The sequence below is a fragment of the Gigantopelta aegis genome, chromosome 4 (genome assembly GCF_016097555.1).
Source record: "Gigantopelta aegis isolate Gae_Host chromosome 4, Gae_host_genome, whole genome shotgun sequence".
Classification (NCBI taxonomy): domain Eukaryota; kingdom Metazoa; phylum Mollusca; class Gastropoda; order Neomphalida; family Peltospiridae; genus Gigantopelta; species Gigantopelta aegis.
The window spans coordinates 84,006,591-84,150,769 of NC_054702.1; the positions used below are offsets into that span (position 1 = coordinate 84,006,591).

Consider the following 144,179-nt stretch of genomic DNA (forward strand, 5'->3'; position numbering starts at 1 on the left):
GGCCTTTGTTGAACCAGTTATGGATCACTGGTCGGTGCAAGTGGTTTACACCTACCCATTGAGCCTTGCGGAGAACTCACTCAGGGTTTGGAGTCGGTATCTGGATTAAAAATCCCATGCCTCGACTGGGATCCGAACCCAGTACCTACCAGCCTGTAGACCGATGGCCTAACCACGACGCCACCGAGGCAGGTCAAATTGTTTGAAGCAATCATTCCAAAACTGTTTGTTTACCTTACTTAATAGCAACTTTATTTTAAAATAGCAGCAGATACTGTCATTAAAACAACCAAAGGTGAATATTATACATCGAATCAGATGATTAGTATCGCTACACCCAGACATATCAGAACGAGTCTTATCTACGGAGACAACATGTTGCCCCGATTGTCATGCGTCTGAGGTTTGATTCGTAGAAACGGCCAAGGCATTCTAAAGGTTTGATGATTTACCGAGTTGGAAACCATTAAATTGTTCTACTGGTTCCAAGAACAAAACAATATATGAACTGCTATTCGGAGGTCGGGCGCTATACAATAGTATACTACGACGTACGTATATAACTTTTAGTGTTAAAAAGATGATATCTTGAAATATTTTACTAAATATATCATAAATTAAAGCTAACTAACGAACAAGTCAACAGCTGAGGTGCGTGCCCAGGACAGCGTGATTGAACCTTAATTGAATATAAAAACGAAAATAAATTAAAACGAAATAAACAGTGAACTACCACTAATATGTTTCGCAAAAGTTTTGATATGAATTATCAGAATACAATATAAATATAAACTCATATGTCAGGTTTTTACAAACAAACAAACAAAAACGGTCCAATAATATGTTTTTATTATACGTATTTTACAGGGCCGTACCATGATCAAAATCCTGGCGGGAGTGGGGGGGGGGGGGGGGCACTACTTTTTGTAAACAAATGAAACACTATACAAATTAAACCCTGATGTGTATGCTATTTTCTGGAGTAAAAAAAAAATCAGATTCTCACCCGGAGGGTACGGCCCTGTTTTAAATAATAAAATATATATAAACACTTTTGTAACCATGCCAAAGAGAACTGAAAGTACGCACATGACTTTGGTTCAAGTCCTATCCATGTAGTAATAATAATACGACCCATGCGTGTCTATTTTATTACTTATTGTTCGCTTTGTGGCTTGTGTAACACGCCATTATTACATTCCTCATTATTACATTCCTAGTTTCCAATATAATTAAAACATTACATATATGCGGTGGAATTTTTATATAGTGTAGAAATACCAGCAATCCATTTTTCATTAACTAGATACGATCCCGCTATAAACATGTGTGCAGTTATCTCAGGATGTACCACGACCGTGTTATTAAGCGGCGACGATAAAGGAATGGCAGTATAGAGTAATTGAAAAAATTGTCAGCTATTTTGTTTCCAGATTAGCCACTTGATTGTGACTCAGTCACTAAAAATATTTGCATATTGTCTCATGGAAGTCGACACGTGGCTAAAACGATGAATCAAATGCATTAATCACATGTCGACGTTGTGTAGAGCGTGGCGCGTTATCTTTTGTCACGAAACAATGGAACGAAAATGAAAAATTTAACTTAAAAGAAAAAAGTCATTAAAGTCAATCTATGTGAAATATTTATGGATGTATTTTTGCTAAAGAAAGAAAAAAAGAAGACACGTTAATTTGGTTGTTCAGCTTTAATGTTAAGCTGGGGGAAATTAATGCATATGCAAAGTTTTGTTTTGTTTTTGTTGTTTTTGTTTTGTAGAAATAATTCCAGAGAAATAGCAAACGAACTGAAACTGTACTCTACAATACGATCAAGGGCAAAACAGTTTATTTAAAACATTAATATTTGTTCTAAATGTAGCAGGATGTATAGGTGGCTTTCATTATTCAAATTTAAAATGTTTTACAAATTTAGCGTAAACGATTTTTTGGATATTAATATTTTACAAACCAATTGTTTTATGTCATTATTTATTAATTGTATGTGTGCGCACATGTGTCTATATCGTAATATATAATGATGTAATGATTTTATTCATACGGAGGATGGACGGGATTATAAAAGATATTTTGCTTGTCTTGTCTTGTCTTGTCTTGTCTTGTTCAGTATTAATATAATTGTGTTTTGGGGTTAACGAATAGTCATTAAATATACCTATAGTGATTTAGAATTAGTAATATATGACACAAATTAAAATTTTACTTATTCTTTCTCAGTACTTAATAATAATATAAATACATTATATATATATATATAATACATTATTGCCCTTGTTCCATTACGATTTGAAAATGTCACCACCTGTCGCTGTAGACGATGGGACGTAGGACTGAAAACACCTGGGTGCGACGCGTGCGGACTCGCCAGGTAACCGAGAACACATTATTTCCAGTGTGGCACGCGTCCTAGTTCACTAACCCATTGTGACTCTTTTCCCCCTTTCGGATAATGTGACAGTGTTGAGTTTAAACACACTCATTCCGAACACCCCTATTCACCATACCCGCGTGGCCTCAGAGATGCCAGAAGGATATTTTGTCATTCAAAGAGTTGAATCGAGACCACATCTTCACCTGGTTCAAATAATATTTATTTACCGTCGCATAATGCGGTTTTGGGATGGCCCAATAGGCGTTAGCATATTTCTGAATCGTAAACTTCGTTTAATTTTATTCAATTTGAATTTTCAAACCAATTTTTGAATATATAATATTCATTTTGTCTTTTTATTATGTTGTTAAAATAAATAGAATGATTTTGTTTTAAAATAACGTATCTTTATAAAATGTATTTATTATTGTATATCAAAACTGGCATAGCTACTTTAATTTTGAAATGTGCCAAACTGTGTTAATGAAGAAAAATCACGAACAGCCGCTACTATTATAATACATCCTCTTTTATTTCTAGAATTCTCTTGTAATTTGTATAGTATTACAACAAATAAAACAAATTGTTGCATCCCGATTCTTTCTGCTTTAAAGTTATGTACAACATGTATATATACCAATAATAATAGCATTCCGACAATGCAACAATACGCACTGACTGAACAAATAAATGGTACAGAAACGGTTATGGAAGAGTGTTATAAACAGTCCGGGTGCGGGACGTAGCCCAGTGGTAATGCACTCGCTTGATGCGCGGTCGGTCTGGGATCGATCCCCGTCGGTGGGCCCATTGGGCTATTTCTTGTTCCAGCCAGTGCACTACGACTGGTAGACTAAAGGTCGCGGTATGTGCTATCCTGTCTGTGGGATGGTGCATATAAAAGATTCCTTACTACTAATGGTGAAAATGAAGCGGCTTTCCTCTCTAAGACTACTGGTATATGTCAAAATTACCAAATGTTTGACATCGAATAGCCGATGATTAATAAATCAATGTACTCTAGTGGTGTCGTTAAACAAAACAAACGTTTATAAACAATCCAGTTGGGAAAGTGAGAGATATAACTGTGTTCAAATCCCACTATCAAATTGTTTATAAAAGAATGCATTTATGTTTTAATATCTTGCTGGGCTGGGGGTGAGTGGGTGTGGCAGGTGGGAAACTGCCTCTACAACTGGCAACTCATTTTGCGTGCCCCTATCCACTAAGGTTCAGGCACGCCCACCCCGGATTCAGCCTCTGACTTCGCCAGTGACCGACTCCGGGGCGGGAGGGGGGGGGGGGGGGGGGGGGGGGAGTGTGTGAAAGAGATGAAGGTGACAATTTTTAATAGTGTGGTAGGACCACTTAAAAACGGGATCACAAAATTAAAAATAATTTGGGGTCTATCATTACATATGTTTATTTATTGTATTAATATAATAGCACCATAATTAGAATTAAACCTATAACATTCTATTATTTTATAATATAATTAGTAGGTGCACAATTATAATTAAATTTTCGATCGGGCAGTTCAAAAATAATATATACTATACTTATATATTTAATAATAATATTTATACATATATATATATTATATATATATATATTTTTTTTTTTAAATTTTATTATTTAACTTTTAGCCCTAGAGGAAAAAGGATTCGCAAAGGGGGGAACCCAGCGTCACCGAGCAGTCCGGCGCTCCAACAGGCGGGGGCCCAATAAGGTAAATCCGGATTTCCATGGGGGGGGGCGTTCTGGGGGGGGGGGAGCCTCCTAACAGGCATCCCTACCGGCCCAAACCGCCAACGCCCTATCGCTCCCAAATATGCACCCTACCACGGCGTCCCCCCCCCATCCCGCCCCCCCCCCCCCCCCAGGTTATCCATAGAACACAGATGGGCCGTATTTAGATGAGATGAGTGGTATGAGTATAATGATATATGAGGTAAGCCCGCGAGCCGCCGTCTGGTGTGGTTGTGAAACGTATAAGATGTCGTAGTTGTTGTTGGTTGACAAGTGGATTGATCCAGTTCTTGGAGTGAGGTGCCCTCGCCGTTCTCCTCAAGCATTCGTGAGCTCTACACCCCAAAGGGTGCGCCACCTAAACGGATGACAAATGTCATTGCTATATAATCCTCGGTGTCACCCAAGTAACCACTTATTCGTTAAGTGGGTGGCTCCGAGTACCGGTCAGGTTTTTTTATTTGTATATATACAATTGACCGATCAAATTAATACCGTTTAAAACCTGTTTGATAATTAAAAAGAACGGGTACATGTAAATTAAAATAATAATATTTTAAAATGCTAAGAGGGAAGATTTACCAATAATAACTAAATTTATTATAACAATTAATTAAAAATATAATAACTATACCATACTTAATTAAAAACTAAAACACATTCACACACAGCCATATATTCCGCCCGATATATTCCGCACAGACAGCCTCTACATGTACTTTGGAATACTAGGTGCCCTTTTTAAACTTGCAGTCTCCATACAAAATCTTCTGCATCCGCCTCTGTGCAATTATAAAGTAGTCGAGTTTTGTGAGTCATTCCTTTACAAGTACATGTATATAAATGAGACTAATGGAATTCCTGTCGTCTTTCTCTTGAACAAAGGAATCGGTTGTGTAGTAAAAAGATATGCAATGCATCACATGTCGTTTTATTTCGTTTGAAGAAGCCGTTAAGAGTTACACGATAACATGCAAAATAAGTTGGCTGATTTAATTACTGATACATGTAGCGGAAAACTAAAACCTTGACATTTGGAAGAAACAGTAATTATTGAAAAACACAGACTTTGCCTTTTCTAAAGCTAATTTAATAAGAAGAGGCTCGAGATATTTATATTCTTTAATTCCGAATCACGCTTTGATGAGTGTAACAAAAGAAACGACGTGGGCGACTCGCGTGTAAATATATCATTAAATATTTATTAGACAACGTGTGTTGGTTTACAGCTAGTTTGTGTACACGGTTACACTGTCCCTTATATAATGCTAGTGTCAGACTACCAACTGCCAGCAGAAAGTTGGTCAACTCATCGGTTGCGTTGTAATTTCCCCAACTCCCGACTTACGACGGGTGCGCTCAGATCTCTCAATGGGTTATATGGCGAGAATCGAGTTGTAAAAGCACCCAGACTAGCAACTGGACAGTCGTAGAAGTCGTGACAGCAGAAAGTTGGCCAACTTCCTCCTGGCAGTTGGTAGTCTGACTGTCTGAGCCTCGCATAACTTTCATTATGTACACGTAAACAGAACCGTACATAGTGAGGCTAGGGTACCCAAAAATACAAAAGAACCCCTTTGTTATTAACACACACCGGCCTCAGTAGTGTCGTGGTTAAGACGTCGACCATAAGGCTAGTTGATACTGGGTTCGCAATCCGGTACCGGCACCCACCCAGAGCGAGTTTTAACGATTCAATTGGTAGGTGTAAGACCACTACACCGACGTCTCTCTCACTTACAATTAACCCACTGTCCAAGACGGACAGCTCATGTAGCTGAGGTGTGTGGCCAGGACAGCGTTCTTGAATCTTAATTGAATATAAGCATGAAAATAAGTCGAAATAAATGAATTAATTAAAATACCTCGTTAATCCTTTTCACTAGTCGGAGAGGGACGTAGGCCAGTGGTAAAGCGCTCGCCTAATGCGCGGTCAGTCTAGGATCGTCCCCGTCGGTGGGCCCATTGGGCTATATCTCGTTCCAGCCAGTACTCCACAATTGGTATAACAAAGGAAATGTTTTATTTAACGACGCACTCAACGCATTTTATTTACGGTTATATGGCATCAGACATATGGTTATGGACCACACAAATATAAAAAGAGGAAACACGCTGTCGCCACTTCATGGGCTACTATTTTCGATTAGCAGCAAGGGACTTTTATATACACCATCTCACAGGCAGAATAATATATACCACGGCCTTTGCTACACCAGTTGTGGAGCACTGGCTGGAACAAGAAATAGCCCAATGGGACCACCGACGGGGGTCGATCCTAAACAGACCGCGTATCAAGCGAGTGCTTTAAACTGGGCTACGTCCCGCCCCTAATATAACAAAGGCCGTGATGTGTACTATCTTGTCTGTGGTATGCTACATATAAAAGATCCCTAGCTGTTAATTGGAAAGAGTAGCCTATGGCATTGCGTGGTGGCATCGGTTTTCTTTTCTCAAAAAATTCCTTCCTTCCTTTTTACTCCCACCCTACCTCTAACCTAGTTATTTTAGGACCATTTGTACAACAACTACAGAAAAAACCCAATGCCTCATTAAGCAAGCAAGCGACAAGACTAATGGTTAATACTGGTCACGAAGTTACTAATAGGAAATATGAATTATTAAGATACAGTTAAACCTGTATGTAACAATCAACCACGTGGCTTTGTACATTCGGTTATTATTATAGACAGAGGATATTTCATGTTTTGTGTCAAATTTGATTTATATCTCATCGAGTGAAGCAAACGCGACTCGCGAGATATGATTGCAAACTTCACGAGATGAGATATAAATCATATTTGAAAAATAACCATGACATTTTCTATTTATTATATAACATTTGGCAATTTACCTTTATTTTTAAAATGCCAGCAGCAAAATAGTTCCGGCTTTCTTCAGTGACGATAACACATTTTAGAGTGAAATAGTGAATTTTTCACTCTAAAATGTGTTATCGTCACTGATAACACTTTTATTTCACTGATATTTTAAGATATTTCACTAAATGTTATATTATAAAATTTTCTACACAGATCCTAGCACCCAGATATTAGCATGTTTCACTTCTAAAGCTACCACTAAACCGGAGTGTATATCATGTCCATAATTATTGTCAAGACATCAGACCTCATATAAAAGAAAAATATAATGTATAGAGACATTTTTGTTTGTACAGATGGCTGTTTACCCTCTTTCTACTGTATGTCAAATCATTAATACAATAAATGCGGGTTATGTCCTTTGTTCCTATTTATTATTGATATTATTAGTTTTTATAATTAGTAATCGTATGGTGGTTCTGTAGAACTTCTGCTTTTTGGTGGAATTCTTGTTCGTCATTTAGATAAAAACAACGGACAACTATTAGCTGTACTCAAGGCGGGTGCCTACCACCTATTAAGCAGGACATACTTTTCCTGTTTTTTGTTTTTTTTACAGTGATTCATGAGTGCATGTCATTTCAGCTGTTTAGATTTGCCAAACCAATCGTGGCAATGGCAGCCCTCCTACAAACGGTCCTCTTATAAACGCGCATTATCCTGTGAAGTGGCAGTCCTCTTATAGGAATCTGAAACATTTCAAAACATCCTTTATACTGATTTGTGCAGAGATACGATATCGAATGTGTTTATGGTTTGTTAGTTTACTGTTACATTATTTACGTGCCTATATCCAAAAGAGGTTCAGGCACTGAAGGGAAACAACTCTTTTTACATATAGCGCAACAAAAAGACTGCTGGTACAAAAACTCCCTAAAGTATAAGTCATCTAATCCTAATTTTGAATACAAACAACCTGTTTCACATGACAATAATATTAAATTAAGTAAGTTTTACAACTTTAAATAATAACTGCAGTTTATTATTTTTTAATGGTATTATTGTGACAGTGAAATCGCATCACTTATTTAAAATAATGCGTTGTAGAAGAGCGTAGGATGTTTGGCAATTCAATTCATATTTCATCTTGGATGACAAAATGTCACCGGTTAATCGTTGAAAATTTACGAAATGCTCGAAAGGGGAAGTATTATAAAGAGAGATTCCAAGACAATATAGATGAAGGACAATCTGGTTAAACTTAAATTTTAGTCGCACGTCTTTCTTGGTCTTGAAGCGACGTCATTATTGTGCTTGGTAAATTATTTCGAATGTATTACGGCTGCTTTAGTAACACTATCACATTTATATAAGCGATCGTTGGATTGTCAAATAAAATGTCATCTGGACACGCAATAAAATTGTATTACAGTGGCGGATCCAGAAAATCCATTTATGGGTGGGCAATGACAAGGCGGAATGCCAATGGAGCTTTGGAGGGGATTGTAAAAAAAATGAAAAATAATAAATAATAAAATTATAACTGTCGCAAAAATGGGGGGGGGCAGACCCATGCCTCCCACTAGATCCGCCTCTGGTATTAGTTGGATTTACTAACAGAGACCAAAAATTCCAAGTACGGTAACTTTTAGAAAGACTGACGTTGAGGTTTAAAGAAATAGTATCACGGACAGTTGACTTACCGTATTAGGCCAACATGGTGAACTGAAATATACATATTAAATTTGCCTCGTAAAGTACTTTATTCAACCAGTTACTCAGTCATCACTTGATACTTTCACATATAATTATATAACTGTGGCGGATCCAGAAAATCCAGGGGGGGGGGGGGGGCAATGACATGACAAACGTTTCCGAAGGGATTCGTCGGATTCTCCAAAGAAAAAAAAAAAAAATAAAATAAAATATAACTGTCGCAAAATGTCGGGGTGGGGTCATTTCTAATTTAAACGCAATTAATATAGCGAGAATACTAAATGAGCTGTTTAAACACGTATCTAACGAGCGAAAGCGAGTCTATACGTTTTTAAACAACGATAAATTGTTTATTGGGTGTGCATCCAAACATTCAACATCTATATCGAAGGATGGTACCATTCTTTCATTACTGACGATGATGGGATTTTTGGGGGAGGGGTGCAGATCATCCTTTGATTATTGATGTTGAATGTTTTGGGGTACACACCATTCTTTATTTGGTGAGGAGTTGTATTGGACACCGTGTGATGAGTTCATTGTTGTTACTGAAACACAAAAAGAATAAAATATTTTAAAGTAATTTAAAAGACAATAAACAGAATTTTAAGAAAATCAACAATTATAATAACGATAACAGAATGCTCATTATAATAATTTAAAACTAACCCATATTATTATGAAGTGCAAACAGTCTGTACATTTGTTTCTATGACGTCACAATGTGACGACGTCGGTAACGTATCTATTTCTGTATCGGTGTCTGTTTCCAAATGAACTTATTATCCACGTTTCGATACACAGTACAGGGGCAGACAACGTTTAAAAAGATCATATATACAGTATTCAAAGAGGGATGGGACATATAACAAGAGTAGGCTACCTACGCTATTCAAAATCGCATTGACTTTTGATAGGCTAAAATATCTATATAATTTGACAATCTTCCTCAGAAACACCAAGCCGATCAACATATGTGTAGAGTCGTAGCCAGGATTTTATATGGGGGTGCAACCCATATTGGGGGGAACCCACATAATGTAGGCCTATGTGTGTGTGTATGAATGTATGTAGGGGAAAGTGCCTAAAAGGCATTGATGACATGTACATCCCGAAAGTCTGTGCTTATAACCAACAAATTATGACAGCCGATTTAATTAATAATCATGTTTGGATCCTGGGAACTATACGTGTATATTATTTTCTGTTCTTAAATAATGACAGAAAAATAGGGTTAGGCATAAAGTGGGCCTTTTGTGGACACTGTTCTCAAGAGGCACCCCTCTGTTCACAAGACGCATCCCCATCATATTTTGTATTACTTCAATGGTCACAAAAGGCCCATTCTAGGCTCTCATCCCTTCAACAACACTTAACTCATATTAGACTTCGGTAAACAAGACGTTTTATTGTAAATTCATGCGGCAATAAAAACTTGTAACATTTAACGTTTCCTGTTCGTATATTTACAGATATAACTACATTTGCGATTTAACAACACAAGTCACAAACAAAAAACCCATTGCCACATGTTTCATGACTGGCACTGTAGCCGATCTTCTGTCGGTGGATGACTGTACTTCTCTTGACAGTAAATACAAAAATATGCAGACGTTGCTTTCTAAGCATCTTCATACCCCTTACCTACACTTGCTCCAAAACGTGTTATGACTCTTGTCCGAGCAGAGGATCCACCCCTGGTGACTAATTTTCTTTTTTGGTCTTTTTCCTTTCTCATACCATAACTCTTGCTGCCCCAATACGACTTGCTTCTTGTCATTCGTCTCCCTGACCCCCTCTCCATACCTCTTTCCCTCAATGCAACTTGTTCAGTTAATGCGTTTTTATATGGGGACGAAGTTAACAGCTCTGCTGCCTGGGCATGTTTATTCCTACTACGTGGTTCGGCCTTAGGAATTGGGGAAAGTGCTAGTATTTGCCGTTTGATTTGTTGCGAGTTTTGTAATGGTGTACATTCATTCTATCACGGTTACCTCCTGTCCTCCTACAACCTGTTCCACGACACCAACATCGTGACCAGAGCCCCTTACACCCACTACAGTGTGCTCATTTCCACCACTGACTGAACATGACCTAAAACAGCCTGTTCAAGACTGAAAACGGCCTTCTCCTTATTTTCTGCAGTGAGTTCTGTTACCATCACGTTATGTCCAGACAGGTCATCAGCGTCTAAGTTTAGTAGGCTATGTTTAACCGATTTTAGATAAACAATCAACATTTTATGTAATGTAAATACTAATTAACAACTAAATCACATCAGCTTAATATGTTCATAAAAAGCCCACCTCTGTCCACTGTGCGTTTTAGGAAAATTTGAGGTGTGCGTTTTGAGCACAAGCACGTTTTTAGTTTAGAAAAGCGTTGCTTAAATATGGAGACTCATTTTACTTGATTTATTGCAAAAATATGCACAAAAAAGATTACTTATGACAGACACCCTTTATGTTATGTACTATCTGTAAAAATATGTCAGATATCACACTTTGAAATTATGGAAAAATAGTAAGAAAAAGTATCAAATTACATTTCTGTTTCTTGGTTAGTGTCACTACTTCTTTAGCTATCAATATGCATTGCACAAGGTCACAGAACACGTGGACTAAACATTTATGACGTAATTACATCAATCTTTCGGAAAACGTGCGAAAATGGTAGGGGGCTTCTTAGGCGCAGCGGGCGTTTTAGGCACTTTCCCCTATGTATGTATGTATGTATGTATGTATGTATGTATGTATGTATGAATGTATAATTTTATATAATTTAATAATTTTACATAAAAAAGATTTGATTGGGGAGCATGACCCCCCCCCCCTTTTCTACGCCACTGACAAACCCAGTGTATATTTGCAAATAACCATGCATTCTATTCGTAAGATTATGCGGATGATGATGATGATGATGATAATGACGATGATGATGATGATGTTTTTAATCGTTTAAAGCAACAAAAAAGGTCTCGCTAGAAGAGAGAGAGAGAGAGAGAGAGAGAGAGAGAGAGAGAGAGAGAGAGCCTGAGATGGAGTGTTGCTTGATGGGTTAGGTCAAACTACAATGTCACCTTTTATTTAAAATATCAAATTACCAGTTGTACTGTGGATGGGGTTTTTTTTTGGTTCGTTTTGGTTGTTTTTTGTTTTTTATAAAGGCGAAACCGTTTTTAGCATAAATGAATTCATGCTAAAAACGGTTTCTCCTTTATGATTAATTAAAGTTTCTCTCATGTTTTATTGTCCGACACGTGTCCATGTACTGTTAAGATTCAAACACGCCCCCCCCCCCCCCCTCCCCCTTGGGTACACCCTCTGACTTCATCAGTGATCGGGTCCAGGGCAAAAGGAAGGATGTAAATATGAGATGTCAGAATTAGGAATAAACATTTCCTAGAGTATGCTACCTTAAAGTTCACGATCGGACAATTTTACTCAATTTCCAAAATGTTTTTAAATGACTTTGAGAAATTTTGGCGCGCTGCCAATTTAAATTGTGTCGGACAATTTTTTTAAATAATAATAATAAACTAAACTATAATATATATAATAACTAAACAAAAACTAAACTAAACTAAACACAACACAACACAACACTAAATCTAAACTAAATCAAAATAAACTTAGATTTACAAGGGTGGCCTAATTTTTTTAAAGTTCGACGGCCAATACCAAAGGAGAGGAGTATCGAGATTGGCACTATATCCTATAAAGAGAAGAGAGCAGACTTGACTTCAACCTCTCCCCCCCCCCCCCCCCCCAACTCCCGGGTGGAGCCCATGTGAACTATGCGGAACTCTGCCATACACTCCCCGAACTCGCTCGTCATCCCCCATGACGGGGGGGGGGGGGGGAGGGGAGATAAAAAGAGTTACTGGTGAGTTTAAAGTATCGGCCGTCATCTTCAGTGATTGGACACTGACTGTGTTTTGTTGTTATTGTTATATTTTAAAATGAAAAATAACCGTAAACTGGGTTTGAAATTCAACACTTCAAAACCACAATAATCATATTTCCCAGCCATGTAAATCTTTTTTTCAAACCCATAGAAAACAGCCGACTAGTAACAATAACACGCGAAAACACCGAATGGAAGCAGTCATTAGTAATGTGATTCAGCTCAATCATTCATAATTTGCTGTGTATGGAATTCTCAGATGACAAGAAAAGGACCGGCAATAACTGGGATATTTCTTTTAGGCTTTAACAGTAAATTAATGGATGGAAATTCAATTATGTTGTGAAGACGTCTGCATCGAGCCAGTAATTTCGACCAGGGGCTTTTACCTCAAGGCACGGCCGCCTTGTATTGTTTTCCACAATTATTCCCACTCACGCGATCCCAATGTAAACAAGCCGCAGCTGCCTACAGTTTTCAGGATGTGATACTAAATTTTCGACATAACCTTTTCAAAACTCGAGCTGTCAAATCGCGATGGGGGATTTTTTGAAAATTCTAAAGCATTTCCATGGTAACATCTGAAAATCGATCTCTGTTCGTTGGAAGTGTCTTGGGTGTGAAGCTGCACCACGGGTGGCCTGCGTTCATCGGATGATAAATACACACCGCGCGCTTAAAACCAGGACAAAATCAGACGAGCTGGAATTGATTCCGTGCACGTGCGCACGACGTCGCGTGCCGGGTGCTGGCATTTTGTCGTCTGCTCGACGGCGACGTAATCGTCTCAACAAGTACAGCGAGCGACATGCATGTACACAAGAGTTTGTTTGAGTGACAAATCTAATCCGACTTTTATCACTTGTGTTTATTGCAACTCTCGCCAAGGGACGCTCCAGACAAGACGCTTTCCACAATCTGATCTCTCGGCAAGTGGCACTGTCGCTCTGTGAAGTGTTGAAAATCTCCAATTTGTCTCCAAAATCTGAAAGACACGTAATTATTTTAAACTAGAAGAACAAAGAAATTCCTAAATAATGGGGTAAATTAAAAAAAACAACATAAACAAAAAAAAAAAGAAAAAAAAAGAGTGAAAGCAAAGGACACCTGTATTGACCCTCTCTCTCTCTCTCTCTCTCTCTCTCTCTCTCTCTCTCTCTCTCTATATATATATATATATATATATAATTTTTGTTACAAGCATGATTTGCTTAAATAACTAACTTAATTTGACAAAACAATGGTTAAAACAACAATTCATATTGGTCTTTTTCCATCTACATTGCCCAATGGGTCCATTAAGACGGTGGAAAATATACACGTGTGTGTGGGGGGGGGGGGGGGGGGGTGACATAGGCGTCGGAAGTGAGGAAGAAGGGTGACATTACACCTCCCAATTGAAAACTCAAAGTAATATACCCCTCCCCCGTCGTCTTCAAACGCCTATGCTTATTTTGTTGTCTTACACATAAGTTTCAAAATGATATGGGTGAAAATAATTCTTATTAAAACTTTTAAGTGATTTGAAATTAGCATTAATATTTACATTCCCAGAAATAGGGTATATAAACTGGAAATGTCTGAGAAGCACAATTTCTTCTGTGTTTAATAAGAACTCGATGTACATACATCAGATGCAGTCGGATACAAGGATTTTCTTGGAAAAGAGTACAACGTTTTTAAAAAGCAACTACAGTCTTCAGGGGTGGGGGCTTCAAAGTTTTAAAAGGGCACACATGGTATTCAGGAAGGGTGTGCAAAGTTTTAAAAAGGCACACATGGTATTCAGGAAGGGTGTGCAAAGTTTAAAAAAGGCAAATATAATACAGATATTTGGGAAAAATGTGTTAACCTGAGACCTTTTTACCATGTATTTCCATCATTCTACCCTCAAAATTAGTTGTAATTCATGTAAAAATGCGAAGTGATTCGTTTGCAACCCTATATAGCTGTTTGGTAGTGATGTTAATATGAATAAATGTTATCCAGATCCGGGCATTTTCGTTTAATTCGGGCAAAAGCCTGCCTGCAACCCCACCCCTTACGAAAGTGAGAGCCCGTACGCCTATGTAACAATCTAAGTCGATTTCCCCAACACACATCAAATTGACCAGCATAGGCCACGTTCACGAACATGTTCTCCACTAAATACAAATACATTTCTTGAATTCTTTTGCAATTCTTGGGGCACTTCGGAATTCCATTAATTTCCTCCTCTAAATACGTGCCTGATATAATTATTTTGGCGATTCTTTTGACCAACTTACTAATATTTTACCTTGGGGTTATGTTACAATTATGAAAATGTAAATTGGTTTAATACTTCTGATCGTAAGTTTGCATATATTACATTACTTTAAGTTTTATGAAATTTTGAGAGAAAAAATTTTTTCTACTGAACTGAACTGAACTTTATTTACACTCTGGCCGTAATTCAACGGCATATGAGGTACATTGTAAAAATATAATTAAATAAATAAATAACAAGATGGCACATTCGTCATAATAATGTACATCAGATAAAACAAGTGTATATCTATGGATTCATACTTGCATTTGAAGACATACATTGCATATACAAATAAAATGAAATTGTAAAAACAGATTTCAGCCCTGGGACTTAAGAATATGCATAATTTGTTTACAGAAAACTGCTAGCTTTCTGAGAACACCAGGTGTTTTTTACTGTCAAATAGCATTCTAAATTTATAAACATTTGGTCTAGACTGGCAACACTTTGGCAGAAGTCTTGTTCTTTCATCTTTAAAAAAAGGACAACACATTATATAATGAAATTCATCACCAATTTCGTTATTTGTACACAGAAAGCATGTTCTATTTGTTAAAGTTATTTTTTTCCATCTGCCTTTTTCAATGTGAAGATAATGATTTGAGAGTCGATAGTGGTAACCAATATTTTTTCTTTAAATTGGTTAAATATGTCTCGAACACAATATTTGATTTAAACAGTCTGTAACAAGATGCTTTAGATGAATTAACAATTTCATTGTTCCATGTTTGTAAGAACTGATCCTGTAATCTTAAAAGAATTCTTTGTTTTAATAGATTTACATCTGGTAGCTGGTTACACTGTGCAGTCCATACATTACTATGAAACTATTCACGACTGTATAAGATGGCGAAAGCCACTAATCTGATAATGTACTTGATAGCTGGACTGCATTATTATGCACAACAGAATAAAACTCACGCTGCCTTCAGGGTCCCAGTGTTAAAGACACAAACTCAACTTTAAACACATGTGATCTCCCATTTAAAAAAAAAAAAAACTCTGCTCTGCTCCTTGTGAAGTCATTTCGCTATACATTAATCAGTCAAATTTTAAAATTGGTTTTTTAAAAAAGGCCAAATCCACTAATTTCACACGATGATCTTTACGCTTTTGAAATCGTCAAGACTGTGAAATATTATCGCATAAATTGACAGTCTGTCATTCAGCGGGGAATTTCGTTTACAATGGCGCGGGTCGCAATCTTAGATCACCAAGAGCCAGGCCAATCAAACGTTGTCGATTTCCGTCTGACCCTTGACACGATGCGCTCAGACAAAGTGAAAGTTACAGTGCCCCCTGGCAATTAGGCGTGTGTGTTTCATTAAGATTTTTAGGACACATAGCCAAGAAGGCGGCCATTAGTCTTTGATCTGTTGTAAATGGGCAGTGATTCACTGAAAAAGCGAATCCCTTGAGAGCACAGATTAACACTGGAATTCTTGGCCAAGAATTGACTGTTTTGTTTGCCGCCCGCCCGAATGGATTTGACGGTATTCTTTTGTTGGGCAAGTATGAATAATTCCAGTGCTTTTTTTTTCAATAACGTAATCTGAAAAGATAATTATTAATTGCATTTCAAATAATCTCCCACGAGAATGCCGTAATTTTGATTAATTTGTGGCAAAATGTTCACTTAACACTGTGGGCTATAATTTTTAGAGTCCGTACAATAACAGTATTTGGGGCGGAGTGAAACAATTTAATACTGATGGGCCATTAGTGTGAAGGTAATATTTTTTAGTAATTAGATAATGCTAAGTAATGTTAATTTAATATCATTTATGGTTACATATGCAAATGAGATGTTTTGCTGGTGATGTAACACAAAACTGAATTTCTTTTTTTTCCTTTTTTAAAAACTTTTTTTACATTCATATATTATACAAATATTTGTTTGTATATAAATTGCTTACTGAAGTTATAAAATTATTTTGGGAATATAAATTATGGATTATGAAAATTACTAAATTAAAATAGTTTTAGATTATTTATATACACACCTGAAAATTAATTAAGCACCGCCTAGTTTTGACCGTATGGTTTATAGAAACAGGCAGATACTACAATACTGACCAGAATAACAGAATTTGTATAAAAAAGTAAAGTTTGTTTTATTTAACGACGCCACTAGAGCACATTGATTTTTTTTATCTTATCATCGGCTATTGGACGTCAAACATATGGTCATTCTGACACTGTTTTTTTTTAGAGGAAACCCGCTGTCGCCACATATGCTACTCTTTTACGACAGGCAGCAAGGGATCTTTTATTTGCGCTTCCCACAGACAGGATAGCACAAACCATAGCCTTTGTTGAACCAGTTATGGATCACTGGTCGGTGAAAGTGGCTGCCACTGAGCCTTGCGGAGCACTCATTTGATATGTGGATTAAAAAACCCATGCCTCGACTGGGATCCGAACCCAGTACCTACCAGCCTGTAGACCGATGGCCTAACCACGACGCCACCGAGGCCGGTCAAATCGACATTATAATGCCATGTAGTATTAGTTTGTTATTAGTTCCCCACTGGACACCTTGTCATGTCATGTATAGGGTTTTACGTGCACATTCAGAACAAGATGTTGTAGCGCACGCCTGTCGTGGGCACAAGAGCCGGTGTAAACGGAATGCAAGTCCGTAGGAACACTTGTCTGACCGGACTTAATCTCCTAGGAATGCAGGTCCTAGGTCTAATATACCTAGGAATGCAAGTCCTAGGACTTACGTTCCTTAGGAATACTGGTGTGACTGCCAGGATATCAAGTCCAGGCCGGACTTGCTTTCCTGGACAATCAAAATTTAAGTCCGGTTGTACATATAAAAATTAAATTATAAATGTAAACAAAACTAAATCAGTTTCCTTTTTGGTTTATTTAATTAACTTAGGATACTAGCGCCTCTATTTAAATATTTTCTGTTTATTCCAATATTTTTCATTTATATTATTTGCAAGAGTTTGTAAACATTTTGTTGACCTTATTACAGGAGCAGAACCAAGGTCTTTATTCATTGCGTATTGTTCCAACTAATAAATGTTTAAATATTTAAAAGTAACTCAAAAACATTTTCCATAATTCGAAGCATATAAGTACTCGCAAATAAGTAAACTTGTCCATATGATATACCAACACAATTATCTGTTAGACATTATATACTGGTATTTGATAATAATAATAATAATAATAATAATAATTTACCTATAAAAATGTGATATTTGCGTTATATACATTATCTTGTTATTATATATTTTTAAGTTTGTACCTTTTTGTCAGTAATGTTGCAGGCGAGTGTACAAAGAGTGAGGGGTAGGGTGGCGTGTTCTAAACACCCCTCTTCAAAGCAAATTTCTAGACCTCTCCCCTGCATAGCTTACTGAACATGTGCCTGCTTTGTCAATTTTGCTCATTTTCAAAAATTAATTTGGTCTAACATATGACATATCAGACCCTAGCCTCTATGATATCTTAGTCCCAACAAACCATACCATCGATAAAAAAATATGTTAAATGGTTTTCATTAATGTTTATCAATTAATAGAAATAGCAATGACTAAGAGTGGGTTTTAGCAGCTCATTGGGCTACTACACCGATTAAAACAATACAGTAACCCCTGAACAATTACCATACTGTCAATAATATGCACACACAATTTACAAAGATCCTTTTAACTACTCATGACACTTTTACACCTGACAGTTTTGGCCGCAATAGGCATTCAGGCTCCCGTTTTGCTGATTTTTATTGACCGAATGAAACGAAAATGTCAGAATCTGGAATACAACGTATATTTATATTCGCATTACTACCAAGACGCTAAATAGGATTCCAAACAAATCGGTGTGCATTTTTACATGGATTGCAACTAATATTGTGAGTAAAATTATGGAAATGCATGGTGAAGATTTTAGGCCAGCTCATTTTGCCCGAACGTGTCCATTGTCCCCCCCGATCCCCACCTCCACCCAGTCTCGAATGCTTATGGTGTTCTTAACGGCCAGGTATAATAATACAGACCCTTTCCCCAACTCATATCTTATGCTTTTTATGGTCAAAACTGCCATAAGGCAGTCAGTGATAATTAAAGGAAACATGTCACGTAAACCATATTTGGCACCAACCATGTACAAGTAATTATAAATTGAATCACCTAAAAAATTTTTTTATAAAAAATTAATTACTTAAAATATCTCCATAAAAGAACCCCAGATACGAGCTCTTAGCGGAAATTGCCGATCTTTAATGAGCAGGGCAATCACGAGGTCCGTGACGTCAGAGACGCGTCGCTTGATCTGAAGCCTTACACTTAAAAGCATTAGTCCGTACCACTCATAAAGAATCTAAGACTTGCACAGCTTACCAAAACAATGAGTGTTCGTTCGCAAAACGTTTTGCCGTATCAATATGAGCTGTTAGTAAATGAAGAAAGACACACATTTACTTACAACAGTGATACTGAAGAAAAAACGGATAGCGAGTCGGAGGGTGGAGAAACTGATGGTGCCAGACCAGACCGGTCGACCAATTTACAGCCCGGAGCCCGAAAGTAACCCGGAGACAAAACCAAAACTCGATGCTAATGCCGAGGTGTATACTGTTCATATTTAGCATAAAGATACACCTCGATATGATGTATTTAAATATGTAAAAAATATAAATGTAGGACAAAAATGGGCAGAATTTTGAAAATAGCAATTAGTAAAAACGTTAATAGAATAAATAAAAAAAGAAAAAGGTTACAAGCCAAAAATAAAAAAGAATTGACTGCTCGGCCGAATATTTATATAATTTGGAGCATTTTAGAAGGACAGTCCAAAATTAAATAAGAGAAAGAAGAGAGGATCGGACTATTTAATAATATTACAAAAAAGAAGTAATTTCGACATAAAATTTTGAACGCAGATCTAAACGTTTAAAGTCCGATCGATATGTCCACGCGAGTGGCCTCGTTAAGGCCGTTTGGGTGCACAGCTTAAATGGACGAGATGGGTTGCATCCCGTCAAGAAAACCCCTAGATTGACAGTCGATAGACGTTGAAGGTGTAGTGCTGTGCTGAAATACAGATCTTGAGAAGCCGGATCTGTCTGAACGAGTAGAGTATCAGACTAGGGTATAGTCCAGTCGTCATGGGTTGGTATAGTGGTGCGGACGGGCCCGACTCCGGAGGATACGAGATGGTATCATTATAAAGCAATGTAAAGTCTAGAAAAAGAGTAGTAGGGGCCGACCCCGCTTCCTATTTCTTCTTAGAGTGGGGCGGTCAATCTTCCAGTGCTGGTAGGACAGGCTCGGACATGTAGAGACTAAACGCGAACAACCGTGGCGTTCTGCAGAATGGTCGTCATACGAGTCACGAAAAAAACAAGTCAACATAGTCAGACGGAGAAATGACGTGGAGGCGAGGAATCTCGCTGAAAAAGAATCCGTGGATGAAACATAATAGTTATTTCGACACCGACAGTAGTGGTTTATTTTGTATTGAACTTCGTGTTGCTTTGGGGCTTCGGGCGATGAGGAACGTTTTTGTGACGTATTCCGCCCGAAGATTAAAAAACATTATTTAAAATTATTATTGTTTTTCTACACGTTTTTTAAAAACATATTTAAATACATCGTACTGAGATGTATCCTCATGCCAAATCCCATGTTTGTATATGCCATATTTAATTACTTATTGACGTTTCCTTCTTCGGACGGTGAATACAGATTTTGTTATGTAGGCCTACAGCCCTAACATGAAAAATCTTTTTTTTTCCAAAAAAAAATAAATAAATAAAAAAATTCTACATTTTTGTTTTAACATATATAAATACATCATGCTGACTTTGTGCCAAATATGTACAATGTACACCTCGGCATTCGCAACCGAGTACTGTTTTTTGTCTCCGGGTAACGTTCGGGCTCCGGGCTGTAATAGGCTGACACCAAAGTACTATGCGGTGTTGGTGTCCAATCTTTTCTTTTGCGATAAAATACACGCGTCTTTCTTCGGATACAATCCTTTGGAAAACCATAAAAAGACAATCCCGATCGTTTAAACTGTTTATTTTTACACCCAAAGGCCGCGCAGTACGGCACTGTTGGACTGAAAAGATCGTAAGCCCCTTACTCCATATATAAACAGTTAACAACAATGGAAGAGTACAGCGGCTCTGACGTCACTTCCCTTTTTTTCCGGACGCTCACGAAGAAATATGCATAAATCGTACTTTGATACTGATTAGCGTAATTTCTTCATTTTAAGTTAACTAAACGTATTTTATTGTTATAAAGTTATTTGTATATTATTTTTATATCATTTTTCTTTTAAAATGAGCTATAATATGGTCTCGTGTCATGTTTCCTTTAAGTGTTTTGATGCTATTTTTAATTGTTCATCAATAAAAGTAAAATTTTCATGCTTATTATTCCTGTTATTTTATATTGTAGTAACTGATCATTATAGTACTAGTTATAAGTACTAACTACTAGAACTATTTTTTTCAGGAATTTTCAGGAATCATATATATGTAATAAGCAAACTATCGGAAATAAATTCTAGGAGCAAGTATTGCTGTTTGGGTGGGGGAGGCCGGTATTCTTTTGTTCATTGCAATTGTGTACTCGGAACCGGTATTCTTTCGTCCGGTTCCTTATTAGAGTACGTGCTGGGCTGCTGGTAATAACTTGGTACTTGGTGATGCCTCGACCAGAAGCGGCCAGGCCCTTTATAAGGGCCCTATGGGCAACCTACGGAGACACCACAGCATCGTAGAGGTCTAAAATTAACGAGCTACTCTCGATTCACTAATATCAAAACCTATATTAGCTCGGCCATTTACCTTTCGACCGACCGTTCAAAATTGCGCCAAATTCCCTCGATCAAAATTGCGCACTCTTTTCTCTTTGGCATTTAACTGCTCCATTCAAATTCCATAGCACCACCACCACCCCCACCCGCCTGCTACCGATTTGATCGGGCTGCTGGTTCTCCCTTGCACCTGCCAGCGCAGGCGGTCCCTCCTCTCCCCTCCCCCCACCTTTCCTGTCATGGACGACAGGCGTGCGCTACAACAGCTGTTCAGAATGTGCACGTAAAACCCTATGACATGACATGACATTAAATGGGGGCGGGTGCATTGTCATCATTAGTCGATGCACTCTGTGTACTGATGCAGTGAGCGTGTAGTCTGTGTGTGAATCCTAGTTTTGTGTTAAGGTTGTACCTATTGTCTTAAGTCCCTATTCTAGTGAGTTCAACGGTCATTCATGACCACCCATCCCCCTCCGTCCTTGTATAGCATTGAATACAATGACGGAGGGGGAGTTTAAACTAGCCTAGCTATCTAATTTGAAGGGTTAAACCCGTATAGTGTAGGTATTGGTTTAAAAAGCCTAGTGCTTGGCATACTTAACTTTATTACCAATGCAATGAAACGAAATTAACGGTGGCAAGTAGTAATTGTATACATATATGCACCAATCTAGGTACTTAGTTTGAAGAATTTTGATTCCCGCCCCCTAAATATAGGATTTTAGTAGGCTTACTTGGTTTCGTCTTCAGGCTATCTGGATAGTTGGGTATCGGTTTTCCTGCATGTCTTTGATTCTGGAACCCTAGTTGACTTACCGTAGTTAGGATGGAATGCATCAGTAATAAAAAAAAACATGGTGCGGGTGCAAAGAAAAATTCGTGCAGTTTATTTACAGTTAGATGTAGTGGGGTTCTTGATCCGTGATTGGCTGGATTAGACCAATGAGAGTGCTGCAAAAAATAGGCGATAATTAGTGGTGTCCTATCTTGGTGGATTACCTAACGATGTTGATTGGCTGGTTAATTAGCCAATTGGGTTACTGCGACTTCGATCCTGTCTTAGTGAGAAAGAAACAAAGAAAAAAAACCCCAAAACAACCCCCCAAAAACCCCTACTGTTTCGCTAATGGAAGTGATATATACCAATTGCCAATCACGAGTTTCAGAACATGAATATATATTTACAGTAAAATAATATGGTTATCGTGGTTAGGTCTGGCTGGTACCCCCACTGTCGTCCCCCCGGCGTGGAATGTCTATTGGGTCGCGATGCTTAGGGTCGCTATTCCATTTGGGGGTCCGTCCATATGGGGGACTGTTCCGGCTATTTTGTTAGGTTATAAGCCCGCTTTAGTCATTTCTCCGTTCTCTCCCCGGGTTGGAACACGTGGTCTGTTCGAGTGCGTAAGGTCGATGTTCCACCAAGGGAGTCACAGGTGTAACGATTCAAGCATTGCCATATCCAACGGTTATTAAATCACTCGCTACCATCCCGCCGTTGATCCCAGGGTTGGAGTGCTTGTTTGGTCGAGTGCTTAAGGTCGCTCTTCCATCCAAGGGATGTACAGGCGGGTGGTTTTGAGTAATTGTTAATTTATATTGTTAAATTTATGCCATATCTAACGGTTATTAAATCATTCGCTGCCATCCCGCCGTGGATCCCCGGGTTGGAGTGCTTGTTTGGTCGAGTGCTTAAGGTCGCTCTTCCATCCAAGGGATGTACAGGCGGGTGGTTTTGAGTAATTGTTAATTTATATTGTTAAATCTATGCCAGCTAATTTGGCTAGGTATATGCTCTTACTTTTGTCATTTCACCGTTCTCTCCCTGGGTTGGAATACGTGGTCTGTTCGAGTGCGTAAGGTCGATGTTCCACCAAGGGAGTCACAGGTGTAACGAGTTAAGTAGCATATTGATTACTTATCTTAGTTATAGATCGCCACCTTCCCTCCGTTGGTCCCCCGGATTGGAGTGCATGTCGCTCGAGTGCATAAGGTCGCTCTTCCCTCCAGGAGACGTACAGGCGGGTGGTTTGTGATCGTTTTCTAGTTTTAGTTTTTTAATTTATGTCTATCAGGAGCCCAGTGAGTGTGCTACGATTTCCCATCCTGCCTGCGATCAGTCGGGTTGGGGGTCCGCGTCGATTGAACGCTGGCAGGGTGGGAAGTACGTGGCACTTATAGTTTTGGTTTGGTGGACTGGACGAATTGATATACTGCTTTGAAGGTTTTATGTTTTAGATATTTATCAGGATTAAGTAGAAGGTTAGGCATAATTGGTTTGTTATGGTTGGCTTCGGCTATTGATTCTATCATTAGTTTTCTCTGACTGTTGTGTAACGTGCAATCCAGGAGATAGTGTTTCATGTCTTCCCGGGTGCAACACTGACAGTCAGGGTTTTTATTGGTGAAAGAGCAGCTGTTGAGCTGCGCTGATTTACTTATGCGCAATTTAGTAATTATTTTATCCACATAAGTGTTTAAGTTTTTAGGTCGGATAGAGTTGACTAGTGGTTTGATGTTTTAGTGCCATGTATCGGCTGTTAGGTCCCAGTTGGCCTGCCATTGATTAATGTAGTGTTTTCTTGCTTTTGACATTAGTTCTGATATTCTTAAAGGTAGTGCTGTAATTTTACTAGTGATTGAAAGTGCAGTTTTGGCTCCATAGTCAGCTATTTCATTGCCAATTATACCTACGTGAGCTGGGACCCATTCGAATACTACTGTTAAATTAAGCTGGTTTAGTTCATGAAGTTTATTGTGGATGGCTGCGAGGATATCTGGCCTGGTAGATTTATTAGTTTGACGTGATTGGATAGAGCTAAGACTATCTGAAAAAATAACGCTTTTAGAGTATTGTTTACTTGTTTAGTATTAATCCAGATTAGGGCTTCATAGATGGCTGTCAGTTCTGCTGTATAGACTGATAGGTTATCTGACAGCCTGGCGTATTTAACTAATTTAGTGTTTAGATATTTTTTCTTCAACTACTGCGAAGCCAACCCTACCGTTATCTTGATTTTTTAGCCATCCGTGTAAATATGGATGTGCTCAGGGTAATTTTCGTTGGTTGCGGCTTGGAACAGGATTTTCTTAAATGGTGGAAATGGAGTTGAACCCGTAGCTTGTTTAATTAGATATGGTGTGTGGCACTCGACTGGCTGATTGATATGGTATAGTGCCACTGGCGTGTTATCTATACCTACTTCTATTTTTATTTTACTAGCTTTAGTGGCGAAAGAATCATTAAGATTTTAATTGGTTTTGAATGCTAGTCCTGGTTTAGCTATGATAGGAGTGAGTTCTTGAACTGGGTGATCCAGTTTAAGAGAGTGGATTTTTAGATGATAATTAAGATGTTGAAGATTGCGACGATATTTCAGTGGCATAATGTTAAACTCAACTTCTAAGCTCTGTCCGCTGGTATTTGATGGAACTTTAGCTATGATTCTAAGAGCTTGGTTTTGAATAACATCTAATTTATGTAACAGTTTGGGGGCGGCGCAACTGTAGGCTTGGGCTCCAATCTAATTAAAATTAGCTCCACTATTACATGTGGATCTAACAGCAGCCCGTTGGAGCTCATGTCCACCAATCAAAACCTTACTTGCAGAATCATGCCAGTGATTTAAAAATAATTTGAAAACATTCCGAATTATCCTGAGGGTATACGGCATGTTTCGTGTGAATTACGAATGCCATAAAACATGTTTTATTTTATAAAATAAATAATTTGTAATGTAAAACTGAAGACTGATTTAGTTGGGGGGTTTTAATAAATAAATAAATAAATAATTTTTAATGTAAAATTCAAGACTGATAACCCATCCCGTACGTATTGGTATGGTTCGCTGTACTGCGGCCACTAAAATAGACTCGCCCGATATTTTCAGAATTTGTATGCTCCCAAATAACGTTATAAAAGGCGAAGTGTGATTGGTCAATATTTAAATTATTATTTACAGACGAAATGTTACCTGGACATTGGAGACTACGCAGTGTTGTTAGCAATCTGATTATAATTAGTTCTACTGGTCTAAATAAGGCATTCGTAATTCACATCAAACATGTCGTATACCCTCAGGATAATTCGGAATGTTTTCAAATTATTTTTAAATCACTGGCATGATTCTGCAAGTAAGGTTTTGATTGGTGGATATGAGCTCCAACTGGCTGCTGTTAGATCCACATGTAATAGTGGAGCTAATTTTGATTAGATTGCTTGAGCTCCATAATCTATTCTGGAGAGTATGCATGCTTTGTAAACCATAAGCATTGCCTCTGTTTGCGCTCCCCAACTGGTACTTGAGATGGCTCTTAACAAGTTTAGAGTATTTTTCGAGTTCCTGACTATGTCATTGATATGGTCACTAAAGGTTAGTTTTGAGTCAAACGTTACACCTAGAAATTAAAAAATGTTGACACTTGGAATTATTTGATCACCTGATTTAAGTTGGTGATTATCTGATTTATTGACTTTATTAAAAAGCATATAGACAGTTTTAGTTTCTGATAATGTAATGCCCCAGTCCAGGGCCCATTTGTTAAGTCTATTCATATCAGCTTGCATTAGGTAAAATAAATTAGTGGTTGTGTTGCCTGTGCGCCAGATGGCGCAATCATCGACAAATAGTGCTGTATTTAATGGTGTGGTCGTTTTTGTTTTTCCTTTAGCATTAAGTGCTTTAGTTGTGTCATTAATACAAATGTTGAATAAGGTTGGTGAGAGGACCAAACCTTGTGGTATGCCATTAATTATTTCGGTTCTATCTGAATAGTGACCGTTCACTCTAACTGAGATTGATCTGTTATGGATGAAATTGTTGATAAAATTAAACATATTACCTTTAATACCGTTACTCTGTAGTTTATTTAGTAGACCGTGACGCCATACCATATCAAAAGCTTTTTCAATATCTATGAATATTGTTAAAACCTTATGAGATTTTCGAAATGCATCATTAATACTATTTTGTAATCTAACTATTTGATCTATTGTTGAATGTTTAGTTCTAAATCCGCTCTGTACATTAGTTATTAGGTTATTTTCGAGTAGGTAATTGTTGAGTCCCTGGGAGGGAATGGTCTTTTCCCGCTTTAGGCAGACTAAAGCATTCTGCATGTTTCCACGCAGTGGGCATTTGACCCTCCCTCCAGATTCGGTTAAAGAGCTATAACACTACCTTTAGGGCTACGTCCGGCATGTGCTTGAGTAATGTGTAACTTATTTGATCAGGCCCGGTGGCAGTACTTTTTTGTTTAGCTTTAAGAGCTGTTTTTAATTTTAACATTGTTATCGGTTTATTAAATTCTAAATTATCAGTAGTTGGGTGATTTGCTGTTTTAGTATCATTAGTTGGTAGAGAGTTATCTTACTTAAGTCTCTCAAAAAATTGTTTAGGAACATTTTCGTTGCTACTGTTTTTACTGAAAGTTTTACTGAGAAGGTCGGCCTTTTGTTTATTAGTAGTTGTTGTTTTATGTTTTTGAAGGACTGTGGAATTAGCGCGTTGTCCTTGAATAGCCTTAATTTTTTTCCACATTTCTCTAATAGATGTTCTATTGTTAATTTCACCGCAATATTTATGCCAGCTGGCTTGTTTAGCATTGATGATAAGCTTACCTACTTCGTTTGTGGTTATTTTATATTTAGTGTGATAGTCTTGTTTCCCTGGGGTTTTTTTTTTTAAAGTTTACGCATCCTGTTCCTAAAGCCGCATTTGGATTTAATTTCGTCCGTCCACCAGTTAACTTGTCTATTTTTATTGAAGGGTTTAGTTTTAGGACTGGACACCTAAAACACCAATCCTAGTATATGGATACATGTCGTGTATCTCGAATAGGTCACTGTGACCTTGACCCTTGACCTACATCTGGGGGTTTCAGATGTGTTTAGACCAAATTTAATGACAATAATATGACGTAGTTGTATTGTGTACATAAAGGTTCCACAACGAGTGACGGCTGATTATTCTATTTATTTCACTCTCGTTAGTTAAGACATGGGCTTTAGTCTTAGGTGACGTTTTGAAAATTAACTAACGTGAGTCACATAAGTAAGATAGTCAACCGTCACGAATTGAGAAACTTATTTCATAAATGAGGCCCATTATTACATGTCTGCGTCAAGGGACGGTTCATCCAACACTTGAAATGTATGATTATCATCACTGTCATTTACTCTCTGAGATGCGAATAACAAACTTTTCTTAAATCGCTTTTCTCCTTTTGTGATGATCTCTGCTGTGGTGGTATTGGGAATTCATTGTTGGATGTAGGATTTACATCTATAGGTGTTGATATGGAAGATGCTTTCTTAAATGGACTCGAAGAAACACATTTATTTGTGCAATTTGTAAAGTCTGAGGTACGACGATTATAAAGCCTTTTGCCAGAACTGGATCTCCTAGGTGTCAAGACGGTAAACAACTTTCCTCTTTCGTGATGGTAAAGGCCTAACTTAACTGGCCTCTTTTTGTATCTCCCCATTACTGAACAAAAAAACCCAAAACAATCCCCACACCTTAAGTTGAAATATATAATCATATTTTAGGGGTACAAATATAAATATAAATTTTTGAAGTAAACGAAATCTTGGTTTAAACCCGGGGGAGCAGACGAAGATGTGCCTAAACTATAAGAAATGTCTTGGATGAACAATTATAAAGTGACTTTCAAAAACGTATTTGCTTAATTTAGCTCCCAGGGTGTACAAGCTTTCATCATGACACTTTTCTAAATATATAAATATAACTTGTTTCGTTAAAATAACACGAGGCTATTCTTCAATAGCTTTTTTTCGGTTGAACAAAATCGAGAATGACGTAAATAGATGGCTAGAGTATTCATTCTAGAGTCGTATTGCAATATTATTTAAATCAGAAAGGCATGTATCATGCTGCTGTAAGACACAATGTATTCACCGTCGTGTATCGAAGCGAGCTTTATCCGCCATTTTGGTAGTGGTATACGAAGTTCAAGCACGTGTCATACGGTTTAGGTTGGACCCCTTGCTTATAAACATGAACAATATTGTCTAAAATTCTACCGGAGAGCGAGCAAAAAACAAGCAACACGCCGTAACAAAAATCGTCAACAGTCTACTCTCGCTGTAACCAAGTACCGATGCAGTGGGTCTAATTTTGAAAACAATTATAATTTTTTCTGTGAATGCATTTTATATGAAAGGCAAAGACGCACTCTCTGGAATTCATTGCAAAGATTTCAGCCAATAGATTTACAACTAGTTTTAAATGGTAAAAATACTCTTAAGTGAAGAAAATAAAGAAATATTTTTTCATGTACATAAGTATATAAATGAAACAAAACGTTTCCCTTAAGTAGTAAATAAAGTATGGATCTTTAAAATTATTACTATTTATTTATTTTATTGCTATTATTATTATTTGTGTAGCCACTATGTAATCATTGCAATGCCTTGTTTGTGTTTTGTATTTTCTTTTATCAAACCTGCTGTCTAATTATCGAACACATAGAAAACTTTATTGCGTCTCTTTTTTTTCTGTTTCCTTTATTCTTTCTTTTCTCAATAATATTTATTTCTGTTCATATTGAAATTGCAAAAATATATTACTGTCGTAATATGTATGTATTTTGGAGAAGGCCTAGTAAATTGTGTAACTTGTGCCTAATCCATTTGTTCTTTAAAAAGCAATAAAATATGTTTCAATCAACCGATGCAGTGCCTACAGTGATTTGTGATTCTAATAACGTATGGGAAGGACTTTCCTTTGGCACTGTCACTAATGCTAACCCTAACTCTGTTTATTATAAGTATTTATAATGTTCTTTATACGTGTATGTGACAGTGCCAAAAGAAAGTCCTACCCAACATATGAAATTACCATGACAAAATACCATTCATCAAAACTAGTCTACACTGATTTAATTGACGAAAAACATTCGATTGTTCATTACTACTAATGTCAACAGCGGTTTCTTGCCTACCAGTGCTCACGCGGTACCACGTGATCAAAACATGTGACATCACCGTAAAGGGAGCTAACCTATTTTTGGTTTCGTCCTATATGATTATACTTGATATTAAGCAATAATGTGCATTATATATCAATGAATATGCATACCAGTCCAAAAGCCTTGCGCGAGCATCCCTTTAAGTAGACATTTCAAAACCTAGCTACCCCACTGGTTTGTCGTGTTCAGTTGTTCCAGCCAGTGCCCCACGACTGGTATATCAACTGCCGTGGTATGTGCTATACTATCCACAGACAGGATAGCACATATCACGGCCTTTGATATACCAGTCGTGGTCCACTGGCTGTGACGAGAACCAGCCCAATGGGCCCACCGACGGGAATCGATCCCAGACCGACCGCGCATCAAGCGAACGCTTTACCACTGGGCTACGTCCCGTCCCTCTCAATGACTGTCAAAATGACCATGTTTGACATCCAATAGCCGATGATTAATAAATCTGTGCTCTAGTGGTGTCGTTAAACAAAACAAACATCTCTTTTTTTTTGTTCAGTTAAGTACTGTTTTTATTAGCCCGAGTACTCTGACTGTTTAAGGTTGATTCATACTTCACTCGCCGACCTCCATACGGAACGGAAATTTAGGTCGCCGCAACAAAAATCCGTCGAACAAACTCGCGCGGAAGGCACACGCAAGATGACGTAGCGAAGCGAGTGAAACTGACATGTTTTCAGCGTTCGCACGGGTGATCCGTTTCCAATCCGCCCGAGATGAATTTTATTTATCTTTTTGCGCATTGCGTTTCTGCTTTGTTGAGGTAAAAATAAAGATGGCTGGCGTTAAAAAATTTCCCCTTTCTTCAATAGAAGACGAACTTCTCATTAACGAAGTGTGTAAGAATCCAAACCTGTATGATACCAGTTTACTAGAATACAGGGACCATGGACGGACAGAACAATCGTAGATTGCTGTAGGCAATATTGTTGAAAATAAAGATCGTGGAGGGAAAGTATTTTCGGGATCAATACGACCTACTGAGTTTCCTATCCGACCATGTAAAACATAGAGAAACAGATGGGAACCTATCCAGGTATATCAAATCTAAATTCTATTCTACAGTTCAGTTATGAATTATAACTTAAATCCCTTTCGTATGAAACTACATTGTAGTTAGTGACAATTCTACTGTTGACGCCCCAATGACACCTTATTTTCCTGCATAAATAATTATTTTTGTATAATATTATGTAATACTGCTTACTTAAAACCCTTTGAAATGACAAACGTTGCACATCTATGTCATTAAGCATACATGTTAAATTGTTTAGGTATGTAAAAGTATATTAAAATGTCGGTAAGCATTCACGTCTTACAAATATTACATGTAGGTTAAAAAATAATAATTCAATTATACACTATGGATAATATGTTTTTCACACATCCATAGAAATTTGGTAGACTACTGTCAGTACCAAGTAGTTATATATATATATACTACTCAAAAGAATTTAAGGGTCAGACGATATTTTCGACATTATTTTCTGAATGTCAATTATATTAGCTAGACCATAATGTCACGCATGGTATTGTTCCATTTTGACGAAAGTGGGTCTAAGCAACCCATAAATGAATTAAAATCCACTGTCATTGACACTGTTGACTAGTTCTAATGGCGAAAACATGCTTACATTTGCACGTAAATTAGGGCGAAAGCGAAAGGTCTGCTAAGTGCCCATAACTTGCTTTTTCACAAAGCGCTTCATTTGCACGCTTTGCACGTGTATTCCATGTTCCCAATGCTGAATTTCCGTATAATTGGAGCTTGCGTTCGTGTACGGTGCACACTCCAAATTCGACAATGGTACGACTTCAACTGACTATCGAAGATCGAGGAAGGGCTATTGCTTGGCTTCAGGATGGCAATACGCAAAGAAATGTTGCTCTGAGACTTGGTGTCAGTCAGAGTGTCGTTGGCCGACTGTGGCAACGGTACCAAGCAACGAATTCTGTTCGAAATCGTCCACGTTCGGGAAGACCCCGAAGCACTACAAATAGAGAGGACCGCTACATCACCAATATGGCTCTACGTCAACGCACAACCACTGCACGCCGATTACGTGACAATCTGCGGACTGCGAGTGGAACTCGAGTGTCTGATCAAACCATACGCAATCGTCTGAGAGCCAATAATCTACGCTGCCGTCGCCAGGCTGTTCGACCACCACTCCTACCACGTCACAGAACGGCCAGACGTCACTGGTGCACGCTTCATCTGCGGTGGCAACGTGTTCAGTGGGGTCGAGTGATGTTCACTGATGAGTCCAGGTTTAGTCTCCAGTTCAACGACGGTCGAGTTCGTGTCTACAGACGTCCTGGGGAGCGCTTCGCTGACGTTAACGTAAGACAACGTCACCGTTTCGGTGGTGGCAGCGTCATGGTGTGGGGCGGCATCTCTATCCACCACAGGACCCCCCTCTATGTGGTGGATGGCAATCTGAATAGAATCCGCTATCTGAATGAGATTATCCGGCCGTTGGTTCTTCCAGGCCTTCAGCAGATTGGCGGCGGGGCAGTTCTGGAGGATGACAATGCCAGACCCCACCGCGCCAGGGTGGTAACGGACTTTCTCAGACAACAAGGTATCGCCAGGATGGATTGGCCAGCATATTCGCCTGACTTGGCCCCAATAGAGCACGCCTGGGACGAATTAGGCAGGAGAGTTCGGGATAACCATGCCCCTCCGGCCAACCTTCATGATCTGGGTCAACTTCTTATGGCAGAGTGGCAGGCCATTCCCCAAGAGTTCTTCACACGTCTGATCAACAGCACGAGGCAACGATGTGTCGAGTGTATTCGCGCCAGGGGTGGATTCACACACTATTAAACGAATGTTCTAATGTGTAAAATCCATGTTTGACAACCTTCAACTTTGACAGCATGTCATGTGACTTTCTTGTATACAGTGACGTTTATTTGTGGTTTTTTGTAAATATGGAACAATAAATTAAATTTTTGGTGTAGTTTACATCATCAAATCTAATACACTCTGAAACTTATTTGGTTATAAATTTTTGACCCTTAAATTCTTTTGAGTAGTATATATATAATACATGATCTGCTGTCATAAGAGAAAAATAGAAACCGTGCAAATATGCATACATGTATATACACTGTGTGTGTGTGTGTGTGTGTGTGTGTGTGTGTGTGTGTGTGTGTGTGTATATATATATATATATATATATATATATATATATATATATCAGGTTTCGACACTAAGGTACGTTCGAACGACATTGTCTAGAAAACAGCTGGTTCGGTCTCGTCATAAGTGTTTCTGAGTAGCTCGACTGGTCGTGTTGATAATTTATGAGCGGTGAATTAATTTGCTATCCAGTGATCCTACAAACATTAATATTTCCCATTAAACTATCGACACGGAAATACCAGGTATTCTAATTAGACGTGATGCAGTGGGCAGTGAATAACTGAACAATCCCGACTGGTAGTGCTGCAACGATAAACCGGTGTACCGGTATACCGCGATAATTGATCAGCTCGATACGAACCGCGGTACAGTTTTGCGTATCGCGATTTTTATACGCTATTTTTTTTCCTTGTATCTTATTTGTCTTGAAATAGGTAAACAAACAAACAAACAAAAAACACATCATTTTATTAATTGGTGATGACAGGAAATGTAACAATCACGTCAAGAGTAGTCGGCTTACTTGTTGGCATACGAAGTGATAGGTCGGTTATACTTAGTTCTAACTTTTAAACAAAACGTGTTTAACGATAATTACAAATAAATGTTTTGTTACTTACACATTGTCATTCCTTGTTCATTTACGTTGGAATACGACTACGGCTATCATCTTCAAAGAAATAAACCAACAAATGAGAATCACACTTCGCTGTTTTTCACTGAACTCGGAATACTTCGGCCGATCGTTCAAAATACCTCGGCTCTGTTTCGGTCGATCTGCTGAAACATTGCGACTCAATACGTACATTTCCGTGTCAAGCGAGCAGCAACGGAAAAGTCCGATAGTAAGGATTTCCGAATGTGACAATTTATAAATAGTTTGACACTGTCACACCAGTGTTCTAGTAGACTAGTATTGTGTTAAAAAATAAAAATATGACCTAAAACATTTAGCCTGACAACTGAAACTAATAAAGATCATTAAAACGTTATGCCTTCTGTTTTCATTAAAAAAAAACCAACCCCATAAATATTAAATTTAAATAATATCAGCTGTATTGCAAGACATATTGCAATACAGTTTCTTATATCGCAATATATCGCCAATACGGTGTTGACCGTATCGTTGCACCCCTACCGACTGGTGCTAACCGCTGACGAATCTGATATGGAAATGTTTGTAGAGGGTGACATTCGTCACAACTCGGTTTGTCGAATAAAGAGTGTGCGTTTGCTAAATTTAGTGCGCATAGATCTATGTTGTAAATACTATCAGCTAAAACAGTATTATTGTTTCTGCTTGATATTTTGGTACATTTTTTTTTCTCCAATAAATCGAATAAGGTAATAAAAATGCAAAACATACAATAGTGTACGTTCTTTGAATATAAATTTTTCGGGTTTTTCAAATATACGACAATTGATTTCGTTTTCGAATTATTTACATGTGGTTACGGTCGTATTCCAGCAGACAAAAAATGGACCTGTTTAAATATGGGTTTTCATCTGACAAAGACCCGTCTGAAACTGACTTGTCCAAGAAAAGAAAGAGTAAGGCAAAATCTAAAGAACAATATAAAAACGAATTAGCCATGCTTAGGTATATTTTGTCATTCAGCATTTTGGTCAGGTCTAGTAAATTTATATTATATATTTAAGAATTGAACGTGAAATTTGTTGAGTTTCATGCTAGTATGAAACGCAAAACCGCTTTACACACTGTATGAATGGCGTAGCGCGTTAGCGCGAAGCCATTCATACTAAAAATATTCACGTTCATACTAAAAATATTCACGTTCATACTAAAAATATTCACGTTCAATTCTTATAATTCCAAACACATAACCATGTCATTAATGTAAACCTCTTTAAAATAAAAAGTGAACTCTATTTTCCAACTATTTACTATTTTATTAACACGAAATTCATACTCAACATTAGCGGAATGCCTATGGTAGTTTCGGCTTTTTCCGTCAATAGCCGAATGAGAGAATGACAATGTTACAATCATTAATACAATTCATATTAATTTTTTGCATTAAATATCAATACCAAGTAGAAACATTTTGAATTCACTAGAAACATATAACGTAAGTAACTTTAATAACTTTTAACCTGTAATAAAAATGTCTGAAGCGATCTATTTTGTATGGTATAATTTATATGTGAAGCGGTTGGTGTATGAATATTTAACTACGAACTGTGGATGGGCGCCATTTTTTGATTACTGTCCAGATTTACCAATTACGACGTTGAAATTACAGTTATAAAATATTTGAGTGCGTGAAAATTCCATGTGTTGATAGATTTGACATGGAGAAAGTGGTTTCAATGTTTCCGGAAATGGATGAAACAGGTGTGTCGCGAGTTTCTGTGTTTACTAGCCTTGTAATTGTGGAAGTGGCAACACAGGATGGTTTTGGCATGTGTGACTTCAAGTGGTGCGACACAAGTATTCGTGACATTTGACAGTGCCATGCTGATGTTTCGTTTTTGGAAAGTGGAACATTCTCTGTTGTAGCTTCGAATTGAAGCTTCGTTCCTGTGTCCCGACATGTACATGATATGCCTAGTTTCAAAACCCGAGTCGTTTAAAGATTGGATCGCAGTGGCTATGTGTTGTGTACCGTGTACGCCATACTACAATGCCGTTGAATGCGCGTTACTGCTAATGGTTGGCATGAACTGACTGAATTTTGTTTTTGAAATCGCTTTTGTAAAAGACCAAATTCCATTGGAATTATACACTTTTTTTGGATCGACAAAATAGATTTTTAGCTGTGGGATTTTGAATTCACTATAAACATGTAACGTAAGTAATTTCAATAACTTTTAACCTTTAATAAAAAATGTCTGAAGCGACCTATTTTGTATGGTATAATTTATATGTGAAGATTTTTAGATGTTTACAAGTTTGACGGCAGACGATTACTGTTTGATGTCTAAAAATAGAATCTCAAGGAAATTCCTCGGGGATTCCTTTGTTGACATAATTCATAAAGTAGTTCCGGCTATATAGCCAAAAATAGTGCTAAACTGAGATTCATGGTGCTATGAATGCCAGTTTTTATCATCACGTGATACGAATTTAACCAATCCAAGGGTTTATAATAAAGGGATTTTTAGAGATTGGAATTATATATATATATTACCCATATATGGGCTGTGAGATGCGGGTGAATATATTATGTTATATCTTTCCCTAGGGCTGACGAGGCCAGAACGTGGATCCATGGTGGACGTGCCTGAACCTTCTTGGATAGGGGCACGTTAATACAGTTCCCAGTTCCCCAGACAGAAGCTATAGTTCCCCGCTGATGCCATGACGTTAGTTTGGTGACGTCATCGGTTTCCTAACTGTCGTCTCTCGTTGATGAGATTTTACAAAGCATTTAGCTCCACCAGTGTTCAGTTTTTGTTGAAATGGTTTAAGCAATTTGTTCTTGTTAACAATTTAACATGCTCTAAACTAATTTCATTCACTTCCCACTAGAAACATCAGTTCATTAGGAATGTGACCTCTCGGGCTTACATTTGATTTGTGTACCTTTTGAAGTCATTGCTTTTCATCCATGACGTCATCAGTTTCCTCAGACTTTCTCGTCTTGTATATTGTATAGTTTGTGTCATGTAAGAAGTTTAAAGTTTAAGTTTCTAAACTCTTTACACTATGGGTAATAAATACAATAACCCACTCGATACTCGGAATTAGGATTATTTGTCCCGTGATATTAATGTTGTGACAGATAATCCGTAATTCCTCGTAACTCGTACGTTATTGTCTATATATATATATATATATATATATATATATATATATATATATATATATATATATATATATCTGATGATGAATCCATTTATAACGCGGATCACGACAACATGCAAAGTATGAATTGTCAGCCGTAAAAAAACGCACGTGAAAATTCCGAAATGCACTCGTTTGTTGAACGGCGAGGTTTAGGAAAGCGGACTGAGTATGAACACATTCACGACGGAGTGTGACGAGTACCCGCCGACCAGTGTCGGCAGAGAAGTATGAACCTAGCTTCTAAGCTAGACGGACGTATAACTGTCCAAATGTCCGTCTAGCTCTCTTACAGTCAGAGTACTCGGGCTATGTTTTTATCAGACGTCGCCCGGTCCCCCACCCCCTTCATTCATTCCATATATAAGTCCCATCAAAAAACCCTTCTTTACATTGATGGGGGGGGGGGGGGGGGGGGGGCCGGGCGGATATCTGTCCGATATGGCTATGATATCTACGCGTACGACATATAAATACTACCCTCATCAGCCGATAGTCGGTATTTTACGCTGGCCTCGGTTTCGAGCGGATGCCCTTCTTTTTTCGATGGCAGCTTACGCACAGCCAAACTTCGAAGTGCCAGCCACAAATAACGATGAGTGAGTGCATATTAGAAGATATGTCAGTACATAATTTATCAATTATTCCATCGCTTTTGATATTGTATTAAATGCCGATGTTCATTCCAAGTGACAGTCAACGTGCATGTATACAAAGAACGGAACACCGACCTAGCGCGTGTACCTTGCCTTGAGTATTGGTTTTGTTTTTCATACCAGTTTGATTTCGTAGACTGGTTTTGTTTGACTCGATTTCATTTCGTACCACTAATATCTTGTATCAAAGTAATTTCGTATCATCATAAGTTAAAACATTTACAACTAATTACTTAAATTAGGCCTACAACAAAAACATTTAAAGCAGACTTTTTTTTTCAGCTTGTGGAGTGACTGGAATTTAAATTATTATTATTATTATCATTATCATTATCATCAGTGCTTGTGGAGTGACTGGAATTTAAATTATTGTTATTATTATTATTATTATTATTATTATTATTTATTATTTATTTTATTTTTAATTTTGTTTATAATATTAATAAATTAAACTTGTTATACTTTAGAACACATCTCTAGGTAGGTGCAGATCTAGGATTTATACATACTCTGGTCAGATCGGGTCACATGGTTTAATGAACAAGCTGTTGTAGTGCACACCTGTCAATGTCATGGGCATAGGTGTTGACTTATGCCAGCTCTTCTGTCCAGGAAAGGAAAGGGTTTCCAGTAACCTATAGGTTACCTCTCATTGTCTCAAATCCCTTCACAAGCACATTCATACTTTGTTGTTCATTCATGCCACTGTTCTCTATGTACTTATACTGTATAGAGAATTATACATGAGTGGCCATCAGATACCATTTATTTCACGAGTTGTTTTAAAATGTATCTAACGAGCAAAAGTGAATTTGATACATCTTTAAACAAGTTGTGATATAAATGGTATCTAACGGACACAGATATATTATTCTATTTCTTACATATCCTCAAAAACCAGGTTTTAAGCAAATTTTAACATCTTTTTCGACTAAAAGTTATTTACAGCCATTGCATTTGTAGCTAACTTATGCGTCACAGACACATTGTCAGGTTAACTATACATCATAAGTGTAATCTATTTGCACTGTTGTTTTTCAATGGATGCATGGCACTGGTGACCTGGTCATCACCTAGGAGCAACCAGTCGTATGCCTCGAAATTGTCAACATTCGTATGTGTAAACATCCCATGTGTTATGAAAAATAATACATGGTGTTCTCACCAACGGGTATGTAAGAAATCTAAATAACACTAAGATTCTGTGCAGAACGAATTACCATTCTCAATTTTCTTGATATGTGGTAACCTGAACAACCGTCCTTGACTTATTTCAATCCCTGCTAGAGCTATTTTCATCCGGAAGGAAATGTTTTATTTAACATCGTATTTAACAATGCACTCAACACATTTTATTTATGGTTATATGGCGTCAGACATATGGTCAAGGACCACACAGATATATAAAGAGGAAATCTGCTGTCGCCATTTCGTGGACTACTCTTTGCAATTAGCAGCAAGGGATCTTTTATATACACCATCCCACAGACAGGATAGTACATACCACAGCCTTTGTTACACCAGTTGTTGAGCACTGGCTGGAACGAGAAATAGCCCAATGGGGCCACTGATAGGGATCGATCCTAAACCGACCACGCATCAAGCGAGCACTTTACCACTGGGCTACATCCCACCCCCATTTTCATCAAACCAAAAGGCCTTTTTTATCAGATGTTTTAATTCTATGAAAAATTGATTTTGTATATCAGATTTATAAACATAATTGTATAGTGTACACTGAAAGGAGAGGAGTCCAACTGCATCTGTACACTGTGTCTATAGTTTTACTTAGTAGCTCAGTGGTAAAATGCTCAATGATGCACAGTTGGTGTGGGATCGATCCCCGTCGGTGGGCTCATTTGGGTTATTTTGCGTTCCGGCCAGTGCACCACAATTGGTAAATCAAAGGCTGTGGTGTGTGCTATCCTGTCTTTTGGAATGGTGCATATAAAAGATCCATTGCTACTAATGGAAAAATGTATCAGGTTTCCTTTCTAAGACTATATGTCAAAAGTACTAAATGTTTGACATAATTAATATATCAATATGATCTAGTGGTGTCGTTAAACAAAACAAACGTTAACTTTATATTTTTACTTCCTAGATTCACGTTTGATATCCACTGCTTGAAAAGGTTTCTCAAACTCTTCTGGTTGATGTTTCCAGGATGTAAAAGTATTGCATCTTTGTTGTGCTGGTTTCTTCTCTGTTTGTCAGTCCTAGGTAAGCATTATTTACCTAATCTCGCTGGACTGAATTAGTCAGCTTTTGCACAGTGCTAGATAAATCTGTCTAGCAGTCCCATGGTAGACAATTTCTAAATACGTCTGATGTCATAACTCATGTGTTTCATAATTCTGTTTGCCATTTCACGTTGTATCATTGTTTTAAAAATATTTAAGCAAATTAATATTTTCAACAATATATTTATTGGTAAGTTGTTAAATGTTTATGTTGTTATGTGGACTATATTTTTCTGCATATGATTAAATGAGTTTGTAGATGAAATGTTTATGAATCATTCTACAATAAATAAACTGTATCTTACAAAATTAATGTTTTGTTACTGTAATTAAATGGGCAAGAAAAATAATCAATCACCATTGTGAGATGTAGATAAGGCAATTATCTATACTTTACAATGTTGATAGATTCTGTTATTGTTACCTCATGCATACAGGGGCATAGCGTGGTATGAAAAGAATCAATCACCATTGTGAGATGTAGATAAGGCAATTATCTATACCTCACAACGGTGATAGATTCTGTTATTGTTACCTCATGCATACAGGGGCATAGCGTGGTATGAAAAGAATCAATCACCATTGTGAGATGTAGATAAGGCAATTATCTATACCTCACAACGGTGATAGATTCTGTTATTGTTACCTCATGCATACAGGGGCATAGCGTGGTATGAAAAGAATCAATCACCATTGTGAGATGTAGATAAGACAATTATCTATACCTCACAACGGTGATAGATTCTGTTATTGTTACCTCATGCATACAGGGGCATAGCGTGGTATGAACCTATCGGGGTGGGGGTGTTGAATATTAACCTAGGGCACCCATTTATCTACATGTTCTTTGAACACCTCCATGTAAATGAATAATTTAATATTACACTGTACAAGCTTGTTTCAGCCTCAGCAGGGAGGTTTGCTCAACCCCCTACCAAACCCCTCCAGGCTATGTCCCTGGCATTATTTACATGAGTTCTTTGTACAGCGCAAGAATTCTCATCTCATTTTTTAAGACAAACCCTACAATTTCAAATCCGCAAACACACCTGGTAACTGAAATTGACAACAGGCTGTGGTTTGCCGAGCAATGGCCACACAGGCGACGAATCGAGCGTATACTTTTGATGTTCTCTGTTCATAGCGAACACACATGAATTTTTTAAAAGTGCAGTTGAACTTGTATTTCATATTTGTGCATGATATTATTATATGGTAACCAGACACTGTAACTTTAATATTATTCCACTGACCCACAACTTAATTTTAGTATCAGAAATGAAGAGATTGCTTCTGATGCAAACAACATTAAATGAGTATTACTGTATATGGGTCATTCCACAGATAAGGTAAAAAATCATGGATGATTTTGTCCTCATCAATTTATTTAGTAAATATTTACTTCACTTTTATCTTTTATATGAAAATAAATATTGTGGATGATGCTTTAGCAAGAGCATAAATATTCATCATTTCAATGATAATTATTTCGTCGTAACTGATACTCGGTAGTCAAAAACTAAATTTTGTCAAATTTGTCCACTAAGTTACTGTCCCATACAGTAAGTCTATACATACACTTCTGTGTAAACCAAATATACTGGTATAATTATTTTTCACTCAAAACCATTTTATTCTGGATAGTGTTTAGTGTTGAAATCAATTTGATAAATTACGCATTATGTCCACTATGTTATTATTTTATTTTACACCAGTACACTCACTGAAAGATACATATGGAATGTTTTTAAATACTCACCAGATGGCATTGCAATCTCTAACAGTAATGAGAAGCATGTTTTTGATCAGATGTAACATATTTCTAATTTATTTCCAATTTTGGAAACATGAGTCAGTCGTACCTTTATTATATGTCTGCAAGGTTACCAATGTAGTAATCCACCAATATACTGAATGAGTTTGACCATTATACCACAAAGTAGGTTAACTATACCAAAACCTAAAACAAAAGCCTGAGTGGTAATATGTCAGACTAGCAAGGTCATAGGATGAGACATTCAAGAAAATGTCTACTATGTTACCGTCTGCTAAGTTACCTTCAACAAAGTAACTTAGTAGACCAATGTTGGTAACCTAGTAGACAAACAGGAAAAAAATGTCATCACTAGATGGGGATATTGCTAAAATGTTACTATTAATATGTCTCCTACGTGCAGTGTTCTAGCTAGGATTTTGATGGGGCAGGGCGCTAATTTAATTGTAGGGCATTTTTTTTTCGCGAAAATCTTATTTTTGATGCGAGTACTGGATATCATCGAATTTTTTACATTCATAAATATCATATATGTAGAAATATCTATGCTGATTTTTAATTTACAAAACGTTTTTGGAGGGAGGGGAACAATCGATTTCTAAACCCAAATATATTATTCTTAAATTTGGATGCTTGATAAAAACAGTACATTCATCGCTGTATGCAGTATTATTGTACTAATGCACTAAATATAGACACTATTAAAACAATTCTCGTTCCAGCCAGTGCAACACGACTGGTATGTGCTGTGGTATGTGCTATCCTGTCTGTGGGATGGTGTATATAAACGATCCTTTGCTACTAAAGGAAAAAAATAGCAGGTTTTTCTCTAAGACTAAATTTCAAAATTACCAAATGTTTGACATCCAATAGCCGATTATTAATAAATCAATATGCTCTAGTGGTGTCGTTAAATAAAATCAAACTTTAACTATTAAAATGTTTTACAAAAGGTTGGATCAACAAAAAAATCCTATTCTTTTTTCTATTATATATATCATTTATACCATTTAATATAATGCCCAAATATAATTTAAAATAAATAAATTAAATAATTAAAAGAAATCAAGAATTGAAAAAAAAAAGAGAATGATTAGAAATAAATAAAAATAAATAAAAGAACAAACAAATTAAAAAATTGATATAAGGATATATTTGTAACAAGTTGCTCACTGCATTTAAAAATGGCTATTATTGCATGTCACGGTCTAGATAGATTTCATTAAGTAGCTTTTGCAGACATGCTTTTAACAAAACAGTTATGCCTACATAGACCAAATAACCAGTGTTGCTAGTTTACTCTGTGCCATATTATAAAGATGCAATCAATGTATCATTGATAAGGACTACTGACATCCGTTAAAACTATATGTACCTTGGTCTGGGTATTTGCAAAGGCACAAATTACTTTAAAAAATTTACTTTCTATCGAAGTTTATCATGATGGTCTACTTTCATCTAGGTGTTTGCTAGGTGGTGTGTGGTTATGTGCATGACGGTGTGAGGATTACTTCGCATTCAAGCTTTGTAAGACTGCCTGTCCCGCTCGTTTGCAGTCATATCGACTAACAATAGAAAAGAAAAAACATACCACGTTAATGCTATCGGCTTTCACAACTGTGGCCAAACAATGTATTGTCAAACGTTTTTTAGTTGGGAATTCAGACTTGTAACAACACTATACCCGCTTTGAGAGGAAAACAAGATTTTGTATTTTTATTTGACAATGAATTAGGGCAGGGCGGCACAAAACGGGGGCAGGTCGCAGCGCCCCTCTATTTGTTGCTAGCTAGAACACTGCTATGTGTGTATACTGAATAATAGTTGACCTATTTAAAGTGTAGTCCTAGAATATTGGCCTTATTGCAAATTTGTGACACATTAGTAACATAGCGGCCAACACGGTAACTTAGTGGCCACACTATCAGTATATCAGCTACCAGTATAAAACACATCACAGTTGTCATCACATTGATTTATACTAATAGTTACTGATGGACACATATTTGTTTTCAGTTATTTTAATAAACACAGGTACATTTGATTTTAACTACTGTCAGTGTACCAGTTAATTACTATATATGCTTTCTTTCTAACATTTGCAGAGTGCCACTAAAATTAGGATTAACTTTTTTATGTGGAACTAGGATAGTAAGAAGTCCGAGATGTGTCTTGATATATAAATAATTTTAAGGGTCGTGTGTTATGATGTGCACTGTATTGATATTTGGCAGGGCTAGCTCTGGGTCAGCAGAACATTTTCGCCAAATTATCTATTAAACTTCAAATATAGCAAAAACCTAGTTATTTTTAATCAAAATATAAATTATTACATAAAATTATTTCAACAAATTAAAATAAAATTTGCTAGTTTTTGAAATTCACAATTGGTGACTTTGGGAAATGTTTGTGGTAATATGTTGATTATGTAGAAGCTGTATGCACAATTATGTTTAGTACTAATGACATCTTTTCAATTTGATTTGGTGGTATACAGTATATCCTAATGAATGCATTCTCTACCTGGCACATGGAAGTGTCACCGAAGTAAATAATAATAAATTTAAAAAATGAACAAACAAAAAATATCCCTCTCCCACCGAATTCTGACCAGTTACGTTTGTTCAATAGCTGACCTGTGCAAATGCAAATACATTCCTTCTGCAGAGTTCTTATATTCTGACTTCTGTAGAGTCACATTAATTATGAAATATTGGTTAACTACTCCTACTCAAAGGTTCCCTCCCATTCTGCCTACAACCCACTTTGCCTACACCCATTTTGCCTACAACCCATTATGTCTACAGTGTGAAAAAGTGACATCCCCAGTTCATAGTGGGACAATCCCTATTATTTTGCGTCTCAAACCAATATAAAAATATTGTATTACATAAACAATTAGCTTATAATGAACATAAGTAATGTAATTGGGGCTTAGTTGCGCAAAGGTGATTTCATGCTCTTTATGGTGATTAGTATTAGTCCAATGATCCCATAATGTGATCTTTAATATGTGATCAAAGTGAAATGGTCTTCATGATTCTTTGATATAGGATTAACGTTCAACTTTGTACAAAATATTTGTTTAATATTTGTGAGGTCATTTTATAGTTTAATTGTTTTTGTTGTGTAATGTTAATCGTTTTTATAATAAAATATGTGTTTGTCATATTATTTTGTCATGTTATTTTTATACATAGGGACCATACATGGAATGCTCCACTTTTAACTGGGGATGGCATCTTTTCATACTGAGTGTAGGCAAAGTGGGTTGTAGGCAAAATGGGAGGACACCTACTCAAATTACAGCACAAATAGCCTAACCAACACTGAAGTGATTGTTGATGTATCTCCTTGTGCACAATCCCATGGGTCGATGTTAATTTGTCCACTTTTGATCATTATTTTACCTTAAACTACTACAAATAAAGGATATTCGTGCATCTTTGCATTAAATGTATCTGGCTGTATTTTTTGACAATTCAATTTTCAACTAGGGATCATAAGATACAATGAGACAGCTATTCAGGTGGCGTCCATTCTGCATCAACAGTAAGGACATTTATGGGTATATTTATGAAGACTGGTTGTCTCCTTCCAAAACCAACCTTCTAATGGTAGTTAACATAAACATACTGACACAAGTTATGAGGCCAAGTCTTATAAATGCATACATTTAACATAAAGTTTCAAAAGTGTTGAAAAAAAAACCCAGAAATAATATATGGTTTTGTCATTTGACCGGCCTTGGTGGCGTCGTGGCAGGCCATCGGTCTACAGGCTGGTAGGTACTGGGTTCGGATCCCAGTCGAGGCATGGGATTTTTAATCCAGATACCGACTCCAAACCCTGAGTGAGTGCTCCGCAAGGCTCAATGGGTAGGTGTAAACCACTTGCACCGACCAGTGATCCATAACTGGTTCAACAAAGGCCATGGTTTGTGCTATCCTGTCTGTGAGAAGCGCAAATAAAAGATCCCTTGCTGCTAATCGGAAGAGTAGCCCATGTAGTGGCGACAGCGGGTTTCCTCTCAAAATCTGTGTGGTCCTTAACCATATGTCTGACGCCATATAACCGTAAATAAAATGTGTTGAGTGCGTCGTTAAATAAAACATTTCTTTCTTTTTGTCATTTGAAGTAAATAAAAAAAAAAGTGTTTTGGCTTGTAGTTCAATTTTGTATTTGTTATATTGGTCCATCAGGGGTTCTGCCAGAGGGTAAAATAGGTATGGCGCAATACCCAAATTTTGGGGTAAATTTAATTTTTTTAAGTTAACTTTTGACAAAATTAATTATTCTTATCATTACTGTATGATTTTCTTAACCCTAACCCTAAACGTAACCCACTTTCTTTCTGGAGGAGGCCCCATATTGTGGTTGCATTCTATAACACCATACCCATTTCTTTCTGTCCATGGAACATATTTGTTTGATTCCAAATAGCCAGTACGATATTCATGCTGAGGTGTCTTTAATCATTAATTTACTCACTTGGATTAAATTTGTAAGAGTTAAGACTTTAAATGTTATTTATTGTCATTGCCGATTGAATCATTTACATCTGATGATGACCTCACATCAGTAAAATAATTACCGGGTATTTGTCTGTATTTCGACCTGTGACCTTGTTACTCATTCTTATTACTGTATCAGTCTATTCTGATCATTAAATATAGATAATCAGAGGTTTTATTATAAGATAACTTAGTGGAAGTTAAACCTGGTCTACTATGTTACTGCATGTCCACTAGGTTACTTTCATGAACAAATGTATTTTTTTAAATTAAAATGTATGTTGTTAATGGATATTAGCATATTTTTACAAAGGCAGTAAAAGGACCGCTGTGCTGGTTGATATATAGTAAAACTACTTCTTGCAACATATAAGAAATATTTTCCAAATTATAAGTGATAGTTTGTAAGAAAAATATATGATCAGAGTAAACATTTAGGCAATTACATAAAATATAACCTTATTTTGTAACAAAGTGAGATTAATTCATACAAAGGGACCACTTGCCTAAATTGTAGTACCATATAAAATTCCCCTAGTGTATGTTTAGTGCAATGCTTGATATTGCTGTTGTCCATAACTTAGTGGACACTATTTCTTACCGGTGACAGTTTTAAAAAACACACATACAAAATTAAAATGGCTGTTAGCGTGCCACGCCATCATTTCATGTGCAGAAATATAATAATATTGAATACAGTGCTGCAAATAAAAAATAGATTAAGGTTGTTTCATTTTTAAGAAAAACAAAATCTGAATTTTTCCTCTTTTCTGTGGAATGACCCATATACTATATACACAACACTTAAGCTATTTAAAAAAAAGGTCATAATTTTTTTTTCTCTCAACTGTATGCAGACTAATATTACATCAATAGTATATCATACACACATGCCTGTGTCAAAGGTGTCAGTAAGATAAATTAAACAAGAGCAGAGTTTAATTTATGTTGACCCAAATGCATCCACACTGAAACACCGCATGTGCATTGTGGAGTCTCATAATCTATTGTTAAGGTATGTGTTGTACATGTCACACAGAATGTTACAATCAGTCACTAGCCATGCTTGTATATTGGGCAGTCGAGCCATCCTCCCTCCAGAAAATATATGCAGACCTGTCGACCTAGTCAAGAGAAAGCAGGAGGTGTGTGTTGAAAATGCAGGAGATTTTGTCAAAAAGCAGAAACTTTTGTCAAAGAGCATGAGATTTTTTTAAATGCACACAATTTAACACAAAATCACAAGTTTAAATTTTTTTATTACAATAAGTTATATGAACACTACATAATGTCATATATACTTGTCAACCTTATAGATCTTGGCATTACTATACTATAATGAGGAACAGTGGTGTGGTACTTATTTAAAATCATTATAATGATGCAATAAACATTGTATTTCCACTAATCATATAATATATGTTAAAAAGAGATAATTCGCCTGAGCGGGGGGGGGGGGGGGGGGGGGGCGGCGTTGACGCCATGCCTAGTGCACCCAAGTGTCATTTCAAGGGTGAATACGAGGTCCAGTCAGATTTTTAATGTGCCCAGACCACTGCTTGGTTACAACAGCCTGTAGAATCAGGTTCTTCTTGGGAAGAAGTAGATTCAGAACGGATTCCAAATTAATAGAAGTCACACTTCATACCACTGGGCCAGTGTACCTCCCACTGAATATTACTAAAACTCTGAGCCTGTCACATATCATGGTAATGACTTAAAGGGCCATTCCTGAGTTTGCTGCATTTTTTAAGATGTTGTCGACTAACAGACTTTTTAACGATTGTAATTACATATCAAATATATTTTTCTGCACAATATATTAGTGGCTGTATATTAAACGTGTTTCTGATCGTTTTAATATTTGTACTAGGTTAAATTTCATTTTATTTCCTAAAATATATTTTTTCATATGTACAAAATTATTTGAAGACAAAATCCAGTTTGGGCTTCTTACAAATATTAAGACGACCAGAAACACATTGAATATAAAAACAATGATATTGTAAACAAGAAAATACATTTAATATGTAGGCTTAATCGTAGAAATATTTTATTAGTTGGAAACATCTTACAATGTAGCAAACTCAGGAATGTCCCTTTAAGGGAGTGATCTGCACGAAATATCACTTGAAAGTTTTGTATTGCCATCCCAATATCAACAAGTACCAAATATCAAGAGCTGATATAATAATTGTTCAGTTACCTAGCTAATGAATACATAGAGGCTCATCAACAATTATGTAAAGCACAAATTGTAATTTTTAGTGCTGCCCCCCCCCCCCCCCCCCCCCCCCCCAGTCCAACCAGAGGAAACTATAAGTTTTTGAAATGTTGTGTAGTGCTATACTGTTACAGATCATGTTTTACTTTCATGACAATTTACAAATTTTTGACAGTTATGGCCCTTGAATTTACGAGATATGAAATTTTTTTTTCCAGATTTTTGTGTTTTTGGCAAAGCCTCAATATATTAAGCTGAAATTTTGTGTATAACTTTATCATGTATTATTACAGATCAAGTGTGACTTTCATGGCGATTTACCCATTTTTTACAGTTATGACTTTTTTCTCAACTTAAGAGATATGAAAATTTGTTGGGCCCGGTAGGCGACATTCAGAATGTTTGTTTTTATACACCCTCTCGCCTTTCCAATATTTCTGAATAAACTGTCTGTCAAGTAATTAAGCTTTTGTTAATTTGATTAAATTTGACAACATTTTAAACCTGTTGAATTAATTATTTTAGCTAGTAATATTCAATTTCAAATATTTATCTCATTATTGCTATGTTTTTGTTGTTATTGTTGTAAAGGTAACTAAAACCACAGTTTTTATTTTCAGAGCAGTATATAATCTACAACATAGGTCAGATTCCCAGCAAGTTTTATCTGGTTCTCGGCAACAAAGATGAACCTGGTTTCAAAGAGGAGATAATCGAGGCTGTGGTGCTCATACTGGCAGAAGGCTTTGTAAGTAGATTAATAAAGACTTTGTAAGTAGATTAATAAAGACTTTGTAAGTAGACTAATAAAGACTGTAAGTAGATTAATAAAGACTTTGTAAGTAGATTAATAAAGACTTTGTAAGTAGATTAATAAAGACTTTGTAAGTGGACTAATAAAGACTGTAAGTAGATTAATAAAGACTTTGTAAGTAGATTAATAAAGACTTTGTAAGTAGATTAATAAAGACTTTGTAAGTGGACTAATAAAGACTGTAAGTAGATTAATAAAGACTGTACAGCGCCGTATCCAAAGTGTTCGTGAAAATGACATCAGTAACACTTTTCTACCTTCCGCAAAATGCGTGTTTTTCCCAAGTTTCCTAAAACGAAGCCTTTTGATACAATCCCTATTTATATATTTTTTATGTAGCTACACTGGTGACGTCATGAATTAGTCGTCTGCTCTCTTGATCTTGACGCAGACAGTGTTTTGCAAAATGGGTCACAAATCCACAGATCTCACTACCGAGAAAAAACAACTGATTGTTGACTTAAAATCGCATGGCCACAGAAATTCAGAAATTGTCAAATTATTGACTGTGCCCGAGTCCACCATTCGATCAGTGTGGAAAAAATATTGTATAAGCGGAAGTGTTGAGAATGCCAAAAGAACTGGTTGACCACGAAAGATCACAATTAGAGGAGAATTATGTTTACTTTGGAGTGTCAAAACAAATCGCGGGTAAGTTCTTAGAGATATAACTGCTGATTTTAATTAAGGTAGGAGCAGGGGTGGGGAAAAGCCCTATTTTCCCAGTCTGGGACCATTTCTCGATCTCTGAGACCAAAATTATTTTTTAAAAACGCGCGTTTGCCGGTCCCACTTTTGTCATTCTTGTCGGTCCGAAGCACCTGTCCATTTCTATTACTGGAACAAATTCCTATCGGTCAAGTGGACCGGCCAGCCCAGACATCGGTATCTCGTGCATGATTTAAAATAATAAATAAATAGTGGTCAATAGTGGTCTGGTGTTTCAGAGTTTGTGATTTTAAAGTCTGCCTAAGTATATCGCCAGTCACTGAAGTCGGACCTACAGTAGTGTCAATCGACTGCCACTAGGCTAGACATTTGTCAAAGTCGCTGAGTCGGTCAAGAGATTACACAGACATTAACCATAGCACCATTCTTGGTTTAGAGAGCCATCAATGTATTACACTCCAATTAAAACAAAGGACCCAGAATTTGCAACTGGTTACAATCAACACCTGTCAACACCTGTGTACGGAGCTCTGTCGGGTCGAGTGTCCTAGTCCGAAGCAAGAGGCTTTTGTGCAATACAAACTGCTTAAAATAGCATAAAATAAAATGAAATAATCTATAAATGTATTTATTGTTGACTGTTCAATGTAGTGTATCCAATAATTATAAAGGATTTTAAAATTAACAAAAGGTTTCCACCTTTTTTTTAACAAGTGGGAGTAAGCAGAACAGCTACATGTACTGTTATCTCAAGAGCCAGTAGAGGTCAAATTTCATCCAATCAATGATGACGTTATTACTCTCTTTGTCTAAACATGTGCTAGCTCAGGCTGTCAAACGCTTCAACGGTGCCATCTTTTATTAATTTTCAAGATACAGTACTGAATACTCGTACTTTTTATACATATATGGGAATTAAAATTCATAACTTTTATTCCTTTTTTTATATTATTTATTCTATTATGTAAAATCTATACAATTTGTGGGGGTTTTCACTGATCATATGTGATTAAAAAAAAATATTATTTTTTTCATGTTAATTGTTTTGCGTTCATGATTCAAGATAAAACTATATAAATATCACTATGATTTTTAAAAAAACTATTTGGCAAATATGTTTTTTTGTTTTTGTTTTTTTTAATTCCTCCCACCCCCCCGGTTGTGACGACATCAAGTGGGACCGATTGACAATTTTATTTTTCCCCACCCCTGGGTAGGAGAGTGAAAGTTCATCCTGTGACAATTCAAAGAATTTGACACAAAAATAAGATTTTTAGGCGAGTTATTCGAAAAAAAATGAGTATCCGTGAAGTGAACAAAAAAAAGTGACTGTTGTGGTGCCTGGACAGGAGATGGTGGGATGTTAATAACCATTGGAGTCAAGTGATATTTACTGATGAATCTCAGATAGTAATTGGCAAAAACCACTGTGTTTTTATTTAGCGAGCTGCACATGAAGCATACCGTCCCGAATGCATGTCTGTTCCAAGTCAACGAAGGGTGTCGATTATGATCTGGGGCTGCATTACATGGCATGGTGTCGGAACTTTATGTATGGTTAATGGAAACATTAATGCTGAAAAGTATCGTGAAATACTCGACAATCATCTCTGGCCTGTTTTAGCACGACATTTTATTGATAAACCATATCGTTTTCAGGATGACAATGCACCTTGTCATAGAGCTCGATTAATCGAGGCATATAAACGTGAAAATAATATTCGTGGTATGACATGGCCTGCTCAGTCACCAGACTTGAACATAATAGAAAATATTTGGTTAAGAATGAAAAAAATACTGCAAAACAAGGCCCTAACCATAAAAATGTCTGAAGAGTTGTTCGCTGCAGTTCTTGACATATGGGAAAATTTGAATGTGGAATACATTCAAAGTTTATATTTTTCACTTCCACGTGACATTATGGCTTGCATTCGTAACAAGGGACACTTAACCAAATATTGAGGTACGGTGCTGTAAGTAGATTAATAAAGACTTTGTAAGTAGACTAATGAAGACTTTGTAAGTAGACTAATGAAGACTTTGCAAGTATATTAATAAAAACTTTGTAAGTGGACTAATAAAGACTTTGTAAGTAGATTAATGAAGCTTTGTAAGTTGATTAATAAAGACTTTGTAAGTGGACTAATAAAGACTTTGTAGTAGATTAATGAAGACTTTGTAAGTAGATTAATAAAGACTTTGTAAGTAGATTAATAAAGACTTTGTAAAGAGGTTAATAAAGACTAAGTAGATTAATGAAGACTTTGTAAGTAGCTTAATACAGACTTTGTAAGTAGATTAATACAAAGTAGATTAATACAGACTAAGTAGCTTAATACAGACTTTGTAAGTAGATTAATACAAAGTAGCTTAATACAGACTTTGTAAGTAGATTAATACAAAGTAGATTAATGAAGACTTTGTAAGTAGACTAATACAGACTTTGTAAGTAGCTTAATACAGACTTTGTAAGTAGATTAATACAAAGTAGATTAATACAGACTTTGTAAGTAGATTAATACAGACTTTGTAAGTAGATTAATACAAAGTAGATTAATACAGACTTTGTAAGTAAATTAATACAAAGTAGATTAATACAGACTTTGTAAGGAGTTTAATAAAGAAAGTTTAGCAAATATCTTTTATGACTTCTAAATTTGCCATGGTTGAATAAACTTAAAAGAAAGCCAGGTCCTCCTATTGTGATAGGCAAAGGTTGATGAGTTTATGTTGTTTCTAAATGGTAAACATTTCAGATGTGAATACTAATTAATAAAAATAGGTTAATTAATAAATGTTGTGCCATTTCTTTTAACATTAGCTAAACGTTCGTTGTTGAGTATAGATTAATAAAGACTGGAGGTGAAGTATGGGATCACCATATTGATGTTATTACATCTCCCTTACAAAAAAGATGTTAAAGTTTGTTTTTGTTTAATGACATCTCTAGAGCACATTAATTTATTAATCAGTGGATACTAGATGTCAAACATTTGGTAATTTTGACATATAGTCTTAGGGATGAAACCAGCCACATTTTTCCATTAGTAGCAAAGGAGGGTTTATATACACCATCGGACAGACAGGATAGCACAGAGCACAGTCTTTATTGTACCAGTCATGATGCACTGGCTGCACTGAGAAATAGCCCAATGGGCTCCCCTACAGGGATCGATCCTAGAGTGACTGCGCATCAGGGGAACTCTTTATCACTAGGCTACGACCCACCTCTATGAAAAAGAAAGTCATCATATTAATCAGGTCCTCCCCCCCCCCCCCCCCTTTTCTTTTTCAAAGACACTTACATTTCCAGTATTCAGTTCCCTATAAGTTATATCAGTTAGTTCTTACCTTAATTCAGAGGCAGATTCAAGGGGAGGACCAGGGGACCCATCTCCTCTTAAAATATTCAAGTGGCCTTTTTTCCCCATATTTAATTAAACCCGCGCTTGCGGTGGGTCCTACCGACAATAAAATGGGCGGAGCTTCAAGCCAGAGATAATGATCACGTGATCTAGCAACAAGGTAACATTCTGTGAGTTACAATTAAACAAATAGTCACGTAGCCTCAGAGAAAGAAAGCTGTACTCACGCAACGTTAGAATGAAGAACCACATTCCCGGTTGTTATTTTTTATCATTTAGATTAGAAATAAAGATGTTCCACAACAGAATCCCAAATATATCATGCAAAGTTGCGAGTCTTCGGTTTTAGATTTTTGTTTACCAACTGTTCTGCATGGACAACGTGGATCTTCATAAAATGTCACCGAGGTAAAATCGCGACCAATGTTTTCATTCCAGTCTAAGATGGCTAGGTTACTTCTTCGTTTATATTCCTTGTCAGAGAAGGAAATGCGTTTGTCATGGTATACCAGACAAGCATTGTTGAATGATTCCATATAGTGTGTATCGACACATGTGACGTAGTCTCCCGGTGTTTTGTATATGACAAGTCGCTTGATTGCGCAATCGAAAAGTTTGATAGTGATCGGGTCTCGCAATATGATTTTGCTGGGCTTGTAGTTTTTATCAGTTTTACATCTTGATTCAGGCAAACAGTTATCGTGTATATTTTGATAATGTAAAACTATATTGTCAAGAAGACTTCTGAGTTTTTCTGGCGATCCAACACAATATTTCATGGCGTAATAACAATGCGTTTTCACCGTGCCATTTCCCAGCATGGAACTTGACAGGGCCAGTGCAGACTTTTTTCATTTGTTTACTAATTCCCTTTGTTGCATGCCATGTGTCATTTGCGTTAGTAACACCAACACGGTTTTCTGACAAGTATTTATTTATGGTGACATTTCGGTCGTGTCGGTGGATGTTGACATTGATTCCACATTTATCAAAATGGTCGTATAATTTCTTTACACCGAATGTCTCATGTCTTTGGCTTACTGGATCGTCATCTTTGGAGACGACTGCCAGTCCTATGACCTTTTTTGTTTCAAATCCAATGGCAACCACGTCAGAATGCCGTGCTTTATTTCGCCACCCATGCCTTGCGTCTGTCAATATCGTAATTCCTTTGAAGTCAGAATTAATATCAGAACATTGAAGTGTTGTGATAGCCGTTTCTTCGTCAACAGCATCTTTAATAGATTGATCAGCGATGTTATTTGTTTTGCAACAGTATAAATCTAAAAATCCACTGACGAAAGTCTCTGATAACTGACCAAATCCTGCAGATGCGACAAAACGTTCATACTGTGAATATCGCAAACCAGACACAAAAAGTGCATGCAAGATGCGAAAATTTGCGAGGAATGGTCCACCCGGCAAACGAGGTGATGTGTCCACTTTCATGCTATGTTGTTTCTCACAGTGCAACGAAATTTTTCCTGTGTGCCCTGAGTATTCTATGGTTTAAATTTCCATGTGTTTTGAACATTCATGGGCATGTACCTGTAATCCGACACAAATATTTTTTATTGCCGATTCTGTAATGAGACACATCTTTTCTGTACTCTGTTCCTTTGGACATGGTAAATATGTTGAAAATTTGTGAGCGGTTCCCAAATCATCTGCAGCGGTGTTGCTTGGTGGCAATGCATGTTGTTGAAGATAAAAATAAAAAACCTCGTGTAGAATTGTGCTTTTGCTTCAGGCTGCAAAATGACCGGGTTCGCATTGCAAAAAGCGATGCAAAATCTTGCGATCGCGATGCAATAGTGTCACAATGACTAGCAGTTTGCGATGCATGTTTTTTGTAACCAAATTGATCTTTGAATTGAGATCGCGGGAGAAGAACGCACTTAGGGGTGTCAATTTTCCGTGATCGCAGCCAAGGCAACTGATTCGCCAATGATAAACATTTTAAAAATTTATCTCAGTGTACAACCTTCTTGCGTGTGTTAGTATTTCAAATAGAAAATACTGTCAGAATATGCGGAGGATGTTTGACGTTTTAACAAGAACAGTGACGTAACGTACTATTTGCTACGTCATCGTGGTAACCTAATTTGCAAGCAGCTATGAGTCTGACTTTGTACACTGAACTTGTAGCCTACCGTGCACGCAAATATATGATGTTTACGAATTAAATATACCGCGAAAATTGCGAACATGCTGATAGCTCCGCGAATTTAATTACGCATTAACTTATTTCCGATTTAGCTTTTAATAATGCCTATAGATACAAAACACATAGCGCATCGCATGCACTTTATTTTTATTGTCAAATTACCTGCCACGTGGTTTTATACTACAAGTGACACTCGGTGCTATGCATGAACATTAGCGACAAACGGCTGGCTGAACAGACGTCTGGTATCTCGTGACTACGAGATTTCAGTTTGTTGTTTTTACACTGATTATTCTTATATTCGATACACAGGGCCGTACTCTCCGGGGGGGGGGGGGGGGGGGGGGGGGGGGGGGGGGGGGGGGGGGGGGGGGCTGCAGCTGCCCCCCCTTTGAGAATCTTGTCCTTTTTTTTTTAATATATATATCTCCAGTAATAGCATAGAAATGTTTAATCTTTATAGTATGTTAAAAATTATTTATAAAATTTAGTGCGCCCCCCCCCATGGATTTTGGTCAGGGTACGGCCCTGATACATACTTGTGGCTTTCGTTATTTGTAAACCTGAATGCAACCTATGAATACTACTAATAAATAGTATTTGGTCTAGTTTGTGATTTTTCAAGTTTTCTGCATCATGTATTATCAGACATACATGCGGACAAGACTAACGGCACGCGGACCGCATGGCGAGAATGTCTCGAGTATAATTATATCGTACGTGAAACTCCCATTGAAAGGAGTTCAGTTGATATTGGTCGTTTTTATTTTATTATTGGCAAAAACTATCGTGAAAATGTAAAATGAAAGCATGATCGCGAATTATTTTAGCCGCGAAAATGTTTGCATATACATACGGTAGTATCGACTAATTAACAGCTTGTATTTGAAACCCTGTCATCCAATAATAGTTTTGCGCGATCTATTTTGTTGAAGAGCAAAGTTTTGCCATCATTAGATTGGGCATAGAATCGAATGTTTCCTGTCACCAGAGGAACGTCATTTAATTTTCTTCGTTTATATCTTATTCGCATATCATCACACTCATCCGACTTTCTTTTCTTTCTTCCGAATTCTTGTCTGTTTTCGTCTTTTATACGCAACATTTTCGATTTTTAAATAAGCAAGCCTCTAATTCGGAATATGTTCACATTGAAGAAACGTGTTGATTATTTTTAAAAAGGCGCCACAAATACAGGTTGGTGTTAATATTTAGTTTAGTCCATTTTCTAAAGGGCGAATTTTCTTATCTTATCTACTGACAAGATACATATGAGTAAACGACAATATTATTTTATTTAATAATGCACAGTGAAATTAAACGTAGTATATATACATGCATATATTTGTTTTTATTTCGACACTGAGCTCACATTATTCGAGTCAGAATATAAGATAGTTTTAGTAGCTTTGTCTCCTTTACAGCGGAATGTCACACATTCCTGGTAATTAAATTATCGGGGCTATTGAATTAGTTTCCATCAAAAGTGCGCCAACGTTTGCTGAAAAATCATGAGTGAAATAACCAAGGATCAAGCGGAAGCTCTATTGGCATTCTGTCGCTTTAGCGATTTTGATTTAGACAATGATGTTATAAAAAATGAATGGTCAGTTTGTGAGGACGAAGGTAGTGCTCACTTTGAAGAAGCGTCGGATGCGCACCGGTTGACAGCACCGGACCGGATTGCTAAAAAAATACATGTTCTGGCTCTCGGGAAGGGTCGCAGAGAATTCTCGAACAAAGTGATGGACACAGTAGAACCTCGGCCAGACAACACAGCACACCTACTGACGATGAATGTTCGTCTTGTTTTTGTGTGCCATGTGTCACGTCCGATAGACAGAATTGGTTAGAAAATGGCGCCGCACCCCATATTCGTAATGCTGGTTTACGGAAAGAACGTTATAAAAAAATATTCTGAAAAATGTTGTCTCGCCGAGGTGCATGGCTTGATGCCCGATACCAACAGAGCAAAATGCGATCTTTAGATAGAGGTACCACCCAGGAAACTGTCTGGATACTGAGAGAAATGATGCCGCACTGTGTTCTGTCGTTGGTCAGGTCATTATACCCAAACCCCGATGGTATATCGTATATGGGGCATAAGTGGCAATAAACGGTGAGTAGACACCTGTAAAGGCATTATTATTAAATGTATTTTGCAAATAACACGTTTGCTACCTTGCAAGTGAGAGGTAAAAATACCATTATTCCACGTGGCCCGTTCCACGTGCACCTTGTTACTCATGACATAAACAAGCTACGTCACATGTCCATATACAACTATTAAATTTTACGCTTCGGAGTTATAAATTCCAGTTTACCTCTAATTACAATAGCTTTGTATAGAAATTAAAAGCATTCTTTATTTCTCTTACACTTATCTACAAGCGGATCAAATTTGGAGTTATAATATGTTCTAATTGTTCCATAAATATTAAAAATGTCCCCCCAAAAAGCTGTGTGCTCAAACTTTCAAACATTTTGGATTTAAGCTCCGCCCACTCCTATTTATATCGACGGTGCCGGTAACTTATTTTTTCATGTGGATGCCCTTTTGACAAGCTGGTCCATGCGAATTTTCCCACTGGTCTCTTCCCCCACCCCTCCAGCAGAATATCTTCTGGATCTGCTCCTGTAATATATCAGTCTTGCATATCTTTTCTCAAATCAAGCAAATACAATCAGGGAACATTTTCTTATGTATCACAAGTTCCAAGGATAGCTACACAATTTTAAAACATTAAAGGCGCTAACCCTAGTTTCACCCAGTAAAAATGGACACTAAGTTTAGTTAATCTACAAACCTACAACACATTTGGATATGGTTATAACAGAGAGAAGCTAAAGTCTGATGTTTAAACAGGGAAATACCATCAAAAATACCGTGAGCTTGTCTCATTAACCATTACTTCTTAGACAACGTGCGTTTTTAACAACTAGGGTATGTCGCTTTAAACAGTAGTTGCTAATCGGTTTTCAAGTGACTAGAAATATCACTAATCAAGATTTAAAAAAACAAAATGTTCTTTGATAATGGAGGGGGATATTTTACTTTAATATTATCAGTAACTGTTCTATTTATAGCTTGACCAAATCTTTTTATAATTTGCAAAAAAACCCCAATGGAAACATTAGTTGCCAGTGTTGTTGCTAATTGTTGTGTCTGTACAACTTAACGATATTCTTTTTAGAAGTAACTAAATAGTTATGGTAATTTTAACATGCATTTTTGTCATGATTTGTTAGTCATTCAGGGGTGCAGAAATGGAAAATATTTCGCCCGCCAGAATTTCTACTAGTCTGCCAGCAAAATATAAGACAATATATTAATTATAATATTTTAACAATATCTTCAGGTCACCATCACAATATAAAATACAATAAAACTTTTAAAGCCCCTCATGTAGCTCCACACTTTAATCAACCTGAACACTATTATGTTTGTCACCTGCTTGAAAAGGTATCCAATCAGGATAAACCGGCCTCGGTGGTGTCATGGTTAGGCCATCGGTCTATAGGCTGGTAGCTACTGGGTTCGGATCCCAGTCGAGGCATGGGATTTTTAATCCAGATACTGACTCCAAACCCTGAGTGAGTGCTCCGCAAGGCTCAATGGGTAGGTGTAAACCACTTGCACTGACCAGTGATCCATAACTGGTTGAACAAAGGCCATGGTTTGTGCTATCCTGCCTGTGGGAAGCACAAATAAAAGATCCCTTGCTGCTAATCGGAAAGAGTAGCCCATGTAGTGGCGACAGCGGGTTTCCTCTCAAAATCTGTGTGGTCTTTAACCATATGTCTGACGTCATATAACTGTAAATAAAATGTGTTGAGTGCACCATTAAATAAAACATTTCTTTCTTTCTTTTTTTCCAATGAGGATAAAAAGAAACTCAACATAGCAGAGTCCCTTTGGATTCACAGACTGAACTCAGTTTGGCCACATGGACTAAATGAAAATCATCCCAGTGGCTTTGGGTAGCTCTTGGCTCTCCCTTTGTTATTTTAATCAGTCCCTTTCATTACCAATTTACCTGATTACATGTAGTTCCCTTTGTTTATTTAGCTTGTGTTGTTTTATATTTTGTTCATTTATAGCCAGTCTGTTTTTAACTTCATTTCATTTGTGTTTTATTCCCCTGAGGAAGTTTAAAGTTTTTAAACGAAACGTTGGGATTTTTAGATAGTTTTAAAGACAATTTTATTATATATCTTATAAAATATCTTTATAATAGCATGAACCCGAACACACACACTCCACATACATACACACACACACACACACACACACACACGCATGCATGCACACACACATTACAGTATTTATGTAAGGACAGGATTGTCAGAATTGACTTACTTTATGTTGGTCAATTCTCAAAATGTTTTTGAAGACATGTCTGATTGAAAGAGACTAAAGCCGTTTCAAGCAAGTAATATACCATAACAGAGCAAAGTCTACTATTTTATTTGTTTTCCAGTTAGTAATGTACTGCATATATTGTGCCACTGTGTTAGTATATGCAGTGTTTTTCAAGTATGTGTAAATATATCCATACACACACCTTGTATTGAATTACAAAATAGATGCGAGTTAATGCACATATGTTGTATATCTAACTAATCTTGATAGAGCAAACTATTTCATAAAGCAAAGTTAGTATTTTGGTCGACATTCAATACCTCTCATTTCCTTTTGTCACATATTATGTGTGTATGAGTGTGTATGTATTTATAATATGTTGTCGTTGTCGTTGTTGGGGTGTGGGTTTTTTTTTTTTGGGGGGGGGGGGTTGTACTTATTATTTTTTATTATTTTATTATTATTATTATTATTTATTTTATTCAATTTATTATTATTATTATTATTAGTTTGGTGGGGTTTTTGGGTGTTTTTTTTGCTTTGTTTTTTGTTTGTTTATTTAACATCTATTGTATACCATATTGTTTCTTATTATTTTTTCCTGAGCACTGGGAGAGAAACCCAGTACATTATGTATATTTTTTTAAGGGCACACCATTTTCATCATTAGTATACATGTATATGATTTTTTATCAACTGTTTTGTTGGTTAATGCATCTACAGTAGTCCATGTCACCAGCACTTATAGTTTTTCTATTTCTACTATTCACATGAATGTATTTAGAATTTCACATATTTTTATATCTTTTGATAATGTTAGCAATGGCTCTTAAAATTGTATCTGTGAACTGTCAGTGACTGAGTGATTTAGATAAATGCAGAGATGTTTTTAGTTATCTAAGAAAATTAGATTGCTAAATTTATTGCTTTCCAAAAAATTGGGAATCTTATATTAGAGCACAGTGGGGCTATGAATGTGTCATAAATTAATTTATTAATAATGCAAGAGGAGTTGCCATTTTATTTAAAGCAAATTTTGAATATAAAATGGGAAAAATAAAAAGAGATAATGATGGCAACTTCCTCATACTAGAAATTGAAACAATGTCATATAAAATAACTTTAGTAAATATATATGGCCCTAACAAAGATTCACCTGAATTTTATAAAAGAGTTTTTGAAATAATTGCAGAATTGGATATTGAGTTTACAATTATTTGTGGGGATTTTAATCTAGTGCAGGATCATCAGATGGATACATACAATTATAAACATTTAAATAATCCTCACGCACAGTCGGAACTAATAAATCTTAAAAATGAATTTAACCTCTGTGATCCATGGAGAATAAAGTATTCAAAATATGAAAGATACACATGGACAAAAAAATCTCCAATAAAAAAGGCAAGGTTGGATTTTTTCATGGTATCTGAAGAACTATTATCTAGTATTGAAAACACTGAAATAATCTGTGGATATAAAACTGATCATAATGCAGTAGAAATTTCTCTTGTCCTCTCACACTTTAAAAAAGGAAAAGGTTTTTGGAAATTCAACAATTCTTTATTAGGTAATACACAATATGTACAGAATGTCAAATCTGTCATCTCCTTGTAATAGAACAATATGCAGCACTTCCATATCAAAGAGAAAACATTCTAGAAGTAGACCGAGAATCTATTAGTTTAATTATAGATGACCATTTATTTTTTGAAATGCTTCTTTTAGAAATTAGAGGTATGACTATTTATTTTAGTTCAGAACTTAAAAAGCAAAAGGTGAAGAAAAGTAAAGATTTGGAACATCATGTTAACTTTTTAACCGAACTAGTAGATAAAAATCCTGACTCAAACGTTTTAAGGGAATGGTTAGATGAAAAGAGAAAGGAAGAGGAACTAGATAGGAGTGAATATATGAAGGGGTTAATATTGAGAAGTCAAGCCAAGTGGATTGAGGATGGAGAAAAGCCGTCTAAATATTTTTTTAATCTTGAAAAAAGATACTATATAAATAAAACTATAATGTGACTTAATATTGGAGAAAATGATAAATGAACAAAACCAGATATTAGAGGAAGCCAGGTCTTATTATGAAACGTTGTACACATCTCAAGACAAATACCTAACAGATATTGATTTAGAAGAAGTCTTTAAAAATATTACAATCCCAAAAGTTGAAAATAACTCAGATAATCTAGGTAAAATTACACCATCTGAAATTTTAGCAGTATTGAAAAACATGAAAAATAATAAGTCTCCTCAGACAGATGGTTTTACAGCAGAATGTTTAAAAATTTTCTGTTTTTATTCAGAAGTATTAAATATTCATTTGAAACGGGTGAATTCTCAATTACACAAAAGCAAGGAATTGTCACTTTAATACCAAAATGGAATAAACCCAGGGAGTATATAAAAAAACTGGAGACCAATTTCGCTTCTGAATACTACATACATTAAAAAAATGTTTGGACCAAATAATACATAAAAATCAAAATGGTTTTCTACCAGGTAGATGCATAGCAGAAACATTAGATTACTCCATGATTTGATGCATTATACTAGTGAAAACAATATTCCGGCATTACTCCTACTAGTTGATTTCGAAAAAGCTTTTGATTCGGTATCTTGGAGATTCATCGAGAAAACACTTAAATTGTTTAACTTTAATCCAGACACTATAAAATGGGTGAACATACTGAATAAAGGTTGTAACTTAACAGTAATTCAAAATGGCTATTTCTCCATATTCTTTCCTGTTGGGCATGGCTGTAGGCAGGGCGATCCAGTGGCCCCATATCTCTTCATTTTATGTGCAGAAATTATGGCCAGCTTAATAAGAAATGAAAGGACAATTAGAGGAAGCATAATTGATAATCGTGAATATAAAATAATGCAATATGCAGATGATACCGCTATAACACTTAATGGGTCAGAAGCTTCACTAAGGAATACCTTAAGTGTAATAGAAAAATATTCTAAATTTTCTGGTCTGAAACACGATATTGAAAAAGCTACTGCGGTCTGGATTGGATCTAATGCTGAAAATAACTACACACTCTGCCATGATAAAAAGCTAAACTGGTCACAAAACACCTTTACATTCCTGGGAGTAAACTTTAATGTTGACTTAGACCAAATTGTAGATTTAAATTATACAGAAAAAATTAATAAAATTTCCAAATTACTCAGCTCCTGGTCCAAACGACAGCTTACCATGTTAGGAAGAATTGTAGTTGTAAAATCATTAGCTTTGTCAAAACATATTCATCTTATTCTTGGCATTTCTAATCTAGACATAAATAAATTAAAGATTATTAATCAATTATTTTACTATATAGACCGTATAGTCAGAAAGACCTTAACACAACCAAATGATTATGGTGGCTTGAAAATGATAAATCTAGAATGTTTTTAATATATATGAATAAGAAGATTATTAAATAGTCCTGAATCATTGTGGTCCTATTTGCTTCACTGTCAGTTACCTTCCAGAAATGTATTAATTACTAATATTAGTGATGACTATTACAGGCAGTGCAGTAAGAAGATTTCAAATACTTTTTGGAAAGAGGCGTTTAACACTTGCATTTTTTAAGAACATAGTGACACTCGAAGAAGAGGATGTTTCCTCTGAACCACTTTGGTACAATTCATTGATAACAATTAATAATAAAACTATATATTATGCTAATTGGAATTCAAGAGGTATTACAAAATGTACACGATATGTTTCATCTAGATGGTAACCTATTCAGTTACGATACCTTTTGTGAGTTTTATGGGTTTCATCCTCCATTCACAATTTTTGAAGGGTTAAAAGCTACTTTACTTGAAAGATGGTCATTTCTCTCTTTTAAACTCCTTTCAGAAAACTTCCTCTTTTGGCCAAAACATGTCTATATTATTGTAAAGAACAAAAAGGGATCACAGCATATATATAAAAATTACATTAGAAACTCGTTTTCGTCACCAAAGTATATTAGTAAATGGGAACATGATTTGGCTATAGAAGAGGACTTTAACTGGTGGGGAAAAAAGTCTTGTTTTTAACATTACAAAGGACACTAGGTTAAAGTGGTTTCAGTATAGAATAACACAAAGAATTCTTCCAACAAATAAGTTTTTATTTGATATTAAACAGGTAATTAGTCCAAACTGTAGCTTCTGTAATGAGTCAATTGAAACTTATTGCATCTATTTTATTATTGTACTCATGTTCAGTCTATACTTAAATGTTTGCAAGAATGGATAGAAGTAGCCACTGGTATTTGTGTGTTTCTTTCCAAAAGAGTTTCTTCTTGGCATTCCAGGAAAACAAAAAACAATAACAAATATTGTTATTTTGACTAAACAGTTTATACATGTATATCACTCTAAATTTACAAAGAAAAAACCTTTTTTTGAGCTTTTGAAACATAATATACACAAATATTATATTTTAGAAAGAATATCATAAATATGAATAAAAATAAATATGAATAATTTCTAAACAGATAGGATGTTTGGTCAAATCTGTTCTTCCAGCTTGAACCAGTCTAGACAGAAACACATTGTTTGTAATATATCTTGGGATGTGAATCGGTAGATGTTACTACAATAACTTGCCTTTGGTACTGGTGACACTTTGTAAAATGTACTATGTAAAATGTTGTTACGTATTGAAGTTGTTTGTAATTATAAGAATAAACCTCTTTCACATTCCACTGTGTATGTGCCCGTTGCCGGGTAACTCGAGGATGCAGACCGCGAACTTACGCGGGATCTCACAAAAATAGACCTGTGGACAAGTTGGGGGGCATAGACCATGGGAGGCCACGCAATAGGAATGTGAATATCTCCATGATTAATTATTCTTTCAGTAGGGAACCCGAAAATTCTGTCGACATCCAACAAGACTTATTGGAGACCTTTGTGAATTATTGCTTATCACGAAATAAAAAATATTTGGTTGTTAACGCCCGACAATCTGTTCAGATTTGTACACAATAAATATCAGATATTGGCTGAAATAATATTAATGTTTGCACATGTGTATGTATGCAGATATTTATTGTATTTAACATGATTTAAATACTTATAAAGCATTATACAGATAAATACATTTAGGATTCTTGTTGGGATTTCTTTTCAGCAAGTTATTTAAAATTTTGTTCAGTATTTGGAATAAAATTAAATGATAAATATGAAATTTGAGCTATGGTATATAAAACATTAGAATCAGACCCGTAGGATCGATATCTGGAGTTGGGAAGGGGAGGGGCACAGTCTGTAGTGGAGGGACACAGTCTAGTTGGAGGTGGGGGGGGGGGGGGGGGGGGGGGGGGCAAAAGCCATATTTAAAACAGGGTTTATAAAAGTGGGGCTATAGTCCCCCTTCGACTTCTCGGTTGCTACTGACCTGAGAATGGTCGTAACTGTATTGCATATACAGCTATTTAAATTCGAAGCAAGATTATTTAACCTAAGAAAGATGTAAGTTTTATTTATAATAGATTAGACTAGCCGACAGCTTGATAATATAGCTACAAACTCAGGATGGTCTCTTTATTATAAACTCATGAGGGTTTATTATGCGCAGTCATAGGTACTTCGTTTGAATGTTTGAAGCAAACATATTAAGTACCATGTCAGGCCAGTAGCCACGGGGGGATCAGTTTAAGATTAAGGATTGAGAGTTCTGCTCAAATGAAAAAAATCGGATTTTACATATAAAAGTCCTTGTCCCCAAATGATCGGGATAATGTAGCAAGAACGTCTGTCAGGTTTCATTTGCTGAAGGTTCGATCCTCCTCAGTGGGCCCGTTTGATTATTTCCCGTCCCAACCAATGATCCATCAAAGGACGTCGTGTATGCTATCCTGTTTGTGAGATGTGAGAAGTATGCCATGTATCATTTATTACAAATACATTGGTACAACTGAAAACAAACGGTTTCTTGACGTGGCTCTGTGACCAGGCCATTTTACATGCATACCACAACTTAATGCAACTTGTTAATGTACATTTCGCAACAAATGTTTGTGTATTATTCTCCAGTGTAACCGGCGTCATCTCATTGTTTAGCAAGGGGTTCTATATATATATATACTACTCAAAAGAATTTAAGGGTCAAAAATTTATAACCAAATAAGTTTCAGAGTGTATTAGATTGATGATGTAAACTACACCAAAAATTTAATTTATTGTTCCATATTTACAAAAAACCACAAATAAACGTCACTGTATACAAGAAAGTCACATGACATGCTGTCAAAGTTGAAGGTTGTCAAACATGGATTTTACACATTAGAACATTCGTTTAATAGTGTGTGAATCCACCCCTGGCGCGAATACACTCGACACATCGTTGCCTCATGCTGTTGATCAGACGTGTGAAGAACTCTTGGGGAATGGCCTGCCACTCTGCCATAAGAAGTTGACCCAGATCATGAAGGTTGGCCGGAGGGGCATGGTTATCCCGAACTCTCCTGCCTAATTCATCCCAGGCGTTCTCTGTTGGGGCCAAGTCAGGCGAATATGCTGGCCAATCCATCCTGGCGATACCTTGTTGTCTGAGAAAGTCCGTTACCACCCTGGCGCGGTGGGGTCTGGCATTGTCATCCTCCAGAACTTCCCCGCCGCCTATCTGCTGAAGGCCTGGGAGAACCAACGGCCGGATAATCTCATTCAGATAGCGGATTCCATTCAGATTGCCATCCACCACATAGAGGGGGGTCCTGTGGTGGATAGAGATGCCGCCCCACACCATGACGCTGCCACCACCGAACCGGTGACGTTGTCTAACGTTAACGTCAGCGAAGCGCTCCCCAGGACGTCTGTAGACACGAACCCGACCATCGTTGAACTGGAGACTAAACCTGGACTCATCAGTAAACATCACTCGACCCCACTGAACACGTTGCCACCGCAGATGAAGCATGCACCAGTGACGTCTGGCCGTTCTGTGACGTGGTAGGAGTGGTGGTCGAACAGCCTGGCGACGGCAGCGTAGATTATTGGCTCTCAGACGATTGCGTATGGTTTGATCAGACACTCGAGTTCCAGTCGCAGTCCGCAGATTGTCACATAATCGGCGTGCAGTTGTTGTGCGTTGACGTAGAGCCATATTGGTGATGTAGCGGTCCTCTCTATTTGTAGTGCTTCGGGGTCTTCCCGAACGCGGACGATTTCGAACAGAATTCGTTGCTTGGTACCGTTGCCACAGTCGGCCAACGACACTCTGACTGACACCAAGTCTCAGAGCAACATTTCTTTGCGTATTGCCATCCTGAAGCCAAGCAATAGCCCTTCCTCGATCTTCGATAGTCAGTCGACGTCGTACCATTGTAGAATTTGGAGTGTGCACCGTACACGAACGCAAGCTCCAATTATACGGAAATTCAGCATTGGGAACATGGAATACACATGCAGAGCGTGCAAATGAAGCGCTTTGTGAAAAAGCAAGTTATGGGCACTTAGCAGACCTTTCGCTTTCGCCCTAATTTACGTGCAAATGTAAGCATGTTTTCGCCATTAGAACTAGTCGACAGTGTCAATGACAGTGGATTTTAAGTCATTTATGGGTTGCTTATACCCACTTTCGTCAAAATGGAACAATACCATGCGTGACATTATGGTCTAGCTAATATAATTGACATTCAGAAAATAATGTCGAAAATATCGTCTGACCCTTAAATTCTTTTGAGTAGTATATATTTGCATACCATATCGATATATAGGACTTCTCCCTATGCTTGTAAATGTGTATCAAAGTACTGATGATATTGCTAACGATGTCGACCGATGTTCTCAGGTACAAAATAGTAACCAAACACTATTGTACATACAGATATATACTCTGTCAAAAAAGAAACATATAGGTGATAGGGAAAGAAGAAAAGTGTTTGATTTTACAAAATATCATTTTTTTGTACAATATTGCTGAATGACCATGTTTGTTAATGTTCCTGGAATGGGACAGCATGCCCCTAAAACAAATTTTGTCGGCGTGAAATGGTCAGATTTTGGCGAATGCACATGAAACTCGGGGGGGGGGGGAAAGATTGGGGTAGTAATGGATAAAGCTGCAATGCTCGCAATTATGCCTCATTTCCATTTCGATGTAGACGAGTTACAAGATGCCAAGACTAAACCTGCCAAATCGAAACATTGCAACAGGCCACCTCCAGTTAGGTGAATCGCAGTTAGCAATCAATCGCACGCCACATGAACGTCCATCAGAGCACCATTTCACGTCTCTGGGACAGGTACCTCGCATAACAACTGGAGCACAAGATCGCTACATCTGGGTTCTGCACTTGTGTCGCCGAACTGCCACAGCAACGAACACTGCTGGACACATACCTGGTTTTAGAAGGGTGTCTACATAAACCATTTGGAACTGACTTTGAGAAGCTGGTTTACAGGCTAGGAGACCGTATGTTGGCCCCGTCCTGCGACGTCAACATGTTCGCACAAATGTACAGGGGTGGAACTTGGGGAAACTGGTGGCGAGTATGGTTCAGCAATGAGTCGCGTTTCCTTCTACAGTGACGTGATGGACGATAACGTGTTTACAGATGCCATAATAAAAGTTTTGCCAACAACTGCGTTGCCCAAGTTGACAGATTCGGTGGAGGGAGTGTCATGATGTGGGGAGCCATCTCATACACTGGCAGAAGTGAACTTGTGTTCGTACAAGGCAACCTGACAGCTGTACACTACCGGGATGAATTTCTTCGCCGTCACATGCTTCCCATTTTGGATCGACAGAGAAAACTCTTTCAGCAGGACAATGCCAGGCCGCATACGGCACGTGTAACAATGGATTTCCTACAAAATGAGGACATTAATGTGCTGCCATGGCCATCAAGATCGCCAGATCTCAACCTCATTGAACATCTATGGGACGAATTGAACAGACGTGTACGCCAGCATGACCCAGAGCCTTAGACGCTTCCGCAACTGTCGCATGCACTGCAAGAAGAATGGGCTAGGATTCCACGTGCCCGGATTCAGAGACTCATTCAGTCTATGCCAAGGAGATGTCACACAGTGATTAGTTTAAACAATATTTATTGCCGTCAAAATGCGGTTTGGGATTGGCCAACAGGCAAGAGCCTATATTAAGGCCTCTCCCTACATTTATAAATACAAGTTTGATACATCAAGATGACAGAAATAGTATAATAATTTAAATAAATTCAAATTAGCTAAGATGGGAAGAATGGAAGAGAGAGAGAAGAAAGGAAAAATAAAAATAGATAGTTGATATGATATTATTTAGTCACAGTTGGGAAGGGAGAAGGAGGAATAATGATTGCTGCTGCTGGTGGCCACACAAAGTACTGATTTCAGCGCCCTCGTGCGACGCCGTTTGGTGACGAAAATGCCTCCACTGCCGTCAGTCCATAGCAAGAACATTGTCACATACTCATGTCAAATTTGACTGATACGATTATAAATAACGAAATTATGCCACTTTGTATTAAAGAGATAATTCCATTATTATTTCGCCTATGCGTTTCTTTTTTTGACAGAGTATATGTCTGATCTTCATGTAAAGAAGAAGATGTCATCTTCTAAATTCTTCAAAACAAACAATGCAAACAGCATATCAACGTTTACTTCCGTGTTAATGTTTCACTGCTTTTGGTCTTAAACCATTCCGATGTAAACTTTAGTAGACCGTTTTTCGCAGCCGTTTTTCTTATACGAAATATGTACGTTAGTTGCTAGAGATTCACAGCTCCTACGAAGCTACTCACGACTCTCATGACAACTGTCGATCATGCCCCCTCAATTTGTATATAGCTTCGATACCGTCCAATTCGGCAAGGGACAGTACTCTTCGCGCACATGCGCAGTGGGAATGTGAAAGAGGTCTATTGTTTGTCATTTTGTCATGAATTAATAGATTATGACAGTCACAAATTTAGTACAAAATCGCTTTGCTATGCTACATGATTTTATACAATTTGTGACTGTTAAGCATTGATAAATTCACCAACAAAATTACAAAACAATAGTTATAGATAATTTTTACTGTCCTGTGTATGTTACTTTTTTTTATATTTCTGCTTTTTAATGTAGATTGCGAGCACCATTCTGTATGTGAGTTCTGTCTTGTACCTGACTTGGCGAGAAAACATCTGTACTGTTCTTCATTGCGAATACTTCAAAGGTATTCGCTATTACACCATCAACATTATCAACAAGACTGTTGACAACCCGTACGTATTTCTCCCTTTGTTGAACTGTAATATGTTTAAAAAGTTTTATTATTTTCCTACCGTTCCATCCAGATAGAACTATGGGTTTTGTGTTCAACTGTCTGTCCCATTTATAGTTTTTCAGACCTGCTTCACAATGCCTCAAGATATTGAGCTGAAATGTTATGTATAGCTTTATTGTGTAGAGTTACAGATCAAGTTTGACGTTAATTGAGAATTTACCCATGTTTGACAGAGTTATGGCCCTTGAGATGTGAAAATTTGTTGTGCCCAGTAGTGGACATGTATTCCTTTAGCAGTACTCTCAGAATGTTTGTTAGGGATACTAACTTTATATTTTAAATGTTTTGGTTTACTTTCATGAAGTTATAGGGTTAATTGAGTGATCAGTTTATAAGCATTTTGTCTTTGCTTAAAGTTTCATAAACTAAACAGAACATTATTAGATGTCAAGACATGTTACAATACATTTGAGGGTAAACCCTTGATTAAAAATAGCTACAATAGAAATATCAAAAAAGTTTTTTTGACAGCTGTTTGTACTGGTGGGTGAATGGGGGTCAAACCCCTCCCCTGCTCGAGGACATATATGTATATATATGTTTTTTCAATATATTTTCTGAGGGAGCAATACTCGAACCCCCACCCATTAGCTTAGCTTGCCACATTTTATCTTAGTTATATTAATTAGTATACAGCATGTTTTTATTTTCAGAGACCAGCGAGTGACACAGGATGTCGACAAACTATGTCTGTCTTTCAGCTATGTGTTTGCTCCAGTCATCATATCTCCATTTACAATAGCATACTACTTGTACAAGGCAGCCATCAGGTATACAGGCTGAACATTAAGCTTGAAATCATTCTCTCTCTCTCTCTCTCTCTCTCTCTCTCTCTCTCTCTCTCTCTCTCTCTCTCTCTCTCTCTCTCTCTCTCTCTCTCTGTTTCTCTCGTTCTGTGTCTCTCTTTCTGACGCCATATAATCGTAAATAAAATGTGTTGAGTGTGTCGTTAAATAAAACATTTCTTTCTCTCTCCCACCCCTCTCTTTCCTCCTTTCTCCCACTTACCTACTGTCTCTCAGTCTCTGTATGTCTGTCTGTCTGTGTGTGGTCTGCCTCTTTCTCACTCACTCACTCTCTCTCTCTCAGTGTCTCTCTTTCTGACGTCATATAACCGTAAATAAAATGTGTTGAGTGTGTTGTTAAAACATTTCCTTCTCTCTTTCTCTCTGTCTCTCTCCCAGACACCCAATAGCCAATGTATTTTTTCGTGCTGGGGTGTCATTAAACATTCATTCATTCTCTCCCTCCCACTATCTTTCTCCCACCCCTCTCTTTCCCTCCTTTCTCCCACTTACCTACTGTCTCTCAGTCTCTGTATGTCTGTCTGTCTGTCTGTGTGTGTGTCTGCCTCTTTCTCACTCTCCCCCTCTCTCTCTCTCTCTCTCTCTCTCTCTCTCTCTCTCTCTCTCTCTCTCTCTCTCTCTATGTCTCTGTCTCTGTCTCTATCTCTCTATCTCTCTCTCAAATAACTAATATTAATAATTACTTGCATTAAAAAAAAAAATTTTAAATAATATATTTTGTAAAATATATTTACACTGCTGTGTGTTAATATATGATACTGTAATACTATAATTAAAAAAATAATAATAATACACATATATATACATTTTTCCATTAGTAGCAAGAGATCTTTTATATATGCACACATTTTTACTGATATTTTCTAAATGGGCATTCTTGCACCCTCTGTGTGATGGTGCTTATAAAAGATCACTTGCTACTAATGGAAACATGTAGCAAGTTTCTGTTCTGAGATTATACATCAAAATTACCAAATGTTTTGCATCCAGGATTGCAGAAAGTACTCGCCTGCTCGCCATATGCGAGTAAAAATTCTGACAGATGAGTTACAAAATGTAACTACCAGTCCGACAGTCTATCTGTCTTTTGATTTCATTTGCCACTTACCAAATATTCTTAATATTGTTTTTTTCAGTATATCTATATATATCTTATGAAATGAAGACACTGTATGTTATAATATTGTTAATAATATATTATTCTGTAGACTGGCAGACTTGTAGCAATTCTGACGGGCTAGTTATTTTAGTTGGTTCTGGTCCGACGGGCTAGTGAAATATTTTCCATTTCCGCACCCTGACATCCAATAGCAATGTTTAATAAATCAATATGCTCTAGTGGTGTCATTAAGCAAAACAAACTTTAACTCTTGTACCATCCCTGAATCACCTGATTTTCCCCCTGAAATCACTTCTGCCTGTTTCGTTAGTCTAGCTTGAACTGCGATTTTGTTCTATCAGTACAGGGTACATTGGTCCAGTCAGTGTGGTAGTGTTCTTTATCGTCGTCACCATTATCAACAAGTTTCTCATGTCGCCCGTTGTCAAGCTGGTGTACAAACAAGAATTACAAGAAGGAGAATTCAGGTAAAGCTGTAGTAATATAATAGAGGACAGATGGAATGACATATCAATAGAGCATTATACTTTGTTAATATATTATATACTCATAGAGATACTGCATGTAGATAAATTACAGCCTAAACTCTTTTTATATTATATACTCATAGAGATACTGCATGTAGACAAATTACAGCCTGAACTCTCAGTATATTATATACTCGTAGAGATACTGCATGTAGACAAATTACAGCCTAAACTCTCAGCATATTATATACTCATGGGGATACTGCATGCAGACAAATTACAGCCTAAACTCTCAATATATTATATACTCATAGGGATGGGATGTACCTCAGTGGTAGAGTGCTCACCGAGATCGAACCCTTGTAAACTGGTTATTTTCCCATGCCTTCCAGTGTCCTATGACTGGTAGCCTACATCAAAGAGCATCATATGTATTGTTCTGTTCATAAGAAAGTGCATATAAAAAATTCTTAGAAATACATGTAGTCTATATGGCAGCAGTGGGTTTCTTCTCTCTCGACCATGTATTGAAATAACCACATTTTATACAACAAATAGTCATAATTTAAAAATGTGTTTGCAGGTATGGCGGAGCAGGGGATGGGAAGAGAGCCTCCCCCTCCCCCCCCCTCTCTCCCTCTCTCTCCCCCCTCCCCCTCCCCCCCCGCTCCACCATACCTGCCAACACATTTTTAAACTATGGCTATTTGTTGTATAAAATATGGTTATTCAACACACACACACCACCCCCCCCCTCCAATAATTCTGAATCAAAAATATTATTGGTAGTAAATCTTAAGGCAGAGGTGAATTTTACTTGTAGAATTTAGGAAAATGTTAAGGGGGGGGGGGCATACCCAAGAAACACCTAGAAACTTTGCTTTGTGCCCTCAATCTCAGTCAGACCCCTCCCCCCCCCCCCCACACACACACACCCACACACACCCCAATGTTGACTTGCTTCTGCTGTGCCTGGTTGGTGTCATTAAACAAACATTCCTTCTTTTTTCATACTCGGCATCATATTCAGTCATAACTTTCAGAATTATTATGTTCTTATTGTACTAGGTACAAACATATGCAGATGCGAGTGAATGCCGAGTCGGCAGCATTTTACCGATCTGGCCGAATGGAAAAAGTGAAGACGAATGTCAAGTTAAAGACTCTCATCACGATACAGCACAAGTTGATACGGCAGCAGTATGCTTTGAACTGTTAGTGAATGTACACAGTAGTATTGCTGTTACATGCTATACACCTGTTGTTTGATTTATCAGGATTTCATTGGCAAATTAAACAACTGCTAATTTTGAGTCAAACTGGCTAAAACATTTAATCTTTAGCTAATAAAATGTTCCTTAAATTAACCACATTTTAATAATTTGTTCCAGTGTGAGCCCTGTTTATTTGTTGATTTATGATGGAAAAAATATTAATTTTGTTTTCAAAATTTATTATTGACATCACACCAGTTGAGTGTGTAACTGGCCTCGGTGGCATCGTGGTTTAACCATTGGACAATAAAACAGGGTTCGCAGCTCGGTACCAGCTCCCACCCAGAGCGAGTTTTAATGACTCAGTGGATAGATGTACACCCTCTTCTCTTTCACTAACTACTAACAACTAACAACTAACCCACTGTCCTGGACAAACAGCCGAGATAGTTGAGGTGTGTGCCCAGGACACTGTGCTTGAACCTTAATTGGATATAAGCACAAAAATAAGTTGAAATGAAATGAGGGTGTAGGTGTGTTGGTATAATAAAAGCATCAGTAGGTGTGTTGGTGTAATATTTGTGTAATCTAGTACTCTGTAAAATTAATGTTCTGTAATATCTCCAACAAGATTGCTTACTTCTAGCACACATTGGAATGCCATTACAGATACAGGTTTAAATAAAATGGGATTCCGCTAACAAAACAGTCGTTTGTTGAACATCTTCAGAGGCGGATCTAAGGGGGGGCACAGGGGCCCTGGCCTCCCAAATTTTGCAATAGTTATAATTTTATTATATATTAATTTTCATTTTTTTATGATCCCCCTTCAAACCTCCCCCAAAGTTCCCTTGGCATTCCACCTCATGTCACTGGGGTCCCCTAAATGGATTGTCTGGACCCGCCGCTATTTGTTTAGTACACAGATATTTTATTGAATGGATTACGAAAGTCTATAATACGAATGAATAGAAATAGATATGTAATACTAATTCTTATTCTTGCCTTGTTGAGTGGTGGGATGTTCATGTTTACATTTTATATAGAGATATGATTTTAGATATGCAAATGTGTTTGTTTTGGGTTTTTTTACTAGTACGTATCTTTGACAAGTTTGCTTTGTTTGTCATTCTGTTCAGGTTCGATCAAGTCCGCTGACTACCTTGGCAGCATCCTCAGCTATATAGCACTGGCTGTTCCCATCTTCCTCGGTCTTTATAACAGTCTAACTGCAGTCGAACTCTCAGCTTTAATCAGCAAGGTATACTATATTACGAATGTACATAGTCTAAGGTAAAGTTGGAGGTGGAGTGATTTCTGCAAGAAAAATAAAAATCTGGGCACAGTAATATATGTATATGATTTTCTTCACTTAGACAAAAAGAACATTTTGAATCTTAAAAAGAACACTTTTGACAGGTTTCAGGTGCTTCTTGTGTGTTTGTGTGTGTGTGGGGGGGGGGGGGGGGGGGGGGGGCAGGGTGAAAATGGCACCTGCCCCTTGTCCATTATTACATATGGTCCTGCAGGGCTTCTAGAATATGGTAGCCCCACTCCCATGGCTAGTGATATTCAAAGTTGGACTGTTAAATAACTAATACTGCCATGCCCAACGGCTAGTGAATTTGTTTGGTCAAATGTTGCAGTTAAGTCTTATTTTGTAAATATAAATATCCTGCCCACACCCAACCCCTCAGTGTTGGTGTTTTTAAGCTCTATCTCCCCCTTTATGTGACATATCTGATTATTACTATTATTTTGTAAAATTATATTAACTTAAAGTACAGCAGGGCTAGTGAATTTTTAATCGTGGCTTGTACATTTTTAAAATCACTGATCCCATGGCTAGTGGAATTTATAAAAATTATAGAAGCCCTGCTACATGTGAGAATTATTAAACTATTGTTGTTGTTTTAGAATGCCTTTGTAACTATCTACCTGATTAGCTCCTTCACCAAACTGATTGATCTCTCCGCAAAAGTCACAGACATGGCAGGTAACGCACACAGGTATGTCTGATTGAAACTTATACCTTCGGGCTTACAATATTCGGTTATGTACATCCAGTGTTTTCTTCATTGTCCCAGCATCTAAAGAAGCTCAAGATACTGACTTGATGTTACCATTAAACGTGAACCAGAATTGTTGTCACTTTGATAATACAGTGTACGTTTTAGATTTTTGTTTTTGAAACAAATTAGCCAGGACTGCTTCTGTATAATTTTAAATAAAGCGAAGTCCCTCTAAACCTGACACCATCGGACTAAGTAAAAAGTCCAGTTTTAAGATGTATACTGTTTCTAGACAGGCTCTGTTCTGTACTGATATTTAAAAAGGGATCATGAGAAAGTCCAGTTTTGAAGAGGAAGGAAGGAGATGTTTTATTTAACGACGCACTCAACAATTTTATTTATGGCATCAGATATTGTGAGGAAACCCACTGTCGCCACTTCATGGGCTACTCTTTTCGATGAGCAGCAAGGGATCTTTTATATGCACCATCCCACAGACAGGATAGTACATACCACAGCCTTTGTTACACCAGTTGTGGAGCACTGACTGGAACGAGAAATAGCTTAATGGGCCCACTGACTGATCGATCTCAAACTGACCACACATCAAGCAAACGCTTTACCACTGGGCTGTGCCCCGCCCCCATTTTGAAAAGGGTCCGGTTTAGAGGGGTTTTACTGATAGTAAATTACTGTATTACTTTTGCGACAGCCTTTGTCAAGATGTTTTGGGGTTTTTGCTCCATAAAACATATTGGTCTGATCACAATGTCATAATTGTTTAATATTGGATCCAAAGGATCATGTTAAATATCGTACAGAGTTGGATCTAAAGTAACATGTTAAATATTGTAGAGTTGGAGCTAAAGTAACATGTTAAATATTGTACAGAGTTGGATCTAAAGTAACATGTTAAATACAGTGGAACCTTGTTAGTCTGGAATCCTCACTTTACGGACGTTTTTTTTGCAAAACGAAACGATCACTCAGTAAAGTTATTCATTAATCCAGATATTCAGCTTCCGGAACCAGACGGTCATAATTCTGAACCAGATGTTAAAAGTAAAGGCAAATTGCTTCGTTTGACCAGTCGCCGCTGATTGAACATAAAGGTAATCCGCCAATTAACGCTCAAGGAATCGAGAGAGATAAAATGGCTGCACGGGGTTTCACACCGCAGTTTATTTAACCATTCACCTGTGTTTATTTAGTGTTAGTCGGATAGAGCACAAGTGTTCACAAGTGTTTGATGTTTTTTTAAATATAATTTCTTTGATCTATGACCAGACTGGCTGTTTTATTTTATGAAAAAAAAAGAAGAGTATTTTATTTTTAAAAGTGGGTAACTCTTGATCATACCCTACGGTACCCCATGACCTCGTTTTGTAACTACCCTCCTAACTTACCTGTATGATTTATTACTGAATACTGTTCATAATTGTTTTGGTGTCCAACTCAAGAGTATTGCCAGTCACCCAAAATAAAGACAAAGGAAATGTCTTTATATGTTATTGCTATCAAAACACTGGCTCGCGACTCTTTCACAAGTGGAACAATGCTCATTCAGTTTCATGCCGGTTTTGAGAGAGTTGTATTTCTGTGCTAGGGGCGGAGGGATGTATCATGTCGGCGCTAGTATTATATCAGTAGATATAGCAGAAATGAATTATAATTTCGCTATTTTATATGTTTAAAATATAATCTGTAAACGTAAAAACTTTAAACTAATAATGATTGTATATAAGTGAGAAACAATATGCATTCCTCAACAACGTACCCACTTCGTGGAAATGAACTCAACCACATGGCCTAGATTTACAACATTAACCGGTACGACTAATAAAATTTAAAACTTGTTGTCGCTAGTAATCAAACATTTAGTATCAACAATGTAACATGTCTTAAACAGTATTTCATTTTATTTAATCGCATTTTCTAAGTTTAAAACAAGCACCTGGCAGTACACTACTGAATAGTAGACTGGCCTCACGGACATGCAAATAGCGCCTTATTCACACCACGAGACGGATCAACAGAACAAAACTGGTTGAAGAAATGTCTGGTTCTAAAAATCAAATGTGTGGTTTTTATTTTGTTTGTGAATCAAGGGAGGTTACTCATCACGTACATTTCAGTAATCCGGAAATTCGTTAATCCGGACGTTTTTTTTAATAACCATACTGTCCGGACTAACGAGGTTCCACTGTATTGTACAGTTCAATCTAAAGCAACATGTTAAATATTGTACAGAGTTGGAGCTAAAGTAACATGTTAAATATTGTAGAGTTGGATCTAAAGTAACATGTTAAATATTGTACAGAGTTGAATCTAAAATAACATGTTAAATATTGTAGAGTTGGATCTAAAGGAACATGTTAAATATTGTACAGAGTTGGATCTAAAATAACATGTTACATATTGTAGAGTTGGAGCTAAAATAACGTTAAATATTGTAGAGTTGGATCTAACGTAACATGTATATTGTATAGAGTTGGACAGCTGCTGGAAATTCTGAGTTCGCTGCAGGACGAGTCAGGAGAAGATCACAAAGACAGCTCCCGGTAAGACTGACACATGTTCTTTGATAATTAGCCGAGACGACCACTCCCGGTAGGACAGACACTTGTACTTGGATAATTAGCCGAGACGACCACTCCCGGTAAGACAGACACATGTTCTTTGATAATTAGCCGAGACAACCACTCCTGGTAAGACCGACACTTGTACTTTGATAATTAGCTGAGACCACCACTCCTGGTAAGACCGACACTTGTACTTTGATAATTAGCCGAGACGACCACTGCCAGTAAGACCAACACTTGTACTTTGATAATTAGCCGAGACGACCACTCCCGGTAAGACCAACACTTGTACTTTGATAATTAGCCGAGTCGACCACTCCCGGTAAGACCGACACTTGTACTTTGATAATTACCCGAGACCACCACTCCTGGTAAGACAGACACATGTACTTTGATAATTAGCCGAGATGACCACTCCCGGTAAGACCGACACTTGTACTTTGATAATCATCCGAGTTGACAAAATTCACAAGTCTTATCATTTGGCAATTGCCTTACGTAGGGGAGATTTGGGTAATTGCGGACATCAGCAAAATGCAGACAATCACTACCATACTGCCGCTACATTACATTTTCTTACATCATATCCACTTCATTTTATCATCTGCAAATTGCTAGTGAGACCACAGATAGTTATTAAAAATCCATATTGCTTGTTTTTAGTGTGCTATAAGCAAGTAACAAATACAGTGGAAGCCAAGAGTGTCCACAATTACCCGAATCTTCTTAAGTTGAAACCCTGATTTTACAACATTTTGTCACATGTAATAAAATATAAACGCATTTTTGTAAAACAACACTAAAAATCCTAAAGTCAAAGCCATGGGCATCAAGTCAAATTTGAGAAATAAAACCCTGAAAATGTTTTGATGTTTTGCTTTTTTGTTGTAGCACTATTACGTCAGAACTGACGTCTGTTAGCAGTGAGCAGGAGGAGGCAGACGACGATATGTACGAGATGATGCAGACGGCTCTCACTGTCAACAACATCACATATGGGCCGCCAAACTCTTCAGAAATCTTGTGTAGAAGTAAGATCATTAACTACAATCAAAACAGGGTGAGACGTAGCCCAGTGGTAAAGCGTCGCCTGATGCGCGTCGGTCCAGGATTGATCTCTGTCAATGGGCCCATTGGGCTATTTCTTATTCCAGCCAGTGCACCATGACTGGTATGTCAAAGGCTGTGGTATGTGGGATGGTGTATATAAAAGATCTTTTATTACTAATGGAAAAACATAGTGGGTTTCCTGTCTATGACTGTGTCAAAATGTGCTCTAGTGGTGTCATTAAACAAAACAGAATAATAATAATAATAATTACAACCAAAACAGGGCTGGGATATAGCTCAGTGGGTAGAGTGAGCCACTGAAATCTTCAAAACTCTTCTGTCCGTCCATCCCACTTATAGTTTTCCGGATGTTGTTTTTTTCACAATGCCTTGAGATATTGATCTGAATTTTAGATATAGCTTTATGATATATCATTACAGATTAGGTTTGACGTTCATGATAATGTTTCCAGTTTTGACAGAGTTATGGTTATTGAACTTAGGAGATATGGACATTTATTTTTTAGGACTTTTTCCCCCAATGCCTCAAGTTATTGAGCTGAAATTTTGTGTATGGCTTTAAAATGTACTATTACAGATCAAGTTCGATTTTTTGTGACAGAGTTATGGCCCTTGAATTTAGGGAGGAAACATTTGTTTTCCAAACATTGTTTTTGCAGTACCTCAGGATATTGAGCTGAAATTTTGTGTATAGCTTTATCATATTCGGTTACAAATTAATTTTTACTTTCATGACAATTATCAATTTTTCACCAAGTTATTGCGATTGATCTTGGGAGATATGAACATTTTTTTTCCAGACTTTATTTTCAGTGCCTGAAGATACTTAGCTGAAATTTTTGTGTGTAGCCATTGTTCTCGCTGCTCCATTTAAGCGGGGCACCCCACCCCGCAATTCCATTTTGCCGCCCTCCTTTCACGTTCCCCGCCCTCCTTTATTTTGAGCGCCCCTCTTTATTTTCTAGCACCTATCTCCGCTATTTCCAAATGCACTTTTTTCCACACAAAAAACAATGATCAGTCTGCACATTGGACATCAAAGGAAACAAGCCGCGTTGTGTACGAAAAAGCAATTGACGAAACATTTACGACAGTTACCGTAATGTAATTTAACAGTATTTTTAACAGCCTCTATTTTGTTCAATATTTGTATCCATTTGTATGTTTGATAGACACAATAAAAGTTATATTTTATGTAAGCAATGAAAACCTTTAATTTTTTACGGATTCGGCAATTTCCAATTGAAAAAAACCCTCTTATTTGATGCCAAATTTGTCACGTGATCAGAACGGTCATTCTGTCTTTTGTTTCCACTAACTGTCGTTTGATATTTTGTCCTCAGTTGCAGATATAATTGGTTGAAACTGATGATTTTTACTTTCTGTTATTCTGTTTATTCAGCAGTTCTTTATAAAATATTGTAAACTTTTAATTTTGAGGGGATATGAACGCTTATAAAAACAACGGAAGTGGTAGTGTTTATCATTAAAATCATTTATCTTGAGTGCCAAATAATATATACACCACCTTTACGAAAACTAAACTTTTTATCAGCTGGCGATAATATTTTATCACAGCGATCGATTCATTCGATGAAGATGGAAATAACAAAAATGTATCTGACATTAGGAAATCACTTTACAAACAGCTTTATTGTTTTTCGTATATCTTGAAATCTTTATTAAAAATAATAGTATTAAAATTTTGATCGGTCCAGCAAAACCGGAACTGCCCGTGAATGTCAGACTGATATCATCTTCGGTTCAATTAAAAGACGAGTTTTTTTTATAAACCCCTTGCACTTTTTTGTAGGCAAAATAAGAAGTATGTCTTTTCTCAAAGTCTACCAACACACAACAATATGATAACCAAACTACTTCTCTCCCCCCCCCCCCCCCCCCCCCTTTTTTTTTTTTTTTTTTGAAGTGTGTGGTGCCGACCGGCCGCCCTCCTTTAATTTTCACCCAGCGAGAACACTGGTAGCTTTATCAAGTACCATTACAGATTGTTTGACTTTCATGGTGAGTTACCCTATTTTCACAGAGTTATAGCCCTTGAATTTAGGAAATACAGAAATTTGTTGTGCCAGGTAGGTATTGTTATATTGCTAAATGGTCTTTTCATTGTCTGGCTGTGCATTTGTTTCTTTTTACCGGCCTCGGTGGCGTCGTGGCAGGCCATCGGTCTACAGGCTGGTAGGTACTGGGTTCGGATCCCAGTCGAGGCATGGGATTTTTAATCGAGATACCGACTCCAAACCCTGAGTGAGTGCTCCGCAAGGCTCAATGGGTAGGTGTAAACCACTTGCACCGACCAGTGATCCATAACTGGTTCAACAAAGGCCATGGTTTGTGCTATCCTGCCTGTGGGAAGCGCAAATAAAAGATCCCTTGCTGCCTGTCGTAAAAAGAGTAGCCTATGTGGCGACAGCGGGTTTCCTCTAAAAACAGTGTCAGAATGACCATATGTTTGACGTCCAATAGCCGATGATAAGATAAAAAATCAATGTGTTCTAGCGGCGTCGTTAAATAAAACAAACTTTACTTTTTTGGTTCTTTTTATAAATAGCTACATTTATAGGTAGTTAGTGTTATGTTTTTGAGTAAATTGATTCCTTCCAAATATTTACTCCTTTTAGATTTTCACTTTTTTACTTTAAGAAGTGAATTTGCTATATATTTTCTGTTTTCTTCCTCTTAAGAATTATGTATATCAGTATAAAATATATATACCAGGGGCTTAATTCACAAAGGTCTCTTAGGCTCTGCTAGACCACAAAGCATCCTCTTTGCAAGTCTTTTAGCATTGCACTGCGAGATCGCAAAGTTGCGAGAGTTTAGTGAATTAGGCCCCAGATTATAGAGTAAGCTAGTAAGACCACTGGTAAACAAACACAGGGTAGACATTTTTATTATTTTTGTTATTAAGTACTGTTTAATACACAATATTAGTGCATATAATTAATAATTCTAGAGATTGTTTCTAACAGCATTTATTTTTTCTTCTTTTATGTCATGCAACAAACTCACTGCTTTGTTTGACTGCTCAAGTAAGAACACAGTTTAAAAGTGATTTACGATCAACCTAAAATACTGTCGAATCCACTTTATTGCATATCGGTTTATAGCATAAACCAGTTATTTGCATATTATTCGGCTGCACAGAACCATTTAGCATTAAATCAATACAAATTATGTCGCATATTTGAATAGCTTTATAAAGACAAACATCGGTTAATTGCATACGAAAACCAAACACAATCTTGAAAATTCCATCATAAAATGTTCCACAAACCTTTAATATTTTACCAGAAACAATAAAAACTAATATTAAAAGAAGAAAAAGGTAAAAGCGGTTACCAAAACAGGTGATGTACAATGTTGACATCTTACGCAACAAGACTCATCGTAGTGCTTATAGCAATGTGTTCAAGTGTTTATTGCAGTAATCCGGGGACCATTATTGCATCATTTAGGTCTTGATGGCAGGATTTCAGATGTAATTTGTCCTTTGTTATAAAATTACTTAAAACAATACTGACAACGGAATTCCTTTGACAGAACACAAAAACTTCCCTGTAGAAGTTCATTGTTATTTTTATGTGCGCATGCGTTAGCTTAAAGCCTTTGATGACACTGAAAGATAGACTTGGCCAAGGCAATTGTGTCCCAGAATAAATTTAATAAAGATAATTAAATATGATTAGTTTTTACTGTATTTTGTATGTCACATTTGAACCACCGTATTTTAAGTTAACATTAATTATCACTGCTATTTATTTATGTCAAAACAATAATTTAAAAAAACACCTGATAGAAAATGCAACTAACCGCATCACTGGCATTGTTTTCAACAGAGAGACACACTTAAGCTGAGATTCCTTTTGTCCGGTTGCGTTTGCGGCTCCATTTACGACTCTGTTTGCAGTTGCGTTTACAATACGTTTTGAGTGAATCCATTTGACGGCAAAGTATGCGTTTATACAGCCTTTTGGCAGAAAGTCATCATGGCGTCAACAATTACCGCACGGCGAAACGGATGAATCGCCCCACGGAGCGATTGAAATAACCGCATGCGGTTTCGGTTAACTAAACGCAAACGGACCGCACTAATGGAATCACTCTCACCAGGAACAAGCTGGCTTGATTAAACCGCACCGCACCGCTGAGGTAAAGCGTTCACAACTATGAACTAATTGTCCACGCCTTCTCAGTGTATTTTTGGTTGTCAATTAATTCATTGTTACAGTCAGTCTATGTTATAGCAAGTGGCTTGCCCCATGAAAGAAATAAACATCATTTTTGTTTTTCACTTGGGAAGGCTACATCAAAGCAACTGCCAGCGAGAGTGAAATTGACAATGTTACAATGTTTTAATATCTTACACTGCATTGAGGGGGGGACTTTGATGTCATGTTATTTGAGTTGAATCGTTGGTATTTTTCTTTCAAGAGGTTTTACCCTTCGTGAACTCATAGCCGACTTGCAGATCAAAACATTCATATTGGGTCTTTGTTTCTAAAATAAGATGCTTACAGGCCTATATGTATGACATCTGGAGTGGGGAAGGCACAGTCTAGTTTGGGGAGGAGGGAATAAGCCAGATTTTAATCTGTATATGGAATAGGAAAAAACCACATACATTTGTCGGGGGGAGGGGAGGAGAGATGTGGGCCCAGTCAGTGGGCCCATTGGGCTATTTCTCATTTACGTATATGCACCACGACTGGTATTGCAAAGGTCGTGGTATGTGCTACTAATGAGAAAATGTAGTGGGTTTCCTCTCTAAGACTATATATCAAAATTACCAAAAGTTTGACATTCAGTACTAGTAGCCGATGTTTTTGTTCTGCTCTATATAAAGATAAAAAATGTAGCCTGTGCCACCCCACTAGAGGCTCTGCATACGTCCCCAACCCTCCAGATATTGTGCCAATTCCACAGGCCCAATGGGCCATATATATAGACTATGTGCCTGTATCTTTAATCTCTCTGGTAATAAATTCATGTTTATAGAAGAAGAAACAAAATGGCCAAATAAAAATGAGATAGCTGGGCTTTCATGGGTTTTTTTTTTTAAAGTATGTAACTCTTGACCATACCCCCTCCCCTCTCTACCCCATGGCATCGTTTTGCAACACATTCCATGATATCCACTCCCCTCCTCCTAACTTATATGTATGTTTTACACTGAGTACTTATAATTGTTTTGGTGTCCAACTCAAGACTATATAACCAGTCACCCAAAGCAAAAAAAAAGAAAAAAGTTTGTTTTATTTAACAACACCACTAGAGCACATTGATTTTTTATCTTATCATCGGTTATTGGACGTCAAACATATGGTCATTCTGATACTTTTTTTTAGAGGAAACCTGCTGTCGCCACATAGGTTACTCTTTATGACAGGCAGCAAGGGATCTTTTATTTGTGCTTCCCACAGGCAGGATAGCACAAACCATGGCCTTTGTTGAACCAGTTATGGATCACTGGTCGGTGCAAGTGGTTTACACCTACCCATTGAGCCTCAGTCAGGGTTTGGAGTCGGTATCTGGATTAAAAATCCCATGCCTCAACTGGGATCCGAACCCAATACCTACCAGCCTGTAGACTGATGGCCTAACCACGACGTCACCAAGGCCGGTCTCAAAGCAAAGACAAAGAAAACGTCATTATATGTTATTGTTCTTAAAACACTGCTTGTGACTGTGAAAAAAAGCTCTTTCAGTTTCATAAATTCATTGCAACGTGATCCGAGACTTTTGTATGTTTCTCTGCCAGTGGTGGGGGGGATGTATCATGTCGCGACTGATATTTATCAGTAGACATAGCATCAATAAATTTTAATTTCCCCACTGAATATGTTCAAAATTAAATTTGTAAACTTTGAAAGTGTTAATGAATAATGATTGTATATATGTGAGAAACAATATGTAATCTTTATCAGCACACCAACTTCATTAAAGTGAACTCAACCATGTGACCTAGATTTTACAACATTATCTGATACAACAAAACGTTAGAAACATGACAAATAAATAGTAAACCTTGTTGTAGCTAGTAATAAAACATTTATTATCAACAATGCAACATGTTTTGAACAGTATTTCTTATTATTTTATCGCGTTTTGTAGTTTTATGAGAAGCAGTTCACTATTGAATAGTAGACTGGTCACCCGGACATGCAAATGGTGCTTATTCATACCACAAGGCATATCTGTCAAATTGGTTGAAAACATGTTTGGTGACTAAACATTTTTATTATTTTTTGCAATTTGCGACTTTGACGAACAACAGGGTGAGCCCTGCAAATGTCCAATATTGCACGTGTGTAACAACAAACTCGTCATCTAGCTTGTTTTTGTTAGTGGCATCATTTTGAGATTCTGGATACTTTCGGAAATTCTGTTATTTTTTCAAAGATTTGTTAATGGAACACAAATAGTCATTAACATTTGACATTTACTCTTTTGCTTTTTAAATAATTTCTCGAAATTATATATTTTGTTTCATGACACTGATAATTTATTTCTCGGAAATGTCTGTAAAGTTATCGTCCACAGAAAGTCCCGAAGTATACCGGTACAGTACAAAACATACTGGTACATACCACGACAGACAAAAATGCTGATATATCAGTATACTGGTCTTACCACACACCTCTAATAGCAAAACAACCTCTGTCCTTTTTAAAATAAATTATAATTAATAATAATAATAATCTGGGAACAATTAAAAAAATTAATTAATAATAATAATAATAATAATAATAATAATAATTAATAGTAATAATATACTCTTCAAAAGAAGAAACGCAAAACCACATTGTCGTAACATTTGGAGAATTGATTTAATTATTGAATGGTGAGTCCGATAATTACCAAATGTTGCAGGATTGTTCACAGTTCACTCTAGTCCATTGTGAGTAAGTGATAGGACACACCACCAAGGTCAAGGTCATCTGGAGTCAATACCGGGTGTGGCCTCCGCGTGTGTTGACAACTGCCTGGCACCGCCTGCCCATTGAAGCAACCAGAGTACGGATGATGTCCCGGGGGATGGTGGCCCACTCGGCCTGCAAGGCTGCTGCCAGCTCGGGCAGGGTCTGGGGCTGTGGTTGTCGCTGTCGGAGGCGTCGGTCCAACTCGTCCCATAGATGCTCAATTGGGTTCAAATCCGGTGATATCGATGGCCAAGGAAGGACATTAATGTTGTTGTTCTGTAGGAAAGCCGTTGTGAGACGTGCTGTGTGAGGCCTGGCGTTGTCATGTTGGAACACTGCGTTGGCGTTGGCCATAACTGGAACGATGTGTGGCCGGAGGATCTGGTCAATGTAGCCCTGTGCATTCAGGTTGCCCTGCACGTGGACCAGGTCAGTTCTGCCAGTGTGTGAGATGGCTGCCCACACCATGACACTACCCCCGCCGAATCTGTCCACTTCCTGCACGCAGTTTGCCGCATAACGTTCACCACGACGCCTATACACGCGACATCTTCCATCATGACGTCGGAGTAGAAATCGGGACTCGTCACTGAACCACACCTGTCTCCATCGCAGTTGAGGCCATTGTCGATGAATCTGGCACCACTGCAGTCGGAGTCGACGGTGTTGTGGCGTTAAGATGACACCTCGAACTGGACGTCTGGCACGAATTCCTACCTCACGTAGGCGGTTCCGTACGGTCTGGTCGGATATCCTGCGCAAACCTGGTATTGCTGCGGCTGTGGAGGTGGCAGTAGTCAATCGTTCCCGAAGGTGGCGTACCCGGATGTAGCGGTCCTGCCCGGGGGTAGTGACCCGTGGTCGACCGGATCTAGGGAGGTCACGTGTTGATCCATGTTGCTGGTAACGGTCCCACAGTCTGGAGATGGTGCTTGGGGACACATGGAATGCCCTGGCAACGGCCGTTCTGGATTCGCCTGCGTCTAGTCGGCCGATGGCATTGTTTCTCTGCGGTTCACTGAGACGTGGCATGTCCTGGATTGTCAACTGTCGGCCAGATACAGAGGCCAGGCAAGCGAACACCCTGCACTTTTATACTGTCGGTGTTCATGTTGCACGTGCAGACAACGCACGTGCAGTGGTGACATGGTTTGCACGTGGCTGCGTTTTTGCGAATATTCACATTTTGGAACTTTATTGTACAGTAGCTGCGTTTTATCGAATGTAACCGTGGGAATGTGTTTGGGACATGCAATGACCTTATATTCACAAAGCATGAACCGGTAGGAAACATAAAATCGGAGTTATAACCCATTTGTACCCTTTTGCGTTTCTTTTTTTGAAGAGTATATTAATAATAAAAAGAACAAAATACAATGTACTAAAAAATCTTCTTTGTTTTCAGATTTAAGTTTTCAGCTGCAGTCGGGTGTTAATATTTTAATAACCGGACCGAGTGGTTGTGGGAAGAGTTCGTTACTTCGAGTCATCAATGGGCTCTGGAAAGTAACATCAGGTAATAAAGATGTTTCATCCAGACATGCTTCTCTATCCATCTGTTTATATGTTAATTAACGTTTTTTACAATATTTATTAACATACATGTGAGGCCTATATTAAGGTTTCTCTCTACATTTTACAGTGACAAATTGTACTTGGCAATTAAAGTTTCATAACTTTTTTTGGTGAGGTGGCTTAATACCCTCCCACCTCCCAGTATGTATTATGGATTGATCAGAGGTCCTTTTTTTTACTTTAAAGGCCTACATTTAGTAACGGTACAATCTGCAATCTACGTTTTAGGTAACTCATCTTTTTATCCATATATTATTTATCCATCTTTCAGTCCTTGGCTTTTGAAAAACCATAGCGAGTGAAAAATCACGAACCTCAAAACGCTTAAGCGAGTGAAAAATTGCACTCGTCAAAATGCTAAGGCGAGTGAAAACTAAACATTACTCATTTATGAAGCAATTGGTACATGTAAATGTAAAGACATATGTTGAAAAAATAACCAATAAACCAACCATGTGTTCTTATAATTTCATGTTGTTAGGTTCATTAGTGTAGTCTGTCTTCTATTCCCTTTCAGGAATGGAGTTATTAAAAAATTTCAGGAGCAGTGTTAAAAATATAATTATGACATGCACTGATGCAGACAATTTGATTTTTTAAATTACAATATGTACTATTCAAATAATTTGATGCACACAATTATACATACCTTTTCAGTGTTAGATGGTTTGATGGACATGCAGCTAAACGTGTAGGAATAAACTTGTCTTGAATTTCATTATTATGTGCAACAAACATGATTAGGATAGGTGGGATTGAAAACCCCCACTGGTTCTGAGGAGGTCCATGGGACTATGACCCAAGCATCTCAGGTGTGCACTACCGACTGAATTAGATCTCTCATATTATTATAAAAATGTTTTTATTAATATCTCATTAAACGTAGGCCTACAGTTAGTTCAATTGATAGTGTTGGTTGGGGCATTGACATTCATGTGGCATTTTTAATTCAACAAGCAACCAGTCTCCCTCCCTCAACATTTTGTTACACGTCATTTGACCTACCAGTTATGAACAGCTGCAACATCTGTGTCAAGTCAGCATTAAGTTATTGATCTAGAACAGTACCAATGTTGTTGATAAAAAATATACAAACTCCGACAAAATCTGTCATTACAAAGGATTTTATTCCAAACGTGGGATGTCATAATAAAGATAATCTAAAAAAAAACCAACAACATAATTTTAGACACCATTATAAATGCGAAACAAGTTGTCAAGTAAACAAGCAGTCAGAGTTCCAAGAGTAAAAATAATTTGACCCCGATAGCTCTGATTGGTCAATATGTCACAGAGTACTGTGCATCAAATCATGTTCCAGTCACATGGTCTGTGACTTTTTAACAAAGGTATTGAAACAAAAATTAAATAGTCTGCTCTGATCATTGATTACTGTTACTATATTTTATACAAATATACCTTATATAAATTAACCTCTAAATAAATACAAATATTTAAATGAAGTTTTATTTGATTCTTTTAAAGAAAAAAAAAATAATAGACATAAAAAAACAACTTTTTTTTGTAAACGAGACCTAGGTCTATTCCTACCTACCTATTATCATTTCTTTCCTTTCTTTTTATTATTCTGTCTACTTTTGAATTGTCTTTGTCTAAATTACATTTCTTTTTTAAAGAAATTGGAAAGTTATACGCTTGCCACGTAAGCTTTGTAGGCTAACAGTTATGAACTAATCCAGACAATTTTACCGACTTCACTGATTTCCGTAACGAGTTCATTTGTGTAGGCTCAGAAGTCGCTGTTTAATTCAATTCATTTTTTTTCATAACTATATGAACAGTATAAATGAGTTTGCCCTATCAGATGTTGTGATTTATTACCTTACAAAAGTGGACTGTTTCTAATTAATAATAAATTAAATAGGCAAAGGAGTTTTGATCGGATTGGTATGTCTTTGAAGATGTCTATTAAACAAGTGTTTTCTGATTTGTATAGCAAAGATAAGTACCAGTCATATATTAAAAGTTTGCATGGACGCTACCGTTCTTGTCACAGTTTTAATTTTTATGGTATTATAAAAAGGGGATTTCTATCAGGTACATACGGTAAATAGGGGCAATCAATATACAAAATTATTTTACGTGCACTGTTTGTTAAGTGTAATGTGTGTTAATTTTCACACTCGCCAGATTGAAATTACGTGTGCTGTATCACACTCGCGCACCTTAAAAGTCAAGGTCTGATCTTTGCCATTATAACTCACATTTAATGCATAGTTTTATTTCATGCTTTTATTTTTTGGTATTTATATTAAAAGAATTTGTTTAAATTATGTAAAATATAATGTGGTGAACAAATTTGAGTCCTGTGAAATATAAACTGAGGCTCAAATTGTACCTTAATCGGGTGTTTAACTTTGCCAATAAAACTCTTCATTGAAGGCCTTTAAAATAGGTAGGGGCAGGACGTAGACCAGTAGTAAAGCCCTCACCTGGTGTGTAGTCAGTCTGGGACTGATCTCCATTGGTGAACCCATTGGGCGTCGTTAGACATTTGTTCATTCATCACTGAATTTATTTTGGTTTTTTACAGGTAGCATTAATAGCAATTTGCTGCACAGTAACAAGTATCTCTTCTTTCTGCCTCAAAAAGTTTACTTTACAAATGGATCACTTAAAGAACAGGTTTGTCCATTTCTGTTTAATGAATTTTATCTATCAGATTTTGAATCAAGTTTTATCCTTGAATCTATAATATAAATGATTTTATTTCCACCATTTGCTCTATTAATAGTTTATAATTAACCATAGCCTTTAGGTTATATTATTGGTTTGTTAAAATATCACTTGAACTCATTTTGAAACAAACATTTTAAAATAAATTTTGAAGCCAATTTACCAGAGGCTGTACATTGTATTTCCACTTTTAAACATTTATTCTTTGATCTGTCACCCGATGCCTGATTGCTAATGTTGAGAATTCATTTAATTTTATATCAAGGCTGTGGTTTCTTGCTTTTTAAAGTGTTATGTTCTGTCTTTATTATGTACAGCATGGTCATAATTACTGAATATACTTTGAAGGCAAACAGTTTTACCTGTTTGTTAGTGATGATGTTTGTTGTAATTTTATCTTCTTCAGATTATTTTTCCAAGTCAGCTGCATGAAGTTGATATTGGTGAGTGAATACATTTGGTGTAATTTGTGCCGTAATACATTACAGTAGAATCTTGTTGGGTCGAACTCAGAAGGGTCAAATAAACGACAACACTCGAACCAAAAACATGTTGACCAAATGGTTATGTCAAACTACCCGATGAGTCGGAACACTTTCTCAAGCACCGATTGGGTTCGAGCCAATGGGATTCAACTGTATTTTGAATATTCACATTTGAAATATAGCTAAATGATTTCCCATACAGATTTGGGGTGGTATGTAGCTCGGTGGTAGAGCATTTGGGTGGTATGTAGCTCGGTGGTAGAGCATTTGGGGTGGTATGTAGCTCGGTGGTAGAGCATTTGGGGTGGTATGTAGCTCGGTGGTAGAGCATTTGGGTGGTATGTAGCTCGGTGGTAGAGCATTTGGGGTGGTATGTAGCTCGGTGGTAGAGCATTTGGGGTGGTATGTAGCTTGGTGGTAGAGCATTCGGTGGTAGAGCATTTGGGTGGTATGTAGCTCGGTGGTAGAGCATTTGGGTGGTATGTAGCTCGGTGGTAGAGCATTTGGGGTGGTATGTAGCTCGGTGGTAGAGCATTTGGGGTGGTATGTAGCTCGGTGGTAGAGCATTTGGGGTGGTATGTAGCTCGGTGGTAGAGCATTTGGGTGGTATGTAGCTCGGTGGTAGAGCATTTGGGTGGTATGTAGCTCGGTGGTAGAGCATTTGGGTGGTATGTAGCTCGGTGGTAGAGCATTTGGGTGGTATGTAGCTTGGTGGTAGAGCATTTGGGGTGGTATGTAGCTTGGTGGTAGAGCATTCGGTGGTAGAGCATTTGGGTGGTATGTAGCTCGGTGGTAGAGCATTTGGGGTGGTATGTAGCTCGGGTGGCATTTGAGTAGCTCGGTGGTAGAGCATTTGGGTGGTATGTAGCTCGGTGGTAGAGCATTTGGGTGGTATGTAGCTCGGTGGTAGAGCATTTGGGGTGGTATGTAGCTCGGTGGTAGAGCATTTGGGGTGGTATGTAGCTCGGTGGTAGAGCATTTGGGTGGTATGTAGCTCGGTGGTAGAGCATTTGGGGGTGGTATGTAGCATTTGGGGTGGTATGTAGCTCGGTGGTAGAGCATTTGGGGTGGTATGTAGCTCGGTGGTAGAGCATTTGGGGGGTATGTAGCTTGGTGGTAGAGCATTCGGTGGTAGAGCATTTGGGGTGGTATGTAGCTCGGTGGTAGAGCATTTGGGTGGTATGTAGATCAGTGGTAGAGCATTTGGGGTGGTATGTAGCTCGGTGGTAGAGCATTTGGGTGGTATGTAGCTCGGTCATTTGTGGTAGAGCATTTGGGTGGTATGTAGCTCGGTGGTAGAGCATTTGGGTGGTATGTAGCTCGGTGGTAGAGCATTTGGGTGGTATGTAGCTCGGTGGTAGAGCATTTGGGTGGTATGTAGCTCGGTGGTAGAGCATTTGGGTGGTATGTAGCTCGGTGGTAGAGCATTTGGGGTGGTATGTAGCTCGGTGGTAGAGCATTTGGGGTGGTATGTAGCTCGGTGGTAGAGCATTTGGGTGGTATGTAGCTCGGTGGTAGAGCATTTGGGTGGTATGTAGCTCGGTGGTAGAGCATTTGGGTGGTATGTAGCTCGGTGGTAGAGCATTTGGGTGGTATGTAGATCAGTGGTAGAGCATTTGGGTGGTATGTAGCTATGGGGTGGTAGTAGCTCGGTGGTAGAGCATTTGGGTGGTATGTAGCTCGGTGGTAGAGCATTTGGGTGGTATGTAGCTCGGTGGTAGAGCATTTGGGGTGGTATGTAGCTTGGTGGTAGAGCATTCGGTGGTAGAGCATTTGGGGTGGTATGTAGCTTGGTGGTAGAGCATTTGGGGTGGTATGTAGCTTGGTGGTAGAGCATTCGGTGGTAGAGCATTTGGGTGGTATGTAGCTTGGTGGTAGAGCATTTGGGGTGGTATGTAGCTTGGTGGTAGAGCATTCGGTGGTAGAGCATTTGGGTGGTATGTAGCTCGGTGGTAGAGCATTTGGGTGGTATGTAGCTCGGTGGTAGAGCATTTGGGGTGGTATGTAGCTCGGTGGTAGAGCATTTGGGTGGTATGTAGCTCGGTGGTAGAGCATTTGGGTGGTATGTAGCTCGGTGGTAGAGCATTTGGGGTGGTATGTAGCTCGGTGGTAGAGCATTTGGGGTGGTATGTAGCTCGGTGGTAGAGCATTTGGGTGGTATGTAGCTCGGTGGTAGAGCATTTGGGTATGTGGTAGAGCATGTAGCTCGGTGGTAGAGCATTTGGGTGGTATGTAGCTCGGTGGTAGAGCATTTGGGTGGTATGTAGATCGGTGGTAGAGCATTTGGGTGGTATGTAGCTCGGTGGTAGAGCATTTGGGTGGTATGTAGCTCGGTGGTAGAGCATTTGGGTGGTATGTAGCTCGGTGGTAGAGCATTTGGGTGGTATGTAGCTCGGTGGTAGAGCATTTGGGTGGTATGTAGATCTGTGGTAGAGCATTTGGGTGGTATGTAGCTCGGTGGTAGAGCATTTGGGGTGGTATGTAGCTTGGTGGTAGAGCATTCGGTGGTAGAGCATTTGGGGTGGTAGAGCATTTGTCTGAGGTGCAGTGGGTTATGGATCCACTGCCCTCAATGAACTCGGGGCTTTTCCTGGCTAGTCCAATCCCCCAGTAACTTAGACAGGCAGCTGACATTCATTTCATTTCAACTTATTTTCATGCTTATATCCAATTAAAGTTCAAGCACACTATCCTAGGCACACACCTCAGCTATCTGGGCTGTCTGTCCAGGACAGAGGGTTAGTTGTTAGTGGTTAGTGAGAGAGAAGAGGGTGTAGTCGTCTTACGTAAACCTACCCATCGAGTCGTTAAAACTCTCTCTGGTTAGGAGCCAGTACCAGGCTGTGAACCCAGTACCTACCAGTCTTGTCTGATGGCTTAACCACGACAGTACCGAGGCTGGTGGCGGCTGACAAATTTGTTTTAAATCTGAGACCAATTCAAGTGTTTTGGGATTACTCATGTCCACCAGTTGAATTATATTGACTCCTAGAAACACAGACAATAAAGTTTAGTTTTTCTAAAAACAGAAAATGACAGTTGCTTTGGACCAAGATAATGACAAAAAATGGAACATCAAAAAGATGTTTTTGAAAAATCATTTAAGTCTCAAAGTTTGAGAATTTGTCACAAACTTGCATTTTTCCATCCCTGTTGTTGAGTTATTTTGAACTGTTTGAACTGTTTTCCAGATGAAGAGAAGTTGCATGCTTTAATTGACTACGTGGGATTGCAGGTTATACTGGAGAGAACTGGAGGGCTGGATGGTGGATTTCATTGGAACTGGTTAGTACAGTATTATGAAGATTGATAGACATTATACCAATACAAATCTGACCAGTCTGAAGCGGTCAAATATGGCTGTTTAAGATCAGTTGCAATTAAAATAGTTAAAAACTATACAAATTTTGGAGAAGATGTTTTGAAGGCCATAATTACATAAGGTCTTCTCAAATTAAACAAAAAGACTGCTTGTAACCAATAATGACATAATTTTTATTGGGGGAGGGCAGCAAATATCCTCCTTTTCTGCATCCTATAGTTATGGCAGTGGGTTTTTTAGATATTTGTTTGTTGTTGTTTTTTAGGGGGTGCGTTTGTTTTTTTGTGGGGGGTGAACACTTTTTCTGGATGGTTTTTAAAATAATGTGACTGTTTGGATGTGGGTAAAATGCTAGCTTCAGCCCTTCCCAATATATTGTATTCATGAGATATACATAATGCTGTTTTTATTAATGTTCATTTATCTCATGTTTATAGGTATGATGAATTGTCCCCTGGTGAGATGCAGAGGCTGTCTTTTGTCAGGTTGTTTTTTCATCAGCCTAGGTTTGCAGGTAATGTTATAATTAGAGGATAATAAATAAGTTACCAGTTGTTTTTAATAATACCATCATACTAAGTTTGAGACGCCGAGTTAAAATTTAATTTGTCTCCTAATTAAATTTCACCTTGGTAATTTAAATATTTTCTTTTGTAAAATTTACCCATACAATTACCACCTCCCCCCTCCATTCCTGCCCCGGACTCGGCCACTAGTGAAGTCGGAGGTCGAACCCGAGATAGGTGTGCCTGAACTTCTTTTGGATATGGGCTCATTAAAAGAGTTCCCATACCCATATTATCAAATTTATACCCCGAGTGAAATAAGTCACATACTTAGCAAGTGACAACTGAAAAGTATTTCGTGAGGCACATAAATATGATAAATATACAGAACTTCACATACATTGTTTTCGCTTCCTATTTATTGCACAAGATTATTTTGCTCAAGAATATATACCACGTATGCGGTATGTTCTTGCGCAAAATAAATGAGTACAATAAATACCGGTAGGAAGTGAAAACAACGTATGTGAAGTTCTGTATTTATTACATACCTTCTTTTATGCTTTACAAAAATGGTTTTTAATTTAAGGTCATAACAAAACTTTCTTAAATCTATGATTAATACTCCTTTCATGGGTAATAAACTCTTTTATAATTTTTATTTACAATTGTTACATATTAAATTGTTGGATGATATGGCTGAGGCTAATATAATGTTCTACATTTCATGAATTATATAGTATGATATACTTATGGGAGTTAGCGTGCCAGTATATTACTTGCTTTTATATATGATGTTGGTATATGCTAACAATAGGGCCATTGAACTGTTGTGGAGGTCTCTTTAAACAGTAATGAACCAATTTTAAATTATGACATTAGCAAAGTGTTGACATTAACAAATATATCATATTGATGGTTATTATCCACATGGTTCAACATAACCGAGTTAATAATAATCATATGAAGCACATGCGTAATAACAAGTGTGATGAAGTAATTTTGGGAAGCGACGTCATAACATCAAATTGTTTTCTCCAGTCTTAACTCAGACTTTGTGAAATATGACGTCATTTCGTCGTCTCCTTCTAGTTGTGGTTGAAACATTTTGAGATAGTCCTTGTTATTAATAAAAAATAACAATAATAATATGGATAATAAAGAAATTATTACACTCGCGTGTGTGTCATACTCATTTTATGAAACTCATGTCAGGATTTTTGTATTATCCTCGCTCTTGCTCGGGCAATACAAAAATTCTGACACTCATTTTGTAAAATCAGTAGCTCGTGTAATAATCTCTGTCATTCTCATCATCAACGTTTTCATGAGGATATAAACAAATTTTTATACAAACACAAATTTTGAAAAACATTTCTGTGCGCTAAATAAAATGGTATCAAACCAACTGTAAAGTTTTGTTACTGGTAATGCCTAGTAGTTAAAATTTTTTACTTATGAGGACACACTATAATTGTGCAAATCATCTCAGTGACCAATAAATCATTTCTTAAACCCGATTTGATTTTGCCTACAATACTATTAAATATATCCCTTGTGCAATACATGCACAAGAACCCTTTTCCATGAGTATATATACTCTTCAAAAAAAGTAGGGGAACCTGAAATATTAATGTTAATATCAACTATTAGACTGAACATATATATGTTTTGGCCACAGACATCCTAGTAAAAAATGTTCAGGTCTGTTTATCAACACACCGAAACATTCCATAATTTGCACATACATCACGCAGTTGCCCCATACACGTAAGTGGGGTGTCGTTGTCGATTTTGACAATTTCCAGGAAGGTCGATTAATCACTGTGGAACATTATTTCTGTCAATCCTTTTCATTCTGTTGATCATACAGTTGTTATTGTTTTGTTTTTAGACATTTTTATTGTTTGAATTTGCGATTTACTGATAAAAAAAAAACTTTCAAATTTCACTTCTGACCCCAATCGTCCTTCAAGATTTTTGGTGGTCATAAAATCTACTGTAATATTAAACTACCGGTTGTAATGTTTGCCCAATTAATTCACTATTATATAATATGTAGGTAGTGTCTTGTGTGTTTTGTTTACTTATTAATGTCTGTGTGTATTGTCTTCTGTGTTCTGTTCACTTATTAATGTCTGTGTTGAATTCTGTTCACTTATTAATGTCTGTGAGTATTCTGTTTACCTATTAATGTTTGTGTGTATTGTCTTCTGTGTTCAGTGCTGGATGAGTCAACAAGTCAGATCAGCATGGATGTGGAGGAGAAGATGTACCGCAAGTGTCAGGAGCTCCAGATCACCCTGATGAGTGTCGGACACCGCGATAGCGTCAGACAGTACCACGATATGGAGCTGCACCTCGATGGTCATGGAGGCTGGACTTTTAGTTCTATAAGAGATCTCAGTACTTTTCTTTAACTTAGGCTTCACACTGGACTTTGAGTTCTATATGAGGTCCCAGTGCTGTTTATTAACTTAGGCTTCACACTGGACTTTGAGTTCTATAAGAGATCCCAGTGCTGTTCATTAACTTAGGCTTCACACTGGACTTTAAGTTCTATAAGAGATCCCAGTGCTGTTAATTAACTTAGGCTTCACACTGGACTTTGAGTTCTATAAGAGATCCCAATGCTGTTATTATTAACTTCACACGAGTTCTATAAGAGATCCCAATGCTGTTTATTAACTTAGGCTTCACACTGGACTTTGAGTTCTGTAAGAGATCCCAATGCTGTTCATTAACTTACGCTTCACGCTGGACTTTGAGTTCTATAAGAGAACCCAGTGCTGTTCATTAACTTACGCTTCACACTGGACTTTAAGTTCTGTAAGAGATCCCAGTGCTGTTCATTAACTTAGGCTTCACACTGGACTTTGAGTTTTATAAGAGATCCCAGTGCTGTTCATTAACTTAGGCTTCACACTGGCCTATGAGTTCTATAAGAGATCCCAATGATGTTCATTAACTTACACTTCACCCTGGACTTTGAGTTCTATAAGAGATCCCAGTGCTGTTTATTAACTTAGGCTTCATCCTGGACTTTGAGTTCTATAAGAGATCCCAGTGCTGTTCATTAACTTAGGCTTCACACTGGACTTTGAGTTCTGTAAGAGATCCCAGTGGGTAGTAAGTCTTGTGAATATCATATGACATTACTACAAAATGGGCAATAAGTCTTGTGAATGTCATATGACATGACTAGAAAATGGGCATTAAGTCTTGTGAATGTCATATGACATGACTAGAAAATGGGCATTAAGTCATGGTCGTCATCATTGCTTTTTAGTGGCGGGACGTAGCCCATTGGTAGAGTACTCACTTGATGCACGGTCGGTCTAGGATCAATCCCTGTTGGTGGGCCCATTGGGCTATTTCTCATTCCAGCCAGTGCACCATGACTGGTATATCAAAGGCTGTGGTATGTGATGTCCTGTCCGTGGGATGGTGCATATAAAAGATCCCTATAAAAATGCGAAAATGTAGCAGGTTTCATCTATGACTATGTCAAAATGACCATTGACATCCAATAGCCTATGATTAATAAATCATCAATGTGCTCTAGTGGTGTTGTTAAACAAACCAAGCTACTTGTTGCTTCTTCTTTTTTTTTGGGGGGGGGGGGGGGGTCAGAGGGGTAGAGGTTGGAAAGGTTCCTGATCATCCACTAGACTCAAGATACAGATATGTTTTAATACTCTTTTAAAAATGAAGTTACACTTTGGAAATGTTACATTATGCAATTTTACTGTGGAGTATACTCATTGAATGAATGGTATCAGAGTATTTCTTGAGAAACAAAGTATTATAAAATATATACTGTAGATTAGTTTTCAAGCATGTATGTATTGTGTATCATGCATTTGTGACAGTTCTTAAGGGTTTGTGTGCCAAAGTTCACTAAAGTATTATATTATGTTCCATTACAATGGTGGATTTGATCTCTACACAATATAGCAAGATCCATTCATTAATGTTTGTATTATCAAAGTGTTTTGAATGTTAGAACATCATAAGAAAAAGTATTTGTCTCATATGTTCAGTTTCTGAAATCAGTGATGCTTGTGAGATTCGCTATCTTCGTTTCAGAAAGTTTAGTACATGTATATACATATTGTGTATGCATGTATATGATGATAATTATTAAATAAGTTACTTTTTGTCTTGTGTTCACAACGTAAAAAGGCTATTACATTTCCGACAGCAGTGACTGCGTCAACTTTTGCATTAAAAGTTTACTGGTAAAGTTTCACGTTTAGATCAGTTTGTCACAAACTACAAGTCCTAGGTTATTAAAACATGGCTTATGTGTTATCCTGTCTATGGGATGGTGCATATAAAAGATTCCTTGCTGCTAAATGAAAAGAGTAGCCCTTGAAGTGGCGACAGCAGGTTTCATCCCTCAATATCTGTGTGGTCCTTAACTGTATGTCCGACGCCATATAACCATTAATAAAATGTGTTGAGTGCGTCGTGAAATAAAACTTCCTTCCTTCCTTAAAACTTGGTTCGTATATTCACTTATGGATGTTCATCACCGTGCACCAAATAGGTTTCGTTCCATAGAATTTTTGTTCTGAAGACTGTCTCAACCTATATCCTATGTAATGTAATCTGTAAAAAGATAGTATTTACATTAAACAACTGAGGGAGGGGAGGGTAAAGAAACAGCAGAGTACAGCTAGATGAAAAGAGCACTTCTAAAATAAAAAGGAAAAAAATAAATATTACATACAAGATTAGAACTCTAGTGTAGCCCTTTAAATGCTGATTTGTTCCAGTGTGGACTTACCATCATAGACCCTTCTGTGGTTACCGATTAGAAAAAAATGTCAAATGTTTTCGTTCAGTGTCAAAAATATGAACAGAGAGGTCTATGTAATTCCTTACGACATTTTCAACTAATAGTTTTACAATTATTATTAACACATTAAATGATGCTAATAATAAAAAAAAATATATATATGTCCAAATATTTATCGAACTAATTCAACTTATTGATTGATAAAGTATAATTTAAACTGACAGACCCTAGTTTTTAAACACTGACATATTTTTCACTTTTAAAGCCATTTTTGATCATTTAAATTAGAAGTAATTACATTTTATTATTTAGAATATTCATTTTCATACCCCTGAAGTGGTTTTTGCCATCCAGGTTTTTTAAATACCCGAATTTTTTTTTTTAATTCTGAAAATGCCAGTTTGTCTGAAAAATAATGGTTATCAAGACAATCTTTAGTTATTTTTCCCTGTTTAAACATCACAGATTTTAGTTTCTCTCTTTTATGATCTTATCCAGATGTGTTGCATGTTTGTAGAATAACTAAACTTAGTGTACATTTTCACGTGTTGAAACTAGGGTCTGTGACTTTAACTATCATGTGACAATGAACATTTGACTGCCAGTGTTGTATTACTTTTATATCTTCTGGCATCGCTATTTCTTTTCTCATATTCTTTTGTTTATATGTTTTTTTCGTCTAGTTATTTTTGGCCATTTAAGTGTAATGGAAGTATACTGTATAATACAGTAGTGATATAATATAGTAGTCCCATTCATATAATATAGTAGTCCCATTCATATAATATAGTAGTCCCATTCATATAATATAGTCGTCCCATTCATATAATATAGTAGTCCCATTCATATAATATAGTCGTCCCATTCATATAATATAGTAGTCCCATTCATATAATATAGTCGTCCCATTCATATAATATAGTAGTCCCATTCATATAATATAGTAGTCCCATTCATATAATATAGTAGTCCCATTCATATAATATAGTCGTCCCATTCATATAATATAGTAGTCCCATTCATATAATATAGTAGTCCCATTCATATAATATAGTCGTCCCATTCATATAATATAGTCGTCCCATTCATGTATTTATCATATAATATGTAGCATATCTAGGGTAATCAAAGTATTTGATATTTTACAGATCACATACTTACAGAATTTGATAATCAGTGGTGGCTCCCGAAAATTCATTTAGGGGGGCCCCAGTGACATGAGGTGGAATGCCAAGGGAACTTTGGGGGAGGTTTGGATGGGGATCGTAAAAAAAAAATGAAAATTAATATATAATAAAATTATAACTATCGCAAAATTTAGGGCCCCTCCCCTAGATCCACCTCTGCAAATGTACTACAGGTAGTACTAAACCAAATAACTTCCGGCTTGGTCGAGGTGCACCCAACTTTTGATAGAGAAGTGAACACCACAAGTCCTGTGATTGGTTATAAAAGTGAGTGTGTTGGTTGTAAAAAATAAGTTTCATCTGGGTAAAAAAAATATGCAATTTTATTTCATCTAGTACCACTGTGTCAAGTAGCCTTGGCTTGGAACATGTATGGGGTACCTGTAAAAAAATAGTACTTGAATTTTGTGCGGAACTAGGGTAGTCATAGACGCTACCCGTTATCTCAGAAATGAGCAGCTTGACCCCCATTTTTTTCTGATTCACTTCAAGTGTGAGGGGTGGTAGTATTTATATCTATGGCGTTTATGTCGATTGATACGCTGCAGGTAGGAGTTTTAGCCACATATGTTACTATCGTCGTCTATGGGATTTGAGTTGGTAGTATATACCCTACAGTGACAATCCATAATTGATGTATGCATATATCTCATCATACAAAAACATTTCAAAAGCAACATTCAAGTTTGATGTCATTTCTATTCAAAAAGACACTGCATCACATATTCTTACGTCATTTGAATATCGTGTAATGGCCGACTGGAACTAAAGTTGAATATTCAGTTTACAAAAACATGTTGTTTTAAGCTAAAGATTGTATGATAAAGAGATTATTATCCTTGTGTGTTCTGGCATCATCATTATCATATATTAGGAATATATGGCTCGCATAATACAGTTCCTAATATATGATATTGATGATACCGAAATACACTCTGGTAATAACCTCCATGTGTGTAGGAGAGGGCCTCATAAGTTTGTAAACTTGTGCCTGATCCTTTTGTTCATTGTGCAATATTTTCAATCAAACTGAAATGGGCATGACATGTATATTTTACCAAAGGGCAACCTTTTAGTTGCTTACATTTAAAAGTTTAGTAAACCTGTGGATTTCTGTCAGGTTATCAAGAATGTTTATTAAAACAAGAAACATTTTATTGTACAAATGTACATCTTTAGCAATCCAGTTTTGTTTATTTTTTTTTATTTTTTTTAACTTTTATATATATATGTTTCACTGTATATGTGTGTAACATTTAACTGTGTGTTTGGATATGCATGTATACTTAACAACAAAAGTTTAGCAAATATCTTTTATGACGTCTAAATTTGCCATGGTTGAATAAACTTAAAAGAAAACCAAGTCCTCCTGTTGTGTTAAGGCAAAGGTTGATGAGTTTGCTGTTTGTAAATGGTAAGCATTTCAGATGTGAATACTAATTAATAAAAATAGGTTAATTTATAAATGTTATGCCATTTCTTTTAACATTAGCTAAACTTTCGTTGTTGAGTATACATGTATTTTGCATGCCATCATTGCCATGCCACGCAACAACAAATTTAATAATACTAAATTATGATTGATGCTTTATTTTGAAGTAAAAATATTAACAGTATTTCCTGAATTGTTTTTCTTTAGCTCACTTCATAAAAGTGACATTAGTTTTAACGTGATAATTGTTTACCTTCGCCGGCGTTGTGGTTAGGCCATCGGTCTACAGGCTGGTAGGTACTGGGTTCGGATCCCAGTCGAGGCATGGGATTTTTAATCCAGATACTGAGTGAGTGCTCCGCAAGGTTCAATGGGTAGGTGTAAACCACTTGCACCGACCAGTGATCCATAACTGGTTCAACAAAGGCCATGGTTTGTGCTATCCTGCCTGTGGGAAGCGCAAATAAAAGATCCCTTGTTTCTTGTCGTAAAAAGAGTAGCCTATGTGGCAACAGCGGGTTTCCTCTAAAAAAAACCTGTCAGAATGACCATATGTTTGACGTCCAATTGCCGACGAGAAGATAAAAAATCAATGTGCTCTAGTGGCGTCGTTAATAAAACAAACTTTACTTTTTTTGTTTACCTTCATGCAAGTATTAACTACAGAACTGCTTTACACACCAGGGGTGCAGGTGGTACTTTTCAAAGAGGTATGGCATGGCAGTACCGTCTTAATTTTTGTGGGTTATATTGTATCTATGAAAATGTCTTTCACAGATGAATTTGAAAGGAGAGCCTGGCAACCTCGAGCTGTACCACCATTTTTTACACTGCCGCCCCTGCACACTATGAACCGCATAACTGCTAGCTCTATGCCATGTTTAAATAAAACTGTTCTTGTTCTTTAATAAAAGCATCCCAGATAGGCCAGTCAGTCTACAGGAAAATAAATACCTCAATAGGAACACATTGCAACAATGTTTTTGATAGTTTTTGGTACTATCTGATGTAGAGAATAACACAAAAAGTTGATAGAAATCAGGGGCCTATTTCACTAAACATAAGTTTACATCTGCTATTAGCAGTTATATTGGTCTTGCCTTTACACATTTTTGGCCTCTATGATCCATTTCACACAGAAAATTGCATCATTACGGAAGATGGAGCATTTTAAAGACAAACTATATTTGTTGAACTAGAATAGTAATAAGAATTGTGGTTTAGTTGTAGATTTACGTTTACTTGCAAAACTACATGTGTAGGATTACGATGTTTTTGAAATTGGGGCCCAGAGCACTGGAAAGTGGTTTTTAAAAAAGGTCAATTGCAAGATACGTCACCTAACTTGTCAAGATTAACACATTTTTTATCAAATTCTTTGTCCAATTTCATTTTTATCTCCGATGGTTTCTGTTGTTTAGCACCTAATACAAGTATCAGCTGATAAAACAATATAAAAATGATGGTGTGTCATAAAACACATTGTATTCCTTTGGACTTGTTAATTAAAAACATCCATTGTTCCCATAACATATTAATGATGGATATTGAGATACTAAAATCCAGCTCGAGAGTGTGGTGACAAGCAATGGACAACAACGAGTTTGTATATCAAACATTTATTCTGTAAATTGTACATTTGTATATAAAAAAAAAACCTCTATGAAATCATAAAAATAGCACCTACATGTATAATGAATACTGAATGTAACTAACACTGAAATCTATCAAAATTTCACACAAATGAATAGGAGGTATTTAAATTATTATTTTGCTGGTAAGTGGACGTTTGGTATTTTTATGTCAATATTTTGTTTTGATGGGTTTGGGGGCAAAATAAATAATTACACTTGTTCCCTCAAGCCCACAGCTCAAATGTGAAAATTGTCCTATGCATGTTTGGCACTGGGTACAACAAATGCATCTTTGTCCATAAAATACTGGGAAGGTCTTGCTGAGAAACTAACTTGCAATATAAATACTTGAAATTCACAAAATAAACATCTATAAACTGACTTTTGTTATGATGGTTCATGTCAAAAACGTACAAATGTTACAATATTACTGAATTGGTTGTTGTAGTTTTGCTATTTACATTACACAGCATGCAAGTTAGACATTAAATAAAGCTGGCAATTTTGCAATTCTACTTAAATTCAATCCATAAACATACTGACACTTTACAAAAATGATACAAGTAACATGTTTATAACTGTAGTGAGAACTTATGTAGTGGATAACAAGGTCAAAACAAAAGTTTTGAATACAAAATAAAAGCATTACACAAATTTGAAGAAGTTATTTTTGTAATTGTTTTTACACTTTACAAAACTCATTTGTGTTGTGGTGCACTGTAACAAGAAAATGATGAAATAAATTATTTTAATGCTTAAAAAGCAATTTATTTAGTTTTTCTTGTGTATTATAAAACAAACATAGTGGTTTGGTTGACTAAGTATCTATTTAACATCAACATTCACTACATTGACCAAACATATCAATCTTTTACTTATCACCAGTAATCATCCATAATGAATCATGAAGAAATTAATAACAATGTGGAATATCCAAATGTACATCACATAAAAGTATACTAAGAACAAAAATTGACAGAAAATATTTTATCAAAACTTATTTCTATTCCATTTTCAAAACATTCTTTGAACATTTGTATATATAAGACTAGTCCCTTTTAAACAATAAATAATTATCTTTCTACTACAAATTGACTACAGAGTGATAATATCTAACAGTAGTAAATATTATAAATACTTTAAAATGTGAATAATAATAATTGTAATAAATACCTGAGGTAATGATATTCAAATATAAAATATACATTTGCCTTTTTGTATAAGATTGTTTTATACAAATTAACACGGATCAAATATGACAAACACATATACACAGTACATGTAACATATTACAATAATATATTACAGTTCACATCAATGCTGTTCCAAATGGTCACTACGAACATGTTGGGAGTTTTGTGTTTGTTTTGTTTTGTTGTCTTTAATTTAACATCATCTACTTTTACTTGTGTATTAATTTCATTTCATCTCATTTTCGTGCTTATATTCAATTAAGGTTCAAGCATGCTGTCTTGGGCACACACCTCAGCTATCTGGACTGTCTGTCCTGGACAGTAAGTTAGTTGTTAGTATTTAGTGAGAGAGAAGAGGATGTAGTGATCTAATAAAACTCACTTTGGGTGGAAGCGAGGTGCGAACCCTGTACCAACTAGCCTTATGTCCGATGGCTTAACCACCACCAAGGCCGGTTGTTTACTAATAATTTGGTCAATTAACAAATAGATTATACTTCCAAGTCTGTCATATGGATTATAATTATTTTAAACATGTTTATCATATAAAATATATTTTGAATTAAATTTAATATGCCTCTAACAAAAATGATGGAAAAGAGTTTGAGGTAATATCAAAATAAATATAATTGTAAATTTTGGCCACTTGGAAAATAAAGACTTTTCTTTTACTTTTAAATAAGGTATTCAGGGGTCACAAATTTAAATATTGTATTACATGTGTACTATAAAGATTTCACAACCTTTTGTGATAGCCTGTCTCTGTAGGCATTAATGTTTGATGACATTAACAACCTTAGAGTAATGGAGGTGTTTTTAGGGTTTCAACAATTGGAAAATAACACTTTTTTTATGCACATCTACATTCCAATAATAATAATAATAATAATAAAATTACCGTAAATATATGAATTTATGAAACTTGTTAAAATATTGTAAAAAGAAATTTGAAACAACGTGAACCCTAATGCAATAATGTATTAAAGAGATCTACAATACATGTGTACAGTCAGACCTTGTTACAACGACTGTCGTTACTACGACATTTACACCATCCAACCACAAATTGTCAGGAACAAACATACACATGTACATCAATGTTATTCAGTTCATTACAATGGAATTCACACCTTCGACACCGACAGAGCATCTCTTACCTCTGAAAACATCTCTTTACAACGTCATTACATAATCACAGATGCCATAGAACGTTGGCAGTACACACAGCCTTGTTCTTGTTGCGAGCTGACAGTGTCACATGATGTCCCAAGTTACCGATGTTGGCTAAATCTGTAGACGTGTATTGCTTTTGAAAATAAGCCTTTAGTCATTCAATTAAAGGATTAACCTCGAATAATAAAGTCTACTAGTTTTATGGCATTTTGTAATCTGATAAATAATAATATATTTAATAATGGTCTGCAATCGATTTCTCATTCCAGCAAGTGCACCACGATTGGTATATCAAATGCTGTGGTATGTGCTATCCTGTTTGGGATGGTGGATATAAAAGATCCATTGTTACTAATGGAAAAATGTAGTGGATTTCCTCTCTAAGACTATACATCAAAATTACAAAATGTTTCTCACCCAATAGCCGATGATTAATGCATCAATGTGCTCGAGTGGTGTCATTAAACGAAACAAATTTTTATAATGGCAATTTTGATATAACGACAAAGTGACCCAGGGACGAATGTAAAGAGGTCTGACTGTATATGGATTTATATTGCACAGTCTATCAAAACTAGATATCATCATCACTTGTTACTCAAAATATTAAAACATTTAACATATCTGTTGTTTATTAAAGGGATCTATTATACATGTACCTATATTTCATAGAGGTCACGGTTTGCAAACAACAGACTACAGTAAGTTATATCATCATCACTTGTTATTCAAAACATTTAATATAACTGTCATAGTCTCAGTCGAGATATTTATACATTGGATTTAACAAAAGTTCAGTGTCTACAGATTTGTACAAACAAGTGTCTTGTTTATTTATGAGCATTTTAAAATTAATATGATGGTCTTACATACAGCAAGCATTCAAACACATGCAACTGATTAGTTCATAGCTCAAGCAAACTCAGTTAATGTAAACAACAACTCATTTTATTTAAATGAGGGAGAGATTTCTGATGTAATCAGGCAATTCACACGTGTAGTTTAGTATTTAACATCAGCTAATATGGAAATCAGTGATCCATTTTACTGTATATTTTAGTAACAGAAGTATAAAATATACAACTGTGTGTAGATTAAAACCATATCAGATTGTTTTAACAAAAAGTTTCCCCTGGAATACTTTATTAATGCTGGTTCAGATAACTATTTGGCACGGTTTAGGGAAAATGTTGCTAGTGGCAATTTTTGGACTGAAGTTTTTTTTCCATACATAGACAGAGAAATTGTCTTTAATGAAAAACACTGGGGTAATGTATATTGCTGTCCCCAATAATAAAATCATAGTTCCCACTATTGTAACACCTCTAGTGTTTGAATAATCCATACATTTTAATATTATTAAAAAGTAATGAATTCATGGTTTAACCTGGATTGAAAACAACCAGCATTTTTTACATGTAATGCATTGAGAGATACACACAGAATCCATAAATCTGTGTTTCTAAAACACACAACCAATTCCTTGTGTTACAGAGTTGTCAAATAATTACTTTCCAATGTGTAGGTCTACTGAGAGCATTACACATATTGCATATGACACTGTGTAATAGACAAGGTATGTCACACACTCTATTATACATGTATTATTATAATACTTATATTAGCTGGATTTATCACAAGGATTTACACTGCTGATGTGGATTCCTGTACTTCGTCTGTCCGAGATTCTTCAGCTAGTACTGTGTTATGTTCAGCAATTTGAGCAAGTCTTCCACTCTGTCCTGAACCTGACGGCTCTGCGTGAGTACCCAGAGATGAACCGACCAATGGCTGTTCAGAGCCTCTGGTGCCTCTACCAGAGGGAGCTGTGAAGGATTTTTTTCTTCTCACTATCATTGTTATCACAGTAAGCAGTACTATTATTGCTACAATAGCTAAAAGAATACCAACAATAACTTCAGGTTTTAATTCTGGTAATGCTTTAGATTGTTTCTTCATACTGTCTGAAAACCTGGGGAAAAAATAACAGAAAAAGAATTAACAATAAACATCATATGCTATAGGGTAATAACCTTGTTGTAATTGTGACTATTGGTCTAGACAGAGAAAAACCTACTTTTCTGATAAAAGCTACCATTTTTATTAACAGTAAGGACATTTTTATATGTACTTTCCTAAAGACAGGATATAATATACTACAGCATTTGATACATTAGTCATTTCGTTCCGATTGCATTGGTGTCGATTCTGTGACCCATCATGCCGTATATTATGTTATGCTGTCATTGCACCAAGCTACTTCTCACTGCACAATGCAAGAAAGGTTTATGACACGTAATAATTGACTTTATTACCCCAACGGGCATTCATAATTGAGGAAATAAAAATTATAATTTCTCATTGAAAAATTACTATGCATTGGTGTAGTGTACAATATTATTGATGATTTGGAGCTTACAAACCAATTAGTTTGTCAGCACTAAAGATGACGTCATCACGATTTGGCAAACATACACAATGACGTCACCAAGTTTAAAGAGTTTGCATATACACCTGTCGGTTTTTATTGTTAAATTTGTAATAAGATGTTATTTTAATATAATTAATTTCAGATGTTTTATTAGAATAAATACAACTTTGGTCTTTTAAAATTATTTGTGAAAGTGAATAAAATACAATACTTAGAACAGTATGTAAAGTCGCTTACAATGTTTCCATATATACATATACATGTATAGATATCGAAATAAAAAGGCTTTGATTGAAAGAAAAACAGCTGAGGTAATAAATAGAATAACAAACTTGGTACCACTTATTATCAATTTTATGTCCCTCGTGAAATAATTCATAAATTTAGAATAATGCTGAACTCGTTTATTATTTTCTATATGAAACCCACCTAACCTCACCCCATTCAGCTAATAATGTGTTGCTACCACTATTCTACAGAGTATTTAAGAAAGTATTCACTTTTGTGACATTTTTTGCTTTTAAATTTTATTTCTATTACATTTAATCCATAAATAACCTTTCATTATGCATATAGGACAGAAGTGGCCCAACATACAACTTTGATACAAGGTGGTCAAGATACCCTGTCCTACATTAGACACTAGTTACACTACAGCTGTAGAATGACGGATTAAAGTAACAAATATGATGATAAAATCTCACCAGGTTGGATACTTTCTGGAGACACCCTGAAGACGCAATGTTTTGTATTCTCCTGACACTGCTACCTCTATAGACTGTTCCCTGGATATCAGGGCCTCTTCTAGTTTGTGTGTTGCCATCTCGGCAACAGGTTCTGATGTAAAACAAACAGCACATTCCAAATCATTAATAATAATAAAATCAGATACTACAATGGAAGAAAACAGATTTGGAAAGATTAGCCACTAGACTTTGTGACAAGACAAACATCTCACCATTTAACAGAAAGAACTTTCTAAAAGAAGTCCATTTTATATGCTTTTGTAGTTCCACAATAATTAGTGTTTTCAGACTATTAAAAGCTTTATTGACAGCATTTTGCACTTAAGGTGATCATAAAGCTAAGATCGCTTCGTAAAATAGAGCCCTGATCTTTGATATACTATGTTCCTGTCTTGGCCAAAGGACCTGGCTCATGTCAGACAGATATGCACTACAACAGCTTGCTCTTGCACATTAAGATATTTCTGTGTCCTTATAAACTATGCACTTACCATTTTTTATGTCCCCTGCTCCAACAAGAATAAATATCACTGTTGCCTCTCCTCCTGTGAAGTAGCTATCAATATTCTGTATCCTGGCTGCCGATACCCTTCCTAGTCTTACAACGAAATCCACCACAGATTTCTCAAACTCTGATTTCACATGCTCGTTCCAAGACAGCTCATCATCTGTGCTTTTGAACATCATTTCTATGGTTACATCTGAATTGTCATCTAAAAAATAATCAACACAGTATACTTTCATTTTATTACAGTGTTTTATATAGTGGTATGTTTTACTTACAATTAACACAAAATTTAAACATTATACATAATGCCATTAATGGGCTGAATTTACAAAGCCTGTTTATGTTTTACAGGTGTGTCACTACATACATTTTCAATGCCTAAACACCTGCGTTTAAGAAAAACAGGCTTCGTAAATTCAGCTCAGTATGTTTAGCTATTTGCTAATCGGTACCATACATAATGATGAGAGAGAGATGAACAAATTAGTCCACAACAGACTTGATGACTCACAGTTTATATAATGGATAGTGAAAATAATGTTTCTTTAACAACACCTCAATACATTTTGAACTCTGGCTTATGACTTTAGGCACAGGAGCCATGACACGTGTGGAACTGTTACGAACTTTAACCAGACTTCAACCTAACTTTAACATCTGACCACTCAGACCATATAACATGCCATTCTACTGATCCTTGCAGTTGATTGGAGTCATTCCATTGACTCAAATTCTGCAGAACAATACCTTGTTCTGGTACTTGATTTAAATATTTTAAAGTATTCCCTAAGTACATCATCCACTTACATTTAAATTGAGTTGTAGATGTGAACACTGTATTGGTAACCTCTGTTGCATTTTCTTCAGAAACTGGTTCTGTATTTTCATTGCTTGTAATATTGTATATCTTTGGACAAAGGATTTCAGGATTTTCTGGACAAAATATCCCACCACGATGTGAAGGAAACTGAAAATATCAGTACTTTATTAACAGTATACTGAAAATATCATAACTTCATTAACTATATTACCAATATACTGAAAATATTAGAACTTCATTAACTATATTGATCAAAAGAAATAAGGGATCACACAAATAATAACATCAAATAGTGACTGGAACCAAAACCCTCAGTTCCTAGTGTCCGTGACTGTGTTACTGGCAGTCAATTTGACATGATTAGCAGTCAATCCCAAATTACAACTGTGTGTGAAATACAGACATTACTATGCTAGTGGTAAATTAAATTCGGTCAACATTTCTCCAAGTTCCCTTATTTCGTTCCATCAGTATATATTAACAATATACTGAAAATATTAGAACTACTTTAACTATATTAACAATGTACTGAAAACATAAAAATTTCATTATCTACATTGACAAAAGGGTAGATCACAAAAAATCCCAACATTTAAATGTGTAGATTACGTTTCATGCATGATCTCGAAATGAAAAAAATTCAAGCCTGCAAATGCAGTCTACCACCACCACATATTTACCTATTTATGATGCATAGCCCCCACCCTCGCTGAAATCACATTTTGTTGGACTGATATAATAGATACAAGACAATTTGTGTGTAAATTTAGGCATACCAGACTTTAGTTTGTTTTTGTTTAACAACACCACTAGAGCACATTGAATTATTAATCATTGGCTATTGGATGTCAAACATTTGGTAATTTTGACATAGTTTTAGAGAGGAAACCCACTACATTTTTTCCATTAGTAGCAAGGAATCTTTTATATGCACCATTCTAGACAGGATAACACATACCATGGCCTTGGATATACCAGTGCACTAGCTGGAATGAAAAAAAGACCAATGGGCCCACCAGCGTGGATCGATCTTAGACCGACCATGCATCAAGCGAGCACTTTACCAGTGGGCTATGTCCCACCCAAGACTTTACAGTTGCCATTACTTACCTGTAAATAAGACCCAGCAGGACAATCCAGCCATGAAAGGTTATGTATCTGGACTTGTAGCTGGCTTGCTCCTAAACACTTATGTTCGTAGCATCGTCCTTTCACAGCCATCTCACCTGCAGACTGGAAAAAAAATGAAGACTTCAACGATAACAAAAAACCCCCAGGAGAAGACGTTTTGAAAAATGTTTTATTATTCTAGCAAAAATAAAAGTGTGTGATAGTGTTCTTATTCTATTTAAAATTGCTTTGAAATAACATAACTAAAAGGAAGTGGTCAAACTAAGCTCACAGCTAAAGCTGATGGGAAATGGCAGGTATGTGGCATGGATAGCCACAAAGATACAAGCACCTGTCATAGTTGGAGAGACAAGGACTAGTATGTGGTCATGGACAGCAAAAGAAGATGAAAGATAGGAGCTGATAGATTGGGAACAACTGAGATGGAATTCCAAGGAGAGAAAAGAAATGGGGCAGTGGGATAAAACAAAAACCGGAGAAAAAGGAGGGCAAGAAGCAATAGTCCCACTCTACCAAAAATATGAAAGAATGTCTTTGTTATATTAGAAGTCATTTTTGTCTAGCCTGTGAAGACCCAATTGTACTATGCTTCAATCTTTTTTGTATTGCAAACCTCTCTTTATAATTGTGTAAGTTGTCCTGCAGTGATATAAATAAGCAGAAATTTTCACTAGTCCACCGGACAAATACATGCCGAAATCTACTTGTCTGCCAATATTTATACTTGTCCAAATAAGTGGTTTGTTTTATTCAAGTACAAGGACAATGTTTTTGACTGATCAAAATGAAACATTTTTACTTGTCCACTGGACAACCATTGAGGTACATTTTGCTTGTCCGAGCAGATTTTCACTTGTCGAGACAAACAGACAACAGCTTAGTTTGAACACTGTCCTGGTGACTGTTCTTTCTGGTAGTACCGGGTACTAGAAAATAAACTAAACACAGTATGCTTAAAAACAAACTAAGAATAGCTTCTTAGTAACAGAAGAAAATTTTCTTTAAAACATGGGCTTAATATTTAGTTATTGTGACAAAAAAATTTGACTACTGAATTTACGAATATTTCTATCTACCTGTGATGTAATATTTGACATGAAACATCTGCCAGTAGGAGAAATAATTTCACTTGATGTATTTCCTGGAAGGACCTTCCCACTCGTAAAACATGCATCCTGTGAAAAGACAATAAAATTATGTCAGTGAAAAACATTAAAAGCTAACTCATCCAAATTGCAGTAATCCAGAAAATGCACTTTATTAGAAGAATGCACATTTTAATTTCCATCATTAGTATGGATAATGTTCTATAGTCCATTCCATCCTTTTACAAACATGTTTTTTGTAAATAATTTCAGTTTGGTTTGACGTAAAAAGAAAAGCAAGTGTGTTTTGGAAATAACACAAAAAAATAAATATATTTTTGTGTGCAATTTAGAAAACAATCGGCTCAGAAATAAATCACTTGTAGTAAATTCCATAGTATGAAAAAAGATGTTCCCTGTGGTAAGGACAATAGATCTGTAGACTGAAATAAAATCATATATACAATAATTACTTTAATTTAATTTGACCAACATTATACACTGTCAGATAATTTTTCATTTTCCCCTTTCATTTCTTTTCACTCAAAGTTTATTAAAAGTATTTTACTTTGATGGTAGATGCTCAGTGTAAAGTGTACTTCCATAAGCCAAAAGCTGAGAGAACATCGATTTTCTGCAGTCTACTGACCACATTACACACAAGCACAGTATAGATACTTACCAAATCACAGTATAGTACTTACCCCATCACAGCATAGTACTTACCAAATTACAGTATAGAGCTTACCCCATCACAGTATAGTACTTACCCCATCACAGTATAGTACTTACCAAACCACAGTATAGAGCTTACCCCATCACAGTATAGTACTTACCCAATCACAGTATACTACTTGCCCAATCACAGCATAGTACTTACCCTATCACAGTGTAGTACTTACCCCATCACAGTATACTACTTACCCCATCACAGTATACTACTTACCCCATCACAGCATAGTACTTACCCAATCAGTGTAGTACTTACCCCATTACAGTACAGTACTTACCCCATCACAGTATAGTACTTACCCCCATCACACTATAGTACTTACCCCATCACGGTATTGTACTTACCCCATCCCAGTATAGTACTTACACGGTATAGTACTTACCCCATCACAGTATAGTACTTACCCCATCACGGTATAGTACTTACCCCATCACAGTATAGTATAGTACTTACCCCATCACAGTATAGTACTTACCCCATCACGGTATTGTACTTACCCCATATAGTACTTACCCCATCACGGTATAGTACTTACCCCATCACGGTATAGTACTTACCCCATCACGGTATAGTACTTACCCCATCACGGTATAGTACTTACCCCACACGGTATACCCCATCACGGTATAGTACTTACCCCATCACGGTATAGTACTTACCCCATCACGGTATAGTACTTACCCCATCACACGTATAGTACTTACCCCATCACAGTATAGTACTTACCCCATCACGGTATAGTACTTACCCCATCACGGTATAGTACTTACCCCATCACGGTATAGTACTTACCCCATCACGGTATAGTACTTACCCCATCACGGTATAGTACTTACCCCATCACGGTATAGTACTTACCCCATCACGGTATACTTACCCCATCACGGTATACCCCCCCATCACGGTATAGTACTTACCCCATCACGGTATAGTACTTACCCCTTACCCCATCACGGTATAGTACTTACCCCATCACACGGATAGTACTTACCCCATCACGTATATAGTACTTACCCCATCCCCATCACGTATAGTACTTACCCCATCACGGTATAGTACTTACCCCATCACAGTATAGTACTTACCCCATCACGGTATAGTACTTACCCCATCACGGTATTACCCCCATCACGGTATAGTACTTACCCCATCACGGTATAGTACTTACCCCATCACGGTATAGTACTTACCCCATCACGGTATAGTACTTACCCCATCACGTATAGTACTTACTTACCCATCACGGTATAGTACTTACCCCAACACGGTATAGTACTTACCCCATCACAGTATAGTACTTACCCCAACACGGTATAGTACTTACCCCATCACACTTACCCCATCACGGTATAGTACTTACCCCATCACGGTATAGTACTTACCCCATCACGGTATAGTACTTACCCCAATCACGGTATAGTACTTACCCCATCACGGTATAGTACTTACCCCATCACGGTATAGTACTTACCCCATCACGGTATAGTACTTACCCCATCACAGTATAGTACTTACCCCATCACGGTATAGTACTTACCCCATCACGGTATAGTACTTACCCCATCCCAGTATAGTACTTACCCCAACACGGTATAGTACTTACCCCATCACAGTATAGTACTTACCCCATCACGGTATAGTACTTACCCCATCACGGTATAGTACTTACCCCATCACGGTATAGTACTTACCCCATCACAGTGTAGTACTTACCCCAACACGGTATAGTACTTACCCCATCACGGTATAGTACTTACCCCATCACAGTATAGTACTTACCCCATCACGGTATAGTACTTACCCCATCCCAGTATAGTACTTATGCAATCACGGTATAGTACTTACCCCATCCCGGTATAGTACTTACCCCATCACAGTATAGTACTTACCCCAACACGGTATAGTACTTACCCCATCACGGTATAGTACTTACCCCAACACGGTATAGTACTTACCCCATCACGGTATAGTACTTACCCCATCCCGGTATAGTACTTACCCCATCACAGTATAGTACTTACCCCAACACGGTATAGTACTTACCCCATCACAGTATAGTACTTACCCCATCACTGACCCCATCCCGGTATAGTACTTACCCCAACACGGTATAGTACTTACCCCATCACGGTATAGTACTTACCCCATCACGGTATAGTACTTACCCCATCACGGTATAGTACTTACCCCATCACGGTATAGTACTTACCCCATCACGGTATAGTACTTACCCCATCACGGTATAGTACTTACCCCATCACGGTATAGTACTTACCCCATCACGGTATAGTACTTACCCCATCACGGTATAGTACTTACCCCATCACGGTATAGTACTTACCCCATCACGGTATAGTACTTACCCCATCACGGTATAGTACTTACCCCAACACGGTATAGTACTTACCCCATCACGGTATAGTACTTACCCCATCACGGTATAGTACTTACCCCATCACAGTATAGTACTTACCCAATCACAGTGTAGTACTTACCCCATCACTGGCCATGACCACCCTGCATGGACTCAAATTGGTGTCTGTACTGCAGACCCCTCTGTCCAGATGTAGGTAGTGACAACCACTTGAACTACAAGAATTATATAATGTAAAGGTTTTCACCCATAGGAAACTACTAAATACACAATTACCCATATTTAAACACAAAAATACAGGAATGTGTGCAATTCTGGGATCAAAGCAAATTTTATGTTTTTCAATATATTTTCTGGGGAAGCATGACCCAAATCCCCACACCTCCCTCCCCATAAAGAACCTGTGGTCTGCTACAGTTTAGACCAAGTCCCTGCACAATGTACTGCACTAGCACCTGAAATATACAGGACTACTTAGACGTATTTAGCTAACATGGTATATATATTTGTCAAAAGTATTTCTCACAGCCACAAATAAATACAACCATCAAAAAAGTATAATCTTAAACTTAGTTACTCATTAAGCAAAATAGTAACCTGATTCAAAACAACCAAAATGAGATTTTGGTTCCATGACCTCTGATCTCAAATGATACTCAACAGACAATTCATAATGAACACTATCCACTACATGTATATTCCACAGCCTTTAATAGAACACTGACTCAAATGGGGCAAAAGCTAATGGATCTACAAAGAGAGACTGATGATACAACCTGGTATACCACAAGCTGAATTTTTTTCACCACTGATTTAAATTCAGCTAGTGGAATAATGTGTAGACAATTCTAAGAAAACATACATACATGTATTATATAGATTTTACATAGATTTTAAAGTGTACTGTTCATTACTTATATCTATTTATATACTCATGACAAAAGTTCCTTTGCATAAGGTATATCTTAATGTTAAAGATGAAAAATCAAATAGTTTTCAACAAATTGTTTATTGGTCAGTTGTAAACATTAAGATATGATCTGCACGATTATCGTGTGTGCACACCAGTCACAACTTGCAACGATTTAAAAGCTTTACAACTGGTTTAAGACTATTTTATTTGGTGCACAGGAACTTTTTTCCACGAATATATAAAGTACCAAAACGTTTTCACTGCATGTTATACAGGATCCTACGTTGTAATCTGGAAATACAGGTGTACTAACCTGCCTGAACAAAAGTAGTTAGTCTGGATCATACAAAACTCAGTCGACCCAAAGAGACAACCTGAATCTGAAATAACAAACACAAGTTAAAATCTAATATAAAAATGTATTTCTAAACTTTGAAATAATGTTGGCCAAAATGCGATAAATACATACCAATAAATACATGCATTCAAATATGTAAATCTATAATATTTTAATCCAGCTGATGTTCTGGAGTAACAAAAGTGCCATTAGGATTGTTTGTTTAGTTGTTTATAATCACTGTTATGTCTAAGATATTTATCGATTTTAATTTTAAAAATAAGTGCAGATGCGACATGATTAAATTTAATGTTTCATAATATAATGACACTGTCACTGGATGCTGTAATAAAAGGAATATACTTTTTCATTTGTTCAATTATTTAATTTTCTCATTGCAAAAAACCACTCATATTACAAAATAATTTTAAATATGGCTGGGTCTATGAGTGTGAATAAATTTCACAGATATCTACACCAAACATTATCAACAGAGATAACAAAAACATATTATCGTATGATAACAAAAGAGATGTGCGTACCTTTACCCCATAAATAATTATCAGCTTGAGAATAATTCACTTTGTACCATCCAGTGTCTTCAAACACAGCCAGTGTTATGGGATCAATAAATGTCAGGTGTGGCTAAAAATATATAATATAAAAAAGAGAAATTATTGTATACAAAAAGTACTAAACTGTAATACCTAAATTCAAAAGACTGGACTATCAAGGGAGGATCCAGGAAATATTTGGGGGACCAAAGAAAAATTGGCACATGGACCAACTAATGAAAACCCTAATAGGTTTCAGCATTACCCCCAACAAACACATGCACACACAAACTCCTCTCAAAATAGCTACTTGTACGATGGTGAAGAAAAACTTGGGGGAAAAAACTTTTAGGGGAAGGTCCACCACATAGATCCACTTCTGGCTGTAATGTTTTGGTCACTTGTAATATATGAATAGATTTTATTTAAGAAAATGCCAAAATCACAAGGATGTTGGTAACTTATAAATACATGAGAGAATTGTAACTATTGCAACATAGTTCTATATCCTACAATAAATAATAAATTTTTAACCAGTCAAACTGAACACATCAACCCCCAAACTCAGCCAGTAAACGTTTCGTTAATGTTCACAAACTATTTGATTGGTTCCCGAAGTGGTAATTTTGTTTACTGTGTAGTGTACAAATCAGTCTAGCAAACATTAGCAACAAGCGGTTGACTGAACGTACATGTATGGCAGCTGTTAATGTAAATGGCTGTTGTACTGATATATGACTCCATATTTGATGAAAACAACAGTCAATTTGTTTATCTTCTTTTCATTTTTGGTAACATTCTGTGCATTTACACAACATAGGAATTGATTTGTTCCAATATTTTAATGTTAATATTTTATTTTTAATACAACTGAATGCACATTCAAAACTGCCTGTAATTCTGGGTGGTTCAATGTACCGGTACACATGGTTTATAAATAGATCTGTGAAATGGGAAGCATAAATTACCAAATCATTTTTTGCTGTCATTAATGATCCCTGCATGAATTTTGAATCCCAGTGTGAAGAAAGAGGTGCATCCTGAAATTAAAAATATCAAATACATAGAAAGAAAAGTGCAATACATAATATAGTTCTATTAACTGCACTAACAGATTTTTAAAAATGTGTATGATATATGTGTTGGTACACATCATATATGGCACGATAGGACATAGCAAGACAGAAAATGTTACCTGTATAATGGTATTATGGTAATTACCATCTGAGTGCTGAAGTATCTCAATAATGAATGATCACATATTATCTTTTCATCTCTTAATGAGAGAGGCTTTATACTAAACCTAAACCCGTTTTTATTTACTTCACAATCCACTTAAAGAGTCTGTAATAAAACTACAGGTCATCTTTGCATTTGCCAGATGGAAAGGAAATGTTTTATTTAACAACGTGCTCAACACATTTTAGTTACAGTTATATGGGATCACACAGATACTGAGAGAGGAAACCTGTTGTCGCCACTTCATGGGCTACTCTTTTTGATTAGCAGCATGGGATTTTTCATATGCACCATCCCACAGACAGGAAAGTACATACCATGGCCTTTGTTACACCAGTTGTGGAGCACTGGCTGGAATGAGAACGAAAAATAGCCCGACGGGGATCGATCCTAGACCAACCACGCATAAAGCGAATGCTTTACCACTAGGCTACGTCCCACCCTCATCACCAGATGGGGTTCAGAAGTGTGAATGAATGCCTTCTAATGATTGTTTTTCATTTCTGCTGTTCTTTGATTTCAAAATTTTAATATTTGTCATAAAATTTAATAGATCACTACAAAAAATCATTAGTCTATCATGTAACACATTTTCTACAGTTGACCGTATATACATATTACCATGTAAAACATAACAAGTGTTTAAGTAGAATGTAAAACTAGATTTCTTACACTTGTGTCTATAGGTCCACCGTAATCGTCCTCTGATAAACAGCCAAAATGGTCCTGAGTTTTCTCTACAACAGCCGGCGTTGTCAGTCTCCAGACCTCATCCACTTCTCGCACTGTCTGTGGGTGTCTCGTACACTTAGTTCCTGCAGAATCAATATTACAAACATAATCAGTTTACTAGACTTGTACATTTAGTTCCTGCAGAACCAACATGACAAATATAATCACTTAGTCTGACTTGTAATATGCACTTGTTTCATTTACATTATCTGTATTTGGTGCGAATAGTTATTTGGGTATGTATGTGGATGGCATATTCTAAATAATTAAATAATAACAATGAAGGAAGGAAGGATTAACAACACCCCAGCATAAAAATATACATCAGCTATTGGGTGTCCAGTAAAGATAATAACAATATGCCTGAGATTGCAGTTTGGGATACAAAGTAAAAGTTAGAGTTTGTGACACCACTAGGGCACACGGATTTATTAACCATCAGCTACAGTACTGGATGTCAAACATTTAGTAATTTTGACATGTCTTTAGACAAAATCACTACATTTTTCCATTGGTAACAAAGGATCTTTTACATGCATTTTCCCATAGTCATGACTGCGGGTTTCCTCTATTTTGTAATTGGTGTGATATAAGAAAAACATTGTATTTTGGAACAACTTTAAGTTAGAAAGAAAGAAAGAAATGTTTTATTTAATGACACACTCAACACATTTTATTTATGGTTATATGGCATCAGACATATGGTTAAGGACCACACAGATTTTGAGAGGAAACCCGCTGTCGCCACTACATGGGCTACTCTTTCCGATTAGCAGCAAGGGATCTTTTATTTGCACTTCGCACAGGCAGGATAGCACAAACCATGGCCTTTGTTGAACCAGTTATGGATCACTGGTCGGTGTAAGTGGTTTACACCTACCCATCGAGCCTTGCGGAGCACTCACTCAGGGTTTGGAGTCGGTATCTGGATTAAAAATCCCATGCCTTGACTGGGATCCGAACCCAGTACCTACCAGCCTGTAGACCGATGGCCTAACTACGACGCCACCGAGACCGGTAACTTTAAGTTAGATGCATGGAGAAAGTATGGGCTGAATTTACAATTTTTCTTAAACGCAGGTTTAAGCATTGTAAATACATGTGGTTACATATGTAAGTCAAAATTAGGCTTTGTAAATTAGGCCCTACAATTTCAACACCAAAACTGGTGAGTTTTGACAGCTTACCAGAGTCCGTACAAGCCTTGAACTTGGAAAATAGTCGCTTAGAAAATCCTAAAGCGTGAAACATCTCATGCAAGGCAGCCTGAAAGAATCACAAGCAGTATAATACAGTCAGTTAGTAACCGAGGTTATAACAATCAGATTGATAATAACAAATACACCTAGAAATACATCAGTAACAAAATATTGTAAAAAAAATAGTGGTACAGCTCAAAGTTGCCAGACTCGTCTTTCAAATTCACATGTGAAGGACAATATCACAGAGACAACAAATATAACCCACAAAAAAAAAGAGAAATAAAAGTGGTATGGCCATGTCGTAACTCTGCGCCGCCCCTGAATATGATTATGTTTGAACCAGAGTAGGTACCACTTGAAGGTCATGATGTCTCAAAAAGCCTGTTAACTGGTATTTTTGTCAAGGGTATAATTCTCCTAAGCAAATTTGGATTTCTTTGGTCATGAAATGACATTTACCACTGTTCAACAATTACACAATTCAAACTCTGGCTTGTTTTGCATCCCTCTTCCCCCAGTATAAGATTTTGTAATGCTAACACCACTTCCCCTTTTAAAATTATGTAATGGTTTGACACCGCATTTCACGGTTACTGTGACCTAATTTGACAAACACTGTATTTTGTATTTTTGATTTATTTCTTTGGTATCAATAAATATGTCCATAAAAATTAACTGTAATATATGTATAAAGATTGGTCATGAATGACTGCCTGTATTTAATTTATGAGTTAAAATGACACATGGCTTTATAATTTTATGTAACTCTAGACAAACACCATGGTAGCTGGTTTCACCTCTAGGGTTCTAAATAAGTAAAAATAAAAAATTAATTCACACATTTGAATATTATAAGATTTTTTTTTAAAGTTATCAGGAACGGAAAGTTTGCTGAGCAAAACTAAAAAATTAATTCTGACATTTGAATATAAGACAAAGGAGGAAACGAATCCACCATAATAAAACAAAGGTAACACGAAAAACAGAGCCAAAGAAAAGACGTCCGAACCTGACAGCGAAGAGAAAAAGAAGGAAGTTATGGTCACATGAACAGAACTAGAGGGAGCATACAGAAGAAGAATTTTAGGCCATCCCATTGGCTGTTGGGATGTTCGGACCAGACCACTTGCGTTGGGGGAAGGTGCACTTGTTGAGGACAGGTAATGTTGAAAAGAAATTTTAAGATTGCCAAAGATGGAATTTTAGCTGTATGATAACATAACATGAACATAGTAAGAAAAATATAAAACATTTTCAAACTCACAATGTAAGATTTGTCCTTGTTGAAATATTGTGGTTTCAGCAGAAGTGGACAGAAGTTGACCTGACCTGCGATTGGCCGATCTCTCTGATCCAGCTGACAGTAGGCGGCATACGCTATTACTGATGTTTTCTGTGCAGACAAAATTGTTAATTTATCATTACAAGTACATAAATACATAAGATTATTTTTTTCATTATCTACCCAAAAATATATACCGGTATATAGAGATAACAGGTAAACAAGAATCAGCTGATTGTAAATACATACAGGTAATATTAAGTCTAGTATTTGAACCTAAATACAATAAGCTACAAGGATAATGCCGATTGCTGTGTTCTTGCTGTTTCAACTCCAAATGGTTTTTAAGTTGTTGTTGTTTTTTTGTTTAACGACACCACAAGAGCACATTGATTTATTAATCATCAGCGATTGGATGACAAACATTTGGTAATTCTGACATATAGTCTAGTGAGGAAACCCGCTACATTTTCACATTAGTAGCAAGCAAGGGTGGGAATTGGTCAACTGTAAAAAAGATGAAATCTAGAGGGGTCCCAAAAATTCTTGAAATCCTAGGTTAAAATCTGTGCCATCTGACACATTTTGGAGGAAAGGATGATAAAAATGCGAGGAAACGCAATGTTCCATGAGAGGAAAACAGCTGATCCAAGAAGAATTCCCACCGCTGAGCAGGGGATCTTTTATATGCATCATCCCACAGACAGGACAGCACATACTATGGTCTTTGATATACCACTTGTGGTGCACTGGCTGGAACGACAAATAGCCCAATGGGACTACCGACAGACCGACCAGGCAACAAGTGAGCACTTTACCAACGGGCCAACTCCAAATGGTGTAAAATGGAATGGATTCTTTATTTTTATTAAGGTTACAATATTCTGTCAGTTAATACAAACAAATTAGATTACAATGTGAAAAGCATGTTGTGTACTATTTGCAAAACCTTACCTCAGTAATTTTAGTCAAAGGACGTTTCCAGAATTTATCAGATGGTTGGCATCATAATTATTATTTTATGCCTTGTGGAGCTCAGGTAATTTTTTCTCTAAGTATACTTGATTTATAACATTTTAATTTGTGGGATATATTTTTAAAATACCTGAAAAAGATAAGCCTCTTGTTCCCCATACGACGAAGTCCGGAACAGACTTAAGGCAACACCACACAATATGAGTGCCTCATACAAGAATATCCATGAGAAAAGCCAATCAACTAGACTAACAGTATAATTTCATCGGTTGCTGTACAATCAGTTATTCTTGTGGCTATTCTCATACGAGACATTCGTATTGTGTGGCGTCGCCTTTAAACAGGACTTTAGATCTCACCAAATTTGGCACAAAATGGTTTTTGGCTGTTCTGAGTATACCACAGTCTTAATGTTATTAAGAGCCGCATTAAAGTTATTAAAAGCTGAAAAACAGATGTAGATATTCAGAAATTTATTGCATTTCACAGAATTTTAATCTAATTATAGCTTAACATTTATGTGGTTTTGAGGTCAAATGTTTTAACATCAGCATTTGTCAACTTATTTTGTGCATGCTTATTTTGAGCACAGTGTTTATCACCTCATCTGCAGTATAAGTCTAAAGTCCTAACAGCTTGTGAATAAGACTGGTTAGTTTTGTTCCAATTCACCGAGCGATGTACAAACTCACTCCATCCAGACAGTTGTGTGTGGTCTGCGAGGTGACGTACAGGATGAAGTCGGTGTTGTTTACCCCACTGCCTTCTTTTATTGCATATTTGACTGGGTCGCGGTGATGTCTGTCGTACAACACTTCACCTTCCAAATGGTCGTTAGGAAGCTGGAGAAAAGGAAAAATATATATATAATATACAGGCATCGAAATAAGTTGAGAACAGTCGTTCAGGTTACCGGGAGATTACCACATGTAAGAAAAGTCGAGAACAGGGTTTCATTCTCGACAAAAATTTCGTTTCCGAATGTAAACCAGGCAATGAATTGCGGACTTCTGCATTTAATTTTCTCATAAGGAATTGCATCGATGTTCGTGTGCACTTGTGCAATTGCAAGCAATTATATTACTATAATCATCTGACACATGTAAGGGTGTAAAAAGTAGTAGTAACAGGAATTCAATTCTAACTTTCATATAGTTATAGGTTACCAGACTATATTTTGTGGTAACCTGTAAATGGGTTACCAGACACAATGCTTATTCCGATGCCTGAATATATATACATATTATATAATTTATGCATAGGAGGATCCAGGATGTTATAGTGTACACTCCCCTTTTCAGGCAATGTAAATCCTGTATGACATTTTGCACATTAAATGGTCATCAGAAAGCTGGAGGTAAAAAAACAAACTTTTTATGAATAAGTGGATCCAGCAGATGTAGGATGTGTGCACCCCTTTTTTGCAAGACACAGTACTCTATATCATGTACAATATGTAACACATTAAAATTTCGTAACATGACCCATTTTTTAATTCCTGTAACATTTTTAGCACCTTTTCTTCAAATCCCTGTATGTTATGGATGTTGATATAATATATTTTCATGCTAACGCCTACCATAAACAAGAGCTATCAGCTCACAAAAATGCTACTCTATAGTCCGTCCAACATGGTCGCATTTTTTTCACACTATGTAATTTACTACAAGTTATTTATTTCCAAGCCGATTGATTTGTAAATTGCACACACACACAAATTGTATTTCTTTGTTATTTCCAAAACACTTTTACTTTTCTTCTTACGTCAAACCAAACTGAAATTATTTACCAAAAACATTTTAACAGAATGATGGGACAGACTATAACTATTTTGTTCAGCTGATAGTTCTCATGATTGGGACTTTGCTATTTTGTTCAGCTGATAGTTCTCATGATTGGGACTTTGCTAGTTTGTTCAGCTGATAGTTCTCATGATTGGGACTTTGCTAGTTTGTTCAGCTGATAGTTCTCATGATTGGGACTTTGCTATTTTGTTCAGCTGATAGTTCTCATGATTGGGACTTTGCTATTTTGTTCAGCTGATAGTTCTCATGATTGGGACTTTGCTATTTTGTTCAGCTGATAGTTCTCATGATTGGGACTTTGCTAGTTTGTTCAGCTGATAGTTCTCATGATTGGGACTTTGCTATTTTGTTCAGCTGATAGTTCTCATGATTGGGACTTTGCTAGTTTGTTCAGCTGATAGTTCTCATGATTGGGACTTTGCTAGTTTGTTCAGCTGATAGTTCTCATGATTGGGACTTTGCTATTTTGTTCAGCTGATAGTTCTCATGATTGGGACTTTGCTAGTTTGTTCAGCTGATAGTTCTCATGATTGGGACTTTGCTAGTTTGTTCAGCTGATAGTTCTCATGATTGGGACTTTGCTAGTTTGTTCAGCTGATAGTTCTCATGATTGGGACTTTGCTAGTTTGTTCAGCTGATAGTTCTCATGATTGGGACTTTGCTATTTTGTTCAGCTGATAGTTCTCATGATTGGGACTTTGCTATTTTGTTCAGCTGATAGTTCTCATGATTGGGACTTTGCTATTTTGTTCAGCTGATAGTTCTCATGATTGGGACTTTGCTATTTTGTTCAGCTGATAGTTCTCATGATTGGGACTTTGCTATTTTGTTCAGCTGATAGTTCTCATGATTGGGACTTTGCTATTTTGTTCAGCTGATAGTTCTCATGATTGGGACTTTGCTATTTTGTTCAGCTGATAGTTCTGATTCTCATGATTGGGACTTTGCTATTTTGTTCAGCTGATAGTTCTCATGATTGGGACTTTGCTATTTTGTTCAGCTGATAGTTCTCATGATTGGGACTTTGCTATTTTGTTCAGCTGATAGTTCTCATGATTGGGACTTTGCTATTTTGTTCAGCTGATAGTTCTCATGATTGGGACTTTGCTATTTTGTTCAGCTGATAGTTCTCATGATTGGGACTTTGCTATTTTGTTCAGCTGATAGTTCTCATGATTGGGACTTTGCTATTTTGTTCAGCTGATAGTTCTCATGATTGGGACTTTGCTAGTTTTTTGCCTTACATATCTACATTTATTATATAACATTTAGTGAAATATCTTAAAATATCCGTGAAATAAAAGTCTTATCAGTCACTCAGTGATGATAACACATTTTAGAGTGAAAATTTCACTATTTCACTATAAAATGTATTATCATCACTGTAGAAAGTGTTACCTTCACTGTAAGAAAGCCGGAACTATTTTGCTGCTGGCATTTTAAAAATAAAGGTAAATTGCCAAAAGTTATATAATAAATAGAAAATTTCACGTTTTTCGTCAAATATGATTTATATCTCATCTCGTGAAGTTTGCAATCATATCACGTGAGATATTGCAAACTTCACTCGATAAGATATAAATCATATCGGACAAAAAACATTAAATATCTTCTATATATTTTTGGGCTCGCATGGCACACATCTCACCATGTGCCCACTATCAGCTGATCTGAATTTTCCAACTGACCAATAGAAACATGAAAATTGCATTAGCCTACTGCTGGGCTTCTAGAATTTTTATAAAAATCTACTAGCCATGGGATCAGTTATAATATAAAAAAATACTAGCAATGATTCAAATTTCACTAGCCCTACTTTAAGTAAATACAATTTTACAAATAGGAATAATTGGATAATCATCTCAAGAAGGAGATGGAGCTTTAAACTCTTAGATTTGAGGGGTGGAAGGGGCAGGATAACCACATTTACAAAATAGACTTAAATGTAGCATTTTACATTTTAACAATTCACTAGCCATCGGGCATGGCAACAGTAGTTATTTACCAGCTCAACATTGAATATCACTAGCCATGGGGTTGGGGCTACTATAATCTCAAGTAACCTTTTCGTCAGTTGACCTTTCATGTGCAGAATGCTTAAGAAGGGTTTCTGCCAGAAAGAAACTTTTGGGTATGGCACTATGGAATTGAATGCAACCGCAGTCAACAGGGGGTATGGCGGCCTACCCTAGAAAGAAAATGGGTTACATTTAGGGTTACTGTCATGGGGATCCTGATAATATCCGTAACTGAATAAAACACGATTATCCAAATATCTCTCCTAACTGTATATCTATTAGATCTCTCTGTATCGGGCAGGCTACTACCCGAGTGGCCCGGCTCTAGGATAATTCAGAGATAAGATCTGATATAAATATATATATGTGGCACGTTTAGTTCACTAGAAAACACAACAAAACACAATACACTTTGGAATCTGTATTAACTCTAATGCTGACAAATGTACTTGCCGCAGTAGTTAATTAACAACAACCATATAATAACAACCCAGAGCTAATCACTTAATTAGTTAATCACTAGGTGTCTAGTTTACACAATATTCTAATCACTTCACAGTGATACTACACACACACGTGTGATAATTGAGAAACGCTGCCAGGGGAACTTAATTAATAAAGGAATTACAACTATTCCTAACTGGTTAATTTTTAATTAACCCTTAAATACTCATTCAGTAACCTTGTAATACAGAATTAATACTGGTACATATCACAATAAAGACAATAACCTACAGTTTACCTAGGTCCTCTAGGATGACCGGCTAAGCTTTATCTTACCAAATACTCGTATAAAAATATTGGAACAGTGAAGCCTACAATTTACTTCGTCAGATTACTGGAGACTGTCTAAAGAATATTGGTATAATACAGTATTAAAATATTTAAAGTCACATCAATCACATCAAGGTTATACAACAGAGCAGAAATATATATTTACCAAGTCCGGTCTGAACTAATATAAGTCGTTCAGTTGGACAACGTCCATTCCCCTGGATACTTCCAATGTTTCTCCCTGATATATCTAAAATCCTATCTATTTATTATAAAATCCCAGACTGGTCCGGTGACAGTCCGCGGGACCGGATCTTATGATGTATATATTTCCACAGCGACCAAGACGGTATATTTTGTTACAAGCCTAGACTGATCGACGCCTAGTTCGCTAGATACCATGGTCGCGCGGAGGTATTACGTAACCACTCTCCACATGGCCTCCACACCTGGTCTGGGTGTGTATTGGGGCGCGGGGGTATTACGTAACCAAGCTGCAATCAGCCCTCTAAAACAATTAACATCACCACAGGCGAAAAGATAAGAGCATGTTCCGTCACAGTTACGATTAAGAAAATCATACAGTAATGATAACAGTCATTAATTCTGTCAAAAGGTTAACTTAAAAAAAATAAAATCTGCAAACAAATTTAAGAATGGCACCATACCCGTTTTACCCTCTGGCAGAAACCCTGTTAAATTAGGTATTAGGCTAGCATACTTGGCACATGACTCAGCAACCTGACCCATTAAAAATTAATGGGCTAGTGAGACAGAAAGAGAAAGAAACTCAGCTACCCCCATTCGGTATTTTGTAAATTTTATTATTAACATTAACTTAATCAAAAGTTACTACAGTGAAACTCCTCTAAACCGGACACCCTTGGGACCAAGTAAAATGTCCGGTTTTAAGAGGTATCTGGTTTAGAGAGGTTCTTTCCTGCACAGATATTTAAAAAGGGACCATTAAAAACGTCCGGTTTGGGGGAATTCCAGTTTACAGAGGGTCCGGTTTTGAGAGGTTTCACTGTAGTATTAGGCTGTAGGGGTGCACATGTGAAACTCATCAAAACCTTTGCATCAGCACTAACCTTAAATCTATCCAAACAGAATTCTCCTCTGTAGCCTTTTTTAATCCTGGAACATCTGTAAAATGGAAAGCAAAAAGGTGTAGAAGGCTGTGAAGTGCATACATTTTATGATTTTATATCTTAATTTGGGGTTTTTTCAACAACAACTATTTTACTGTCATATCTCCTTAAAGTTGCATATACTGCTACTGGCTAGTTGGTCTGAAGCAAGTGTTGGAATTTACAATAAACAAGTTTAAAATCAAGAACAAAAACCCCATCATTCTGTCAGATCCACTGTTTTCAAAACAAAATTATTTTTTGGCAATGGAAAAAGAAATGTTTTATTTAACAACGCACTCAACACATTTTATTTATGGTTATATGGCATCAGACATATGGTTAAGGACCACACAGATTTTGAGAGGAAACCTGCTGTCACCACTACATGGGCTACTCTTTCCGATTAGCAGCAAGGGATCTTTTATTTGCACTTCCCACAGGCAGGATAGCACAAACCATGGCCTTTGTTGAACCAGTTATGGATCACTGGTCGGTGCAAGTGGTTTACACCTCCCCAAATCCCATGCCTCGACTAGGATCCGAATCCATTACCTACCAGCCTGTAGACCGATGGCCTAACCACGACGCCACCGAGGCTGGTTTTTGGGGCAATGGAAGGCTGCACTCCCCAATCCATCTAATACTGAATACCTTTAACAGTGGTGTAGGAAGATGCCAAAAAGTGGAGGGGGCATACACACACCAGAAATCCATCTCTGGTGCTGCTAGATCAGGAAAAGTGGGGGTACATTCCCCCTCCTTCCCCCCCCCCCCCCCACCTCCCGCTATGTACACCAGTACATATAAGACCTTTATGAGTTTTAATTCAAAAGTTCTTGTATTTTAAAGACAGACCTTGATAACTCATCATCCACACAAACTTACTTCCCCTTATTTATTCCCGACGACCACACAGAATGGCATGCTGACCGCTGGAGAATCAGTGGACCTTGAACAGGAATCACTAAAACAACAAACATATAGTTTTATGAAATATAACATACAATAATAATATAAACATCTACGGGTGAACAGAGGGTACAAACAGTACAGGCTCCTATGACCTTTGTATACAATTACATACAGGTTAGAATAAATGTATTTGTTACTGCATCCATCTTTGATAAACAGATCTATAAACTGTTGTTTTTAATGTGAAGTGGGAGTTCCAATTTTCTATCACCTTATTCTTCTTGTATTTTGGTGATCCCTAGCTGGAATATAAAGGTGAGGCCAGAGACCAAGCTCAGGTCTAAATATATGTGATGAAACTTTATTAATTAATGTACCCACTGAACATTCAGACATGTCTATCCTGATAACAAGTTCAAGTTTGTACCAGAATCACTGCCTAGTAAAGATTTGAGGCAAAATAGTGCCTATGAAGTAATTAGTTTTATGCTATGTTTAAACAAAACATACAACACTGCATTTACCTGAAAACAGTTTGTTTATTTTCTTTATCGCTCTTGCTATAACCTTTTTAAGGTTTTCTTTTTCACTTTGAACAAGTTCCTCCCCAAAGTAGAACTGGGGACTAATTCGGATAGCTTGGTAACTCCGTTCAACGGTCGCATTTGCATTTCGTCTTTCTCGGTCAGTCCAAGATTTATCATATTTAACATTTGTATGTGGAACTGTATCTGGCTGAACTTCATCAAATAAACAATTGTGGCTGAACTGTGAGCTTTTAGAACAAATAAGAACAATAATGATCATCTTAATAAACCATTTGTTGTTAATCACATCCACTTTTCCCATGTCACTGTCAATGTAAATGAAAAGGCAGCACAACTATGTAACAAAGTGTTCCACTTTCTGTATCATAAATGTTTACATTGTGTTACATTCTCAACATTGTTGTAATATGTTCTAAAGTTTTCGTTTTTTTCAATGTGTTTTATTTCTTTTGACATATCATTTTTGATATATTCATTATGCCTAAATGTATTAAAACTGCATGATTAACTAGTATTGGTGACTATTTTCTGAAGCGCCGTTAATGCAAATAATTAAATTATTAATGACAGTACATTTTACACTCCGTCCGTTTATCCAACTATTTCCGTAGTTCATTTGTGGAAACTACACCATTTTCAACCAATCTTAAGGAACAACAACATCAAATGGTATTTAGTGTTAATCATATTAGCTGTTTTAACACCACTTGGATTTCGCGGGTTATAACAGAGTAGATCAAATATTTATATTTTCATTGACAGCTAACCGGAAGTGACCAAGTACCCTTCGCATAAAATAGTACTTACAAATCTATTGGTTAGCAGCGAATGTTACAATTTTGTTGATTTGTCAATTATGGTGCGCATGTTCAGATCAAATTATTTTGTCAACTTCCGCCATGTGGTATCTGTCATTTCAATTATACATGGAAATATGAGTAGGTTTTATTGCACGGCTGGGAGAGGGACAGAAACGTTTGCCTGCAGCGAATGCAAGACCATTTTTAGGACTAATGAGGTATTTTCAAAACATATGTCAGATTATTGCTGTGGGTATATAGTTTTAATTCAGGTCTGTTTAGCGGAGGGGGAGGCGGAGGGGAAGGGGGATTTTCATGTAGACTGAATTCATCAAACGCGAGCGCCGAAGACGCGGAGCCGTAGATGGGTACATACAACAATACATAAAACCCCATGCCAAACAATGTGATGACGCCGGTTACACTCGAGAATAATTCACTAACTTTTGTTGCGAAATATACGTTAACAAGTTGTGGTATGCATGTAAAATGGCCTGGGCTCCGTTCCACGAAGCTATCTTAGCGCTAAGATTACCGTAACTGCACAGCTAATATATGCACTTACGGTGATCTTAGGGCTAAGATCGCTTCCTGGAACGGAGCCCAGGCCCTAGTCACAGAGCCATGACAAGAAACCGTTTGTTTTCAGTTGTACCAATCAATGCATCATGTCCAATGTATTTATAATAATTGATACATGGCAAAAAGTGTAACAAGACGAACCCAGGCCCTAGTCACAGAGCCATGTTTAAGCCTACTGGAACACATTGAAAGTTAATCACAGCGGTTATTGGATGGCAAACGCACAGTTATATCGATACTTGGTCACAGATGAAATCCGCTGTCACCACATGGTTACTCTTTCCATATAACAGCAAGGGATCTTTATGTGCACTTACCACATCCCACAAACAGGATAGCACACACAACGTCCTTTGATGGACCAGTTATGGATCACAGGTTGGGACGGGAAATAATCAAATGGTCCCACTGAGGAGGATTGAACCTTCAGCAAATGGAACCTCAGACAGACATTCTTGCTACGTCCCGCTCATAAACTTGCATAAGATCATATCATTTCATTGTATAAATACAGAGTCGAGTTGCATTTTTCTCGGGTGCTGTTGGGCGAATAATGTTGCAACCTCGTTCACATCTAATATCTATATCTTGGTCATAATTAATCAGGAGCGCCAATTTAGAAAGGCGCTCCTGTCCTATAGAAGCACGCATGTATGTTTACATGCATTTGTGTCTGACCAAAAAAGAACAAATAACTGCAGTTAATCTATCCACTCTAATCTGTAAACTTACTAATATTGATATTTTGTCAGTTTAGAATGTGTTGAATTTCTATTATCTATTATCTTGTAATAAAATGCACTTTTAATCTAACTATGCATTTCTGTTTTTTAACCGTATGTTATTATTTAACCATGCCGCTATAACTGATTTGGTGATTGAGTAATCTAATGGGTAGAAAACCCGACTACGTTATCCCGGTCATTTGGGGACAAGGACTTTTATATGTAAAATCTGATTTATTTATTTTTTCATTTGAGCGGAACTCTCAATCCCCCCTGGCTATGGGCCTGTAATTTAAACTAGGATTTCTTTAATCTTGTTTTCTTAGTATCACATGAAAAATTATTTGTAATTCCATAATTTATCATTTCTGATCATGAACAAACTATCTATTTAACTTCAAAAATTACAGAAACCCACCATTATTTTCCAAAAATATACTAATCATTACATGGAATTATTTTGCCAAATTAAAATAAAATTTGCCAATTGAGTCTAAAATTTGCAATTGGCGAATTTGGTGAGTGGCAGAGCTATCCATGGAACTTCTTTTCATTATTTGCACGTGGTTATTGCATTTCAGGTGTCAGCAATAGATGGAAAAGTGTTTTTCACCTGTAATCGAAATATTACAGCTGAGCAAATCAATAGATTGAAGACGGTGGAAAGAATATTTGTCAGAATTAATTATTTGCCTGCAAGTGAAATCATTAGAACAGGTATGTTTGTACTGTGTGATAACTTCTCAATGCAATTATTTCATACGATATGTACATACATGTATACAGGCACCCACCCCTTACTGTATTCAGTGTTGATCTTCAAGGTCTTAACTACAATAATGATTTGCTTCAGCTAATAAAATAAAATAATTTGTCATTATTTGAATTTTATAAAATCATCTATACCAAAACAGATATTTGAATGGATTGAAGGGTTCCTGGAGTGAGCACGACATGTTTTGTAAAAATGATGTATAGCTAGATGCAGATTTAGATTGGTAATTGATGCTCTAACAATTGTAATTGTATTTTATATTTTTATTTTGAAACTTTATTAAGTCTTGTAAATGAGGTTGCCTTCCCATAATGATTGGATGAATTGATAATGAATGCATGAAAAAATACATTGGTGATAAGTATATATGAATGAATCAATATCAACAGAAACATTAGAAAGTAAAATTAAGACACTGTGCAAAGGTGATTCATAATAAATCAACAAAACTTAAGTGAATGCCAATTTCCCATCTTATGCTCTATAATGTTAGCAGGGAGCATTGTGTTCAGTATCACATTGCAATTCCCTATTCAAGTTTCAGAGATTGTTACACAATTTAAAACATTAAACAGTAGTTGCTATTTAATTTTCAATTGATTTAAAATATTACTAATCAAGTTTTGAAAACAAAATGTTCCCTCGTTAGTCCATTACTTCTTACCATTTCTGATTACCAGTTGACTATTTTGCTTACAATTTCAGACAAGCATGCTTATATGAAATCCTTGTGTGAAAAGCTGCTCAACAAGGATGATGTTATCACAGGATTTCACACCTACAGACAGCTGTTTGCCATTAGCAAGGAATCCGATTGTGATCATGAACCTGTAGTCAAAAAAATCAGATATGAACAAGATGATGAGATACACAGCAGCATTCCTGCTGCTCCAACATTCCGCATTTCATGTAAAATCAGTGGAAGATTTAGAGGGAGTATTCACACACAGGTTTGTATACCAGTGGTCACTTCAGGTCCATGGCCAACTAGTGGCTTGAGTACTGTTGTGTATAGAATCAATCTTCTTCCAAAATGTTCAACATGGCCCTAGTGATTTCCCTAGAAATTAGGCAAGGCATGGTAGACCAAACACTTTTGGGGCATTTTCACCATTTTTGGGGCACTTGTGTTTCATTAAAAATACAAAAATGTTTTAATTAAAATAAACATTAATGTAATTTATGTGCTTGCTTTAATAAATGAATGGCAAAAGATATAAAAGGCATATTTTATTAATTTATAATACCTTTTTGGGTGTTTTATAAAGGCAATTTTATAATTTTTTTACTGAAAAGGCTTGTTTAATCTCAGGGCAGCATGGCGCTGATTGAAGCAAGAAGATGCTAGACTATTGAGGCATGGTGCTGCACCATGTTAAAACAAGCTAGGGAAAACACTGGCCCTGTTCCACAAAGTGATCTTAGCATTAACATCACCTAAGGGGCGGGACGTGCTGCACCATGTTAAAACAAGCTCGGGAAAACACTATGGCCCTGTTCCACAAAGTGATCTTAGCACTAACATCACCTAAGGGGCGGGACGTGCTGCACCATGTTAAAACAAGCTAGGGAAAACATTATGGCCCTGTTCCACAAAGTGATCTTAGCACTAACATCACCTAAGGGGCGGGACGTGCTGCACCATGTTAAAACAAGCTCGGGAAAACACTATGGCCCTGTTCCACAAAGTGATCTTAGCACTAACATCACCTAAGGGGCGGGACGTGCTGCACCATGTTAAAACAAGCTAGGGAAAACATTATGGCCCTGTTCCACAAAGTGATCTTAGCACTAACATCACCTAAGGGGCGGGACGTGCTGCACCATGTTAAAACAAGCTAGGGAAAACATTATGGCCCTGTTCCACAAAGTGATCTTAGCATTAACATCACCTAAGGGGCGGGACGTGCTGCACCATGTTAAAACAAGCTAGGGAAAACATTATGGCCCTGTTCCACAAAGTGATCTTAGCACTAACATCACCTAAGGGGCGGGACGTGCTGCACCATGTTAAAACAAGCTAGGGAAAACATTATGGCCCTTTTCCACAAAGTGATCTTAGCACTAACATCACCTAAGGGGCGGGACGTAGCCCAGTGGTAAAGCACCCACATGATGCACGGTCGGTCTGGGATCGATCCCCGTTGGTGGGACATTTGGGCTATTTCTTGCTCAAGCCAGTGCACCACAACTGGTATATCAAAAGCTGTGGTATGTGTTATCCTGTCTATAGGATGGAGGAAATAAAATATCCATTGCTACTAATAAAAATATTTAGCAGGTTTTCTTTCTAAGATTGTATGTCAAAATTACCATATGTTTGACATCCAGTAGCCTATGATTAATAAATTAATGTGCTCTAGTTGTGTCATTAAACAAAACAAACTTTACATCACCTGAAGTTCATAAGGTGATCTTAGCACTAACATCGCTTCATAAAATAGGGTCCAGGACCATACCAAGCCAAAATGGCTTGGGAGTGGTAGTGAATAAAGAATTAGGGAACAATAGTATGTCTTTTCCAGTTAGACAAAAAGGGTCCCAAGTCTTTTTAACTGGGAGGTTGAGACAAGAAGAATTAGGGATTAATAGTACGTCTTCTCCAGTTAGACAAAAAAGGGTCCTGAGTCTTTTTAACTGGGAGGTTGAGACAAGAAGAATTAGGGAACAATAGTATGTCTTCTCCAGTTAGACAAAAAGGGTTCTGAGTCTTTTTAACTGGGAGGTTGAGACGAGAAGAATTAGGGAACAATAGTATGTCTTCTCCAGTTAGACAAAAAGGGTTCTGAGTCTTTTTAACTGGGAGGTTGAGACGAGAAGAATTAGGGAACAATAGTATGTCTTCTCTAGTAAAATAAAAAGGATACGGAGTCTTTTTAACTGGGAGGTTGAGACGAGAAGAATTAGGGAACAATAGTATGTCTTCTAGGTTGAGACAAGAAGAATTAGGGAACAATAGTATGTCTTCTCCAGTTAGACAAAAAGGATACTCAGTCTTTTTAACTGGGAGGTTGAGACAAGAAGAATTAGGGATTAATAGTACGTCTTCTCCAGTTAGACAAAAAAGGGTCCTGAGTCTTTTTAACTGGGAGGTTGAGACAAGAAGAATTAGGGATTAATAGTACGTCTTCTCCAGTTAGACAAAAAAGGGTCCTGAGTCTTTTTAACTGGGAGGTTGAGACAAGAAGAATTAGGGAACAATAGTATGTCTTCTCCAGTTAGACAAAAAGGGTCCTGAGTCTTTTTAACTGGGAGGATGAGACAAGAAGAATTAGGGAAGAATAGTATGTCTTCTCCAGTTAGACAAAAAGGGTCCTGAGTCTTTTTAACTGGGAGGATGAGACAAGAAGAATTAGGGAACAATAGTATGTCTTCTCCAGTTAGACAAAAAGGATACTCAGTCTTTTTAACTGGGAGGTTGAGACAAGAAGAATTAGGGATTAATAGTACGTCTTCTCCAGTTAGACAAAAAAGGGTCCTGAGTCTTTTTAACTGGGAGGTTGAGACGAGAAGAATTAGGGAACATAGTACGTCTTCTCTAGTAAGACAAAAAGGATACTGAGTCTTTTTAACTGGGGGTGGGGGGAGGGTGGGACATAGAACAGTGGTAAAGCGGTCGGTCTGGGATCAATCCCCATCAGTAGGCCCATTGGGCTATTTCTCGTTCCAGCCAGTGCACCACGACTGGTATATCAAAGGCCGTGGTATGTACTACCCTGTCTGTGGGATGGTGTATATAAAAGAACCCTTGCTGCTAATTGAAAAGAGTAGCCCATGAAGTGGCGACAGCGGGTTTCCTCTCTCCATATCTGTGTGGTCCTTAACGATATGTCTGATGCCATATAACCGTAAATAAAATGTGTTGAGTGTGTCGTTAAATAAAGCATTTTTTTTTTTTTTTTTTTAACTGGGAGGTTGGGACAGTGAAAGAAGAATTAGGGAACAATAGTATGTCTTCTCCAGTTAGATAAAAAAGGATACCGAGTCTTTAACTGGGAGGTTGAGGCAAGAAGAATTAGAGCACAATAGTATGTCTTTTCCAGCTATACAAAAGAAAACAAAGTTTGTTTTGTTTAACGACACCACTAGAGCACATTGATTAATTAATCATCGGCTATTGGATGTCAAACATTTGGAGTCATTAGAGGAAAACTGCTACATTTTTCCTAGTGCATCAAGAGATCTTTTATATGCGTTTTCCCACAGACAGGAAAGCACATACCACGGTCTTTGACCAGTTGTGACACACTGGTTAGAACGAGAAAAACCAGCAATATATAAAAAGGCCACTTTTAAACTAAAGAATGCATTTCTGATATTATTTTGCTATAGTCCTCCCTAGCCTTCATGAACATTGTTTGTTTTTTAAAATAATTTCAGTTTCATTTGACAGAACAAGAAAATTAGAAGTGTTTTGGAAATAACAAAAAAGCACTATTTTTGTGTGCAATAATAAAAAAAAAAATAATAAGATTGTAGTGCACACCTTAGTAAGAAAACACCAGATGGGTTCATGTTTTCTGTTTAATTACCTGTACCATGAAGTAATTGGGGTTTTTTAAATAAAAATTTTATATTTTACGCTTTCTTTCATTACAGCATTTGTCACAAAAGTTAGGAGCAAAAGTTGTCAGTTCCATGGGCTGGAAAGTTGATTTGAAACATCCACAAATTGAGGTGTGTGTGTGTGTGTGTCCTTGGTGATACAACTACAAGTTAATGGTACTATTTTCAGTTAATGTGTAAATCATCCTACCACACATTTTATGTAGTAATATTACTGGTTACTGAAATGTGGAGTACATTAAAAGTTGTAATGCTTGTCCTGAACCTAAATTATATGGGGAAGAACAAATTTGCTGAATTTTGTTCTATTATAATGATTTTAAAATATATGTGCTGTGATGTTATTTCAAAGTCTCATAAAATTATTTATGATTTAATTACCAACACCAATCTCATTGACATAATTGTTAAGTTGTAGCAGTACCATATTAGTTAGGATCACAACACACTGCAATCTCTAATCCCAAGTTAGTTTTTATGGCTTTTAGCAGGGTTTCTAGCTTATGGTAGCCCCACTCCCATGATTAGTGATATTCAATGTTGGGCTAGTAAATAACTACCATAACTAGCCCAATGGCTAATGAAAACAAAAACTTGTCTAATGCTGCATTTGTCTTATTTTGCAAATTAATATCCTGCCCCTTCGCTCCCCGTTCCCAATCAAAGGGGTTTTAAGCTCCATCTCCCTCTTTAGGTGACATATTCAATTATTATTAGTAAAATTTATTTACTTAAAAGTAGGGCTAGTGAAATTTTAATCATGGCTGGTAACTTTTTAAAACAATGATCCCATGGCTAGTGGATTTTTATTAAAATTGTAGAAGCCCTGCTTCTAGGCTAGGTGTAAGTTCTCTACTCCGATTTCTAACCACTCGTCTTGCTTCTGGACCGATGGCAAGATCTTTTTTAATAACAGCATGATTGAACCTTATTTTGATATAAGTATAAAAATTACTGATTGCCATCATTCATTATCAGTAATATTATAGGGCGATTGGTTGTTTCAGATCTGTGTGCACATCAATGATGAACATGTGATAGCTGGAATACCTACCTCCAAGTAAGTCTTGCATGTTTTATATCAGTGGCAGAATACTCTTGTATCTCAGTGGTAGAGTGGTCACCTGAGATGTGACTCATCAGGCTTTGTCCCATTCCAGCCATTGCCCTCACAACTGGTACACCAAGGCTGAGGTATGTATGCTATCTTTGGGTAATGACTTGGATTTCATTTGGTTTTAACCAATTTTGTTTTTCACTAATAAGAGTCAATGTTGCTTGACAGTCAAGGGCAGATGCAATATTTTTAGGGAGTGGTTGCAATGTTTAAAAAGGAGACTTCCAGTATTCAGGGATGGGATACAACTTTTAAAAACGAACCTTCAGTATTCAAAAGAAGTATTTCATGGTCAGTCTTACAGAATAGTTACTATCTTAGTTAATATACAGTAAACATTGTCCATTACATTGCAATCAGTTATTTTTATCACAAGTCTCTTCATTTCAGAATCCCAGTGTCTAAACGAAACTACATCGCTCAACCAGGACTGAGGTCTACTATTTCATGGATTATCTGTCATCTTGCAGACATTGGGGTATGTAATACCCTCATTATAACCATGTTACCTAAAAGTAATTATTATATTAAACCTAAGTCATTGGTTATCAGAGTGAAACACATTTTATTTTCATGTCTGTGTGTTACAAACTTATGATGACATATTCTGTCAGGTTGTTTTAATGTTGTAGTATGCACTGGCCTCAATAATTGAATAAAGAAAGAAATGTTTTATTTAATGACGCACTCAACACATTTTATTTACGGTTATATGGCGTCAGACACATGGTTAAGGACCATACAGATTTTGAGAGGAAACCCGCTGTCGCCACATAGGCTACTCTTTTTACGACAGGCAGCAAGGGATCTTTTATTTGCGTTTCCCACAGGCAGGATAGCACAAACCATGGCCTTTGTTGAACCAGTTATGGATCACTGGTCGGTGCAAGTGGTTTACACCTACCCATTGAGCCTTGCGGAGCACTCACTCAGGGTTTGGAGTCGGTATCTGGATTAAAAATCCCATGCTTCGACTAGGATTCGAACCCAGTACCTACCAGCCTATAGACCGATGGTCTGCCACGACGCCACCGAGGCCAGGTCAATAACTGAATAAATACCTTGTCTTGTCTTGTCTTGTCTTGTCTGGTGTGCACTGGTTATTGTTGCTTTGTTATATCATGAGGAGTTGCCAACTCATTATTATTTTCCTTTTCCTGAAAAGCCTGGAGATGTGGTACTTGATCCAATGTGTGGAAAAGCTACAATACTGGTGGAAGGAGCTCTTCTAGAGAAGGTAACATCACATTGCAATACAAATTTCATTTCCTTTTTATTATTTTATTAGCAGTATTTTGCAGACATATTGATATTGTAGTCCCATATACTCTTCATATGTTTTTAAACAGGTTTAATATCACTGTAAATAACAAAAATGTGTTACTCTCTGAAATTATGTGAACAGTGAGAAAACTATTTGTGTAATCGATAGACACAATCATCTACTAGATTTTGTACAATAAAACTTACATATCTCCTGTCACTATTCTGCTGTATACACAACAGGTAATTAACATTTTTAATATTTGTATTATTCCATTTGTCTTAGACTGGTGTTTTTTGGGGGTGCGATAACAACCCAGACCAGCTGAAGCATGCAGTAGAGAACATGAAATCTGCCAGACTGGAAAACAGGCTGCAGTTTGTGTTCTGCAATTCACTGGGTTTGCATTTTCTTATTTCTTGACTGTAATGAGGGGAACCAAGTAATAAAAAGTAAAGATGATGAAATAGTTGTTGTAATGTTTTTAAAAGCAGTTATTCTGCTATTTATTGTTTCAACTAAATCACTGTTAAAAGCAGCGGTGTATCTATAGAAAATAGCGCCTATGGCAAGCACTGAAATTGTGCCCCTGTCCAAACATCTGACACCCATCTTTTAGATAATGTCCGACTTAGGGTGTCAAACCTGCCATACCCTGGGTATGCCACTGGTTAAAAAGTGGGTTATCAGTACTTATTTCAATAAAATCAGATTAATAATACTGAGTAAAACAGTGGATACTTTAGTTTACAAAGTAATATTTCATTTAACAGATCTTTACTCAGGCTAATGTACCCAGTATATTGTATATCTTTAAAAATTGATTCATTTTAATATATGCTTGATGTTTTTTATTAACTAGTTAACTTTGTCTTTAACTCAATATATTCATGAGCTTACCATATTGTTTGTATTTTTCCTGTTAGAACTCCCATTCCGAAGTAGCAGTATTGACAGAGTTGTTTGTGACGCTCCGTTTGGACAGAAGTTCACCACAGACATAAACCTGGGGGATTTCTACACTCGGCTACTTAAAGAAATACTGAGGTAACTTTTATATTGATGTGCTCTTTAAAACGTTTTTATTAAAACAAAATATTAAAATGTACTGTTCGAGGGTCCAAATTGGCTGGAAATGCCACTGAAAATTCACAGAATGCTTTCCGATGATCAACTTCCCAAGCAGTTTTTGCATTATATTTTATTTTTGACAGCATTTTAGAGATATATCAAGAAGTCTTGGTTTTCACTAGTCATGGTATAAATGTATGTTTTTATCCACATTTGTCTCTAGTCTTCCACATTGCTGTTAAATAATTACACTACAAGTCAAATTTTTAGACTGATTTATAGAACTGCTTCTCAGTTTCTAACATTTGCTTCTATCTTGAAATCTGAGAAGCAAAGATTGCTTCCCACATCACAAAATTAATTTTAAGCCTTGCTGTTGAAAACACCTAATTACAAATATTGATATCTGTTTACTAATTCAGTTGTGTTTTAGTAATAAGAAATTTTTTAAACAAATTTCAAAATGTCCTTTTTATTTTTTTCACCAGAGTTCTGAAATGCAAAGGTAAAGCCGTTGTCATGACAAGCTCTGACATGAGATTGTCTGTTCTGAAACAGTTAAACACATGTAACAACAGTGAGGCCATGACATCACCTTCTGAAATACTGAGCACTCCTAGTGATAACAACAAACACACTGCATCTTTGGATGGTCCAAGAAGTTTATCTCAGAAAAGTCTACACCAGCCAGTGTCAGATGACCAGTTAGAGGAAGGCATTGGAAATAATAGTGAAAATTCTTCATATGGTCAGAGACGGAATATGTCACAGATGTTGAAGTGTTCTGAGAAAACTAACACAGAATCTGATACCAAAACTGTCAGTGTTCCACAAATTCAATCAGATTCCTGCAACAGTGTGGGAAGGGAAACATATCAAGAGACTAGGTCATCTGGAAATACTTGTGACACTTCAGCATCCGCTAAATCAAAAACCAGTAATGTGTCGGATGGATCCAGTGACCAACACAAGAGAAAAGAAACATCTAACATAGTAACACTGGCAGATGGTGCTCAGCTTGTTCTGTTGGAAGACCACTATGTTAAACTAGGGGAGACACCTGCACATATAATAGTAATGCAAAAACAGTCATCAGAAATACAGTAACGCCTCTCAAAACCAGACCATCTGTAAACCGGAATTCTCTCAAAACGGGATGTTTTTCACAGCCTCTTTTCAAATATCAGTACACAAGAGAACCTTTATAAACAGGATACTTCTTAATACTGGACTTTTTACTTGGTCTCGAGGATGTCCCGTTTAGGGGAGTTTCACTATAAAAAATTATCAACATTTATTCCACACTTGATTCTCATTAGTGACAAGACCATTGAATTTCTTTGCTTTTTTTTGTAAATTCTTTATTTGTTTATACATATATATTATGTAACAGAACAATAGTTCAGCTGCTAGTTTGAAAAGTTCATTGCCTTTATAGAAGACTTGAACATGATACTAACACTAATAAATAAAGGAACCTCCATGGAGGGGGATTTCAACCTGCAACTCTGAGAGTATCAGTATAGCTGTATCAGTTTATATCAAAGACAATAATTTCATTGCATCAAGTGACTTGTCTTCTGGAGTATGAAGTTCTGAGATGTTTAACAGTTACAGGTTCTGATCAGGTTATTGTATACATACAAATCTATAAATAGGTATTATACAAGCATTCTAAGAGTACTTCTAAAGCAATACATGTGCCTTGCCAGGCACAACAAATTTTCATATCTCCTAAATTCAAGGGCCATAAGTCTGAAAATTGGGTAAATCACCATGGAAATTAAACCTGATCTGTAACAGTACATGATAAAGCTATACACAAATTTTCATATCTTCTTAGTTCAAGGACCATATCTCTGTCAAAAATGGGTAAATCGCCATGAATGTCAAACTTGATCTGTAACTTTTATTTACCAAACCACCAAGAGTACTTAAAAACATCGATGAATACCAATTTTTCTTAATTCTGCTACATGGCAGTCTTATTTTTACATAATTTGTAATTTGATCTTGCAATAGATATTGATTTGATTTATAATTTCATTGTTCAATTAATTTTTAAAACTAAATCTGATTATGATGAATACATTCATGAATCCATAAACAATTATTCAGTTATTAGTATGCTTAAATTTAAAATATCATTGAGTATATTATGACAAAAATTCAAACTTAACCAATCCCAGTATTTACTTGGGACTTGGAAGTCAACCTCATTTTGCAGTATAATACATCATTCCAATCTTTTATTTAATTGCTGGTACATACTGTGCACCCATACACTTTAAATATATTTTAAATAAATGGTGCATAATCTGATGTTGTCATAACAATATCAGTGGTATAGGAAGGTGCCAAAAAGTGTGCCACCTGTATATAACGGCCACCATAAATCCCGCCCAATGCATTTCCTTCATTATTTTACCTTCATATAATGGCCACCTGTTCAATGCTGCAAACAGCCACTATTTTTGGACAAAAATGAATGGTTGAACCTGCTATAACGGCCACTATTTCTTGTCCAAAATGAACAGTTGAACTTGCCATAATGGTCACAAGATATATATTTAATTAACTGAATAGGTAACAGAATGCAGTGGAAAGCAATCGGAAGATAAATTACTTCAAAAAGTGTGTAATAGAGTGAGTTTCAACAAAACGTATTACAATGATGCTTTAAATAGCATTTTTATGTCATAAAAATAGTTTTCTTTCTTATTTTTTTGATGATTGTTGATACTTTGTGCATTCCAGTTTAGTATCTGGTAGTGACTTTTTTTTATAATAAATTATTTTATATGTGTTTCCTTTACCTGTATATAACAGCCACCTGTCCATAATGGGCACTTTTGCCAGGTCCCTCAAGTGACCGTTATATACAGGTTCGACAGTATGTGTGTTTATATATATATATATATCTGAATATGGAGTGTTTCATCGCTAAACGCCATTATACACACCCAATCCTAAAAATGTTTTATTCCAAACCACCATAAACACTAAGCCAGTTTCTCTGCAATCTGCCATATATCTTCGGACAATCTTATCGCATTTTGCTAAAAACTTAATTTGAACTTGTGTTTGTCTATGTGTGAACAGTGTCTGAG

At 36.7% G+C, this 144,179-nt stretch overlaps 4 protein-coding genes across 4 annotated transcripts in view; 2 read left to right on the plus strand and 2 right to left on the minus strand.

Annotated features, from left to right (window-relative positions):
- The first annotated feature begins 37,117 nt into the window (after positions 1-37,117).
- Positions 37,118-97,132, plus strand: LOC121371253 (lysosomal cobalamin transporter ABCD4-like). The gene is made up of 17 exons (XM_041497001.1): positions 37,118-37,234; positions 39,396-39,514; positions 48,667-48,794; positions 69,495-69,634; positions 70,350-70,466; positions 71,964-72,089; positions 73,158-73,303; positions 74,443-74,564; positions 75,221-75,312; positions 77,805-77,876; positions 78,789-78,928; positions 87,315-87,425; positions 90,039-90,130; positions 90,588-90,624; positions 93,858-93,951; positions 94,426-94,502; positions 96,718-97,132. Exons 1-17 carry the CDS (start codon positions 37,182-37,184, stop codon positions 96,912-96,914), a joined length of 1,863 nt encoding a protein of 620 aa, XP_041352935.1. The 5' UTR covers positions 37,118-37,181; the 3' UTR covers positions 96,915-97,132.
- Positions 97,133-106,366: 9,234 nt separating this feature from the next.
- Positions 106,367-130,924, minus strand: LOC121372321 (leishmanolysin-like peptidase 2). The gene is made up of 17 exons (XM_041498616.1): positions 130,146-130,924; positions 129,595-129,673; positions 128,668-128,722; positions 123,672-123,821; positions 121,987-122,115; positions 120,708-120,786; positions 119,461-119,603; positions 118,518-118,589; positions 117,538-117,640; positions 116,972-117,038; positions 115,867-115,960; positions 112,630-112,728; positions 111,533-111,655; positions 110,410-110,569; positions 109,586-109,807; positions 109,053-109,185; positions 106,367-107,889 (listed from the first exon to the last, which is right to left on the minus strand). The coding sequence occupies exons 1-17, from the start codon at positions 130,468-130,470 to the stop codon at positions 107,562-107,564; spliced, it is 2,361 nt and encodes a 786-aa protein (XP_041354550.1). The 5' UTR covers positions 130,471-130,924; the 3' UTR covers positions 106,367-107,561.
- Positions 130,925-131,084: 160 nt separating this feature from the next.
- On the plus strand, positions 131,085-142,575 carry LOC121371254 (THUMP domain-containing protein 2-like). The gene is made up of 10 exons (XM_041497002.1): positions 131,085-131,187; positions 132,858-132,993; positions 133,757-134,001; positions 137,651-137,728; positions 138,625-138,677; positions 139,125-139,212; positions 139,900-139,971; positions 140,284-140,398; positions 140,925-141,045; positions 141,558-142,575. The coding sequence occupies exons 1-10, from the start codon at positions 131,104-131,106 to the stop codon at positions 142,174-142,176; spliced, it is 1,611 nt and encodes a 536-aa protein (XP_041352936.1). The 5' UTR covers positions 131,085-131,103; the 3' UTR covers positions 142,177-142,575.
- Positions 142,576-142,719: 144 nt separating this feature from the next.
- The window catches only part of LOC121371255 (L-2-hydroxyglutarate dehydrogenase, mitochondrial-like), a 12,856-nt gene continuing 11,396 nt past the window's right edge, over positions 142,720-144,179 (minus strand). The window contains exon 9 of the mRNA XM_041497004.1: positions 142,720-144,179. This exon is cut by the window's right edge and continues 442 nt beyond it. The gene's annotated coding sequence lies outside the window, so the exon portion shown is untranslated.

Excerpts from the sequence above, each read along its gene's own strand:
- LOC121371253 (XM_041497001.1), top strand. The coding sequence starts at position 37,182 with ATGGCAGCTTACGCACAGCCAAACTTCGAAGTGCCAGCCACAAATAAC. Across the intron at positions 74,565-75,220 it reads TCTCAGCTTTAATCAGCAAG|AATGCCTTTGTAACTATCTA; the intron begins GTATACTATATT and ends TTGTTGTTTTAG. Across the intron at positions 75,313-77,804 it reads ATGGCAGGTAACGCACACAG|AGTTGGACAGCTGCTGGAAA; the intron begins GTATGTCTGATT and ends TATATTGTATAG.
- LOC121372321 (XM_041498616.1), bottom strand. The coding sequence starts at position 130,470 with ATGGGAAAAGTGGATGTGATTAACAACAAATGGTTTATTAAGATGATC. Across the intron at positions 117,641-118,517 it reads TGACAGCAAAAAATGATTTG|CCACACCTGACATTTATTGA; the intron begins GTAATTTATGCT and ends ATATATTTTTAG. Across the intron at positions 115,961-116,971 it reads AACTACTTTTGTTCAGGCAG|TTCAAGTGGTTGTCACTACC; the intron begins GTTAGTACACCT and ends TAATTCTTGTAG.
- LOC121371254 (XM_041497002.1), top strand. The coding sequence starts at position 131,104 with ATGAGTAGGTTTTATTGCACGGCTGGGAGAGGGACAGAAACGTTTGCC. Across the intron at positions 139,972-140,283 it reads AAGGAGCTCTTCTAGAGAAG|ACTGGTGTTTTTTGGGGGTG; the intron begins GTAACATCACAT and ends CATTTGTCTTAG. Across the intron at positions 141,046-141,557 it reads CTACTTAAAGAAATACTGAG|AGTTCTGAAATGCAAAGGTA; the intron begins GTAACTTTTATA and ends TTTTTTCACCAG.